General features: G+C 37.3%; 1 protein-coding gene and 1 pseudogene across 8 annotated transcripts; both read right to left on the bottom strand.

The window, feature by feature from the left end:
- Positions 1-11,102: 11,102 nt before the first annotated feature.
- Positions 11,103-92,641, bottom strand: ZNF638 (zinc finger protein 638). Of its 7 annotated transcripts, none has more exons than XM_082852019.1 (28): positions 92,570-92,641; positions 79,970-81,482; positions 75,273-75,334; positions 69,147-69,185; positions 68,111-68,403; positions 66,703-66,977; positions 65,179-65,325; positions 64,137-64,259; positions 48,286-48,344; positions 48,015-48,067; positions 39,999-40,049; positions 38,049-38,120; positions 37,168-37,254; positions 36,823-36,891; positions 36,373-36,413; positions 34,504-34,635; positions 32,482-32,610; positions 30,521-30,562; positions 29,882-30,016; positions 28,622-28,747; positions 26,349-26,386; positions 20,613-21,837; positions 19,956-20,021; positions 17,138-18,092; positions 16,220-16,324; positions 13,767-13,865; positions 12,907-13,025; positions 11,103-11,404 (listed from the first exon to the last, which is right to left on the bottom strand). In XM_082852019.1, the coding sequence occupies exons 2-28, from the start codon at positions 81,278-81,280 to the stop codon at positions 11,339-11,341; spliced, it is 5,919 nt and encodes a 1,972-aa protein (XP_082708145.1). In that variant the 5' UTR covers positions 81,281-81,482; positions 92,570-92,641; the 3' UTR covers positions 11,103-11,338. The 7 variants fall into 7 exon arrangements, with proteins under 7 accessions (XP_082708145.1, XP_082708146.1, XP_082708149.1 ...); XM_082852020.1 differs by having other exon boundaries at positions 36,373-36,410; XM_082852023.1 differs by lacking the exon at positions 16,220-16,324.
- Positions 92,642-108,005: 15,364 nt separating this feature from the next.
- On the bottom strand, positions 108,006-118,736 carry LOC309969625 (ATP synthase F(0) complex subunit C3, mitochondrial-like; annotated as a pseudogene). Its single transcript has 2 exons — positions 118,614-118,736; positions 108,006-108,414 (listed from the first exon to the last, which is right to left on the bottom strand). The product of its transcript is annotated as an ATP synthase F(0) complex subunit C3, mitochondrial-like (transcript).
- Between the last annotated feature and the right edge of the window lie 5,112 nt (positions 118,737-123,848).

Genomic DNA, 123,848 nt, shown 5'->3' with positions numbered 1-123,848 from the left:
TTTTTCTATGCTCCTTTAGGTGTAAGGTTAGGTTGTTTATTTGAGATTTTTTCTTATTTCCTGAGGTATGCTTGTATCACTATAAACTTCCTTCTTACAACTGCTTTTGCTGCATCCTATAGATTTTGGATCGTTATGTTTTTATTTGTCTTCAGGTATTTTTTAATTTCCTCTTTGATTTCTTCAGTGAGCCATTGGTTGTTTAGTAGCATATTGTTTAGCCTCCATGTGTTTGTGTTTTTTGGCAGTTTTTTTCTTGTAGTTGATTTCTAGTCTCACAGCATTGTGGTCAGAAAAGATGCTTGATATGCTTTCAATTTTCTTAAAAATTACCAAGAATGTGATGTGAGCTATCCTGGAGAATGTTCCATGTGCATTTGAAAAGAATGTGTATTCTGCTGCTTTTGGATGAAATGTCCTACATACAGCTATTAAGTCCATCTGACCTACTGTGTCATTTAAGGCCTGTGTTTCCTTATTGATTTTCTGTCTGGGTGATCTGTCCATTGATGTAAGTGGGGTGTTAAAGTCCCCTACTACTATTTTTACTGTTGTTTTTTCCCTTTGTGTCTGTTAGTATTTGCTTTGTGTTAATATGTTGGGTGCATATATATTTACAATTGTTATACTTTCTTCTTGGATTGATCCATTGATCATTATGCAATGCCCTTCTTTGTCTCTTGTAACAGTCTTTATTTAAAAGTCTATTTTGTCTGATATAACTATTGCTACCCAGGCCTTCTTTTGATTTCCATTTGCATTGAATACCCTTTTCCATCCCCTCACTTTTAGTCTGTGTGTGTCTTTAGATCTGAACTGAGTCTCTTGCATGCAGCATATATACATGCACTTGATGTTGTCCCAGAGGTCTCTTAAAACTGTCCTCATTTCTTTTCATTCTTTTTTCTGTTCAGCGGCAGTGATTTCCACTACTCTGTCTTCCACTCACTGATCCATTCCTCTGTATCATTTAGTCTACTGTTGATTCCTTCTAATATATTTTTCATTTATGATTGTATTCTTCATTTCTGTTTGGTTGTTCTTTATATTTTCAAACTCTGTTAAAAAATTCTAACATCTCACTCTGTGCATCCACTCTTCTCCTGAGTTCTTTGATCATCTTTATGATCACCACCCTAAACTCTTTCTTGGGTAGATTGCTTATCTCCACTTAGTCCTTCTTTGGGTTTTATCTTGTTTCTTCCTTTGGAACATGTTCCTGTTGCCTCGTTTTGCCTAAGTTGCTGTTTTTATTTTTACGTATGTGGTAGATTGGTTACAGTTCCTAACCTTGGAGAAGGGGCCTTTTGTAGGAGATGTCCTCTGCTTCCCAGCAGCACACTCCCCTCTTGTCACCAGAGCTATATGCTCTAGGGGTTCCCCGTATGAGGGCCATGTGGGCCTTTCTGGTGTCTGCCCCCAGTTGGCAGAGTTGGGACCTGGGATCTCTGGTTAGAGGGCCCAGGGGGTCCCAAGTCTAGTGCCTGCACAGTGGTGTGTGGGGTGGTGTCCTGGGCCCTCTGGTGGGCAGTGCCATGTCCAGGGACAGCTGTGGGTTCAGGGGGTGGTGAGGCAGCCTGTCTGCTAGAGGATGAAGCTATGTCCATACACAGTTGCTTGGCCTGAGACATCCCTACACTGGTGCCTACAGGCTGTTGGATCAGGGTGGGGCTTGGTCCCGGGGCTAAAAAGCTAGAGGGAGGATTCCAAAATGGCACATGCCAGCACTAGTGTCCATGTGGTAGAATGAGCTCCCCAAAATGGCTGCCACCAGTGCCTATGTCCCCACTGTGAGCTGCAGTTGCCTCCTGTCTCTCTGGGAGACTGTCCAAGATCAGCAGGTAGGTCTGACCTAGGCTCCTATCAAATTACTCCTTCTGCCCGGGGTCATGGAGCATGTGAGATTTTGTGTGCACCCTTTAAGGGTGAAGTCTCTATTTCTCCCAGCCCCCTGGAACACCCTAAAGTAAGTCCCACTGGCCTGCAAAGCCAAATGCTCTGGGGGCTTGTTTTCCCAGTGCAGGACCCCCAGGATGGGGAGCCTATTGTGGGGCTTCAACCTCTCACTCCCTTGGAAGAACCTCTGCCATTGTAGTTATTCTCCCCTTTGTAGCTTGCCCAACTAGGGTTACAGGGCTTGACTACATCACATCTCTGCCCCTCCTACCCATCTTGTGGTTACTTCTTTATATCTTTAGTTGTAGATTTTTTCGGGTAGGTTCTGGTCTTTTTCACCAATGGTTGTTCTGCAAATATTTGTGATTTTGGTGTGCCCAAGAGAGGTGAACTCAGGGTGTTTCTACTCCAGCACCTTGGCCAATTCCCCTCCACTGTTTCAGCTTTATGTGTCCCATATATACCTTAGAATAAGCTTGTATATGTCTACAAAAGTAAACAACTTGCTGGGATTTTGACAGGAATTGCATTAACCTATAGAACAATTTTGGGGAAAATTAACATCTTAACTGTGTTGAACTTTTCAATCCATGAACATAATCATCTATTTATTTAGGTCTCCCTTAATTTCTTTCACCAGCATTTTATAATTTTCATAATATAGATCCTGTACATGTTTTGGTACATTTACACCTAAGTAATTTTCTTTGGAGCAATTGTAAATGGTATTGAATTTGAAAAAAAAATTTTTGGTTTCTACTTATTTATTGTCAGTATATAGAAAATACAATTCATTTTTGTATTGCTCTTATATCTTACTGAACTCATATAAGAGTTCTAGAAGTTTTGTTGTAGATTCCGTGGAGTTTTCTATGTAGACAATCATATCATCTGCAGATAGCAAGTTTTATTTCTTCTTTCTGATTTTTCTTTCTTGCAGTGGCTACAATTTATAATACTATGTTGAATAACAGAAGTGAGAGTGGACATCCTTTCATTGCTTGGGATCTGAGAGGGAGAGCATTGTCTTTCAATGTTAAGTGTGATGCTAGCTGTAGATTTTGGGGGGTAGAGCCTCTTTATGAGATTGAGGAAGTTCCCATCTATTTTTAGTGTACTGAGAGGTTTTTTTGTTTGTCTATTTAACCATGAATGGTTGTTGAATTTTGTCAAATGTCTTTTCTGAATCAAAAGTTATCATATGGCTTTTTCCTTCCTTAGCCAGTTGATATGGTGGATTACATTGATGAGTTTCCAATATTGAACCAGCCTTGCATATCTAGAATAAAACCCTTAAACGATGGGCAGGAAGTATTCCTTCTTCTACTTTCTGGAAGAAATTGTATAAAGTAATTCTTTGAATGTTTCAAAGAATTCTTCAGTGAAACCATCTGGGCCTGGTGTTACCTTTTTTGAGAGTGTTTTGATTATAAATTCAATTTTAGGATTATTCAGGTTCCCTACTTCATCTTGGCTTAGTTTTGGCAACTTGTGATTTTCAAGGGACTTGTCCATTTCTTCCAAGTTGTCGAATTTGAGCAGAGATTATTCATAGTATTCCTTTATTCTTCTAATAGCTGCAGTGTCTGTTGTGCTATTTCCTTTTTCATTCCCAATATTAGTATCCATGTCTTCTTTTTGTGAATCTTGCTGAGGTTCATCAATTTTATTGATGTTTTTGAGGGACTAGCTTTGTTTCATTAATTTTTCCCTCTCATTTTCCTCTTTTCAATTTTATTAATTTCTGCTTTATCATTTCCTTCTGATTACACTGGGTCTCACTTGCTCCTTTTTCTAGCTTCTTGAGCTATGAACTTATTTCTTCTACAAAGCAAGCACTTAAATATTCCTCAGTACTTCACTAGCTGTAGCCCACAAATTTTGATGTCTTCATCTTCATTCCTGTTTTTTCCCTTTGAAACGTCATCTTTGACCCATGGATTATTTATAAGTGTGCTGTTTAATTTCCAAGTGTTTTGTGATTTTCCTATTGTCATTGTGTTGTTGATTTGTTTGATTCCATTATGGTCAAAGTACATATTCTGTATTATTCTAATTGTTTTAAATATGTCAAGGTTTGTTTTATGGTCCAGATTATGGTCTGTAATGCACATTCTATACTTGCTTGAAAACAATGTGTATTCTGCTGTTGCTGGGTGTTCTAGAAATGCCAATTAGATCCTGTTGATTTGACGATTTTCTCTCTAGCAATTCTATCAATTGGTGAGAGGTACTGAAGTCCCCAAGTATAACTGATTTTTCTATTTCTCCTTTTAGCTCTATCAGTTTTTCCTTCATGTATTTTGAAGCTTTGTTGCTTGGTGTTTAAACATTTAGGATTGTTACATCTTCTTGGTGGACTGATCTTTTTATTGTCATGTAATGTTTCTCATTGTCTCTAGTAATACACTTTGAAGTATAATTTATCTGACATTAATATAACCAGTTAAAAAATTAATGTTAGCCCAGTTTTGAAGGACAGTTTCCTAGAGCCACTTGTGGTACCAATTATTCTATCAATCTAGGTCTCATTAAGAAATAGCACACTGATATTAGGATAACTTGAGGAAGGTTTAATAAAGAGACTATTGACAAAGTGTGGAGGCTATAGGGTAGTTCAACACCCTAGGATGAGTAACAGTAGTTACTAGTTACTGGAACCTAAAAGGAGAGAATCCTATAAAGAATGCAGCCTTGATTAAAATGTTGATTCCTAGTTGAAGAACAAAGCCAGACTGAGGTAATCCTGCAGAGAGAAAGCCAGGAGAAATACTCTGACCTCACTTACTCTGTTCGATCTCCTGCCCTGGCTCCTCATTCAAAACCACACAGAAGTGGACAGGCAATGGATGCTGTCTACATAGGTTAGCCTCCTGGGGCAGAAAGCAGGGTGGGAAAGGGTAGGGAGTGGATCTGGTAGGACAAACAGAAAATATCTAACAGTTCCTTACCTGAAGGACCCTGAAATTTTCTCTTGGATTTACCTCTAGGTTTTTAAGACTCAAATTCTAAAGAGAGGATAATAATAACTAGAACTATCTAAAAATGGAAGTGGCCACAGTGGGAGCACCCAGGCCCTAGAAGTACTCCTTGAATGGACAGCCATTCCATTGTGGGAATGCCATGGAGAATTTTGAGCATCTGAAGACTGGCCTTGGTGACCTATGATGTCCCCCCAGCACTGAGATTTTGCTGCCAAGACGGCTGCAACAAAACAGCCTAAAAAGTATGGAAAGTAGTCAGTGTGGAAGGCCTAACCACTGGCATTAGGAATCAGGTTGGAGTACAGAGGAAGTAGACTGGGGTTGTCCATGGGACGTGACAGAGGAAGCACTGTGTGTTTGGATGTTTCAAGCAAGGCTGGGGAGATGAAAGGGACAGGAGCCTAGTGGAATCAGCCACAAATCAACAAGGAAATCAGCAGTATCACATTAGACAAAAGATGGAAATTAAACTGTTGCCTTACATCAGCACCAGAGTAGATGGCATGTAAAGGTCAGTGTGTAAATGTGATTTTCCTAAATATGGGATTTCATCTCAAAAGTGTGCATATTTTCCTTTGACAATGGGATAAAGTTCAAATTCCGAACCTCAACATCTAAAGCTATGAGTTTGAGAGAAAGTTGATAAAACATAAGAAAACGGATTAGCTCTCAGAACTGAAAATCCAGAAGTAGGGTGGCTTCCATGTTGGTTCCCAATGGCAGGACTACTTAGAAGGGAGAAATGAGTGCTTCACAAGCAAGCAACAGCAATCATATGTACAAGCCCTCCTAAGTACCTTTCATTCCCACCTCTAAACCTCACTTCCCCACAACAGCAACTCCTCCCCACAACAGCAACTCCTCTCTCTCAGGTCTTGGAGCTACACGATATGTCCATTTAATTGACATGCTGGACAGAAGAGATTGGAATTTTCAAATACTTAGGTGCCAAGCTATTCTACTCAAGGAGAAAGGCCCCAGGTGAACATGAGGCAGGCATGATTTCTGCCTTCCTTCAAGCTGTTGGTCACAGGTGCCCCTTTTGGCATGCACAGCCCTCCCTGCTAAGTGTTAATTCAGAGTTTAATGACACAGTGTATTTCTTAAGTAAAAAAGGCCTGAAATACAAGCAAATTACTTAATCAAGGGCTTAAAGAAGGAAAAGAATAGGGAGATTCAATAGTGTTCTCTGTTTAATTCAGTTTTCTTATGTTTAAGTGTTCCTCAGCTTTCTAACTAATACAGCTTCGAATGTTGCATTAGAAAAACCTGGCTGGGTCACACTTACCAAGAGCCAGCAGCTCACAGCAAAGTATGGGGCCACTTCTATAACTGCAGAGTGATTATACCTCGGTGCCAAAGTTCGAACTTCACCTTTGCAACATTCCTCAGGTATCTTCACCCCTTCCTTCCCTGGCTGGGGCAGCTTACCACAAGGGGTTTTCCTCGGGAAGGTGGTGGCAACAGGTCTGTTGGAGTTGGAGGACTGAAAAAAAAAGTTCCAGACTACAGGGCCGTCACAGGGTAGATAACACCTGAGTGCAGCTCCCAGTCAGTCCCTGCAGTGGCTGTTATAAGCTAGGCCTCTCTTCTCTGGTCCTTAATACACGACTAGGATCAACTCGGGGGCCTACACACACCTGGAGTCAAGAGGTTGTCACTGCAACCAAGGCTGGTGAGAGGTGGTGCATTAATTACACTTCCACCCAAGCCTCTGGCTAGTCTTTTCAAAAAGGCACCAGCATACTCCAGGTGCCCCTCCTGGCCACTCAGAAGCCTTTCTCGGTAAGTCAGGAGAGACTCAGAAGGCTCCAGCTGTTCTACAGGGCTGAGTCACCCCAGATACAGCAGGGCTGCCTCCTCTAGTACACCCCTGCCAGTGGGGAATGCAGCCCCACTGGCAGGGGTGTACTAAAGGCAGGGCAATGGGTATAGTCTATTCCATGAAGGCCAAATTGTGTGTGTGTGGGGGGTGTCTGTAAAGTACTTAAAAATAATAAAAACTGAGTAAAACTGCTTTTTATCATCATCATTTACTATAGGCAACTCTATACAATATTAGTGATAAAATACCCCACCCCACCAAAGTCTAGAGACCACTCCTACCAGTGGTCTGGAAAAAAATCAAAAATGAAATTAAACGAACCTCAATGTTAATCTAGATGGCAGCATAACTGTTAAAGAACTATTCCAAGTGACTTGAAAGCCCTATAATTTGAACGTATATCCTTACTAGGATATACCCTAAAGGCAAAACAAAAGCAAAGGTGGAAAAAAAGTTTAATGTTTATTGGAGTATAGTTGATTCACAATGTTGTGTTAGATTCAGGTGTACAGCAAAGTGAATCAGCTATATATGTACACATATCCACCCTTTTTTGTGTGTGTGTGGTACGCGGGCCACTCACTGTTGTGGCCTCTCCCGTTGCGGAGCACAGGCTCCAGATGCACAGGCCCAGCGGCCATGGCTCACAGGCCCAGCCACTCTGCAGCATGTGGGATCCTCCCGGACCGGGGCACAAACCCACGTCCCCTGCATCGGCAGGTGGACTCTCAACCACTGTGCCACCAGGGAAGCCCCATATCATGTCTTTTTTACATAAACCATACCCACCGAGTAACCAAACAGCAGATGAGGGGAAATTCTCTTTTCAGACAAGTATCCTAGTTTATACAAGAAGAAATATAGAATTATAGTATCAGTGTTTCACAATCCCTAATGACCAAGTGCATCAAAACTCTAAGCATTAACTGCTACCAAAATCCCGAAGAAAACAGGTATTTTGTGCCTCCTGATCAGGAAGACCACAACACGGTCTGAAGCAGTCTTGCCAAAAAGAAAGAAAATTCTGATCAACGTTCTGTATTCAACTATCAATTTATAAGAGGAATGTTAGAATTCCACTGTACAGTTGCAATCAACAAAATCCAGGCTGTGTGAAACCCTTCAGCAGTGCTTCTCAAACTATGTGATGGATCAGTTTATTTTTCACCCCCTAATTTCCAATCTATCACAGACTAATACTTGTAAATATATTTAAAAAAACAAAAAATGCAAAAACATGCAAGCCCAATTTTTAAAATTATTAGATTCAACAAACAGACAAAGTCTCTGTCAAACGGCGATAATGTTTCTAAACACCTTCAACTTCTGTACTAGTACCAGACAGTTCGTGGACTGGCACTAGATCCAAAGACCTCATTTTGAGTAGCATGGCTTTGCAGAACTGAATATCTCATTTCTTCATTAAATAAATTACCAGAAGAGAGCCTATATATTAAAAATAATTTAAAAGACCTACCAAGCCAGCAACAATGTATGGATCTTATTTTGATCTTGATGCAAACATAGTAAAAGAAAACAAAAATCATTTATGAGAGAGTAGAAAATCTGAACTGGATTTTTATTTTTTATTTATTTATTTTGGCTGCACTGGGTCTTCGTTGCTGGGTGCGGGCTTTCTCTAGTTGTGGCGTGACGAGCAGGGGCTACTCTTCGTTGCGGTGCACAGGCTTCTCATTTGTTGTGGCTTCTCTTGCTGCAGAGCATGGGCTCTAGGCGCATGGGCATCAGTAGTTGTGGCACACGGGCTCAGTAGTTGTAGCGCAAGGGCTTAGTTGCTCCGCAGCATGTGGGATCTTCCCAAACCACTGGTTGAACCCGTGTACCCTGCATTGGCAGGCAGATTTTAACAACTGCACCACCAGGAAAGTCCCTGGATTTTTATCTAAATAAGGAATATTTTTTAATGATATTACTGGTTATTTTAAGAAGAATCCTTATCTTTTAGAAATACATAATGAAACATTTATGGGTAAAATGACATGCTGAGATTTACTTTAAAATAATATGAGAAGTGACGGGGCTTCCCTGGTGGTGCAGTGGTTGAGAGTCCGCCTGACGATGCAGGGGACACAGGTTCGTGCCCAGTCCGGGAAGATCCCACATGCCGTGGAGCGGCTAGGCCCGTGAGCCATGGCCGCTGAGCCTGTGCATCCGGAGCCTGTGCTCCGCAACGGTAGAGGTCACAACAGTGAGGGGCCCGTGTACCGCAAAAAACAAAAAAGAACAAACAAAATGAGAAGTGAAAAAAGTAAATATATAAATTGATAACTGCACTGATAATTACTCAAACTAGATAATTAGTATATATAAATTACCCTATTCTTTTTCAAATGCTTGATACTTTCTACAATCAAACAATAAAATATTAAAATAAAAATTTAACGTTTTAAAACCTGACTCTCAACACATTTATTTTCTTTTTAAAGAATTCAGAAGGAGCAGTTTTGGAGAGGCAAACTTCCACAGCATTCTATGCCAGAAAGGGTAAAAGAATCTAAATACCTTTATGGAGGTGTAGAACACAAACTTTTCTTGCTTTGGTGTCTAGATAATGACAGAAACTATGCTGAAATGATAAAAGCTGCAATCCAATTATATACCTTAACCAACTAATAAGCAGAAACTGCTATGTAAATGACATTCCATATGTGTAGTGTGAATAAAGGGAGGTAGGTATTTCAAGGTTTTCTGGAAGAGTCTAGAACACTTCTAAGATTATATGCAAAAAAGGTATGTTTATTTAAAAAAATGAAACAAAACAAAACAAACCTAAAAATCTTTTGTATTTGGAGTCCTAATTCCCAGTCTTAAGTGCAAGCAGCAGCAGAGAGCAACATTATTTACTACATACAGTGAACCATCAACATCTGTCACTAGGGTAAAACACACAAATCACCTCTACTATACTTTTATGCTTTAGCAGTTCCTTTTATTTTAATTTAGAATCCCAATGTCCAGATAACTAATTTGAAGGAAGTAAGAGTTTCACATTTAAATTCTTGAGATTAGGGAGTTCCCAGGTGGTCTAGTGGTTAGGACTCGGTGCTTTCACTGCCGTGGTTTGGGTTCAATCCCTGGCTGGGGAACTGAGATCCCACAAGCCACGTGGTGTGGCCAAAAATAAAAAAATAAATAAAAATAGATTCTTAAGATTAAACACCAAGGTTGATCCAGGCAAGATTAAAGAAGTTCCTAACTTCTCTGGTTTAAAAGCTTCAGAAGCAGCCCCAGGAAAAGATTCTTTAAGAGTCTTATTTACTCTACTGGTGTTTTTTTTTTTTGGGGGGGGGGGCGGGCTGCACTGCACAGCTTGTGGGATCTCAGTTCCCAGATAAGGGATTGAATCCGGGCCTTGGCAGTGAAAGTGCCAAATCCTAACCACCAGACCATCACGGAACTTCCCTACTCTGCCACCTTAACTTGCCAGCTCCTTATACTCCAACCTTTTAATAGCTCTTCTCCCTCTTAGTACCTCATTCACCTATATGGTTTTAATTACAACAGACTCTTGGCATTCACAAGCCATCCCTCTCCCCACCCCATTCCTTACTCTGTGGCGTGTAGTATTTTATCATTTTGCTCAGGCTGTGGCTAAGTGCGAACTGAGTGTGCAGTGAGTTTGGTGAGCAACAACAAAAAGATGTTGTGTTCTTCACTCCACTCTTGCTGACTGTGAGCTAACTCTTGTGCTGTGATGGGAGTAAGAGATCTAAAAAAGTAGTTGTTTTTTGCTTCCCTCCATTCACCCTCTATTGTTAATTGGTGCATTCTAATCTAAAGAGATAAAGAATCAGATACTAAAAATTCTCAGTCAGTAGGCTTATGTCTGAAGCATGGCCTCATCTAAAACTTTACAGTACAGGGCTGTGTCCAGCACCTAACAATCCAGTGAATTATTTTTTTGTACCTTTACAACTCCCCACAAACATATTAAATAATAATTCAAGTGGTTTAAAAAGCAATTCTTGTGGTCTACAGAAAGTAAAGGCTACTTTGTCTTTGTAGTTTCAAGTTAATATTAAATGACTTGCTAGGAGCTACCTTAAATGGGTCCTGGCAAAAATAGCAGATGTTACCAGACGCAGAAAAAATGTCTTTCTAAGCCATTAAAAAAGTCAAGCAAGGTTTTACTCAAACCTACCTGAGCCAAACATGCTGTAATTGAATTTTACCCAGAAAAATTGAGAGTTTTAAGAAATCTTTGACCTGTACCAGTTGAAGCAAAGTCAAACACTGTCACGCCTATGATTTCCAGTAACACAAGAAGAATCACCAAACATCCCAAGTCTCAGTGGTTGTAGAGAAGCCTGTCTGCAGAGGCCAGCAAGTCTTTAATAAATCAGCCACAAACACAACATGGTATTTTAAATATACAGTAGGAACATTTATTTTAACACTTCTAAAAGATATTTCTCCATGCCTGATGATTTGATATAAAAATCAAACCCATCATACTTTCCCCTTCAGTCTCTCTACATCAAGGGCAATCAAAATTTGTACAACATGAATATTTGCTTCTGAAACAAAAATTACAAATTAAGTGATAACAAAAATACACAAATCAACTGGACCCTAAACGAATTTCTAGTGAATTTTTTCCCCTTTCCCCCAATCACCTAGAGCTTCTTTCTTCAGCCTCATTCTGCTCCTTTTCCTTTCTTTGCTTGGCCATGAACTTCTGTTAAAAGCAATTCATAATATAAAATATGTATTAGATGTTGCTTTGCTGTGTTACAAATGTATCTAATATATTTCACTGTATTTATAATTTAAAGAGCTTGATCCTACAGAATAAAGATTAGAAACACAGTGCCTTACATTAACATTCCTTCCTTCCATTTGTGAATCATCTGATATTTATGATATACTTATGCATTATCTTGATGCTTGGGGACTCAGTGGTCAAGAAGATAGATAAGGCCCCTTACCTCATGGAGCTGACATTCTAGTAGGGGAAGAGAAACAATAAAAGAATAAACAAGATAATTTAGGGGGTGGTGGTAAGTATTATAAAGGAAAGAAAGACTGTAAAGCAAATGAGATTGACTGCTTTTTGGGTTGGGAGAAGTGTTCTACTTTAGCTAGGTCTTTCTTTGTCAAAGGCCTTTCAGGGAAGCTGTTACTTGAGTTGAGACCTAAAAGATGAGGAAGAACCAGCTATACAAGGGGGGCTGGGAGAGGGCAAAGGAACAGCAATATAAAGGTGCAAAGGCAGCAAAGGGGCCTTTCATGTACGAACAACAAGAGAGCCAAAAAAGCTGAAAGACAGTGAGCAATAACAGCGAGGTCAGAGAAGTAGGAAAACAATCAGATCATGTAGGGCCTTACAGACCCACAATAAGAAGTTTGCATATTATTCCAAGTGTAATATGAAGCCAGTGGAAGATTTCAAGTGGAAAAGTGACATGTTAAGAGCATAGGTAGCACAGCACAATGTTTAAGGGCATAAGCTTAGAATAAAACAAAGGTAGGTTCAAATCCTAAATCTGCCACTAACTAGCTATGTGATCTTGGGGATTAGGTACTCTTTAATCCTGTTTCCTCATCTTCAAAATTGGAACTGATAGCATCTACCTCATAAAATTGATTGGGGGACTGAATAAGCTTCCAGCAAATAACAGCTCAATGAATGTTAGATGAGTGTCTGTGCCACAAATTCAATACAGAGGATATATAAAGCAACTCTCAAACATTCAGGAGGAATCAGAACCACTGTTTCAATTATGGCTAATGATGATTCTCTAGAGTTCTAATCTAAATGTGTCCCAAAGCCATGTACAACTAAAAACAGGGGTGGTAGTAGTGAGGAAATGGATTAAATAAAGTTAAGTGGATTCTTTGGCTAGACAAGTCTGAAACTTTAACATGTTATGTGTCCATGACTCTGCAAGAGGGCATCAGAATATACAGTTTCCCACACTTTAATGGAGTGTCACATGGGACTAGTGATATACAAAATCTACTCTGGCAAACGCTGCCAGAGGAAAAGGAATAAAAACTAGGAGTTACTGGCAAGATACAGTGAAGGACATAAATAGTACTTTGAACTTAAGAGGAATAAACAAACCTTAAAAAGTTCTTCCAAAAGGAAAGAATGTACATTTTGTGTGGACACTTCAGTAGTTTCACTATAATACCACCACCTGAAGATTTGATGAGTTAAAAATAAGAAATATCTACCTCTGTATTTTGCTTATGACGTGTACTCCTGCAGTGATTTGTCATTGCTTTTTCACCTGAGTAGAAGAGGGAACAAATTGGACAGAAGAATCCAGCCTTCGGTACAAGAAAGTCTAAATCTAGAGGACAGGAAGAGAGAGGGGGAAGAGGAAGGAAAAAAATTAACGATAATTTATCTAGAGCTGTGTTAATTTATCTGAACATGATAAACATACTAAGCACAGTATACATTTATGTACAAACATAATACACACTGTTATATATCTAGGGATCAAGAGCAATTAAGTCTCTAATCACAAAACAGAAGTCTTTATTTTTAAACAAATTCTGTAATATTCCAGAGCCTCCAGGAATGGCAGGGAATTCCTTCAGAATAGCAGTTCACTGGAAAAGAATCTGGTAGTCTTTGAAATAAACCTCTTAGGAATCCACTGTTAAAATAAAACAGGGAGAAGAGGCAAAATGATAGTCAACTGTCTGCTTGAGGAATACAATGGGTAAACAAATAAGGTGCCCCTTAGCTCATCTGAGCTGGCCATGAACAAAGTTTGCTAGCTAAGCTTTTCCATCATGTCCTACTCAACTGGAATTTCTGCCTGGGCAAGTATAACTCAATTCTTACCAGAGCAACAAAGAGAGTACATATCCCAGACTTCACGAGTGCAATAAAAATATCTTTGTCAGGTAAAAACACAGCTTAATAAACTGTTCTCAGAAATGCCAGTGTGCAAAGCTTGCTAATTTCCACTCTAATCATCTAAGCAAGGTCATTGCATTACTCATCTAAACAACAGAACACTTATTACGGTTCTGAATTTTTATTTCACATGGATAAGGAAAAAATGTCATTTTTACTTTACCTTCAGGGACATCAGGTGCCACTGATTTCCCCAAAGAGTCCTCAATCTTCTGGCGTTTTCTTTCTGGTTCTGAATCCATTAATCCAGATTCTTCATCGACTAAAGTCATTAAATTTTTCAAGGAAAAAAAAAGTTATTCAAAATAGATTTATAGATTTTATACTAAGTGATGTTATCTGAAGCTGACATCAGATAATCTCTGCCTTCAAAGATTCATCTATGAAAAAAAAGATTAATTTATGGATCATCTCTCTAAGTAAACCTTTCTTGGTTAATCCCACCTGACTATTCTTCCAAGAGTCTTTATATAAGGAATAAATGGGTAAATCTGTTCAACCTTATTAAATAGATTCAAGGATATGGGACTAAAGCTTAGCAGCATATTTTATTTACACATTGTTCAGGAAAAATTTTAAAGGTAATGGAAGAACTTCAAGTTCTATATTACTGGCAAGAGTTAACGTGTGTACGAAAAAGTGCTGGGGTGGGAGAAGAGTGTGGATCGAGGAGAAAAGGACACGAGCAGAGAATAATTCTGCGGTCCTGTATTGAAACCCTTCCAACCAAGAAAAACAAAGCCTAAACTGATGGACTAAGACCCTTGTTAGACTGAATCACAAGTGAAACTACAAACATTCAAACTCAGCAAAGTGAATTAACATGTAAGAAGCACTCAATGTTATCAGCAAAATGCCTAACAGGATCTCGGGGGAAGACAAAAACAAAAACTGGTTCCAAGCAATTCTGGTTACCCTCAGCAGTTGAAATACCTAACTGTTGTAAAGCACTGGACAAATCTCTCTCACATACATATCATTCATTTAGCTTTTATCTCGTGTGAGACAGGCAGGTCAAATCATTATTATCCTATTTCTTCACAGATGGAGAAAAAAAAACCCAAAAGAGGTAAGAAACTGATTATGTCCAAGGATGCATAGCCAGTAAGTGACAGAGACTTGTGACTTCAAGTTCAGTGCTCTCCCCATGTAACTGGGCTACTCTTTCCCTAATCTGAGGGGATGGTTAGAAACTATGAAATCGTTATTTACTGTTCTCTTACTCCTTGCATTCTACCAGTCATCAAGTCCCAAAGAGTCGATTAAAAAGGCTGTCTCGCTTTTCTTGACTTGATGCTTAAAACAGCCTCCAGTGTCTTGCTACAACCCTCAACAGAGTAATACTTTCTCAAACACATTTGCTGCTACCACGCCAAAGGCACCTTTATCTAATAATAACAACAACAATAATACATATTATATATAATTACATAATTAAGAGATTAAAACAAATATTTTAAGTTTAAAATTATTTAAAAAATGACTTTTTCTTAAGCTAGGTTCTTTCATCAAATATATTGTCTATTAATGAAAATAAATGGTTACAAAAGCAGTGAAGAAATGATTCTTTTTCTGTTCTTCTGTTGAGATGAGGCAGTTCTAAGCAAGCTGGTAGCTGAAGTTGCCCTATCACAACAGAAATCCTGAGGGGGGAAAGCCCTCATGAAATTATGCTAGAAGCATTTGTCAGTTAGTAAAACCATTGACTATGGCTTGGTATCAAGGAGAGGTTAATGGAGAACAATAAACAGAGGAGGAGTACCCACTTAGCCAAGGGAGAGAGCATCAAGAAAGAGTACATAATCAACAGTAACAAATGATGCAGAGAAGTCAAATAAGACTAAATTAAGAAGAAAAAAACTTAACCCAGTATGACAACAAGCAGAAGGGTTTTAGGTTTTTATTACACCTGGTTAGGAAATGGGAAAGGAAGGAGGCCTAAATAAACTGTGGAGCAGCACTGAGGACCCAGCTGAGAGCTAGGTCAATGAGATTCCACTGAATCACAGGTGGTAGTTTTTCCTTAGAGAACATAGGATACAAAAGCAGGAGGGCAATGAGGGTGCTGTTTTCAAGGAGAATGGTACTAGGGATTTAGGATTTTGCTATGAATATATGGACACAATGACAAATACTTGTTAAGTAACTGCAGTATTCTAGACACTGTTCCCTATTTCTTTCAACATAAACTGTATTAATGTTATTAAGACATCTTATTTAATTCATGGCTGCCTGCTTGGCAGCATCCACAAAGCAAGGGACCTGGTACACAAATTAAAGCTAGTTAATAAATAATTTTTACTTGATGCTGCAACATGGTCAGAATAACCTTTCACAGATCATTTCCACGAAAATTTGTCACATTCTATTATAATAGGATCACATATTATTCTCTATTATCCCATTCCATTATGTTCCATTATCTCTATAATTGCAAAGATAAAAATCTTTATCCAGATCTAATCATTAATGGGCTGCCTTCCCTCACTCCCTCAACTCCCATCCCTGCTCTGTTGACTCTTTTCCTACTTTTCTTCTTAGACAGTAGATCTTTGGAACTTTAACCACCTCCTCATATTGTGTTACTCTCCCCCACTTCTATCGATCCTGCTTTACCTTCACTAATTTGGAAGGCCTCTTCATCTTTTGCTGGTTCTGCCGTAACAGCTTTTTCTGATGGTGGCGTTTTCCCAATTCTAACTCTCTTGGCTGGCACTTTAGCTTTAAAGAGAAAGTCTAATTTATTGCTACAGTAACAGTGTTTAAATTGCTTTTAACTCTGAATAACAACTTTAACACCTTTTTTGCAAATAAGATAGATATTACTCAAATTTGGGAAGGAAAGCTATTTCTAATATAAAATAGAAGAATTCTGTTTTTAAAAATTCAGCACTAGTCTAAGCATTCTCCTTTTATTTTCCCACTTATCCTGATCAAAACTCCACCTTCCCACCTGCTTTTCTCAAGGAGCCTACACACATTCTTCTACTTTGTTCAAGACTGTGGGACCTTGCTAGTATTTTTTATTCTTAGTTTGGTTAAATCTTTCAAGATTTTTGTATTTGAAATTATTTTGATCTCCCTAAAGTACTGAAAGTGAGCTGACCTATTATTCTATACCATCAAAATATTACTTAAAAGTGAAATGGTACCTTCACAAATTTTCCCAAATCCTAAGTCTAAGCAAAAACTAGGAGGCAGGCTGGTATAAACAGCCTTCTACTTATCAAAAGCTGTATTTTCTCAAAAATACAAACATATCATTTTCATTCCAATTCTAATCTGGGTATTTTAGTTTGCTTTCTGGCTTTGTTATCTTTTCTTGAGATACAGTAACTTGGGGTAGGGTCTGAACTAAGAGAAATTTGTGAAACTTGAACATATTTCTTTGGAAAGTATCACTTGGCCATAACTATCTGTTGGCTTCTTATGTCAATACACAGTGAAATTATTGGTAATGCTGTAACATATATTTAAAAAATTTTTTAATGTAGTCCCCTCATAAAACAAAAGCTACCACTTCTGAATATCTACCTGCTAAGTGTCTTTCAATCATGGTTTTCAGATCTTCTTCCATAACATTCTCATTTACTGGACCCACTTGGGACAAAGCTTCAAGTTTTGTCTTCTTTGTGTCCATAGCTCTCTTTTTTCTATCCCCTCTTTTATCGGTGGGATGGTCATGTTTGCTTTGTGTTAATTCAACTTTTAAATCATTGTCTCCATCTTCCTCCTCTCCAACTTCATCAACAGTAACAAAATTAAGCTCTTCTTTAAGGTTGTTAAAATCTGCCAGAGAGTCTTCATCCTCTTCAGTTACTTCATCTAATGTCACTAAATGCAGATCACTGCTGTCATCCTGTATTTCATCTACAGTAACTAAAGCAGAAGGGTCTTCAGGCATATGAGAAGAAATGAACCCAATGGAATCCCTTCCAGTATTTTCCTCATCTCCTTTAGTATTTAAAGCAGCAAAACTTATGTCTGCTGACTCATTTAAAGGTAGCTCTTCCACTTCTCCTATTTCATCCACAGTTACCAAGCGTTCCTGTTTGAGAAGATCTTGTTCTTCAGCCACTGACAGTACAGTAACATCTTTAGGTTCACTGTGGGAAATGCAATCATCTTGATCAATTAACTCATCTAATGTAAGAAGTGAATTTGAATTTTTTACCATTTCTTCCATATTTATTTCTTCTTCATCAATTACTTCATCCACAGTGACTAGAGCTTGTGCTATATGTGCAGCTGCATCTTCTTCTTCCCCAATCTCATCCAATGTTACAAAAGATAATTCTCCCTCAACAACACGAGAAGCAGAGACTTTCCCCTTCTTCTTCTTCAAGTTAAGTTCAGAGGAAGGGGTATTTTTGAGAGCTTCTTTCCTTTTTCCCTTCAGTGGATTCTGCTTGGCTTGAAAAGGATTCACTTCTTCTATAACTTCATCCACAGTAACAAATTCATCCAAATTAAATGGAAATAAGGGTTCCTGTTGGAAAGGTAAAAAAACTCACAGAATTGTGAACAACTACTGATAACTGGCTAGATTCCATACAGTCTCAATAAATGTGCATGACATATCTATCATTTGTGAGAATTTCAGTATAGAGATGTTTCCAAAAGCTGAAATTAGTTATTTTTCAAAGCCCCACAAACAAATCCAAAGAGTGAACAATGCCAAAGGTAAAATCCTAACAATATCAATCTAATTCCACCTTTACTTAATTTCAGTAAGATTACAATTATTTCCTAAATGATGTGCGGATTGGAAATATGATGTACAAAAATACTACATTAAGAGCATTTATCAAACAATTAATATAATATAAAGAATTTACTATTCCATACGTTAAATGATATCTAGCAAGTGTTTTGGAGACTTCATGGACTACTAAAAGCACCTCAAATGCAACTAGAAAGTTAATAGCTAACTAGATTGTTCCATCAATCAATTTATATACATATTTTAAGATGTGTAATACTAAGATACAGGCACATTTTGCTTTATTGCACTTTGCTTTATTGTACTTTGCAGATACTACTTTTTACAAATTGAAGATTTGTGGAAACCCTGTGATAAGTCTAATGGCGCCATTTTTCCAACAGCACTTGCTAACTTCATGTCTCTGTGTCACATTTCAGTAATTCTCACAATATGCAAACTTCTTCATTATTATTATATTTGTTATGGTGATCTCTGGTCAGTGACCTTTGATGTTACTACTGCAAAAAGATTATGATTCACTGAAGACTCAGAAGATGGTTAGCATTTTTTAGCAATAAGGTACTTAATTAAGGTATGCACATTTTTTTAAAGACACAATGCTACTGTACACTTAATAGAGTACAGTATAGTATAAACATAACTTTTACATGTACTGGGAAACCAAAAAATATGTGTGACTCACTTTTATTGAGATATTTACTTTACTATTCTGGTCTGGAACAGAACTTGTAGTATCTCTGAGGTATGCCTATGTAAGATTTATATTTTGAGAAAGTTATATGGAAAATTTATTACTAAGACTTAATGACAAATATGACTGCACTTGAAAAAAAAATAGTATCTGTAATTTGAAAAATGGTGCCAATTACTAAAGAAAATAAATTCCTGGCAGGCCGCCTACACATTTAGTACACTATCAATGGTCAATTACTAGTAAATATAATAATGGCATTACAATACATACCCAGTAAATTTAGGGCAGGAGGGGGAATCTGTAAGCAACTGTACTATCAATTTATTAAGCCATGGAAGAACCATAATCCTTACTTCTGCTTCTTAAACTACTAACATTTCTCCTTGCCTTAATAAAACAGACCCAAATTTATGCCCTACCAGGGGAAAAAAGTAAAATAACTGAAAAAATATTCTATGAATAACAGAAATCTAAAATACCAAACAGCCAAATATACTGTAACATGTTTATTTGGCAGCAGAAGTCAGTACCAAGAAAGTAAATCTTAAAGCCCATCTAGTTAGGATAAATTGAGCCATACCAAAAGGATAACAAAATGGAGAGGACTCAAGTCAAATGTCAACCTCCTTTACATAGATGATTTTATTCTGTGTTACAACCCATTCCTACTGATGTGAGACTGGACGTGTCTTCCTACTCTAATCCCCTTTCCATCCCTGTGTAACTTTTTGCCCCACACCAAGAACAAACTATTTAGCCTAGCTCAAGGTCAGAAAACGAACTGGTGGTGGGGTCAAAAATATACTATCTCATTCCTGTCCCTTGCTCTATATCAAACTAATTATTACAGGAGAGACACAAGTTACAAGGTGGACGAACTCTTTTATGGAATGATAGAATAGATGGGTTTGTGTTAGTAGATTGTTTCTTACCTCTTTGGGTTTGGAACTTCTACCAGTGGTGCTTTTAGAAGTCTTAGTGTTTTGCCCAGTCAAAGTCTGAAATATTAAATAAGAAATACAGAAAAACAATTTACAACTAGGTTATTAATGTTCTTTAAAACACAAAAAGAATTCAAACAGCAAATACTACCCAAACACATTCAATTATACAAATATTTAACAGGTATACCAAGCTAAGTCAACAATCATTTAACAGTATAGGCATCATCTCCGTAAGCTGTAGTTAAATTCAGTTTTACTGTCTAAGTTGGGCCATCAGTAAGCTGATAAAGGGAGCTTCAATTTAAAAGAGAAAACTGTTTCCCACTTCAGGAGCAGAGTGCTAAATCACCTCAGGAGATTCAATGCAGAATTTTTTTTTTTTTTTTAAATACAAAGTTTTATTTCTGACCACACTTTATCCAAATAATGCTTTCACACCTGTTAATAAATTATAGACTTGAGCTTATTATTCTAAGTGTCTACTGGCTTAAATCAATGGAGTCATTTAAGAAAGGGAAAAGGGAGCTTGGGGGCAAAGGGAGTGAGGAGATGAAAGCATAAAACAAGATTACATCTCCTACTCCTTAGCTACAACAGAGATAATCACTTCATAGATTCTCTGAACATTCTTCCTACCCTCCTCACCTTATTGTTGCTGTCATCCCGTTTCATGGCAGAAGGTTTAGCCTCTGTTTCCTGAGACTGTTTCGTAATATCCCTGTAATCCAGTTTAGAATCTTTGCCTTGCAGGGCTGAGATCCTTCCACTGCCTCCTCTGGTGACACTGCTCTGAGTGGGTTTCAATTTACTGCTGTTTTCAGCCAAGCCTGATCTGGCACTTGTAGGTTTAAGGAGACCCAATTCCTTGGCTGAAAGTTTCTTTTCAGCATTTATTTGATCTCTGAGTACAGATTTTAGAAAACTTTTCTGGTTTTCAGATTTTGAAGCTGTAGCTTTTGCCTTTAGAGAAGAGACCATACCAGCCTTGATGCTTGATTTACTGCTAGATGCATTTGATGCAGGCAGCATACTAATTTTACTAGTTTCATCAGACTTACTGGCCTGAACCACTCCTTTATTTGGGCATGCCTTGGTCACTGAGTTTTCTGCAGGCTTTTCTTTCATTGCAGCCACAATCTTTTCCAACTTCTCTGCAACCATCTTATCATCATTCTTTTCAGCCTTCTCCATTCGTATTTGCAGATCCATTCTGGTTTCCTTGGTATTTAATTCATTCTCCTCCTTTTCATCCATATTACTTTTTGCAGAAATTCCCTTTGTGCTCACTGCCTGCTCATCCCCAGTGGAAATTCCAGGTACTAAGGCCACAACACAAGTAGATGGTACTATTTCTGAAACAGTTTCATGTTTGTCTACTTCAGCTACAGCTTCTATCATAGACTGTGTAATCTTAGAAAAGAAATCTTCTGCTTCAGATGGAGAGTCTTCTAGAATTCCTTTGATGTTCCTTTCTTCTATAAATGCAGTATCAGATGATGATAATTCTGTTTCAGGGTTAATAATTTCTGCCTCTTCCTTCTCAAAGTCACTGGCATACACCTGCTGATTTAAAACAGACTGCTCTCCATTTTCAGTGAATAAGTCAATACTGGCTGGAGTGGATGCTACAAGAGGAATTTCCACTTTGACCTCCTCTCCCTGAGTTTCAACTTCAAATGTTTCAATAGCAAAGTCAGAGACACATAGTGCTTTTTCTGGTTCTTCCTCACAAGGTTCTTCCTGTTGTATAAAAGTTTCTATTTGAATGCTGGGAATAGATTCTTCTTCAACTTCACTAGGTTTAACAGAGGGACTATCAGCTGCTCTTTGCACCTCACTTTCATCAACTGGACGGTTTTTCAAGTCAGGGCTAAAAGCATTTAAAAACAAAAAGAACAAACAAAAACACAAACAAAAATCAAACTATGATGAGAATTCAACCATCATAAATAGTCCTGTCGATGCTAATTGTTAAGACTTCCTGATACAAGAGCAATAAGTATTGGGAAATCCAGTCAATCAGCATTATAATGGTTAAGAAGTTTTGATGTAAATATACAAATAACATAAAATTTTAAAAAGATCCTCCATTGCACTAAAGATTTCTTTTTAGTTCAAAGGAAATTATGGCAATATTATGACCACTGATACAATCATTTTACTCATATAAGCTATAATCATTTTTTTTTCCTTCTGTGTCAAGTTGCCCCTGAGACCAGAAGGCTGAATGTGAATTTGAGACATCTCAAATTATTATTAGGTCCTATCTCCCCAACAGTGGTAACTGAAATAATAAAATATGTTTATGGTTCGTGAAACTAATGATCCATGCATTAAAATTTACAATTTTATAAGTGAGCCTTACCTAAAAGGAACAGAAACTGATAGGCCACAGTTATCTTAACCACGTCACCTCTTTCTTTTGGATGTGAAACAGATTTGTTTTCAATTTCCCAAGAACTGTATTTATTACTAATACTTAAAAGAAAACTTTCTTTGGAAATGTCTTTTAAATACTCTGTTGGAGATTTAAAGTTAGAGGCAAAGCTGATACAATCACCTTAACATAAACATGTATTCTTATTATAAAGTATGTGCCTTTGGCTATATCACAAGAAGAAATTTGTTAAAAGAAATCCTTCCAGTTACAGAGACTAATTTAAGATTCTAATATATAGCTTAAAATTTTAAGTAAAATTATTTAGAAGAAATGGAGGAAATACATGGCAAATACATGCAACTGATCTAATTCATCAAGGTCCTCCCAAATCCAACATAAAAATAAAAGTGTGCGATACAACTATTTTCACTGAGACAGAGACAGAATAAACTGTTTTTATATTAATGCTCCATAGATAAGAGATTATCCTGAATAGTAATAAGGAAAATCTTAGCTTCTGAAGACACATCCAGCACGCTGTCAACACAATAATGTTTAACAAATACATCTGCTTAATTACATTAGAAGGTACAGCTTGGAAAAAGACTCCAGAAAGTGATCCTGCCATATCAATATCTCAGTGTTGACTTTTTCCTCCTACTCTTCAAGGAAGGAGGGGATGAGACATCCCTTTTGATATGCTTCTCAAAGGGTGGCTATATACTCTTTAGTTACTGCAAGATGGTGTCCGTGTCCTGAGACATTAATAATATTTCAGAAGTTTGGAAAAAGTGCTACCACATCAGGGTCTAATCATATGAGCCAATAAACTATTCCTCCCTCCTCCAATGATGGTAAGTTTAAACTTCCAGAGGAGAAAACTTTTCCAGGAGATCAGAGAAACACCTCTTAAAGAAAAGCCATTAAGGCAAAGAGTTTGAGGAATTTATTTAAGTTAAAAAGTCAGTAACCATAGACCTTTATCAAATAATATTCTAGTCAACTGTATAAGCTATCCTTTGTATGCTGAAAGGGTTTAAAGGTTTGTATTTGAAATGATTCACATCCCTTATATTAAAAAATACCAATGGGGGCTTCCCTGGTGGTACAGTGGTTGAGGGTCCGCCTGCCGATGCAGGGGACACGGGTTCGTGCCCCGGTCCAGGAAGATCCCACATGCCGCGGAGCGGCTGGGCCCGTGAGCCATGGCCGCTGGGCCTGCGCGTCTGGAGCCTGTGCTCCACAACGGGAGAGGCCACAACAGTGAGAGGCCCGCGTACCGCAAACAAACAAACAAACAAACAAAAAAAACCAATGGCTGATTTTTGGTGTTCCAAATTCTTAGGAAAAGTAAAAAAAAAAACTTGCAGCCAAGCACAAGTATGACAAAGAAAAAGTTGTGATATTCAGTTAAAGCAGTTATGTAAATATTATTTCTCAAGAAATAAGCTTTCATTTTTAAGTTACAAGACTCATTTCCAATAATGAACATTAAATTCAAACTCCTGCCTCAGTACAGAACTGCATATTAACCCTAAAGGCTTTACAAACTAGAGCTATACAAAAACACCAATTTACTGGGCTTTAGAAGGAGAACAATGGAGATTTTGATTCCTGGCTCTAGGATATAGCAAGTCCTCCCCCTTTAACACATTTAAAGTTTGTCAGTAAATTTAAAAAGCTGTTATCTTTTATATAAAATGAATCACTATGCAGTTTCACACTTGAAACAGACAGCATGAACCTACTTAGGAAAATGGCTTAATTCCATATTTGTTCTTGTGTGCCAGTCTTTTAAAATTATAGTGCTTTCTTCATAGGATTTATTTTCCAAAACTTAGTACCTAGTTTTCTGGCTGATATGGTAAAAACCTTCAGTGTTCATCAAGTTAGCTTGGAAAGTCAGTTTGAGATGTCAAATAAATGAAATTATTAACACCAGAATATAAAAAACAGTCTTTTAGAAGAACAAAGAAAACAAAATCATATTCTGGAAACTGGACCGAAAAAGGATTCCAGGAAGGCTGGGTTCAGGATAGGGGTATCTAATTTCCCACTCCCCTGTCCTACCCCACCCCTCCATAAAACCAGGGTTTCAAAATCTTCAGAGAAGGTATATAGTAAAAGCTGGCCATGAGAACAAAGGTTAACACCATACCATACACTTTCTGAGAAACTTTAGACTGAGACATAACACTGAAGATCAGTATTTATTTCAGAGGGCCACTGAGTACTGCCCAACATTATTAATGAACTGGTGAACATTTCCTCTTGCACCCTTATTTGGAGCCTTAATCATATGATAAATAAATAATGTTCACATGGGGTTGGTTAAAACAGGGAAAATGTAGAATTTTATTAAATTATTAATATATCCATGTGAGATTTCTTTTAAAAAGGAAACAAATACTCTACATTAACTATAAGCAAGAGGATCATGTTAACGAATTAGTATCCACAAGTGCTTAAAAAAAAAAAAACAAGGGCCAGTATTTTCTCAGGATCAGCTTACTCCAATAAAGAAATGTGACGTATTCAGCCACATCCCATGTCTTTTTTCTCTAATGTCATACAAGTCAGAAAAAAACTGCAAAGTGGGAATTAAGAAATTATTAGTGCTAGAACTTTAAAAATTAATAAGATTAGACAACTACTTGTAAATTCATTAAGACATATCTGATTTTAAAAGATAAGTGAAAACAATGAAAGAGAAAATGACCAAACGCACACAATAACTATTCTTTTGGCCGTGAAAGAAACTGTCAAATGAAACATATAAAATGGATTTTTGGAAGAGCCTGCTTAATTACCAGTCAGAGTTACTACAGCCAAACTGCAGGTCTATCTATACTACTGCATGCAGCATTGTTACTTATTCAGCCCTTTGCGGGCTTTTGTAGCAAACACTGCTTGCTGTTGGTTATTACTTCTTAGGCATGTAAATATAATTGGTATGCTGATGTGCAACTTAAAAAAGTCTGTGTGGATACATATAGCCAACCTATTGCTTAAAGTTACCGATATATTTTAATGTACTCATAATCATCTTTATCATTTAAAAGTCTCATTTTATAAAAATTAATTACTGAGAAGAAAAATCTATAAGACATCCTGTTTTTCAGGCATCTTATAATTAGGCAGTGTATCAAATAAAATAAACTTTCCATATTTAAACACTCAAACTCCTCTTTCAAACTGATAAGCTCTTACTCCACTGACTAAGAAATAAGGGTAAACCACTTAGTATGAAAGAGAGAAAGAATTCTCTATCAGTGATTCCCAATGAAGAACAGTAAAAGGGAGGTTATTCATTGGTGGGACAAGGGTGGTGATAAGTGTGGTATTCATCAGGATGAGGAAGTCACTACGAACAGGATATACTATATGTGGTCAAAAAAAGTTGTGAGTTACCAGTTTGTATAGACTCTGAAGAACAAGCTTTCAACCTCTGAAAATATAAAGCAGTGTACATATTATTTTGTTTTATACCAAAATACACACTAAATATTATCTTTCTGGTTTTAAAAACTCAATGAAAATTTGAAAGGATTATACAAACTTAAAATTTACACTGTGCCTATTTTGGAATAGAAAAATCTAACAAGAATATAATACTGATAACAGAGTTGAGCTGTTCAAGAGTCTTAGCAAAACATTTCATAAAGAAGGCAAATTTATATATTTAATTCAAACTGTGTGTACATTGAATTAAATGTACACATTTAATTCAAACTGTGTGTACACATACACATATCTTACATTCACTTCTCCTAAAAAAAAAAAAATCAGTACATATCTGAAAGAGACCAAAAATAATAACAAAAAAAGCCCCTAGGTCAAACAGAGCCCTCCAAAAACCCCAAAACAAAAAACACCCTCATAACACTCATAAAAGATACAAACTTTTTGTTACTAGTGAACAACTACCATAAAATACAGAATTAATATTCAGTAATTAACTACGTACTATAAAAACTGTTAGCAAACTTAAAGCAACATACCTTTTTTTCCCTAGTTCTGGGTCTTTCTCAGCTTCAGCCTGTAATATAATTTCACATTTTATTAGAGGTTATTCTACTGGATTTAAAATATTTAACTCATCAATGCAGTGTTTTCAGTTCTTAAAATCTAAGCTAAAAAAAACCCCATACCTTAAAAATATATCAAAACAGATAGTTTTCAGTGTCCACATAACCATCAGCTTCTAGAATTTTTTTCCCATTTTTAGATAAAGATCTCTAAATAAGATTATACAGAATAAATGACACACAGAAAACAACTCCTTAACTGTACAGGAAAGCCATAACCCAAATACTGAACAAAAACACAGCATCATTTTGAGAAAAGACTGCGAGTATAGGAGAGTCACTTCCAAGTGTGCAAATTACACGTATTTCTTTCTTTATAGAACCACTCTCATTACTAAATTCTGCAGTAAATATCTTCATAATCAAGATATCAAAAATGCAGGTACTGGGTTTCAGTACTTAGAATTATGCCTTCATACTCTGTATGCAAGGTAACTATAGTTATAGAATTAAAGGTTGTAACGTATTACATGTGGAAGTAACATTACAGGTAACAAATATGGGGGGAGGATATTGAACAGAGGGTAACATAGGATACTAATTAACTCATTATAAACATGGTAAATTAAAAATTGTTATTAAAAAAATCTGGGGGCAGGATTTATTTCCACCTCATAGTCTAGCTTAGGCTTTCATTACCTCTCATATAGACTATTACAACACCTTGAAATTAGTCCACGTGCCTCTACTATCCAATTTATGATTTGTTAAATGGATATAATGGACATTATGTGACATGCTCAAGATTACAAGGCTAGCTTATCAGTGGTTGAGCTAATAAGTCTTTTACAATAAGTTAAATGTGCTCTTCAAGAATGAGGTTGAGTTAGGATGTGGGAAATAAAGCATTAATTTAGGCAGAAGTTTCATATAATTTCCACTTGTTTCATTTTCTTTAAGTCTAAGAATTTGGGACCACAATTCTGGAAGAAAAATTTCTGTGTAGTCTGTGTTTACTGTAATTCTGAACATAGTTGAAAGTAATAACTTGAAACATACCACAACACAAAGTTTTAAAAACACAATATTCTGTTAAGAAAAAAAAAAAGTTAAAAACTTCAAAAAATTTTCTTCTGAAATCAGGTTAAACAAGGCACACAAATTTGTGCTTAAGGACTTCCCTGGTGGCCCAGTGGTTAAGAATCCGCCTGCCAATGCAGGGGACACGGGTTCGAGCCCTGGTCTGGGAAGATCCCACATGCCACAGAGCAACTAAGCCTGTGCGCCACAACTACTGAGCCTGCGCTCTACAGCCTGCGAGCCACAACTACGGAGCCCGTGTGCCACAACTACTGAAGCCTGTGTGCCTAGAGCCTGTGCTCTGCAACAAGAGAAGCCACCACAATAAGAAGCCCGCATACCATAACGAAGAGTAGCCCCCGCTCGCTGCAACTAGAGAAAGCCTGCACACAGCAACGAAGACCCAATGTAGCCAAAAACAAATAAATAAATTTATTTTAAAAAATAAATTTGTGCTTAAATCAGTATCATGATGCATTCATTTACTTATAGGTGATCTATTTAATTTGGATTTAGATGGTGGAATTTTCTCTTTCTTGAGCTAGCACAAGAGTTTGGCAGATTAACAAAAACCTGCAGACACCAAATATAAGGCCCTATTTACCTCTTGCTATTGAGATACAATGAAACTATTAGAAAGAGAAAACATCTGAGTTTCAATTTAATTCTTTCAAAGGTAAACTATTCATAGTTTTCAAAGATTATTACTGTGCAAGCCAAGAACCTGTAAAATCTTTTTTCTTATAAAAGAAGAGAGTATAATAATTTAAACAAGTAAAAGAAAAAAACCAAACTTTTAACAGGAGGAAGTCAAAATGAACTCAATCTAGAGCTGCATTCTGGAGATAACCATGCTATGTATATGGCATCACTCTGCACATATGTCCATAGCAAGCATCAGAATGAATATGCTACATTTTCTAAAATTACCTCAATTTATTCTCATTTATACAAATTTATACTGTTCCATAAACCATGAAAATTGGAATAATGATTGCGAAATAAATTTTTAAAAGAAACAGTATCTAAACTCAGAATGAGTTTGACTACTGTCCAAGAATAATTCTCGAAATCAGCTTCAGAGTGTATCTTCTAGCTTTGGGAGAATGATCTTTATGCTTTCCTCATATTCTAAAAGCACAGAAGTTGATACAAAATAATCTTACCTCTGATGAGTCTAGCTTTGGAGATAATGTGCAGATCAATACATGGTTACCTATGTTCTGTGGATTTTGCTTCAGAAAGCTGTACATTGACTGAGCAGATTCAGGACTATCTAACTGAAGAATTGCCTTTGGAAAAGACAGAAAAGTATTAATTACTAGTTCCTAAAAGAATTAAAAGTAGAATTACCATAAGATCCAGCAATTTCATTTTTTAGTATATACTAAAAGAATTGAAAGCCAGAACTGGAACAAGTATTTGTATACCCATATTCATACCAGTACTATTCACAGTCAAAAGATAGAAGCAACCCAAGTGTCGATCAACAGACGAGTAGATAAACACATGTGGTACATGCATACAATGGAATATTATTCAGCCTCAAGAAGGAAAATTCTGACATATGCTACAACACATGCTGGAAAACATGCTAAGTGAAATAAGCCAGACACAAAAGGACAAAAATTGTATGATTCCACTTATATGAGGTATCTAAAGTAGTTAAATACAGAGACAGAAATTTAAGTTGTAGAATGGTGGTTGCCAGGGGCTAGGAAAAGGGGGGATGGAGAGCTGTTGTTTAATGGACAGGGAGTTTTAGTTTGTGAAAATGAAAAAGTTCTGGAGATGGATAGTGGTGATGGCTGCACAACAACATGAATATATTTAAATGCCACTGAACTGACACTTAAACATAGTTAAAGAAATTTCTTAAACATGTCAAAGAAATTAGTATCTACTACTTGGTCAATTAGGTATTTTTTATGAAGCAAATACTGTCAACTTTGCTATAAAACCCTTTCTACCTTTCTAGGTAATACATGGTTGACCAAAATCTAATTTTCATGGACACGACTGAATTAAATAGAGAAGATAGAGGGCACAGAAAACGTAAAGGGACTTTAGAAATACCTGGCTGACATCCTTTCATTTTATAAATAAACCAACTTAGCTAAGGTCACAAAGGTAGTTAAGGCTAGATGAACAAAAGTCTGCACTTCCCCAAAAGATAATGCTCTTTGCACGTATTACCCTTCTCCCTTGTGCAAGTTTTTATTTCCCCTTCAAAGTAAGAGTTCTTCTTCCTGCCAAAGCCCAGGAGAAAATATGATGGTATATCATAAATTCTGCTAAGAGGCTGAATAATGTTTATAGGTGCTTCAGTTCAGAAGCTGAATTAAAAGTTACAGACCATAAGAATATAGGGTTCAATTATATATTCTTTACAGAACATACAGCGAAAATAGAAGGGACCTTGTTACCTTGTTTTTATTACTCATGTATACGTGGTGATCCACTTTTCCAAACTGAAGTCCAACACAAAGTACACACTGAAGTCCATCTTCTGGTAAGTTATCAAGATGTACAAATCGATCGTAAATTTTATCTACATTTGCCTGTAGTTTTTGTTTTTGTTTTTTTTAAAGAGACAGCACAGAAAAAGAGAAAAACAGCTAAAGTATCAAAGTGTAAAACACAGATTAACAATTTATTTTTCAGAGGTCAGGTAATGTCCTCTCCCAAGAGTAAGAAAATGACCATATAGGTAAAGATAGTGAGGTCTTAGTACTAGATGTGAATAATCAGTGAAACAATATACTAAAAAAGGAAGTATAATCTTTCTTCTATCAACATAATATGTACCCAAAACACTTAATATACCGAATATTTACCCAAGTCAGTTAATATGGCTCCAGAATCTAAAATATATTGCACATTAGGACTCCTTTACCCTCTATTTCTTATTTTTACCAAGAGAAGACTCATCTGACATCTCCATCACCTCAATATTTTAAAACTAGTGCTAAGATTTTCTTCAATTCCTGACAGGTGAACAATAAAACAACCAATGTTTCTATCAGTTAAACAAGTGTACAAAAGCATTTAAATGCAAAACTCACCTCTGGGTCATTTTCTCTAATCAAGGTTGTAAATATAGCTTCCTAGAAAGGCAAACAGAGGAAGATTGAAGGTGTAAGCTATTTCTTATTTGTATATTTAATTCGTCAAGATTTACTGATATAATAATCTATATGAATAAGCATTAAGAACTATTTCATAAAATGAGAAGTAAGCAAAATTTCTGTTCCTTCCAACAATCTTTCCCTCTTCCTAAAACAAGCTATCTAAGTCCCACCCTACCCACAGACTTTAATTCTTCCTAATCCCCTAAGTACATTAAAGACTAATAAGGTGGTACCATTTAGGGGAAGACACTCAAATTCATATACAAGGAATAATGAGATTTAATTTAGCAGACAGTAAGAGAATTCAAATTACACAACAAAAAGTCAGCTAAGCATAATAGGGGATGAGCAAGAACAGAGGTGTAGGCTAGTAAAAAAAACATCACAGGGTATTAAGTGTATAGTGATTTGGTGCTGCTGAATTATATAAAGAGGCCAAGACTGGCACAACACAGGGATGTCAAAGCTGGGAGAAGCTAGCTGATAAAAGGCTTAAATGTTTGGAAAAGGAACTTTATCTTATGAGACTATGGTTCTTAAATTTTTTTTTCTCTTCGACACTACTGTATATAAGACCACCCCAGCAATTACATCACATTAGAATGATTCTCAGTGGAAGGCTTTTTCAAAATACATGCATTTTCAATGTTCATTACAGCACTATTTGCAATAGCCAGGACATGGAAGCAACCTAAATTGTCCATCGACAGAGGAATGGATAAAGAAGGTGTGGTACATGTATAAAATGAAATATTACATGTATAAAATGAAATATCAGCCATAAAAAGGAACGAAATAGTGACATTTGCAGAGATGAGGATGACCTAGAGATTGTTATACAGAGTGAAGTAAGTCAAAAAGAGAAAAACAAATATCGTATAATATCACTTATATGTGGAATCTAGAAAAATTGTACAGATGAACTTACTTGCAAAGCAGAAACAGAGTCACAGATGTAGAGAACAAACATAGTTACCAAGCAGAGGTGGTGGGGTGGGACGAACTGGGAGACTGGGATTGACATATATACACTACTATGTATAAAACAGATAACTAATGAGAACCTACTGTATATCACAGTGAACTCTACTCAATGCTTTGTGGTGACCTAAGTGGGAAGGAAATCTAAAAAAGAGTGGATATATGTATATGTATAACTAATTCACTTTGCAGTACAGCAGAAACTAACACAATATTGTTAAACAACTATACTCCAATAAGTATTAATTTAAAAAAATACATGCATTTCCACCTTCCTCTAGAGATTCTAGCATCTCTGTTTCATGCCTCTTAGCAGTAAATGTTTGTAGGCCACACAGAAACAATGAAGGGTTTCTAAATCAGTTTAATTTGAAGAGGTTTGAATTGTATGCCAGTCTCATGACTTTGGGAAAAAGGTTTTGAGGGAGATAAAACTGAAGGTAGAGGATATAAAGAATAACTATTTTAGCCGGCATTTTAAAGAGGTGAGGCAATGGTGAATGGGATGAAGAGGGAACAAATTCCAGAAATATTCAGGAGTTAAAACAGACCAGACCTAGTGACCAGCTGGTTATGAGAAATGAGAGGAAAAAATTATAAAGGTAACCTCTGGAATTCCAGTTTGGATGACAGATAATGGCAGTGAGATAAGAATAGGGTTCTTTACAGACTACCGTTTTCAACTTTTTTTTTCCATTCCAACATACATGAGGGATTGGATTCCCTCAATATGGAGGTAACTCTCAAACAATGAGATGGGCAACTATGGAGAAATATAGGAAGATGCTTTCTCAGTGTTTGAGAGAAAATATGTGACCCAAAGAAGAAAACTAGAAAACATAATGGACTATAATAAATCTGTTTTAAAAATTTAATAATATTCTAGTGAATAAGATGGTAAGTCCATTATTTACCTCGTCTTTTAAATTCATGTTGTCAGGAGCCATACTTATTGAGAGTTGATTCCCATCCAGTGATATTGGGAAGCAGGTATAAAATTTTACCATAGAATCTGCAGATTTTCTGTTTATTTCTATAAATGCCTTTTAAAATACAAATTATAAGAATGAAAAAATAAATCTTAAGTTACTTTTTCTTAAAAAAATTTAATACTTAAAGAGTCAAATGAATTGAATAACTTAGTAAATGTTTTTAAGATAAAAAAAGCATTCCTTAGAACATTACGACCATAACCAAGAAATAATGAATGACTGAACTCATAAGGCAATACTAAAGAGAAATAAGAAGGGACATTGTAGTAAATGACACTAGGGAAATTTTATTTATCTTATTCATCACTATACCCTTTGTACCTAGAGCAGTATCTAGCATGTAGCAAACATTTAATGAACATTTACTGAGTAAATAAATTTAATGATTGACAAAATATGAGAAATATGAGGAATGAAAGAATCAAAGAAACATGTAATGGTTACCAAGTTATTTTTTATTTTGTTGTTTTCATAAGTGTCAAATTGTAACTCCATACGTTTTGGTTTTAATTTTCATACCTGGGTAAGTAAAGAGATTGAACATTCTTCCATATGTCTGATAGTTAATGAGGTGGAAATAGTCCATATTTTTATTTATAGTTGTAATTTTTAAAAATAAATTCTCTTTATGTCATTTGCCAATTTATTTATTAAACTTTTAATATTTTATAGCATGTTTATATGAACCATGTTTCTCATTTTACATAAATATTTTAAATTTTTAATTTCCATTTTGCTTTATGTTAATTTTAGTTTCACAAATGTTTAAAATGTTTATATGACTGAATCTGATATTTTTCCATATAACATCTAGAAAAATATTAAATCTCCAAATAATTAAATTAAATCTCCAAATAATTCTACTCAACTCTAATCAAAACTGGGCACAAATAATCTAGATTTTCTGTATTTGGACTCTATATTTATCTACATACACATCCACTTTGGTATATGATGCAAAGTATGAATTTGAATTATTCACTCCCAGGTTCCCACAATTTCCCCCTATTTTAATGTATCATCACATAAAATTCTTACATTAAAAAATGTATTCTTATTCTTGTCCATCTCTAAACATTACAAATAATGTGCTTTTTAGAAAACAGCTTTATTGAAATACAGTTTACATATCATAAAATTCACCTGTTTAAGTGTACAATTTAATGGGTTTTAATACATTTATAGAGTTGTGCAACCATTCAAATAATCTACTTTTAACATAAGGTAAAACTGCATATGACTACTTACACTTACTCTCCCCTCCTACTTTGTTTTCTTAAGCACACTTGCTTGACTCTCAAAAATCTCTAGTGATCATTAACTCCACTCCTTCCTATAGTAAGAACACTACTCCCCACCACTCTAACGGTGTTGTTTCCATTATTTAAACTTCCCTGAAATTCACCTCCTATAAAATACCTTCCAAAAGTTGTTCATTATTAACAATATTTTGTTTTGTTTTTAAATTACAAAAGCAATATATACTCATTATAGAAAACTGAAGACATACAGATAAATCTAGGTCGTTCTAAATACTGATGACTTCACTAGTCTGAGTCTGAAAATGGTTATTTCCCATTTGAGTATAACGGGTAAAAAAAACAAACAGAAATATTAGTAAAGAGTGCTCAACAAAATTTTATAAGTTGTTTAAAAAACTTTGTATTAACATATTACAGACGTAAAGTATTTTCTGTTAAACTAAACGTTTGAGCAAAACTTCAATGGGGAAATCCATCCTTCCCAAAGTAAAACTACATCTGATTAGAATAATGTATTTTTAAAATAAAGGATTATCTGTGTTTTATATTTTAAAAATGCCTTAACTTGAGACAGCTTATTCTGAGGTGCTGCTCAAACCCTTTCGTCCTAGTTTTGTGAAGTTAATGTTTTTCAAAATGTGCTTGCGGACAACATGAATTCACAACTATTTTCAACTCTTACCTTTTTATGAGATGATAAAATCAAAATATCCTTTAAACCACCAAATGGTTTTACTAGGTTGTAAACTTCTTCAATAGAATATCCTTTATTAGGCAAATCAGAAATAAGTACCACACACATTTCTTCTGTTTCCTTCAAAACCAATTTAAGAATTGACATTAAAACTTAACTGCTGTTATATTTACTTAAATTTACACTGCAGATCATATGTTATGTTAGTATTTAAATTATATTTAATACTAAATCTGATTAATTCAGAAGGCTGGTCTAAACCACAAATTAAAAACAAAACAAAATGCACTTTTCCACTCTTCAAGTACACAGAATAATTCAGTCATACCATCTGTCATCTAGTCAAGGTCTTCAGTTCTCTTCTGCAACCACTGCTTAAAAATAAATTTAAAAACACAGGTTTGCCTGTCTCTGACTACAGCTCCTTCCTTTCATGTACTGTTGCCATTCCGGTGCCTTGTGATGCTAAGATCCCCATGCTCCAAATTGGTCCATATTCTTTTATCTTACTGAGTAAAATAATCCCTTGTTGGCAATATAAAAAAGCTTACCTAGTCTCTTAGGATCCTTACCCCATAACCCAATCCCCACTACAAAGTAAATACTTTCATTTCTGCCTTCTCTTTTCTCAGATCTATTTTATTCTTCAAGATCACTCTCATAAATGCCAACTTTTCCTTTAGTGGATGTTGGCGAAATCCCCAAAGGCATAAATGTGGCAACTTGCGACTTTTCTTTTGGTGGGGGAAGGTGGGAAATTATAATTTTCATAAGCTAGTTGAGAATGATTTTTAACTAGCAAGTAAATTGTGTTCAAAAATGATTCCTGGGCTTCACTGGTGGCACAATGGTTAAGAATCCGCCTGCCAATGCAGGGTACACGGGTTTGAGCCCTGGTCCAGGAAGATCCCACGTGCCGCAGAGCAACTAAGCCCGTGTGCCACAACTACTAAGCCTGTGCGCCACAACTACTAAGGTTGTGTGCCACAACTACTGAAGCCTGTGTGCCTAGAGCCCGTAGCTCTGCAACAAGAGAAGCCACCGCAATGAGAAGCCTGTGCATTGCGACAAAGAGTAGCCCCCGCTCGCCACAGCTAGAGAAAGCCCGCGTGCAACAACGAAGACCCAACGTAGCCAAAAATAAAATAATAAATAAGATGAATAAGTTTATATATGTATAAAAAAAAGATTCTTTCTAAAGTGCAGTAAGTAAATCTAAGATACTCTACTGGTGTTTTACAATATTCTTCTTAAAACAAAACAGTAAGTTAACACATACTACTTACTTAGTTACTACTTGAAGAATGGAGCAACCAGTCTAAAATAAACTTACCCTGAGCACCTGAAGGATCTCAAGATCTTAACCAGTAAAGTCTAAATTAATGAAATCTTAATATATTCATAATAACAGATATAAGCACATGAAAACAATAAAGCGAACTTTATGCCCTTCAAATAGAACTGCAAACTCCACTTGCTCCTCTAAAAACACAAAAAATAAATGGTATTCTAAATACTAACATATCTCCAATCCGCTTCTAAGGAAAAAGAAATTTCACAAAATTCCATTGGTTCTAATTTGACAACCTGTTATCTATTCAAAAACCCAACTGGCCTAACATTTTCTTCTCAGTGAAAAGTAATCCTCAATAACATGTACATTTATTGATAATCTGCACCTAAATTTTTGTAACTCAAGATTTTTTTTAACTCAAACTATATTTTAGAAGTCTCCAATGACCAGGATTTTTCACCATACCAAATCTGTGTATTTTTTACCTACGTTTATAGTAAGAAAAATACATAGTGTCAAAATTTCTTAAGCTTTATAAAAATAAGTAAAATATAAAAGCTGACCTTGTTAACTGGTTCATTTTCTGTGGCCTCCAAAGCAGCTTCTTAAGATACAAAATAAAATAAGAATTCATGCAGATATACTTTATTTATCAAGATCCCACTTTATTCCACAATGGATTAAATAGTAGCTACATGAAAATGTATACAGTGGGCAAAAGACTAGAGAATTTAAGTAGGATATAGCTACATAAGTAACACTGGCTTTTCAATAATACATTCAGCTTTATTCTTTCTGAGAGCAAAATTTCAGACTAATCAAGAGACAAGGTGAAGATGTGAATCATAATACTCCTAATTTCACTTAGGTATGACTCTGGTATTGAAATATATATGTGTATATATATATATACACACACACATATATATATATATGACACAAAATTATTTTTCTAAAATTTAATTTTCTATCTTTAAACATAAAAGAACAAAATAAAATTTCTATTAACCTACCTGAAATAGTTTCTTTAGCACCATTTTCAGTGGCTTTGACTTCCACACTCGTCTTTATTTCAGAGTTTTCTGCATGAAATAGTCTGCTTTAATAGTCTAGAAAAATACACTAATATAATTAAACTAATGAATCTAAAGAGGAACTTAAGCTAGTTTATTTTGTTACTTCAAGTCTCCTTAGGCTGACCTGATTTAAGACAAAGCTAATACAAGTTTTCCTTTGAAACACCAAATAATCCTTTTGAAGATTTTTAAGCAAAAAATTTTATTTCAAAATATACCTAGAGTGTATACCAATAGGATTTAATGAAAAGAAAGCACTGCATGACAGCATTTCAGGCTTACCTGGTACAATCACAGGTTTATTGGCGTCTTTGTATTTGACAATTCCAGCCTTTTTGACTTCTAGAGACTTCTTTCCACTAGATTTTGCTTTTAAAAGTAGAGTTGAACCATTATTCTAAGAGTCTATTCAGTCATTTAGCATGTTTCATACTAATATATTAGTAAATAAGTAGTTCAACTTCATTATAAAAGCAGCTCTTTTCCACATATTTATTGCCATTTATTTTCAGTATCTGTTTACCAATAAGATTAAAAGCAAATTTAAACTGAGATACAACTTTTGTTGAGGGCTATTAATGATTCACAAATTATGAAATCCTCATGTGGCAAAAGTACACCATAATCACATACATAAAAATCATTATTTTATAACTTCCACAAAGATTCTTTAAAATTACATTAGTCAATTGGAAAAATATATTAATAAACGGATCATGTTATTTTCAACATGTTACAATTTAGTGTTCCATTTCTTTATGGAGGATACATCCTTGTAACATGGAAAGAAAATCTTTAAAGTAACAAGTATCAGAGGAATTTTACAAGCTGGGGAAGGTAATATGAAGTGACAGCTCTAAAAAAATCAGTAAAAATGATTAAATGGGGGGAAAGTGGCAGAGCAACCTATGATTATATGGCTGTCAGAAATGTTTCCTAAACAAAAATGTAACCGCAATGGCAGATACTGTCAAAGACCAAAGCATCAAAAAACACAAGTCATATGTGTGTCAGGTTCTAAATATCAAAGAATTATTTACTAAACTTTTCAAGATGTTATTACATACTACAAATTAAAACTTGCTTTTGATATCATATTTATTACATTCTTTAACGCAGAATTAAGAATAAACTTAATATAACCTCTTTTCCAACAGTCTTACCTGTTTTGATTGAAGCTTTATTACCTTTAGCAGCTACTGTTACCACAGATTTTACAGAACCCGCTGATTTCCCTAAATCACAAAAGCTTAGTCAAAACTGATTTATTTAACTAGTATCAACAATTCCCAAAGAACCTCACAAAGAATATAAGAGCAACAAACTATATTTTATTCAAAACAAAATGCTATCATCTTTAGGGACACAGGTCATTTGCTGAATTAGAAATGATAATTTCTTTAGGAAGAAAAATATCATTGAAATAAGAATTCACCTCCCCTTTGGGGTGCTTAAAAACAGCGTTCAGGCAAGTTACACAGATCTCTAAATGTGTGTATCAACTTAGTAATTAGAAGCAAAATTACTAACCTCAAGGATATAAACACAATCCCATGATGCCTTTAATGGCTCCAAAAGCAGTTATATTGAGGACCTCCCAGCTCATGCTTCCTTGGCTCCCAGTTGATTAAAAAGCACTTAAGAATACCTACATCATTGTCAGGCCACATAAAGACTATTTTGACTCATTCCTAATGGGCCCTATCTGAACAGGATTATTTAAACTGTCTGAGCCTTCTTTCTACATATGTATATTACTGTTGCTTATATTCCAAAATGATGCTGTTTATAAAGACTGTGATCATCTAAGTGTCACTAAAAAGATTACCAGAGTCAAAAACCTCTGCATTCAGAGAGCAACAGGAGGTTTAGCTCTGAAAATTAGGATGCCCAATGAGCAAGGTAGTATAAGGAAAAAGCCCAGGATCACAAGTCAGTGAATTCAAGTTGAATTCCAAGTCAAGGTGTGAAGGCTGGGGGAATTTACTGATTTCTGTGCACGTTTCCCCATTTATAAACCAGGGTGGTAACTGCCTTAACTACCTAACAGGACCTTCTGTGAGAATATGACCATGCTTTTGAAGTTATTAAACAAAAAGAATTACCGACATCTGCTAAATTTAATCAGAATAGTTTACAAATCCACACTTTATATCCAAAGACAGACCTTAATTACTGCTCATAAAGAGAAAAACCAATCTTTATAGATTGTCACTCAACCAGTCATTTCTTAGTAATTCCCAAGTTTTGTCACACTGCAGTAACCTTAGCCCCATGAGCTCTTAAGGTGTTTCTTTCACTATCCTGTGTTACTACCACAAGTCGATTCACTTTACTACTTCTAGTTGGGTACCAGAACTTAAGGAAAAAATATCTAGAATTAATTTCCAACACTCAAGGGGGAAGCTACTGGTTTTAGCACCCACTCCCCCAGATTTCCACCAATGACTCCTATAAACTTACTATTAAAGTAATATCAAACTGTTTGCTAACTAAGTGCATCTTCAAAACATGTTTTCTAGCCACACCTGACTCCCTCAGATTACTGCTTCTAAGAAACTACTATATGATAATTATGGATCTGCCACCAACAGTGGTTCAAGACCGCCTCCTTTCCTTCCTACCATTATAAAGACAATGTAATACATTGATCTCTATCCTCTTAAAAAGATGACTCTGAATTAACCGGCATTTCGCAGAAATGGGAGGAAAAACAGAAATGGGGATAATGCTAGAGGAAGGAGAAAAAAATTAATAATTACTTTAAAATCCACTATAGCCCATAAAAATGCAAAGAGAACATAATTTGCTGTAAGTTTGTTTATAAAAGAAAGTAAACAGAGAAGACCTCAATAAAAGAGAAAGACGGAAATATCGCCAATATTCATCATGAGAAACAGTTTGCCAGTTAAATTATTTTATTTTGATAATCACTGCAAGGAAAGAGCATTATCTACTAAACTTGCTTTCTCAAAACTTCTAGATGACTATAAATTTCACAGATTGGTATATACTCAGCACACACTGTGTCACATGAGATCCAAAACTACTGATAAAGACTGCTTAAATAATTTAAAGTTAACATGTTTAGGATCCTAATATAGAAAACATACCTGAAGATTTATTTACTTTGGCTGCAGATGTCTTGGTTTGTCCAGGTTTGGCTAAAATAACAAGAAAAATATATCAGTATCACATTACAAAAAACATCACTTAGATTTAGGAAAGAGCTAACTTAGCATAATTTTGGTAAAAACACTGCAAGAAACATCCTTACACTCATCTTTGTATGCCCATGGAACTATAACTATAGGCAAATTCTTAGCCATGGACTTGCTGAGACAAAGGGATAGATTTAAATTTTAACAAACATGAAACTGTCCTCCAGAAAGGTTGTACCAATTAATATTCATCAATAGTATACAAGAGTGGGGCTTCCCATTTCCACACAAACACAGTATGTAAAAGAAGTTATTAATCACTCCAATCTGAGCTAGAAACTAGTATGATTTAATCTTTGTTTCTTAAATTTTAAGTAAAGCTGTGTCAATTTTCATATGTGTAAATTTATCTCTATTTCTTTGTGATCTGTCTATTCTTAATATCTGCCAATTTATCTTTTGGGTTTTGAGGATTTTCTTATTAGAGTTCTTTATACATTAAAATTAATTTGTATCATATAGGTAACAACCTTTTAAAAAGTTATGAGAAATACTTATACAAAAATATTTTCGTGTAATCAATGTCTTCCTGATAGGGGAGGACTTTCTCATTCTGAAATTAAAAACAAACCAAAAAACCCTCCACATTTTCTTTCAATACTTTTAACTACTGTCTATGTATCATGTTAAATCTCTGATCCAGCTGTAATTTATTTGTTTATTTATTTGGCTGCGCTGGGTCTTCGTTGCTGTGCGCAGGCTTTCTCTAGTCGTGGCGAGCGGGGGCTGCTCTTCGTTGAGGTGCGTAGGCTTCTCATTACGGTGGCTTCTCTTGTTGCGGAGCACAGGCTCTAAGCGTGTGGGCTTCAGTAGTTGTGGCATGCGGGCTGCAGAGCGCAGGCTCAGCAGTTGTGGCGCACGGGCTTAGTTGCTCCACTGCAATGTGGGATCTTCCCGGAGCAGGGCTCGAACTCGTGTCCCCTGCAGTGGCAGGCAGATTCTTAACCACCGCGCCACCAGGGAAGTCCCTTGTAATTTATTTTGATACTATAAACTATATACTTTACAAAGAGGCTAGTCAATTTAATGAATAATTAATCTTTTCCCTGCTAATCTGAAATATTACCATAATGATTTACTGATATTCCATATGCTTGGGGGAGTATTCATGGAATCTATTCTGTCCTACTGATCTTTTGTCTATTTATGCAATTATATGAAACTATATGAATCTTTTAACTTTGTAATATATTTTAATATCTGTTAGTGCTGTTCTGTCCTAATTACTCTTCCTTTGCAGAATTTTCTTGTCTATTCTATGTATAAACTTTATTATCAGCTTATATAAATTCAAAAAATCTTTACTGGTATTAGGTTCCTAATATTTATCTTTTAATATAAGAAAAAAAGGCATATTATAATGGTGAAAGGCTTTCTATCTAAAAATGAGCTGTTTTCTCATTTAAGTCTTATTTTATGCCTCTTAGTATTTAAAAGTTTTCATAGCTTCTACTTTTTATTATAAATGGAATATTTTATTAGTATATTAATATTTTATTAGTATATTAGTATGAATGGTTCTTTTTTATGTAATAAAGCAATTAAAACTTTATAGTAATTTAGAGAATTAAGATGGCTAATTATTTAATAGCATTTCAATAGATTCTATTGGGTTTTCCATCATACGTATATATTTGCAAACAATAATGTTTTATCATACGTTCCAATTTTTATGCCTCTTGACTTGTAGTGCACCAGCTAATGGCTATTAGTTTTAGAACAATATTTATTTTAACTCATAGAAGTGATGTTGAGTATCCCTTGTTTTGGTCCCAACTTTAATGGGAATGCTTCTACTGTTTAACTCTTAAGCATATGCTGGCTTTTGACTTGATATATGCGTATTTGTTATGCATATAAATAAATAAAGTATGTATACACAAACACACTATCATATTAAGGAAGTAGTCACCTACTTTAAGAGTTTCTCAGCATTTATCTCCCTCTATTTAATATAGTAAATGGAATTGACAGATTTCCTAATTTTGAACCATCTTTATACTTCTGACATGACCCTCGTCCCCCTCTTGGGCATACTATGTTATTCATTTAATATACTTCCAGACACTAAAATTTTACTTAAAAACTTTACATCAAATATTCAGAAGTGAAACTGTTCTATAATTCCAATTTAGTATGATAGCTTTATCAGCATTTTAAAACATTTCTCTAACTTTTAATTTTGAGATTACTGTATATTCACATGGAGTTGTAAGAAATAATAGGGAGAGATCCCATATACCCTTCACGGACTTTCCTCTAATGGTAATATTTTGCATAACTAAGTATTATATCATAAACAGGAAACTGACATTGATGTAATTTACAAACATTCCAATTTCCCCAGATTGCATGCGCGTAACGTATATTTAGTTCTATGAAATTCTATCATATATGTGTAGATTATGGTGATCATCAGTCAAAACAAAGGAGTTCCACCACAAGTATCTTTCCTACTACCCATTATAGAAAGAGCCATCTCCTCCCTCCCCTAGAATCCCTGACAACCACTAATCTGTTCTCTATCTCTTTAATTTTATCATTTCAGGAATGTTATGTAAATAGAAGCTTACAATACATAATTTTTTTAGATTGAGTTTTAAAAATCAGCACAATTGCTCTGTAATCCATCCAAGTTGTTGCATGTATCAATAATTCATTCCTTTTAATTGCTAAGTGGTAGGTATTCCATGCTACAGACATAACACGGTTTATTTAGTCAGCCATTCACCTACTGAAGGACATTAGGGTTGCTCCCTGCTTTTGGCTATTAATAGAGGCTATAAATATTTGTGTACTGGTTTTGTGTGAACAGGTTTTGTGTGAAATGTAATTCACTTGCCTGAAATAAATGCCCAAGAGTGTAACTGCTGGGTCTTATGGTGAGCACATGTTTAGTTTTGCTAAAAAACTACAATACTTTTTTCGAGAATGGCCATACTATTTTACATTCCCACCAGCAATGTTCAAGTTTCTCCACATCTTCAATAGCATTTGGTATTACTATTTTCTTATTTTAGCCATTGTGCTAAGTGTGCAGTGTCTTTGTCAGCATTCGATGTTGGTATTAGCCTGTTTTTCCCTTCCTGTTTCCCCTCCCCCTCCATACTCCCTTTTAAAGAATGTTTTCCTTTCCTCTGCATGCTATGGAATAGTTGAAATCAGAACTAGAGTTATTACTTCCTTTAAGGTTTGCTGGAACTCACATGTGGGAACTATTTGGGCAGAGTGCTTTTACTGGGGAAATAACTGACTTAAACAAAAAAAGTCATTTTCATCTGGGAATTGAAAAGATAAAGAGACATGCACTTAAAAAAAAAAAAAGAGTCCGCCTGCCGATGCAGGGGACACGGGTTCGTGTCCCGGTCCGGGAAGATTCCACATGCCACGGAGCGGCTGGGCCTGTGAGCCATGGCCGCTGAGCCTGCGCGTCCAGAGCCTGTGCTCTGCAACGGGAAAGGCCACAACAGTGAGAGGCCCACGTATCGCAAAAAAGAAAAAGGAAACCAATAAAATCTTAGAGAAGAAAAAAATCATTAATTCAAGAATGACGAATCAGAAAATTTTGGTTCACTATGTGTTTTTCCAAGGGTTCAGTTATTTTTTTTTATTGAAGTATAGCTGATTTACAATGTTGTGTTAATTACCGCTATATAGCAAAGTGACTCAGTTATACAAATATATATTCTTTTTCATATTCTTTTCCATTATAGTTTATCACAGGATACTGAATACAGTTTCCTGTGCCATACAGTAGGACCTTGTTGTTTATCCATTCTATGTATACCAGTTTGCATCTGCTAATCCCAAACTCCCAATCCATCCCTCTCCTGCCCCCCTCCCCCTTGGCAACCACATATTCTCTATGTTGTGATTCTGTTTAATAAATAGGTTCATTTGTGTCATATTTTTGACTCCACATAAATGATATCATATGGTATTTATTTTTCTCTTTCTGACTTACTTCACTTAGTATGATAATCTCTAGTTGCCTTCCATGGGTTCAGTTATGACACTAATACAAATGTGATTTGAGTATCCCTATACTCTTCCTCCAGCAAATATTTATTCATTAACCCTTACACCACATTAGATATTAGGGTACAGAAAAATAAAACTACAAATATTCCCTTACCCAGCCAAGTGAAAGAGACAGACTTATTAACAACCTATTAATACCAAGTAATTTAACGTACACAATACAGTATTTCTAGGAGGGAGTTGGGAGCATTTAACTGCCTAGGAGTCAGGGAAGGTATCACAAAGAAACTTCATCTGAGATGGGCCTTGAAAGATAAATTAGAATTTGCCCCACCTCGACCCTCCAAAAGGAGTCTTAATTGACTTTGTATTTTCAATACCCTGCACGAGGCCTGGCACCTACTAAATAGCTACTTCATAAGCGCTTACTAAGTGAAGTTAACTGGAATTTAGACAATGATTCCACACAAATGGATAGCATAAAGACCCGAGAAATGAAATAGCACAGCTGGAAAATAAACCATTCTGAGTAGCTTAAACATAATATACAGTTGCGTGACAAGAGATTGAAAAAGTCATCTGGGCCAAAGGGGAAGGGGTCGTTATGAAGAATTTGGGTTTTCCCCTGTGGGTCACTAGGAGTGGAATGATCAGATCTGCTTTAAAGTGACCTCAGGGCAAGAGTGTTAATACCGGAGCAGAGTAGAATAAAAATCGCCAGTCGGGAGGCTATCTTCAAAAATTCAAATGTGAGTCTAAACTAAAACATTTACAGCTGTGATGGAGTAAAGGTGAGATAATTCGAGGTATATTCAAGAGAGAACTAATTTGAATCAGCCACCTATTGGATGAGAAGAGGAAGGATCTTATTTAAGTTTGAACTGGATGGGACAAAAAAGAAGACAAGACAGGGTAAAGGATTACTAATAGATTCCTACACTGGATAACTAGTGGTGTTGTTAGATAATATAAGAAAATGAGGCATAAACTTGAGGGGGCAGAAGAGGTTTATGTATGTATGGGAGATGTCACTGGTCCTTAAAGATATGGAAAGGAAAGAAATCAACCAGCAAGAAAAGTAGGACATGAGAAGAGGAACAGACATTTAGGGAAACAATGAAGGTAAGATAAAAGAAGAGCAATCAAAGGAGATATAGAACAAGTTTTCATTCTCAGAGAGGTACTTTAGTATAGGTGAAAAGCCTGGGAAGCATACAGTTTTGGGTTTGAATACTAACTCTTCCATGTGACCTTGAGTAAGTCATTTAACCTCTCTGAATCTGTTTCCTCATCTATCAAAGGAGAACAGTATGAACTATACTCATACGGTGGTCTGAAATATTAAGTGAAATAACAAATTGCCTACTATAAATAGTGTAACCATGGCAAGTTTCTTTCCCTTGTTTTCTGTCTTCTGGCACAAGTTAAACTATAAACTACTTAGAAATAACTCTCTGATGTATCCTAACCACTTTATAAAACGCATCTAATTATGGGCATATAGCCGAGTGCTAAGTAAGTAATTAACACTGGGTAAAAGTTCTAAAGTTTCCCTTTCTGATAAAATTAGGCTTTTGCTCCCTCCCTGTACTTTCCTACATCCTTTTAGATTTGTGCTTATAACCAAAGTTCTCTTTGTTTTTTAAAAGTAAATTTATTTATTTATTCATTTATTTAATTTTTGGCTGCATTGGGTCTTCGCTGGTGCACGCGGGCCCTCTCTAGTTGCAATGAGCGGGGGCCACTCCCCGCTGCGGGGCACAGGCCCCTTACCGCGGTGGCCTCTCCCGCTGCAGAGCACAGGCTCCAGGCACACGGGCCTCAGCTGCCACGGCACACGGGCTTCAGCAGCTGTGGCTCGCGGGCCCCAGAGTGCAGGCTCAGCAGCCGTGGCGCACGGGCCTAGCTGCTCCGTGGCATGTGGGATCCTCCTGCACCAGGGCTCGAACCCGTGTCCCCCGCACTGGCAAGCAGATCCCCAGCCACTGCGCCACCAGGGAAGCCCCCAGGGAAGCCCCCAAAGTTCTCCTTAAAACTACCCTGATTTCCTATCCCTCTTCAATCTGACATTGCTGATCTCAAAAAGCTATCTTATCTTTCTCACCTGACACTTTCTCAGCCTTGGGCTCCTCTCTTTCTTTCTACATTTATATTAGAAGGGAGGAAGTACTTAACTTGAAGCACTTCTCCCCCTACGCATTACTTTTATTATGTTAGGGCCATTCCCAAAATTCAAACCTTAAACTTAACAAAAAATTTTCCTAAGTATCCCACTTTCAATGCCATGTGATTGACTAAATGATATCTCCCATAGATATTCCTTGATACCTGATATTTAGCAATGTTCTCCCCCAGTTCAAAGAAATCACCATAGCTAAATTTTATTATAATCAACATTACCACATTCGTTTAGAAAACTCCATCCGGCCTGAAACATTGAAATTTTTAAATTATTTTTTTAATTTTTATATATTATCCACTAAAAAATTCTGTATAATAAAAATTCAGATTTTAGCATCCCAGATCATTTTAATTAAACTTTTAATATCAGGTCCTAATTACCTGAAAGTGAATCCCAAATGTTTTCTCAATAGGATTTTTCAATCACTCCATGTATCCAATCTACATGAGAATCCTAAACAACTAGTGGTTCTTTATTCTCTAAGGAAATTTCCCAGAGTTTGTACCAATTATTACTAGGTCTTACACAGAAAAAATGGGGTGCACTTATCCAAGCTTTGGAAACAGTGGGTTAAACAAAGTTAAATAGGTTTCTTTCCTGCAGGATTTCATAAAGTGAATGGGTTTGTGGATTATTTTTTAAAGGAAAAAAAAAGGTATAATACATATCCTAACCTTCACCTGATCCAAAACATGTTCTATGAATAAGGCTTTCACGCAACACATTTTGAGAAATGCTGTTAATGGGGTCAAATTAAAAAACACCCCAGCACTAATCTTCAAGGCCTTTCTGTTACCTTTTTTATGTCATCTGCCTAACTGAAGTAATCTTCTGCCTCTAAATATTATCCGTTTACACGTTCACATTTAAAACTTTAGTAAAAATTTATTGCCTTCCAGAAGCCACTCATAGTCACCTCCACTAACTTCCAATAACTTCAGGACACTATCCAACTAAACATTATGGAAAATTGAGATATTCTACACAATCCAATTTTCCAGTCACTTGAATATTAGTTCTAATACCAAAAACTCTTTTATCTATTCTGAATATAAATCCATAAACTACCTACCTTTCAAAAAGATAACATACAAAACACAATTTAAGTTTCCTAATATATTGTTTATGTCTTGTCCTTCACTATCACACTGTTTACTAGATTCAAGAGTGTATGTTTTGGCAATAACTTTTTTCTCTCGACATTTCCAATCCTAAATGGACTGAGAAAAAAATAAATAAACTGGGTTTAAAATTGTATGCAAAATTCATTTAGCTAGATTCATAATAAAGACCTGAAGTATTTGCCTGTCTGTAAAGAAATAACACATGAGTGTAATATCATCTATTTCTGTTTAGTCTTTTTTGTTTACTTTTTGGTTCTTAGCAGACTTTCAAAATCAAAGGGGACCACACAAGCAATCTTAACATACCTTTATGTTTTGTCTTACCAGTTTACTGGGAGGGAATGGAGACAGACACTGCAAAATTAACCTAAATAGCTATTAACTATGGAACTATGATAGGTACTTTGCATACATTATCTCATTGAGTCCTTATATTTATTCCACAAGAGATTTCATAATTAAACACTTAACATTAACCATTAGCTTAATACAGGAGCCAGTGTGGTTCCCCCTTCTCCTAAAGCACAATGAATAATGTTTTCCTAGCATCATCTTACAAGAAGTTTCTAGTCATCTGACAAAACATACTCATTTGGAGGAGTACTGAAAGTAACAACTTACTAGCAGAAGCTGAAGTCACAGTTTCAACAGCCTTGGAAGCATCTGTATCTTTTCTATTAAAAGGAGAAAAAAATTTAGCAAAGAATAAAATTCTAACTTCTAAAGGTGCAAAGCTTAAATCTAAAAAAGTTTAAAATAATTCAGTTTGAATGATGCCCCATTTAAACTGGAGTCAGGATGATAAAATACATTAAAAATGTCATTGTAAAATTTAAAAATTTTAATTCATATGCATAGTCATTCTCACATAGGAGATGATGGAATTACTTACTTTAAAGTAGATGCAGATGTTTTCTTTGAATCTGATATCTTTTTCTTCACCTCTTTGTTCTATGAAAGAAAAATATTTTGAAAAATTTAGTTTCTTCCCCAATTATAAAAAATCATTTAGAAAATACACAAAAGCATAAGAAACACACACGTACATAAATCTAAAATATTCCTACCCTAAAGTATAAATGTTAATCACCGTTTTCTATTTATAGATAGAAATTCTTCAATTTGTGATCATACAGTGTAATTTTACATCCTGCCTTTTATCACTTATCTACATTTTCTTATCACTACCTTTCAAAAACATTATTTCAAATAGTGCTATACAGGGAGATCAGCTCGGAGCTTTGTGACCGCCTGGAGGGGTGGGATAGGGAGGGTGGGAGATGCAAGAGGGAAGAGATATGGGGACATATGTATATGTATAACTGATTCACTTTGTTATAAAGCAGAAACTAACACACCGTTGTAAAGCAATTATACTCCAATAAAGATGTAAAAAAAAAAAAAAAAATGGCAGGGCCATGAGGGCAGGGCATTTCCTTTTTTGCCAGTACTGAGCGTCCGCGGTCTGGTGCCTAGCATAGGCTAAATACACGGCATTTTTGTGAACAGAAGCCGGGATTCTGGCTGTCATATTTAATGAGGAATTATAGTCTTATTATTGGGGGGGAGGGGGTGTAAAAAAAACACAAAAAACGAACAGTGCTATAATATTTCTGATGTCTAACTGCTATCACTCTGGTCCAATCTTTTCCTTTAATTACCGTAAGAGACTCATAATGGTCTCTGCTTCTGTCTTTGCCTTTTCACCCACCCTCACTCCATTTTAAACATAGAACCAGATTGATCTTGCCATTCCTAAACTCAAAACCTTTCATCACACTCAGAGAAAAAGCTAATACTTAAGCGTTTACACCACACATTCCATGCACTCTCTACCCCCAAACTACCACATACTTCTCCCCATCCTCTACTTCCAATCCTAAAGCATCCTTTATACTTCTCAAACAAAACAAACTACATAGGCATGGACCTGAGAAGCCTTTTGCAGTTGCTGTTCCTTCTCTCCGGAATGCCCTCAATCCAAGGAACAGTTTGCTCCTTCACCTCCTTTAGGTGTCTGTTCAAATATCACCTATTCAATGAGAGCTTCTATAACTACCTTATGGAAAGTTGCACGGCTCCTCATTCCCCAAAAAGAGCACTTCTATTTCCCTTTTCTGTTACTTTTCTCCACAGCACTTGCTGTTAATAGACATAGTATATATATATATATATATATATATATATATATGTTTAATTTCCTTGTGGTTTTTCTCCTCTTCACTATCACTGGTGCCTAAAATCATGCTTGGCAATTAGTGAACATTCAATAAATGTGTTAAACTGATCTGAACTTAACAAAAATTGTTGTCATGTTATTTTATGTTTTCTGTTCTTTTGGGGCAACCTTGCCATTTCCTTTTGTTCTATATGGGATTTTATCCCAAACATCTTCCTCACCCCAATGGTTTAGAAGATAATCATCCTCCTACTTTTATTCTACTAATGGGTATCTTCAGTGTTAAAAGAAATGTGAATCCCCTGATTTCTTCTGTATAAATTTAAAAGCCCTTACACCTTGGCTTACATGCCACTTAAAAAAAAATTTATTTATTTATTTTAGGCTGCGTGGGGTCTTTGTTGCTGCGCGTGGGCCTTCTCTAGTTGTGGCGAGCAGGGGCTACACTTTGTTGCGGTGTGCAGGTGTGACTTCTTTTGTTGTGAAGCACAGGCTCCAGGCGCACAGGCTTCAGTAGCTGTGGCTTGCGGGCTCTAGAGCGCAGGCTCAGTAGTTGTGGCACGTGGGCTTAGTTGCTCCATGGCATGTGGGATCTTCCTGGACCAGGGCTTGAACACGTGTCCCCTGCATTGGCAGGAGGATTCTTAACCAATGCACCACCAGGGAAGTCCCCATGCCAATTTCTGATGACATATTTTAGACCAAAATTATTATTGTTTTTAATTTTAAGTAATTTTTTTTTTTACAATTTATGTTATTTTATAAAGATACGAACGACTATTTGGATCTTACTCTACACTTAAATGGTTTCATTACTCATCACCAATCATTTTATATCATAACTTCTCCATTTCTTAAGTTGTTCATTTTGATAGCAATATTCTCGGAAAGATAGACTGATGAAACGTTCTTCGAGCCCATACATGTCTGAGAATACGGTCCTAACATACAACTTGGGATGTGACTTGAAATGCATGTACTGCATTACAATCAATCTTTTTTTCCACTCAACCTTGAGAATGTGTTGCTTGGCTATCTAAGGCTAGTCTACTTTTTACGTTTATACTGTTTCTGCCTGGATCACTATAGCTTGCACCTTTATAACTATGAAAATTAACATCTTTACCAGTTTTTAAGTGATGTTCTCTTTCTGAAATTCCAGTTATATGCAGATTGGGTCTCCTAGACGTATCCACCATGCCTTTCCTCTTAATCATTTTAGACTTTTTAACCTTCCTTAATAGACAATAAGTTCTAAGAAGAATGGAAGCACATCTGCCTCGTTCATCACTGCATCTTCTGCATGTACCATAATGCCGGACACATAACAGATGTTCAAGAAATAGTTTCTGAATTAAAGTAAAACTAAACTCTCTTCTGAATTGCTTGTATCTCTGCAGTTTTATCTCTGTTATTCATTAGATTTTCCATAACACTCAAACCACTGTTCACTGCTTCCCAGCACTGCTTTTGTTTCCATTCAGTCTTCTTAAATCTAAGCTGGCTGCTTGCTCTAGGTTTTAGATGTAATGTCCCCGTGAATCTTGCTGAAAACAGTAAATTAAAAATTTTAAAGTCTTGTTTGTTTTGTTTTTGCAAAGGGTTGACCTGCAGCACTATTTTACAATTACAAGGGTACTGTTTGTTGGAAAATCTGATTCTACTTTTTTATCAAGGGCTCCTGCTCCTTTAAGGAAAATTTTCAGTATCAACTTGTGTCCATTTCTCTGGAAAAGAAGAATGCTTGCTTTCAGGAGATTGGTTAAGAATCATTATTAAGGATTGAGGTCTATGCTGGCTTATGATTAAAAACAAGGTTACTGAGTTTGGCAGAGTTGTGCAGACCCATATTTTAATCTTTCAGGCTTAAATACAGGGATGTAGAAAATTTTAACCTTTTCTCTAACATTTCATTATTGACTCCAAGAAGTAGCAAAATGAAGAGAATGTTCTATGAATCACAGCAAGAGTCCAAGGCTATCCTAACATGAAATATCAAACGTGGGCAGAAAAGTTTCATCATAGTTTTGACTGTTCATGCCAAAATTAAGATGTGGATCAAGAAAACTTTAGGGCTGCCCTTTCTTTTCTAGTTTGAGTTTCAAGCCTATTTTGGGCTTGCTCTATTAGGAAAACTTAATGTCTTCCCCTGTGATAACAGGCCAGGAAGATTGTCCCATATACTTCTAATCTGAAGAAGCCATAACCAGAGTTCTGTTGGGGATCCCCTCTGGTCAGTCACAACACAGAAGTCAGGAGTTAGCATTCTAAGGCTTCAGTTCAGCACCATCCAAACCATATTTAATTGAAGAACATCAACGTTTTTGACAGGTAGATGGCATGTTTTCTAGTTTCTAGCGCTGATACTTAGCCCATTCATTACCATGAAAATCAAAACAGTAAAATATGGGGACTTCCCTGATAGCGCAGTGGTTAAGAATCCGCCCACAGGGGACACCGGTTTGAGCCCTGTTCGGGGAAGATCCCACATGCCGCAGAGCAAGTAAGCCTGTGCACCGCAACTACCGAGCCTGTGCTCTACAGCCCGCGAGCCACAACTACTGAAGCCTGCATGCCTAGAGCCCGTACTCTGCAACAAAGAGAAGCCACCACAATGAGATATCCACGCACTGCGACTAAGAGTAGCCCCTGCTCTCCACAACTAGAGAAAGCACGTGCACAACAACAGACCCAAAGCAGCCAAAAATAAATCAATATGATTGGGCTATCTGACTTGCACTGCTGCCTTACCAAACTTATCAATAAGTCACTCTAATACCCTAAATGTATCCTTAGTCACCCATTTTCCCAGATTAAACGTTTTAGAATTAAAGAAGACTATCTCCCCAGTTCTCCAAATTTAATGATCAGCCAGTCTTTCTTGAGAGTCACTGGTATAAGCTACTTCTCCTTTCTATTCTCAAGGTTACTATCTACCCCAAACCGTTACTATTATTAGTAACAGTCTGGCTGGCTAGATGAGCACTCTAACTGGATCAGTGATCTTTTCTCTTCTTTCCTTTAATCAATTTGCTAAGCTTTCTTTGCCTTCAGAGTCATTTGCCCAACTAATTCATTCTGCAGATCACTTCCTGATGAACCTTTCTAATCCATCCATTTCATTATGTCATAGCACTGCTGAAAACCTTGAGTAACATTTAACTGTCTACAGGATAAAGTTTAAATTTTTAAATTATGCATTCAATTCTTGATTCCCCTTATTATCCTCTGCAACTAGACATGGCCACGTGTCACAGTTCTGGTAAATCAAATGTAGGTTAAAGTTGCTGGGGAACTTGCTCTTCCTGGAGGGGTTGGCGGGGGGATAAAAATCCATTCTGCTCTTGATTTTTATTCCTTTCTTTCTGGTTGGAAGACAGAAACAATACCAGAAGGTACAGCAACCATCTTACAAACAAGAATGAAAGGTACACGCTAACGATAGTGGAGGAGAAAACCAAAAAGGCTGGGTTCCTGAAGATAGTATGGAGCTGCTGCACCAGCCATGGACCGCCTGCCTGCAGATTTCCTGTTATGAGATAAATAAACCTCGGATTTGTTTAATAAAACAATGGTGAAGTTTTCTGTTAATTGAAAATGAAAGAAATTCTAAATTGGTAATAACTAGGGTCACCACGTAATTCATTATTCAAATCAGGACAATGGGACAATGGAATGGGCATGTATGTAGCGGGTGTTAGTAAACTAGGACGATGCGTTACTCTGGTAGTAACTAACCAGAAAACATAAGAGAAAAAAATAAATAAAAACTCTTTTATCTAATAGCAATTGAAATAATATTTATGATGTATATAAATAAATATAAATAAAAGTTAAATTTAACACTTCCTCCAAAATGTACATTATGGAAACACTACAAAAGAATGTCATGGAAAACAATGTGGGACTTCCCTTGTGGTGCAGTGGTTAAGAACCCACCTGCCAATGCAGGGGACACAGGTTCGATCCAGGAAGATCCCACATGCCGTGGAGCAACTAAGCCTGTGCACCACAACTACCGAGCCTGCCCTCTAGAACCCACGAGCCACAACTACTGAGCCCTCGTGCCACAGCTACTGAAGACCACACACATAGAGCCCATGCTCTGCAACAAGAGAAGCCACTGCAAGGAGAAGCCCGTGCACCACAACGAAGAGTAGCCACTGCTCACCACAACTAGAGAAAGCCCACGCACAGCGATGAAGACCCAATGCAGCCAAATATAAATAAATTTATTTAAAAAACATGTAAAACTTGCTGAGGGACACTAGATGAAACCTAAATAAATGGAGAGATAAACCACGTTTCTGACAGAAAGATTTAGTATTGTAAAGACATCAATACAAATTCAATATAGTATCATTTAAACTCTCAATAAGATTGTTCAGAGAACTTAAACTGATTCTGAAACAAATACTGAGGAGTAAATGTTTAAGATTAACCAAAATAAATTTAAATAAAGAACAAAGAAAAAGGATTCTATTAGAAAACTAAGCAAATATTATAAAGTTACAGTTGTTACAATAATTGAAACCATACAGTATTTGTAAAAAATAAACAGACTGAAACAGATCTGTGTGTATAGGATAATTTATACACATAAAGACAGCTTTCCAAATCAATGAGGAAAGACAAATCAGGCATAAATGGTGTTCAGTTAATTGGTTACCCATTTTGGAAACAATATTGATACTATTCACACATTATACCACAAATCACGGATTTAAAACATAATGGAAGCATATCTTTTTGGCACTGGTACAAAGGTCTTCTAAAACAAGATAAAAGAAAGAAAGCAAAAGCCATTAAGAGGAAAAAAGGTAATAAACTTTAGTACACTGAAATTACTTAAAACTTTATATATGTATACATACAAGCAATAGTCTAAAAGAAAATACTTCTCATTTATAACACAAAGTTAGTGTCTAGCATAATGAACATCTTCAGATGAAATTTTTTTAAAAGACAAATAACCTAAAAACAAAACAAAACAAAAAAGACAACCTAACAGAACAATATGAGAAGATATATACAACAAGTAATAGAGATAGCTAGTAATTATATTAAAAGATGTTGAAGTTCAATAACAATCAGGAAAATGCAACTTAAAACTAGATACCAGATGGGATCAAATGGTGGAGGAGTTAAGACGTGGAATTCCCACAGGTACATCAAAAATACATCTACTATAGGGCTTCCCTGGTGGCGCAGTGGTTGAGAGTCCGCCTGCCGATACAAGGGACACGGGTTTGTGCCCCGGTCCGGGAGGATCCCGCATGCCGCGGAGCGGCTGGGCCCGTGAGCCATGGCCGCTGGGCCTGTGTGTCCGGAGCCTGTGCTCTGCAGTGGGGGAGGCCATAGCAGTGAGAGGCCCGCGTACCGCAAAAAAACCCCAAAAACCAAAAACCAAAAAACATCTACATGTGGATTCTCTCACAGAATATCTACTGAACACTGACAGAAGACCTCTGACTTCCAAAAGGGCAAGAAAATCTCCAGGTAACTGGGTAGGGCAAACGAAAATAGAAAAGAAAGAAAGGAAGAATCTGCCTGCCAATGCAGGGGACAAGGGTTCAAGCCCTGGTCTGGGAAGATCCCACATGCTGCGGAGCAACTAAGCCCGTGTGCCACAACTACTGAAGCCTGCGCACCTAGAGCCCATGCTCTGCAACAAGAGAAGCCACCGCAATGAGAAGCCCGTGTACTACAACGAAGAGTAGCCCCCGCTCGCTGCTACTAGAGAAAGCCCGCATGCAGCAACAGAGACCCAATGCAGCCATAAATAAATAAACAAACAAACAAATAAATAAAAATTTTAAAAAAAGGAAAGAAAGAAAGAAAGGAAATCGGGACAGGACCTGTGCCTCTGGGAGGGAGCTGTGAAAGAAAAGGTTTCCACACACTGTGAAGTCCCCTCGCTGGCAAGTACATCTTTCAGATGGGTAGGCTTCAGAGGAAAGCACAGCAACAGGTGTGTGGAGTGCAAAGTGCGGAGAGACCTGCACAGAGGCTCATACCGACTGGCACTCCCCAGCCCGAGACGCTTGTCTGCTCGCTCACCTGCTGGGATGGGTGGGGGCTAGGTACTGAGGCTTGGGCTTCAGAGGTCAGACTCTGGGGAGACTACTGGGGTTAGCTGAGTGAAGACAGCCCTGAGGGGGCTACGGTGTAATGCACCACAACTGAGGAAGTCCAGGAAGAAAGCTGGGCGCACCAGAGAGGCAAGGCACCACTGTTGTTGGGGGGTACGCAAGGAGGAGGCTGGCCCACCATAGGAGCTTCTTTGTGCACTCGCAGGCGGCAGGACACTGCCTACACAAGCTCCAGGGTCGGGTGTGCAAGCCACTGCTGATGCCAAGGGCCCTGTGAGTGGGTGCAGGTCACTGCCCCCACCTTCCCAAGAGCAGGCACAGCCCACCACTGCTGAGGGTCCCATGATCGGGGCCAACTGCCCTGGGAGCGTGCATGGCCCGCCATTGCTGCTGAGGGTCTCACGACCCAGTGCCAACCACTGCCCCCACCTCCCCGGGGGTGTGAAAACCACCACTACCACTGTGGAGTGACCCACAACTGGGAGCCAACCACTGTCCCTGCCTTCCTGGGAGCTTGCAGGAGCTGTGCACCTGTGCAACCCCTATCAAGGGGATAACAGCCAGCACATGCTAAGGAAAGAGACAGCAAGCATCCAAACCAAAAACAGCCCTCATGCCAAAAAAATATTAAACCCACACCAGCTACACAGGGACACTCCCACTTATAAATAGCTCCCCAAGACTACAGTAGATAATTGTTTCCCCTACACTCACAAACTAAGAGATACATAAACAAAATGAAGAAGCAGAGGAAACACTCTCAGTTAAAAGACCAAGAAAATTCCCCTGAAGGAACCAACAACGAAACAGACCACTTCAGTCTAATAGATACTAAGTTCAAAAAGGAGGTAATGAAAACACTGAAAGAGTTAAGAAAGGCTATTGACAGAAATGCATATTACTGTGAAAACGAATGAAACTATACGGAGGAGCCAAGAAAAATGAGAAACTTCATTTGCTAAGACAAAAGCTGAGCTCAAGGCAATGAATAGCAGAATGAATAATGCAGAAGAAAGAATAAGTGACCTGGAAAAAAGACTAACAGAAATTACACAACCAAAACAGCAGACAGAAAGCCAAATGAAAGAGAATGAAAGCAATATACGAGACCTAAGGGATAACATAAAGCGGGTCAATCTACACACAATAGGGATTCCAGAAGGAGAAGAAAGAGAAAGGGAATTGCAAATGTATTTGAAGAAATTATGGCTGAAAATTTCCCAAACTTAAAGGAGGAAACACAGATACAGGAAACACAGAGGGTCCCAAACAATATGAACCCACAGAGACCTACTCCAAGACATAATAAAAGTGGCAAAAGTTAAAGAGAGGATTCTAAAGGCAGCAAGACAAAAACAAAGAGTTCATTACAAGGGAACCCCCATAAGGCCATGAGCTGATTTCTCTCAGAAACACTGCAGGCCAGAAGGGAGTGGCAAAATACATTCGAGATCTTGAAAGAGAAAAATCTGCAACCTAAAATACTCTACCCAGCAAGACTATCATTTAGAATAGGAGGAGAAATAAAGAATTTCTCAGACAAGCAAAAACTAAAAGAATACAGCAATACTAAACCTATGCTAAAAGAATATTGAAAGGTCATCTCTAAATGGAAAAGAGGCAAGAAGAAATAGGAGGGAGAAAATCACAATTGGAAGGTAAATCACTTAAATTAGCCAGTATACAGATCAAAAAGAAAAAAACAAAACAAAACAAAACACCCCATTTGTGAAAGCAATGATAAACACAAGGAACAGCAAAAGGATAAACATGAAGATATAAAAAGGGACATAACATCATAAAATGTGGGGAAGGAGAGTAAGAAAATGCAGATTTCTTTTTTTTTTACAATGTGTTTGAGCCTATCTGACTATCAGTCTAAAGCAAGCAGACATAGGAGGGGGTTAACATACTTGAAAAACAGGGCAACCACAAATTAAAAACATACAATAGATTCACAAAAACCTAAAAGAAGAGAACACAAGCATAAAATAAAAGGAAATCATCAAACCACAAAAAGAAAAAGAAAGGAACAGAGTAGAAACAAAGAATCAACTGAAAAACACCATTTGTAATGGCAATAAATACATATGTATCAATAATTACCTTAAATGTCAGTGGACTGAATGCTCTGATCAAAAGACATAGAGTGGCAGACTGGATAAAAACACAAGAGCCTACAATATGCTGCCTTCGAGAGACCCACCTTAGGGCAAAAGACACACATAGATTGAAGGTGAGGGGATGAAAAAAGATATTTCATGCAAACGGAAATGACAAGAAAGCGGGAGTTGTGATACTCATATCAGACAAAATAGACTTTAAAGCAAAGGCTAGAAATAAAGATAAAGGACACTTATATAATGATAAAAGGATCAATACAGGAAGAGGATTTTACACTTATCAACATATATGGACCTAATATAGAAGTATCCAAATACATAAAACAAATACTAACAGACATAAAGGGAGAAACCAACAGGAATACAATAATACTAGGAGATTTTAACACCCACTTGCATCAATGGACAGATCTTCAAGACAGGATCAATAAGGCAACAAAGGCACTAAATGATACAACAGAACAGTTAGACTTAATTGATATTTTCAGGACACTACATCCAAAAAAACCAGAATATATATTCCTTTCAAGTACACACGGAACATTCTCTAGGATTGACCACATCCTAGGTCACAAAACTAACCTCAACGAATTTAAGAGTATGGAAATTATTTTGAGAATCTTCTCTGACCACAGTGGCATGAAACTAGAAATCAACCACAGGAAAAGAAACGAGAAAAAAACTATTACGTGGAGACTAAATAACATGCTAGTAAAAAACCAATCAGTCAACAAGGAAATCAAAATGGAAATTAAAAAATGCCATGAGACAAACAACAATGGACAGAAAACACAACCATACAAAATCTATGGGACACAGCAAAAGCAGTTTCTTAGAGGGAAGTTCATAGCGATACAGGCCTTCATCAAAAACAAGAAAAATCTGAAGTAAACAACCTAACCTACCACCTGACAGCATTAGAAAAAGAACAAGAAACAAAACCTAAAGTCAACCGAAGGAAGGAAATAAAGATCAGGGAGTAAATAAATAAAATAGAGATTAAAAAAAAAATCAACAAAAACAAGAGCTGGTTCTCTGAAAGGGTAAACAAAATTGACAAACCTCTGGCCAGGCTCACCAAAAAGAAAAGAGCAAGAACCCAAATAAACAAAAAAAGAAATGAAAAAGGAGAAATCTCAACTGATACCGCATAAATACAAAAAACCATAAGAGAATACTATGAACAACTATATGCCAACACATCTGACAACCTAAGAAGAAATGGACAACTTTCTAGAAACATACAGCCCACCAAAACTGAATCAAGAAGATAGATAATTTGAACAGACCGATCACTATAACTGAAATAGAATCTGTAACAAAAAAACTGCCTACAAACAAAAGTCCAGGACGAGATGGCTTCACAGGTGAATTCTACCAAACATGTAAGGAACTTATACCAATTCTTCTCAAACTCTTCCAAAAGACTGAAGAGGAGGGAACACTCCCAAAGACATTCTAAGAAGCCACCATCACCCTGATACCAAAACCAGACAGACACCACCAAAAAAGAAAATTACAGGCCAATATCTTTGATGAATGTAGATGTAAAAATTCTCAACAAAATATCAGGAAACCAAATTCAACAACACATAAAAAAGATCATACACAACAACCAAGTGGGATTCATCCCAGGTTCATAAGGATGGTTCAACATATGCAAATCAATCAATGTAATACACCACATTAACAAAAGACAAGTCAGAAACCACATGATCATCTCAATAGACGCAGAAAAAGCATCTGACAAAATTCAACATCCATTCATGATAAAAACTCTTACCGAAGTGGGAATAGAGGGAACATATCTCAATATAATAAAAGCCATTTATGACAAACCCAGAGCCAATATAATGCTCAGCAGTGAAAAGCTGAAAGCCTTCCTGCTAAATCTGGAACAAGACAAGGATGCCCACTCTCACTCTCTCTTCAACATCATATTGGAAGTCCTAGACACAGCAATTGGACTAGAAAAAGAAATAAAACATATCTGAATTGGAAGGGAAGAGGTAAAATTGTCACTACATGCAGATGACATGATACTATATATAGAAAACCCTAAGGACTCTACACAAAAACTACTAGATCTAATAAGTGAATTCAGCAAATTAGCAAGATACAAGATTAACATTCAGAAATCGGTTGCATTCCTTTACACTAACAATGAAATATCAGAAAAGGAATGTAAAAAAAAATAGCTTTTAAAAATTGCACACAAAAAATAAAATACCTAGGAATAAACCTGACCAAGGTGAAACACTTGTATGCTGAGAACCATAAAACATTAATAAAGGAAATAAAAGAGGATTCAAAGAAATGGAAAGCTATACCATGCTCTTGGAATGGAAGAATTAATACTGTTAAAATGGCAATACTACCCAAAGCAATCTACAGATTTAATGCAATCCCTATCAAACTACCCATAACATTTTTCACAGAACTAGAACAAATAATCCAAAAATTTATATGGAACCATAAAAGAGCCAGAATTGCCAGAGCAATCCTGAGGGAAAAAAAGAAAGCAGGAGGCATAACTCTCCCAGACTCAGACAATACTACAAAGCTACAGTAATCAAAACAGTGTGGTACTGGTACAAAAACAGGCATATAGATCAATGGAACAGAATAGAGAGCCCAGAAATAAACCCACACACATACAGTCAATTAATCTTCAACAAAGGAGGCAAGAATATACAATGGGAAAAAGACAGTCTCTTCAGCAAGTAGTGTTGGGAAGTTGGACAGCTGCATGTAAATCAATGAAGTTAGAATACACCCTCACACCGCGGACAAAAATAAACTCAAATGGCTTAAAGACTTAAACATAAGACGTGACACCATAAAACTCCTAGAAGAGAGCACAAGCAAAACATTCTCTGACATAAGTCATACCAATGTTTTCTTAGGTCAGTCTCCAAAGGCAACAGAATAAAAACAAAAATAAACAAATGGGACCTAATCAAACTTACAAGCTTTTCCACAGCAAAGGAAACCACAAACAAAATGAAAAGACAACCTACAGAATAGGAGAAAATATTTGCAAATGATTCGACCGACAAGGGCTTCATTTGCAAAATATACAAACAGGTCATACATCTCAACAACAAAAAAACTAACTGAAAAATGGGCAGAAAACCTAAATAGACATTTCTCCAAAGATGACATACAAATGGCCAACAGGCACATGAAAAGATACTCAACACTGTTAATTATTAGAGAAATGCAAATCAGAACTACAATGAGGTACCACCTCACACCGGTCAGAATGGCCATCATTAAAAAGTCTACAAATAATAAATGCTGGAGAGGGTGTGGAGAAAAGGGAACCTTCCTATACTGTTGGTGGGAATGTAATTTGGTGCAGCCACTGTGGAAAACAGTATGGAGATTCCTCAGAAAACTAAAAATAGAATTACCATATGATCCAGCAATCCCACTCCTGGGCATATATCCAGATAAAACTGTAATTCAAAAAGATACATGCACCACTTTGTTCATAGCTAACTGCTGGACAACGATCATCAAAAAAATGTTGGAAGCTACCAAAAAAGATACCCAACATCCAGAGACTGAGAAGAAGCCACAACGAGGGGGCAGGATGGGTGCAATCGCGATAAAATCAAATCCCATACCCACTGGGTGGGAGATCCACAAACTGGAACCTGAGCCCCATGTCAGGCTTCCCAGCCTGGGGGTCCAGCAACAGGAGGAGGAGTCCCCAGAGAAACTGGCTTTGAAGGCCAGCAGGGTTTGATCACAGGAATTCCACAGGGCTGGGGGAAGCAGAAACTCCACTCTTGGAGGGTGCACACAAAGTCATGTGTACACCAGGACCCAGGGGATAAAAGCAGTGACTCTATAAAAGACTGGGTCAGACCTACCTGCCTAGTATTATAGGATCTCCTGCGGAGGCAGGGGGCAGCTGTGGCTCATTGCGGGAACAAAGACTCTGGCAGCAGCAATTCTGGGAAGTACACACTGGCATGAACCCTCCCAGAGGCCGCCATTAGCTCCACCAAACATCCTGTAGGCTCCAGTGCTGGGTCGCCTCAGGCCAAACAACCAACAGTGCGAGAACACAGCCCCACCCATCAGCAGACAAGTCTCCCTGAACACGGCCCTGCCCAACAGAGAGACAAGACCCAGCTCTACCCACCACTAAGCAGGAACCAGCCCCTCCCATCAGAAAGCCTGCACAAACCTCTTAGATAGCCTCATCCACCAGAGGAGAGCAGAAGCAAGAACTACAATCCTGCAGCCTGCAGAACGGAAACCGCAATCACAGAAAGTTAGAAAAAATGAGACGGAAGAGGAATACGTCCCAGATGAAGGAACAAGATGAAACCCCAGAAGAACAACTAGGTGAAGTGGAGATAGCCAACCTACTAGAAAAAGAATTCAGAATAATGATAGTGAAGATGATCCAAGATCTCGGAAAAAGAATGGAGGCAAGGATCAAGAAGATGCAAGAAATGTTTAACAAAGACCTAGAAGAACTAAGGAACAAACAAACAGAGATAAACAACACAATAACTGAAATTAAAAATACACTAGAAGGAATCAGTGGCAGAAGAAATCATAAATGACCTGAAAGAAAGAATGGTGGAAATCGCTGCCACAGAACAGAATAAAGAATAAAAAGAAATGAAGACAGTCTAAGAGACCTCTGGGACAACATTAAATGCACCAACATTCACATTATAGGGGTCCCAGTAGGAGGAGAGAGACAGAAAGGACCTGAGAAAATGTTTGAAGAGATAATAGCTGAAAAATTCCCTAACGTGGGAAAGGAAACAGTCACCCAAGTCCAGGAAGCGCAGATAGTCCCAGGCAGGATAAACCCAAGGAGGAAAGCTGAGACAAATAGTAATCAAATGGACAAAAATTAAAGACAAAGAAAAAATATTAAAACAAGGGAACACCCATAAGATTATCAGATGATTTCTCTGCAGAAAGTCTGCAGGCCAGAAGGGAGTGGCATGATATATTTAAAGTGATGAAAGGGAAGAACCTATAACCAAGAACACTCTACCCAGCAAGGCTCTCATTCAGATTTGATGGAGAAATCAAAAGCTTAACAGACAAACAAAAGCTAAGAGAATTCGGCACCACCAGACCAGCTTTGCAACAAATGCTAAAGGAACTTCTCAAGCGGGAAAGAGACCAGCAACTTAAAACAACCTTGTACATATATAGACTGCTATATCAAAACCTCATGGGAACAGCAAACCCAAACACTACCACAGATACACACACACAAAAGAAAAAACAACCCAAATCAAAACTAAAGATGATCATCAAAACTAGATACCATTTTTTACATACTGGATTTTAAAACTGCAAATATTAAGATGTCACTGATAATAGAGAAACACCAGTACTCACATAAATTATTAGACTATAAATTATTAGTCATTTAACAGGCAATCTAATATTATTTCTGTATACCCTATAACCCAGCAATTCCACTGTAGATATCACCTTAAAAAACACTATCATAAATGCATTAAGAAAGGCCTGTGAAAGCCATATACAAGGAAGTTAACTTAAGTCCTATTTATAGCAATTTATAGTAAACTAGAAATAACCTAAATAGCAATCCATAAGGAACTGGTGAAATAACTGTGGTATATTCATAGGAAGTAACACCACATATAACCTTAAAAGAATAAGGAAAATCTATAACGTACTAACATGGTTTGATCTCCAAATCAAATTAGTAATTGAAAAATGTGTGCTCCAACGCAGGTATTCTTCAGTAAATAAGAAAATAAAATAAAAAGAACACATATACACAAAGCAAAACTTATTGGATATTTTAAAGTACTTCTATAGACATTATCTATGGATATATAAACTAAAGCAAAGAAAATGATCTACAAAGACTAAACTCCTCAACGTTGATACTTCTAAGGAAGCAAAAGGCCCGGAAGAATATATACACTATGGTTCTGTTTATAGAAACTTCAAAACAGGCAAAACTCAAGTACGGTATTAGAAACCAAGGTGGGGTTACACACTCCCTTCTGCCCCGGAGTAAGTATTCAAAAGAAGTATGCAAGGGGCTTCCAGGGTGTTGTTAGTGTTGTAGTTTGTGACTTAGGTAGAGGTTTCACAGACTTTTGCTAATTCTGTTAAGTATTTTCCCCTAGTCTATTGCTTATCATTCAATACTGTTTACAGTGTGATATATATATGTATGCATAAAGATGTTGCTAAGTTCAATGTATTTGAATTTATACCTAATCTGTGGAGTGAACATTTTTGTTTTATGTCTTTTTCTGTATGTGCCATACTTAAACAAAAAATTAATCAACAATGAATCACATAAGAACTTAATTCAGTTTACCTGTGACTTTTTCTTTCCTGGAACACATACTTTCACACTTTTCCCATTTATCAGAAGTGGTGTTGTTTCAATGTACTTCATGACTGCAGTAATTGCCTCTTTAAATTCCATTTCCAAGTAAGCCTAAAATGAAATGTATTCCACTTTTAGTCAAAAAAATCTACCTTAAATTTCTCTGTATGACCTAATATAATACTTCTTTGTGGAATATAAAACTGAAATTACCTCAAGTCCTGGTTGCTTTCACCTCTTTTTGTTTTGCTGAAGTGTAATGTGATGTTTAGGATGTTTTCACACATGAAATGGACACTTAACCTTATAGAATTTCTGTACCATTACCAAGGTAAGAAGGAAGCATGGGTCCATGGCAGGATCATGGAACAATAAGAAATGGGAAGGAGGGCTCACTGAACAATCGAAGAGAAGGCAGGATCTGGTCTAGCTGCTGTAAGTCTGACCTTTTTAAGGGTTCTTGCAACAAAGAAAATAATACCAACTATGTTCCTTTGTCTTACCTCACAATTTTTTACGTTCTGCTTAACCTAGGGTTTGTAGTTCTGGTGAACTCTACTATGTGAGTTATAGGAATACAACTCATATGTAAAAAAATACTGTACAGATAAAATCATTTTTTTAATATGACCTTACTGGTGTACTAAAGCAATGAATGGCAAACTATGGCCTGCCACCTGTTTTTGTAAATAGTTTTTTTGAACACAGCCATGCTCATTCATTTATATATTATCTAAGACTGTGTTTGTACAACAGAGTTGTATAGCAGAGTTGAATAGCTGAAATCCTATAACATGCAACGCCTAAAATATTATCTGGCCCTTCACGGAAAAAGTGTGCTCTTCTAAGAAAACAGTGTGCTGTTTGAAACGATATAAAGCAGTATTTAGGGACACTGTTCATTCAAATCCGAACATTTACATAATTCAATTAACAATTGTGTATGCAGGAAAAGCAGCTAAAAGATCCAACAACAGTCTTTATAAAATAATGACTTTGTATGAATTTTAGAACACACTAAATAACTCACTTCCTTTCTATATGGAACAATCAGGACATCATTAACTTTTCCAAATGGCTGAAATATTTTTCTAATATCTTCTTCAGTACAGCCATCCTCTGGTAATTCAGATATAAGAAGAACGGGACCATAATGTGAAGACTGATCTTTCCGAAGCTTTTTTTGGGATGAAAGAAAATTAAACCAAATTAAGTGACAAAGTACAGTAATAATAATTCCCAATATAATTTCTTCTACCATTAATCTTAGTCCTTTAAGCAGTCTTTTCAACATATTTTAGCATATTTAAAAAAATTTTAAAGGCCAAAGAAAAGTAGTAAGAAATATGTTTTACATTTTACCACTCAAACCCAACAGTGGTCAGTTTATGGGTAACCAATCACAGATGCTCTTTTCTGTTAAGAAGCATTTTGTAACAAACAAGACCTATGAAATGAAATGGTCCAAAACTACTAAACAGTATTTTTCTATATGAATCTGCATGGCACATCACTAGTGAAGCTGAAATTATAGCTTTATTTACTCTGTGTTCTAATAATTAAAAATGTTATCTAGATAGGCATAATATTTTTAAAGATTTATACTACATACAATTTGAATATTATTTTATCAAATTTGCCACCTATGTTAAAAATTGACTCAAAAAAAAAAAAACTTTTTAAAAGTTCCACTGCCACCATCTAGAAGTCTAGAAACAAAATGAAAGAACGTTACAGAATAATTAAGCCTCTTTGAGATTAATTCCCTGTACTCAACATTTCTTCCTAATTAATGCTCTTCAAAATCCTGTAATTGCAGGTTGATTATTTTAAGTTTATCCTTCTAAATATAAGCTCTCTGGGGCAGGGAACTGTAGTTGTTGAAAGTTAAGACAATGTTAAGAGAAATGTATACCTAAATACTTGAAGACTTGTTATTATTACAATATAATAAACATTTGAAAATCTGGCCTATCAGGAGTTACTCTGACAGTCTCTTTATATATTATCTGCTATAATAGTAATTTCATTAACATATACAATAAAGCAATACCATCAAAATACACCAATAAGTTAGTACCCAGAAAAGAGACTAGTATTCTACACTGGATAATGATTTAACTTATGAACTGTACTGCAAAAAGTATAAAACAGATTAAAAATGACCAATTCTCAGCAGAGACTCACTAATAACTTACTAACAAAGATTATAAAACCTCATTAATGCTGCTGATTACATCCATTTCCCCAATAAGGGAGCAAAACTTATCACAAGGATCTGTTTGTATGGTTAGCCAAAAACACCAAACTGTCAAAATGTTCTCACTTTTGATATATCAAATGCCAAACCTCTAGGATTTGTAATCTACAGGACTTTAATTATTGGACTTTTATTATATTCAGAAGAGAAACCAATGAATATTCCATATCAACATAACAAGTCACGATTTCAAACTTTTGGAAATATGAAAATTAAAAATTCTGAAAACTTTGTTTTCTCTTTGTCATATTAACAAATGTATGCACACACTTCCAGTAACAAAGAACTACTGACCTTACGTTGTAGAGAAACAGCTTTATCAGACACCTGTTTACTTTCTGGTGAGGTGTCATCTTCAAGATTCTTTGATTTGTAACGAGTACAATGTCCTATATTTGAATCACTCTTTGTAGAGCTCGTAGATTTAACTGATGGCCTTGCTCCACTGACAGTTTTAAGTTTTTGTGCTGGTGAGTGTCCTTTATCAACTGCTTCAAGATGTTTCTGTTTACTGAATTCTGATCCATGCCCAGACCGTTGTACTACATCTTCTAATGCTTTTTTTCTGTCTAGTAAAAAGGACATAAATACTACTTCAACTGAAAAGAACTTAAGGTAGGAAACATCTCATCACATTATAAAAAAAAAAAAGAATCATCTCTCAACTGTCCAAATATTTACCACATTGAGCTACTGTTAGGCCAAACAGGTGGCAAACACACACACACAAAATTATTATTCTTTAATTCTTCACTCAAAAGTGAAGATGTAAAAACATGAAGATCCCTTATTCAGTGAGCTTCTCTTATACCAGTGGTACTCAAACTTTAGTTTCAGTATCCCTTTACACTATTAAAAATTGAGGACTCCAAAGAGCTTTTGTTCAATTTATCAATGTTTACCATATAAGAAACTAAAATAGAATTTTTAAAATATTAATTCATTTAATAATAAACTCCTATGTTAATATAAATAATATATTTTTATAAAAAACTTTAATTTCAAAACAAAAATTAGATGAGTAGCACCACTGTATATTTTCCAAACGCTTTAATGTTGGGCTTAAAAAAAGTCTGAATTCTCGTATCTGCTTCTGCATCCAATCTGCTGGATACATTATTTCAGCTGAAACATTTAAAGAAAAATCCAGCTTCACAAAGACATGTAGTTGGAAAAGGAAAGACCTCACAGACCTCTGCAAAGATCTCAGAAAAGAATTACATAAGAGCTATTTCCAGAAAGGTCACTAAACCAATACAAAGACACAGGTTGAAAATATGAATAATTTTTTAATGTTTTAAATTAATTCACCGAAGAGAAGTCTATAATCAATTACTAAAGCAAACTAAGATGTTTGTATATCCTTGGTTTTTAAGTTTGATGTTGGGTGGATAGATACAGTCTCCCACACTTCTTCTGATACATAATAAAGGGAAGAAGAATGAAATAGGTTGGGATGTGGGTTGGATTTCATATAGAAATTCTAAAATTTAATAAAGTAGAACATTCCATTTCTTAAAAACCTTGAAAGTTTTAAAAACAGCTGAGCCAAATACCTCAAAATGTCAACATTTAAAAATATCTTGACAGTAGTATGTAAGTCACCATTTCAAGCTTAATAGAAATAAAAAATTCAAACAAACAAAAAAGCTAAAAAAATTTAGTCAAAATAAGTACTTATTATTCACAACCGTAAGTGTACCTGATGATCTCACTGATCTCCTTGATGTCCTTTCGGGGCTAACTGATCGATAGCATTTTGGACTAGCTCTAAATGGATTTCTCATTCGATACGGTGAACGGGATCTGGATCTGTATCTAGGAACGAAACGATGGCAAATTCTTGGACTTCGACTTCTTGGTCTGTACATATAACGTATTGGGCTTCGGGATCGACGGAATCTATGACTTGAGCTTGATCTCCTAGAATGTCTAGGACTGGGAGAATGAGATCGTCTTCTTGGAGTTTCGTTTTCTTTTCTATTGCCTTCATTTCTACAAAGTGCAGGAAAAAACCACAAGATTCATCAATTTAACAAAAATTTAAATCTATACTAAATGACAGATTTATCGTCTTAAAAACAGACTATTAACAATGCCAAATTCTGATACCACGTATTTACATAAAGCAAAAACCTGTTTGACATGATGCAATTCAGCCTTGTAGATGAGTAAGAAACAATCAGAGCAGATGATCACCTCTCTCATTGCTTAGATTCCTCTGTTTTGTTAATTTACAAAAGAATATTATCATCCATTTCTTGCATTTTTCCTATACCACTATTATATCCAATTATGTTTTGAAAGTATTATATGACATGAAGAATTTAGGAAATGACTTACATAAACAAATGTTTTTCAACAATTTTTCCTGAAACATTATGCCATCCACAAATATTTCTTTGACTGTTGTACTTGTGTACCTACACATTGAACCGGGAACCCCATTCCCAGCCTTCAAATCTAAGATCCCACAAGCATAAAATAATAATAAAAGTACAAAGTATTTTCAGAACAGACTTAAAAAAAAAAAAAAGTTCACAGATGGGAGCTATCACACTTAAACTGGGGTAACTAAAGAAAGATTCATTGAGCTGGTTCCATTTGCCTATTGTTTAAAAGTAAAAATGGTCAAAACAGGACTCTATTCAAAACAGTACCTTTAAAAAAAAAAAGTACTTGTTTACTTTTAAAAGAAAATCAAATTTCAATAATACCACTATTAAAAAAATAACTACCTTCTTGATGGGAGGATCTCAGGATTCCAATCGGGATACCTATTTTGAGAATAAACAATATTAATGAACAGTTAAAATAAGATTATAAGGCTCAATCTTTCCCTGCAATATATCAAGAGGACTGTTCAAAACCAAAGTTAAGGGAATTCCCTGATGGACCAGTGGTTAGGACTCCGTGCTTCACTGCTAAGGGCACGGGTTCAGTCCCTCACTGGGGAACTAAGATCCCACAAGCCATGTGGCGCAACAAATAAATAAAAATTTTAAAAATTTAAAAAACAAAAAAATTTTAAAAAATTTTTAAAAATTTAAAAAGTATTTTTAAAAAGATTAAAAAAGGATAAAAAACAAAGTTAACACAGTGATTTATTAGTATATTAAAATATGAATATTTTCTTCAAAGTAAAATATTTTGAGTGTCTAATTCAATAAATAAGGTATTAGGCAATTCAGGGAAAAGAAACACATTCCCTATACTTCAAAGGCCTCGACGTTTATTTAGGTAAAACAAGCAGTACATATAGAAGTGTTGAGATGTATAGAAGAGGTATAAAACACAAGCTTAGGTTGGGGTTAAAGACAGTTCTCCCACTTTGCAGAACTCCAGGGGACACCACTCTACAGAATAAGACATGAATAGTGCCCCTTACACTGTACCAAGTGCTCCTCAAGAGAGGATCTAGTGGGAGGATTCAGGGGAGAATTCAAAGAAAAAGGTTGCTTTTCAGGGGAACTAAGATCCCACAAGCCGTGTGGCAAAAGGTCTGTTAATAGGCATGGATCAGGTTAGGTTTCATACAGTGGTGATACATAAAAGAAGCACTGGAGGCAAAACATGTGTTCTATTCCAGGAACCGGTATGGCTGCAGCATGGAAGTGATGAAAAGCAATTATGAGGGGGAAAACCTGGAAAGGCAGCTCAGAGACAAACTATGAACGTCCTTGAAATCAGGTTAAGGAGGCTGCACATAATTAAAAGGCAACAGGGAACAATAAACATTTCTGAAATGAAGGGAACATAGTAATGTTTTCAGAACAACTGGAAATAAATATCTGGATTAGAGAAAAAGATGAGGGCTGGGATATTTAGAAATCAGGCATCAGCTATACTACTAAGAATGAGTGAGATAAACAGAGAATAGAGTTTGTGGGGAAAAAAGAGGGCTGAGGACAGAATCTTATGCACACTAACACTTAAGAGTAAAGCAGACAAAGATACACCAATGAAAGAGATTAAGGGTTAATTACAGAAAGAAAAAGTAGGAGGAACAGTAACATCATAGAAGCCTAAAAAAAAGACATCTTTATCCTCATCTTTTCTAGATTTTCTGGACTCTTAAAAGTTAACTGGAAATGGTGATTAAATTAAATTATTTAATCACTGATGTTCAAAAATACAATTTCAGTAACCAAGAGGAGAGCCAGGTAAGGAAATGAAGGCAGCAGACTCAACAAGTCACCTGGCAGGAAAATAAAGTGAGGTCAAAACCTTACTAAAAGTAAAGTGGTTTTTATTTGTTGATATTTATCTCAGCCATCGTTAGCAGGTTAACTCAAAAGCAATTCTCAACTCTCTTTTCCCATGCCTGCCTCCACAACAAAGGCTTAAAAAAGCTAAATATTTGCTTTCTCAGCCTCCTTAGAAGATAGCCAGTGATAGGTTCAAACCAATGAGACAGACACAGGTACAAAACCACTGGCAGACTTCTGAGAAAGCTTCTGCCCACTTCTTCCTGCTTTAAGAGCAGACAATGATGCATCTTATAACTACAGTGTGACAAACTATGAAGGCAAAAAAACTTAACTTTCAATCCAATGTATCTATCACCCAGCATCAACAATTGTTAAAACATGAACAATTTTGTTTCATCTACTACTACATTTTTTAAAACTTTTGTTACTCTGTACCATGTAAGAAGATACATTTCCGGTCTTAACGTTACTGTGTTTAAAAGCAAGACCTTTGAGAGTTCCCTGGTGGTCTCCTGGTTAAGATTTGGCACTTTCACTGCTGGGGCCTGGGTTCAATCCCTGGTCGGGGAACTGAGATACTACAAGCCATGTGGTGCGGCCAAAAGAAAAAAAAAAAAAAACAACTAAAGCAAGACCTTTGGAATCAAACACAGCTGGGTGTATAAGTGTAGGTACTGCCACTTAATGACCATGTATCTGAAAGCCAGTTACTTACTATGAGTAAGGCTTAGCTTTCTCTTATGTACAATGCTGGAAATACAGCTGGTTGTTGACACACAGAAGTTATTAAATTTCCAGATCTTTCCAGTTCAAGAGTGGGTAACAATGTTTCAGATGTGAAATGATGTTTCAGATCTAGGTTAACTGCTAGAATACATATTCTTGTCTCTGCTGCCCAGAGCAGAAAGATAAAGCATACATACTATTCTGCAAATAGAGTTTGGACTGCCCGTATACTGCCTAACTAGTTTTTGTGGGTTTTTTAAACATCTTTATTGGAGTGTAATTGCTTTACAACAGTGTGTTAGTTTCTGCTTTATAACTAAGTCCATCAGTTATATATATACATATATCCTCATATCTCTTCCCTCCTGCGTCTCCCTCCCTCCCACCCTCCCTATCCCACCCCTCTAGGTGGTCACAAAGCACCGAGCTGATCTCCCTGTGCTATGCGGCTGCTTCCCACTAGCTATCTATTTTATGTTTGGTACTAACGAGTTTTTTTAAATGTGTTTCAGAAGCATGATACATAAGCAATTTAAACATAATGGCTAAGAACAAGGACCTAAGTAAACGACATTATCTGTATCCCAATGTGATGCAGTAAGTATACACATCACCTATAAAGTTTTTGTGACAAAAATGTTCAACCTGAATTTAATGAAGAGGAAAAAAACTAGAAAGGTGCAGAATGTGGAATATTCTACAAGACAACTTTTGTGGACATTTCAGAAGTCAACCATTGTGAAAATATCCTCCTCAAAAGGATATTGGGATTGACATACATACACTATTGATACAATGTATAAAACAGATAACTAGTGAGAACCTACTGTATAGCACAGGGAACTCTACTCAATGCTCTGTGGTCACCTAAATGAGAAGGAAATCCAAAAAAGAGGGTATATGTGTATACATACAGCTGATTCACTTTGCTGTACAGTAGAAACTAACACAATATTGTAAAGCAACTATACTCCAATAAAAAAAATTAATGCTAAAAAAAAAAGTGTAGGGGCGGGGTAGGCAAAGATAGTTATAAAGGCATTTTGGAAACAAATGGGAAAATTTGAACTTGGCCTATGTATTGGAAGGCATTATGAAATCATTGTTAATCACTGTGTTATACTGTGGTTATAACAGACAACCACTGTAGAAAAATGTCCTTATTCTTAAGAGACAGATGTTGAATTAAGGAGTAAAGTGTCATAATGTCTAATTTATTTTCAAGTAGTTTTCAAAAACTATAATATTAAAAATGTGCATATAAAGATATAATAGATATGTCAAATGTTAATAATTGGTTAATAAAGACAAAGACTCTATGAATGTTTATTATCCCTTCAACTTTTTTGCGGCTTAGAAACTTTTCAAAATAAATGCTGAGAGAAAAAAAAGAGCAAAGATCCATTAGTTAGATTAGTTGTGCCAATTATTGGCTGTGTTATAGTAGGGAAGTTGCCTCTCAGTTTCCCCACTGGTAAAATCACAAATAATCATTATACATATATCTCATAGGGTTGCTTTGAAGATTAAAGACACTGTGTAAAGCACTTAGAAGAATGCCCAGCACACAATAAGCATACAGCTCTTATTATTTATTATTTTTAATACTAAAACTTTAATGCACTGTATCTTTTCTCAAGTTAACCAACTACTCTTATGTCATAATCCAGAAAGATCCAAGACAAAGAGAGAGAAGAGATAATCAGCCTTAAGAAAAGGAATAAGAACCTAAATATACACCAGCAGAGGAATGACTAAACAGATTAAGGTTTAGAAACACAACGCAGCTTAAAAAAAAAAAAAATGAAGTAGCATATATTTTGCCATGGAAAGATCCAAAGCACCTAATCAAATCTAACATATTTGTTAAATTTTTTTTTGCAATAGAGAGAAAGCCATAAAGAAACTATTCAAGAGCATATAACCTGAAAAAGATAAAAATGTAAAACAAGCAATGAAGTAGCAGGCATGGAAAGCACATGCTTTAAAATCAGCGTCCTGGAGACTTCCCTGGCAGTGGTTAAGAATCCGCCTGCTAATGCAGGAGACACGGGTTTGAGTCATGGTCCAGGAAGATCCCACATGCCGCAGAGCAACTAAGCTCGTGTGCCACAACTACTGAGCCTGTGCTCTAGAGCCTATGGGCCACAACTACTGAGCCTGCGCTCTAGAGCCCATGAGCCACAACTACTGAAGCCCACATGCATAGACCCCGTGCTCCGCAGCAAAAGAAGCCAGCACAATGAGAAGCCCACGCACCGCCACGAAGAGCAGCCCCTGCTCGCCACAACTAGAGAAAGCCCACATGAAACAAAGACCCAACGCAGCCAAAAATAAAAATAAATATATGTATATTAAAAAATCAGGGTCCTGTGTGCATTAAAAAAAAGGCTTATCTACACAAAAGTCTTTAAATAGGCATAAATGCCATGTGATGTAGTAAATTAATGGCAGTGCATGTAGCTAGAATCCTCTTACTAGCATTAATGCCTACCTACAGCAACTAACTAACTCCCACCTAAATCCCTTACCTTCATAAAAATGAGACATCCCACTGGGTATCTGTGGGAAAATTTGTGGCTTAGGAGAGATTTTCCACTTACAGTGGCAGTAAGGCCTATCCAATTCAAGTAACAAATTATCTCCGCACGATAACCAATGTTTGTGTGCACACATCTATACAGGTAAGCAACTCTATTATTAGTCTATACAATTAAGGTAGGACTTATATCACACTCAACACATGACACCAACCGAGGTACAGTACCCTATTCCTGCAACCATTATAACTGGTTTAGAGATGGACAACTAACCCACAGTGAACCAAAAGAGTCAAACCAAGGACTTCTGCAGAATTTATGAGGAAAGAAGTGTTTTTATTTATTTTTTAACTCCTGGAATTGCTAGCTATACATATCACTTAACTCTGGAACTAAGGGGGTCGCTGCTTTGTGGAGAAAGGTGTGCCTTTCTCATGAGGCTAAAGCAGAAGAGAACAGCCAAGAAATGAAAATATTTCTGACACTCTGATTTTTGTTTGAGCATCTAATTCAGCTGTTCACACTCCTTAAGCTTCCCAGTTAAATGAGCTAATAAATTTCCTTACTTTAAAAAATTGGTCTGAGTTAGGTTTATCACGTATGACTAGAAGAGTCCTGAATATTCTCAAAAAAATTTTGTTGGTATTTTCATAAAGAACAATAAGAAAAAACCAAAACAGCTGCCACAAATCCATTTGCTCAAGAACATGTTATTATCATCAGTATAGTGACCGGGAATTTGACACACAACTATATCAGCATATTTAATGATGTTAAAAGGAACACAATTTAATTTTATGTAACTCCAGGTGATATTAGAGAATACTGTTAATATCACACTTTTCACCTTCATAGGTGCCCTGTCTTAAAGAAGGAAAAGGTCAGAGAATTGAAGAACCAATGTTGAGGAAGCACCATATCTAGCTTGTTCATCTCCCACTTAAGGTTTTTTCTGAATATAGGTTCTAAACCTGGAGAGGTTTAGACCTGAAATTAAAGACTAGTGTTTGGTTTGGGTGGTTTTTAGTTTTTTATCCTTTGGGAAAGGGGTGGGGACGAGGGGGAAGAAGTATAGGAGAAGGGTAGACTATGTGCTCTGAAAAAGATAAACCATCCCAAGGGAAGGTTAAGCCAGCAGGAATGAACCAATGATACTAAAGTTACCTACTGGGATTAAATTAGGAAGGAGTCAGAAGAAAGGATCATATTTAATTCTCTCCTTTGGGAAAAAGATTAAATATATTTGTATATAAATATTTCAAATAGACAATAGCTTTCTAAAAAAATATTTTTCTCCAAAGTACCACACTAAAGGTATTAAGCAGTCATACCTGAAACATTATTTTGTAAATTTGCTACTTATAAAAAAGGAAAAAATTGTTCTTACTGTTGACGTAACTGTCGGCAGCTCTCAATATGAGTAGATGTATTTTGATGCTGAATCCAATCCTATTGTAAAAGGAGAAAAGTGCACAAATTAGAACATTCCTTATTTGACTAATGAAATTAGGCTTTTTAACATGACACAGCATTCTTTGTTTTATCAAAAATTAACCAAATCTAGTTATAAATACCATTTGGCCACAACAAAATTTTCACAAACAAAAATAAAAGCCCTCCAAATAAAAGCACTTAATACCAACTCACTGATACCATTTTAAAACATTTTAGTATAGAAAACATTTTAAAAATCATACCCATGGATACTCGTTTTGAAGTCAAATATACATGTAAACTTGGAGAAAATAAAAGCATGGATCAGAAATAACTCATCTCAAATATAAAACACTACTACAGAGAACACCAAAAACTCTATAAATAGAATGGTATCATTCTATAAAATATAGTCTAAAATACAGTCTCTAAACTACAGTCTCAATGCCTTACAACTCTAAAATTCAAGCTAACAACATTAACAACAAAAAATCCTACCTCTTAGGCCAATACTATTCCAAACAAGGTACTCACTATGTATTGGCAAAGGATAAGATTAGTAAAAATAAGAAAAAATGCTGCTGATCAAATCTAATTTATTTTCAGGATATAATGGAAAGTAACATCATTTCAAAAACATAATATCCCTTACATATAGAGCTTTACAATGAACAAAATGCTTTCTTATACATAACTTCATGTGTCACAAAGCTGCCCTAAAATTACATTCCGTATCCATAAAAAGCTCCTGGAAGATACATCTGATTTTTTTTTTTAAAGGCAATACAGTTTTCAAAGATACAGTCCCCCAAATGAAACAGTTAGTTAAAAGCAATGTGCATATTACTCAATGTTTTATTGTTTCTCCAACATTTGGAAAGGCAGAAAACTTACTGAACAGTTCCATATTTTAACGCTTTCCTTGAGGAAAATGTTATTCATTTCCATTTCAAAAACATTTTAGTTTGTCATTGCCAAAGACGAACTAGAAATATCCAGAGTTAAAAACAACAGTTGACACTAATTTTGGAATCTGCCTTGTCGAGAACTATTTGAAAATAAGTGCATGCTATTTGCAATGCTCAGCAGCAGGTTATGACAAACCCTAAATTATTTCATTAAGCCATGAAACTCATTGTGGATTGCAAAAAAGAAATGTCTGTATATCCTGCTCAGTGAAACAAATATTTAGAAAGCTAGAAGAGATTGGCAGTTAAGAGTCTTTAGTACTGTTAAACCCATGTCTTTGACATTAACTGGATATTGTTTACATCAGACACACTGGCAGGTATCAAGTTGGGCATGATTTATTTGGACCATAAAGTGTTTTATTTGAATAAGTTGCCGATATTTAAAAATCCAGAGATTTCCAGCTTTTCTTGAAAAAATATGAAGATGTAATTAATACTAGACATGTATTTGATATAGCAACCATCAGGTGATGCTGACAGCTAACTTACTTAAGGTATACTCTCTCCAGTTCTACACACACACACACACACACACACACACACACACACACACACCCTTTTAACAGGCCCGCTTTACTCACTGACATCACTCGCTTTTAAGCTCAGTAAATATATGTACACCACCCCAATTTCTAGACTCTCCAGTAAGACAAGGGTCCAAGAGCAGTACTCCTCTCCAGAGAAAAAGTGATAATTATCTATCTACTAAGCAGGAGATGCTACAAGGACTGTAGACTTGAGTGGGCCCAGAATCAAACTGTGAAAATACCTACCCCTATCAGAGCTCACTATCCACCAACTATTCCAAAAATCTTTTGTCAGTATTTTCTCAAACTGAATTATTTCAGTCAAAAAGACATGGTTGGGGCTTCCCTGGTGGCACAGCAGTTGAGAGTCCGCCTGCCAATGCAGGGGACACGGGTTCGTGCCCCGGTCCAGGAAGATCCCACATGCTGCAGAGCGGCTGAGCCCGTGAGCCATGGCCGCTGAGCCTGCGCGTCCGGAGCCCGTGCTCCGCAACGGGAGAAGCCACATCAGTGAGAGGCCCGCGTACCACAAAAAAACAAAACAAAACAAAAAGACATGGTTTCTAAACCCACTGTGACAGTCAAAAAGACGTAACTTCTAAACTAAGGTCGGCTCCTCCTCTGTCTGAAACCCAATTTAGAAAAAACATAATTTCACATTTTCTTGTGGTCTTTTTCAGGCTATAGTTTTAAAGACTCAGAGGTGGGGAACATACTGTCAGATATTACTTAGCAAGAAAAAATTTGCAGTTGGTAATTTATATTTATTGGTTACATATTTATAATGTCAAATACATGCACACTTACAAGGCAGCAAGATACATCACAGAAACAAGAGAGGTAGTTTGTACTACCTAAGTCCATGTTCACAAATCCCTATGATTTGTCATCCAGTAGTAAAGAATTCATTAGTTAGGTCCATTGTGTTGTTCTGACTATTAAAAGGTATCTGTTCATTTAAAATGGCAATCAATCTCTGTGAATTCTAATAATCATTAAATGATTTTTCCTCTCTAACTTTTACTTTTATCATAGTAATCCATACTTTCACCAACTTATACTTGAATAACTAGGGAACCTCGAATTAGGTGCCCTACCCTATCTCTTCTCATTTCTATTCATCTTGTACACGTCAGTCAGATTTATCTCCCTGAAATACATTTTTAATGTGTTACTTCACATATCAAGAACCTTAATTAGCTTCCTAATGCCTCTCAACCTCAAGTCTAAACTCCTTAGGCTAGCTTTTCAAGGCCCCTCAAACTTACTGTTGTTGCTCCTATCTGAAATGTCACCCCTCCTCCCCTGGGTATATCTAAGCCTACTCATCATTCAAGACCCATCTTCAACCTACTCCATGAAGTTTTCCCTCCCAGACCACTCTAATCCAGACAGACTTAGCGCAGTAGTCACTCAATTAGTCTTCTTTAACTAGAATACAGAAGTCTTCTGATGTCAGAAAGTATATTATACTTTCTAATTACATACTGCTAAATACACAAGTGTCAGTAAATTGATAATGCTAGCCTGAACTGATATAAGTCTGCAATCAAGATAGAAATATTAAACATCGCTCCCCCTACAGCATATCTAAACAAGTTAATTATGAACCATTTGTTACCCTCCAATTTTTAAAAATTCTTTAGGTGTATAATTTTTCTCCTCAGTGAGACTGTAAAAACTGCTTAGGAACAACATGTAAACTTTATAGTTCTTTATTTCCATCCCAGCACCTAATATAGCCATGTACAAAACCAGTAATCAGTAAATAGTTACTGAATAAATGTATACCTTTTCTATTCACCAGATAAAAAATTAAAACATTTAAGATATTTTTCTTGGGTTTATCATGACTAACTGAAAGTTCAAAATAAATGGAATACAGGGGACCTAACACTCAATTCAGTACTTAGCCCAGGACTACTTACAGATTTTAACTAAGTGCTATGAATTATGCTGAGATTTTTCAAGACTTTGCTATTGCTATCCCCTGTGATAGGGCAAGGCAATTATTATTTTATCAGAACTCAGCAAATATGGCTAAAATGAGGTAGAATGCTGATTTTGTTTGCTGGCATTAACCTTTATGACAAAAGCATCAGTTTTAGGTATCAGATTCTTGTTGGCTGAAACCTGGTGAGTGGGTAATAGAAAGACAATAAAAGGGCAGCACTGGAAGGAGAAAAAACAAGAGAATTAACACCAAAAGACTTTTAGGCCTATTCAAAGTATACAACCAATGCTATGGCCTTGAATCAAAGGCCAATCATGGGCCTTTTTCCCATGGGAAGTACATTCCTTCCTGACCACTTGTATTGAATAACATACATCTTCAAATCACATTAGTAAATAGAAGAAACAGTGGTTTCCAAACATATGTAAGTAAATAAAACATACTTGGAAATTTCTACTCAAATCCACCAATGATTACTATCAAACAGTATAGTCTACATTCCTCTTCGGCACCTCTGTAAAACACTTCATTCTAACTATACTAACCATGAAGACACCTAAGGCTTCTTTGTTTTTTAAAGACTCTTCTCTCTAAAGTTCTATCATTCTATAATCTATGCTCTGAGCCCACAGCTGGTCCGAATAATTCATCCTGACTGAACTTTGCTATGGATTAAGTTATTTTAGGAAGCTCCTTCTCATGAAATGCTAAAAATCCTATTTCAGACAGAATCAGAAAATATTTAAATCAACATTAATTGTCTTTAGCTCAAGACCGATAGATACATCCAAGGCTACAATAGACTGTCTCTTAAAAGTGTGCAGTACAAATGTTTTATTCCAAGTTTTTATTTTTATACTAACAGATTCTCTTATTTAGATAAAGGTAACTCATGTGACATTGTCTTCTAAGTACGGTTCACGTCATATCAATTTTATGTTGCATTTTCTGGGATAACTTCTCAGAAGCTCAAAATAAATGGACAGACCCATGTGGTGTGCCCAGTCACAGGAATACAGAAAGCCTAACACCCAATTCAGTACTTAGGCCAGGCTACTTAAGATTACAACTAAGTGTTGATGTTGCAATCAAAATTTCTGCCTTTTCCTTAATGACTAGTTAACACCAGCATACATGAGAATTTAGAGGAAACTTGGGCGCTGAGTATCATGATACAGTGATCTTTAAAAACACTCACCTTCAAATGACTACATTCTACGTTACACAGAGAACACAAATGTGGAAATATTCTTGGAGACGCTGCATAATAATCATTCATCATAGAAGGAGTTGGAAGTCTCTTCATCTTCTGGGCATCAGCATGTGAAAACTTTGGTAGCCATGATGCTTTCACAATCCCAAAGGGAGACTGAATGGGGATGTCCGGCTCTGACTGGTAATTCTTTTTACTTCCTCCCGATCCATGTACATTAGATGAATTAATGACAGGTTCACGCGGGATCCGATCTTGTTGGCTTACAGCTGAAATTAATTCCGATGAAAACGGTTGCTGGTTCATAGGAGGAATCAGAGACTGACTCATTGTCTGGTTAACTGGCTGGCTAATGGATTGGCTGACAGATTTTACAGGTTCAAGGACTGACTGTCCTCCTGAAATGTGTAAGCCTGACATCTTGCTTCCACTCTCAACTGGGAAAAAGGACTGATTATTGGAGGACTCACTGGGGAAGTCCATCTGTCGAAACACATCTTCAACAGGAAACATAGAATTACATATCACATTTGGAGCGGGAACAGATGCAGAAATGCTTGGCTGTGACCGAAATTCGTTCTTGACCTCATCAGTTGGAATTTCAGGATCGTAAATACGTACTTCAAGTGGATCTTCTGTGTAGCCATATTTGCTTGCATGCCCATAATCAATCACATTACTCGAAACTGCCTCACTACCAAGTGTTTCTTTATTTCTGCTCTGAGAAGGTAAATTAGGTAATCGGCGCCCCATTTTTCGCATTCTTATATCCCTCAAAATTAATGGCATATTTTCAGGAGTTAGTTGTTCATCAGGATAGCGACTGAGCTCTTCTAAGTCTTCATTAGATAATCCAAAACTTGCTAAGATACTTGAGGCACTCTCTTTCGTATAGCGGCTCTGTACTTTAGGACTCGGCTCTGTAACCTGCGTTACAGAACTCTGTTTCACTCCCACTGATGCAGACATATGAGGCTCATCATCCCACCGGCTACCATGAGGCTTCCCCTTCTTTTGTTGTGCTTCATGAAAATCCAATTTTTCTTTGGTCAATCTTGGATCAGTTCGGTGCTGAGTTACCTGAACATTCATTCTCTGTGGTCCCATGTTCTGGTAAGATTCATGGCCAGCAAATCTGTGTGGTATCCCACGGGCTCTCCCTGCTGGGTAAAATCTTGGAAGACCCATAGATCCAGGCCTCATAAATGGTCCTGGAGGCCTCATCCCAGAAGGGTTAGGTGCTCGTGGCCTCTGAAGTGGAAAGTTTCCTCGAGGATTAAACCTGGGTCTCGACATGGCTATTTTCAAGAAAGCCTGATTTAATAAAGTATAAGGTGGTGTTGAACTATGTGAGGCAACGGCATTCAGCTGCTGAAGCGCCAACTGAGTCTTAATCTGAGCAAAGTGCAAAGGAGATGGGCCCAACAGAAGTGGGTTTGCAATGCCCAGGTTCAAGGAATTCACAAGTGGTGCGAAATTTTCCAAGAATAACACAAAGCTGAAAGTTAAAACACAAATATTAGATCATTTTAACTCAAACTACTTCATGAAGTGGGTTCTACAGCCAGTGTAAAACATTTTGAAACAAAGCCATGAAACCATTCTGCATTTCATACACTTTTAGGGTGTTTACGAGGATATTAAACTTTCCCCAAAACTTTCTCTTCTTTTCTTTCCCGAATCCAGAACACAAACCCCAAACCTCAAGCCAGAGTTCATGTACACTGTGTTGCACTGGGTGCTGTCCTAGGTGCTGAGCGGTAATTACAACTCCTTTTAAAACTTCTTAGAAGTGTCCAAATCCTGCATGCCATTGGGGGATGGGGTGAGAATATACATTCAGTTGCTGTGGTAAGTTCTCAGAAGTTGTTTCTTTATCATCATAGATCTTTTTCCCCCTTCTTTTTGATTTTAGTGGAAAGGAATGAGTACAGAATCATTCAATTTATTAAACATTTTTTGTCTAATGTGACAGTCATTATGGAGTTTTCAAGCCAAATAAAACATGATTCCTGCCAAAGTGCAAGCAATCTAACAAGAAAAACAAAATAGAGTTTTTCATTATTACAACAATGCTAAAAAGCATCATAAAAGGATTTATTTCTGGAAGAGGTCATGAATGCTTGAGTTGAGTTTTATGAGTGTCTTCTAGAGTTTTGAGGGAACTGGGATAAGAAAGATTTCAGGTAACAAGGTCTTACTAAACATGTGTTTATCAAATTTTTTAAAATGTAGAATAGCCTAGGTTAAAGCTTCTGAACAAAACACTGTAATAAGATGAAACAGCTTGCTGGGATGATTTAAAATTTTTAAACTAATTAAACTTATTAACTGCGTGTTTCTGACAAAGCTATAAAATTCTAGACCAAGACAAAATATAGTTTCAGTTAAGACACGTGATTCTTCATTAACCCCAGGACTATTTAATAAAATTATCTATGAAGACAGAAAAAATAAAAATTGCCAAGAACCTCTCTCCCTTATGCCAACTTTTAGCTGCTGTTTTTACTAACTTTGGAACTTTCTCCCAAAACTATCCATTTTCAACCCTCTGTTCTCTACACCAATTCCTTTAGTCAATGAGGCTCAAAAACATTTTATTCTCCATTTCTAACTAAACATAAAATTCTACGTATTCCTGTCAATGTCTCTAACATATACTTTCCTTTTTCCTTTCACCACCACCATCACCCTACTGCAAGCTCTCATCACTCTATACCACAGCTGGCCTCCACCCCAATTCATTCTGTCGTTACTGATTAATATCCCTAAAACACTTTTTATTATCACTCCTCTACATAAAAATCTTCACCACTTTACTGCTTCTCGTAAGATAGTGTCCAAACTTGTCAACCTGGCATTTAGTATATAACCTAATCCCAATCTACCTTTCACACTTTCCTAGCCTATACTTAATGAAAAATTTTTGCTACAGCCAAATTGGTCTATTTGCAATCTCCTGACCACTTTCAACACATTCCATACTTTATTCATACCTCACTACCTAGAATACTCCTAGGTCTCTGAATCAAACTCAATCTTCAAGATTGTTTCCAAGTCCCACCCCACAAGAATCTCTTTGATCATCTCCTGTGGCACACATTAAGCTGTTAATCTAATAAATGCAGTAATACATGCCATGTTCAAATTCATTTCTAAGCTAGTAATGTATCTCTATATGTCAGATGAGAAGGGTTTGAATTCTACCAGATTCACCATTTACTATTAAGATTTTGGGCAAGCTACTTAATCTCCAGAGCATCAGTTTCCTCATCTGTAAAAAAGGAAAGTATCTTCCTCTACAGATTATTGTTAAGGACTAAGATGAAATACAAATATGTACAGTGTCTAACAAATGAGCTGCCCACTAAATGTCAGTTTCACTCTCCCTCCCCTCATTCCACTGAGCAGGGGTCTTTCAGGCAGACAAATCTCACTCCTAAGCATCAATATCTTTTAATCTCTGCCTCTGCAAAGCAGAGGGTAGCTAAATTTAGGGGGGCAAAAAGGGTAAGAGATGAGTAAAAGCAGAAATCATAAAAATAATTTCTATCTCTATTCACATACAACCTCTTTCTATCTTAACAGATTCAGAAGAATTAGAGTTAAATCTCTTGAACACAAAACCTATCCTGGATACAATATAATAGATGCTCTGTAAGCCCAAAAGTAAAAGCAATCCAAAAAGTCAGCTGTGCTTTATAAAAGTATTTTGAAGCAATTAATTCCTGCTAATGTCAATGTCTTAAAAAAAAAAAACAACAACTCAAAATGCAAAAAGATCAGAAAAAGGCAAGCTTCCCAGCTACACAATAGTATGCTCCAGTCTAAAGTTAACACTTTTTCCTTGGCTGTTATAAACTGAAAATCTACAGTTATCCACATAGATTTGTTGATGCACTGGCATTTAAAGAATCAAATGTTGACTCAAGTATCTAGCAAGTGAAATGATGAATTTGGGATTTTCATTAAAATAATCTAGGAAACAAAGGGTGCATGTCGGCGGGAGTGAGGGGTGGGGTTTGGTGAGTGAGAAGTTAGATGAAGCACAACTGGCAAAAATATCTGTTGTGGAAGCTGAGTGACGGGTCCAAAACGATTTATCACCTTTCCTCTCTACTTTTTTACATGTTTGAACATTACCAAAATAAAAAATTAAAGTGCTAAATATTAAGTATGACATTTTTAACAAAACAAAAAAGGAGGGTGGGAGAGTATAAAACCAACGTAATTTCATACTTCTCAATCTAATCTAATATTATCACACCAAAGTCTAACAAAAGCCAAAATCAGCTGATTTGCTATGATTAACAGGCAATGTATAAATAACATGCAGATTTAAGTCTAAAATCTCATTTTAGTTCATTCTCTCCTACATCATTCCTTCCCACCTGACTCAACTGACTTATTAGTTATTAAACAGTTTCATATTTCACTCTTTCTCTGTGTGGAAAAAAAACTATTTGTGAGATGAAAAAAGTAAAATTAAGCAAAACAAGCAAAGGACTCTTGATATGAAACCCCTGATTAAGAATTAGGTTATGCCACACCAAAGAAAATAAACCCTCAGTCTTTTGAGAATGAAACTGATATAACCTAAAAACAATGTGATAAGAAACAAGAACCAGGAAGACAAGGGTAAATTTGGCATTAACACCTGGAAAACAACTGAACATATAAAGACAACAATTATAAAGCCTTCTTCACTTAACTCTAGGAGTTCTGGCCATAAAGAGGTTCATTCACCTAATGGAATTTACAGAGAGCCAACACATCAAATCATAAAACTAACTTGGAAAAATCTGAGTTGAGATCTGAGTTCTTAATTATTAACTCCACTGAACACAACTGCAATTAAATAATACTTACCCTTTAAAATAAATTTTTATTCCTGATGATATAACAGATGTTTGTTAAACAATGAAAAGTAGTAAATGAAATGCTTACCAGTAAAACCATTACCAACACTGAACTAATATTCTGATGTAATTTCTTCTAGTTTTGTGTATGTGCATACATACATGGATGGGAAGGGGAAGAGGGTACACCAAACTTTATCGTATGAACTACACTATTGGCTATTTTCAATCAACATTTTATTTTCCTAAATTTAATGGTTTTCAAAACAGGATATTTAATAGTCACAAAACATTCTCAACTCCTGAAGGATTATTATTTTTTGATAAGTAGCAGTTAAAAACTCTTTTCTATGTCCTATCAAGAACTAAAATATGCCACTCTGAAAAGAAATGAAATATTCAACAAAATGTCAACCATACAAATTCTTTTAGAAGCATCTAGTAGAAACTGAGTTCTTGAGGCAGACATGAAGAAATGGCTTAACAGATTTTTTAAAAATCGCCATGATATCCCATGAGATATTTCTGTGATGTCCACTACCTATTTTGATACAGTCTTTCAGATGGAAGGGAATCCTTAATTTTCTTTACAGATATTCATAAAGAAATCTGAAATCTAAAAATATAAAAGCATCATCGAAAATTAGTCAGCCAGATCATAATGGCTCCATTAGATTCATAATGAAAAGACTTATCAAACGCCATACTTGAACTTTATAGCACTTCACTGTTTAAAAAGCAATTTGATATCCGTTATCTCATCTGAGCCTTACAACAACCCAGTGAGCAAGTGAATCCAAGTTTACAGGTTAAGTAAAGCCTTAGAACTAAGTGGCAAGGTCACAAACAGAACCTGTGACTCCTCTCGGTGTTCTTTCCATGCTGTATTCTAAATATATAAAATTTAAATTTTATAGCTTTGTTTTTTCTAATTATTAAAAAAGGCAATACATGTTCATTAACACCCTCCCCCAAAAGAAAGATCATCCCCTTGACAAGCAGAAAAGAATTAAAAGTCTTCTATAATCTTACCATGAAGGGAAAACTACAATTAACATTATTTTCTAGGTATATACCCACATACTTCATTTGATACCCGGTGTTAGAGCAACTGTTTGTCTCAAAATATATAAAATTTACTTTCACACCTAAGAATGCAAGTATTACCCTGGCCAGTTAATACAAGAGTACATGCCATTCCGTGCTTTTCTCAGTTTGACTGGTACTCAATCTTCTAATCTCCTCTAGTATATAGGTAGATCCACTCAGCCAACTCTTTTCTACCTTTAGTTTTGTCCCCTCATGTCTCACAAAAGGTACACAAGTCATAATTCTGAAGGTGCCACGAGTACCATGCTGGATGTTAAAAATGCCAAAACGTGGTACACCTCAATGAAATCATCAAAGAAACAGAAAGAAAAAAATAAGCAGAAAACTAGCAACATTGTTTTTATCATGAAGGGCATCATCAAACTTCACTGCTACCTGGAAGGATTGGTAACCATCATGATTTCAGATCTGAAAGAAAACGGAAGATCAACTTGCTAATAATGCACAATACCAGGAACAGATCACCATTAACAACCTTATACAGCAATGATTTAATAGTTATTATTTCCATGAAGACAACTTTTTTGATAAACAGGATATGTGAGTATAATCAGATGCTTTTTTCTTTTTCAGGAATATGTATACTGCATACATAAATGGGTCTCTACAGACAACACTGTATTCCCACAGTACATGATGCCCCCCTGAGATGTTCACTGGTGGTCCTGCTTATTACTTTGCCACCCTCAACAAACAGAACACATTAGTCCAAGAGAAACCACTAGATCCAACTTGGAATAAAGAAATCTTTTCTGAGATTTTTTTTTAAACTAGAAATGAGAAAAATGGTGAATACTGATAAAACTCTGTTGTCAAAATGCTGTTGACGGCATACTCACTGGCTTAGTGAGAAAGCACGAAAACTGAAAAAAGGAAAGCCAGTAAAATAGGTAAGCAGGACCAAGAGGTAAATATAGTACTGAAGACTACCAGTTCCAACTGTTCTTGAAGTCAGACTGCATTCCTACCCTTCCTGCCATTTGGTTGTTCACTTCTTTCATGAAGTGCATGAGCCAGAAAATGTTCCCATCTGCCTAAAATGGGTTTCCAAAATCTTCAATTAAGTGTACCAAAATTATCTGGCCAAATGACTTAAAATGCCAAATGCCTTAAAGTCTTTACAAAGTACAAAAGAGCATATATAATGTTACTTTATATAAAAAATGGAAATGAGAAAACACATGTATCTGCTTATGGTTACAAAAAGAAATATAGGTAGGATAACACAGAAAACAGGACTGAAAAGAAATAAATGGGAACCATATTTCATGGAGTATGTCTTACTATATAATTTTGACTTTCAGAAGCATGTCAACAAACTAAAGTTTTAAAAAAATTAAATCAAGGATGGGAAGAAGGAAAAAAGCTAAAACTGAAAGCAAACTAATTCATTTTCAAATGAATACCATAACTCACTGAAGGGGAAAAAGAAAACTAAACTAAACTGAAAACAAGTAATTTATGAACCCACTATTTGATTTATATGCTCTCAGTTTTGGTGGAGCTAGGAGAAAACTGAGACCTACAAACAAATTCTTACTCTTTTTACTAGTTTGTTTTGTCTTTTGCTTTTTTTTTTTGCAGTGGTATGGATGAAACAATTCTTAAATTACTTTAGCTGTATCATGGGACTGAGCATATAAGTAAATGTTTTGATAGTGCTGGGGACCAGGGTTCTCACTGTGGAAAACAAGATATATACATGGAATAAGATAAAGCAAGAAAGGACTGGGCAGTAACCACTGAGTAAGCCAGGAGTCCGTAACACCATACCAATCAATCACTGTAAATGTGGAGAAAATGCTAAGTTGGAAAATCATTTTATAACCATCACAGTAATGTAAAGATTGGTTCAGGCAAGAATCATCCGTGCATGTTAAATCCTGAGTGAAATTCTGATGAGGAACAGGACATTTCCATGGTCTTAAAATATCTCTCCACAGATCAATTAGTTCAAGGAAGAAAAAACCTCAAACATTTTGACCAAACATGTGATCAAACATCATATTATCCATGAGGGGCAGATGGACTTCCTGCACCTCCAGATCTGATACCATGGGGGAACAAAGCAATTTGATTTTTCTCTCCAGGGATGCATAATCTGAATCTATTCAAGAGGAAACATCAAAAAAATCCAAAATGAAAAATGTTCTATTAAAAAAAAAAAAGAAAGCAAATAGTATTCTTCGAAAATGGCAATTTCACAAAAAGATTAAAAGACTATAGAAATATTCCAAAGCAAGGAAGACTAAAGAAACACAACTAAATGCAATTACCTAATCCTAGACTGACCCTGTACTGGAGGGGAGAAAAAACTGCTATAAGAAACATTATTGGGCCAACAGACAAAATCAGAATATGGTAAAAAATATTATCAATATTAAATTTACTGAGATTGATAACGGCACTATGACTACAAAAGAAAACATCCTATTCTTAGGAAATAAACTATTATGCTAATTAATAAACTAATAAAGGGTAAAGGAACACAATACATGAAACTTACTCTCAAGGTAGTTCAGGAAAAAAATAAGGGTGCATGCAAGCACGCAAAACGATAGATAAAGGGAAGGGAAATACGGAATTCCCCTGTAAGCCAGCAGTTTAATTCATTCAAATAGTAAATGACCCAATACCAGGCTATCTAACACCTTAGTACTAGTTCAAAAAGGGACTATAAGCAAGTATGGCAACAGGCAGAAAGCTGGCAATGATAAAGAGCATCAGTCCTAAGCACATTTTTGGATTTGGCTATTCTTCTGCAACAGGTTCACTCCCTAACTATTGACTGTTAGCCCATTATGCAATCCATAATTATCTCATTTTTGGGGAAATTTCCACTTATCTGAAGATATCCACCCTGCTACAAGGAGTGCCAGCAAGTGACTTCATGCAAAATTGGGTAACTCCCATAAGTAAAATTTAACACTAACATAGCATAGCGTTTTTTAAGAACTTAGACCCTGGACTCAGTGCTTTAATTCTGATCCTGTTGCTTGCTAAAAATGTGAGCCTCAGCAAGCTGATTAACCCAAGACTCTATAACAGCACAGAATGTTGATGTGAAGAATGATTAAAATTATACCCCGTGACATGCAACAGATGCTCAAAAAATGTTAAGACAGTAAACAAAATGCTTTACCTAAGAAGCAGGTAGTTGTTTGTTCCTTTTATTAAGACATGGGTAATTTCTGAAAATTTCAACATGGTAGTAGAAATAGAAATTAAATTAATACATGTATACACAGACACGTGTGTGGTGTATAAGAAACAATTAGGGAGATGTGAATACTGACTGAATCTCTGATGTTAAGGAACTATTATTACTTTAGGTGTGATATGCATGTTTTTTCTTAAATATTTTGGAGAAAAATTCTGAACTATAAATTGATGAATGATATGTTATGGGATTTGCTTAAAAATAACAGGATGGAGGGTAGAGACAAGACTGACCATTAGCTTATAATTGTTGAAGCTGGGTGATAGGTGAATCATTATAAAATACTCTCTGCTTTTGCGTATCTTTAAAATTTTCCCTAATAAAAAAAAATTTTTTTGAAAGAAGTGAAGAAATTCAAAAGAATAGAAAGTTGGCAACATTCACTCATTAGCAAGAACAACAGGGAAATCAGTTGCAAGATTAATAAAATGAAGACTGTGGAAGTAAGGCAAGAAAAAAGTATGAAAACTTAAGAATGACTCTAACAATAAATATACTTTGTTATTTAAGGGGCTCAAAAGAGTAGAAAAATAATCCAAAATGTACGTACCCCAGGGTAAGCACTAAGAAAACATCTTAATATATGCACCTTAAAACCCCTTCTCCTATACTCCCTGAACATTTCTCTTTTCAATACAAAGCCCGTTACTCTTGATCCTCACTGATCATAAGAGCTGTGTTTTATTTCTGTACCTCACCTTTTCCCTACCATTATTTCTTCCTTTCCATTATTCTCTTATTTTCCATATACCTATCTTCCTTCCATTTTCATTTCAATCACAAATTTCAGACTACAGTAAATAAAGTTGAAGCAATGAAAGAGTAAGTAAAGTTGGATACAAAGAAGGCTTATTGGCTTTAGCCACAAGTATAATTACTTTCAGTTTGGAGGATCTCTAAAACCACATTTCAACATTCAGTAGCTTGTTTCCTTGCACAACAGCCCAAAATATATTACTGGGTACCCATACTGGAAGCACTGTTTCTCAGTATATAAAGCATTTTATTAATTATTTGGACAGATATTTTCCAAACCTTGACCAGTATACATTAAGTCACAGTAGAAAGAGCACGATTTGCACTCCCAAGGGCCTGTGTTCTTATCCAGACTCTGGCAACCACCACCTGAGTTCATTCACTCAACGTAGGAGCATCTAATACATACCAGGCACTGGGACAGATACAAAGATGAACATAATAATCATATAAATAAATGGATACAATATTATTTTGATAAGTTTATATCAATAGATGAACAAAATATTTTAATGAAAGATTATATGATCTTTCAGCTCCAAAATTCTATCAATTTAACCTAAATTCCTTTAAGCCTCTTCTTTTTAATTAAGAGGTAGTATCCACAGGTTGCAATTTTCTATTAAAAGATGCTGCCTAAGCACTGAAAAATTTGCAACAATAGTAACAGCTAACATTTATTAAGTACCTACTATGTGCCAAAGGATAGGGGCTTTTTATACCTTTTCTAACTTAATCCTCACAATAATCCCAAGCAGGAAGTAGTGGTATCACCATTTTACAGATACGGAAACAAAAGTTCAGAAAGACTAAAATAACTTACCCCAAATCTCACTCATACAGTTAAGAGGAAAACAGGGATTCGAAGCCAGATCTTCTGATTCCAAAGCCTATATTCTCTTTCCACTAAACTATTTGTCTCTCATTTTCTTTCACTACATAAAAAAAATTTCCAGAGATCACCTTCCTAAGAGCACCCAAGAGAAAAATTTTAAGACAGCCATGAAGTACAAAGTGATCACTGATTGTAAGAAGTATTTTTTTAAACCTGAGTATATGCTGTATACGCCCTCCATAACAAAATACAAGAGATTACAAAACTAAAATACAACCACTACTCAAGGTAATAAATATGTGTGACATGAAAACTAGTTAATAAAAACGAACGAGATTCTGTGGTTTCTTCCAACTGTTTTATCTTTACCCTCACTTGGTTCCAACACAATCAAGAAGGCCCAGCATTATTTCTGTGTATTAACATGTTAATTTCACATGATTATTTAAGTGTATATTACCGAGTATGAGAATATAGTGTATATGAAATGCTGTCAAATGGAAAAAGAATGCAACATAAGCCCACTAAGTCTAGAATACCTAATCATCAACAATATTTAAAGCTATGTTGAAATAATGTAAATTATGTGTTCATTATTCTGTATAAACTTCATTAAACTCACTTTTTTTGTAAATTGTTTTTCAGTACCAATTTTAATTGCAAATCTGAGCCAGCAAACATCCTTGAAAAATGAGTTAACCCTTTATAACAAATAAAGAAAAAAAAAATTTTGTGCACAATTCCAAAGCTGGTTAGAAAAAGAATCTGAATCAACAGAAGTCGCCGGATCCTGCTAACAAATTTTTCTTCAGAACTCCTCCAGATTAAAATATTACTTTCCCCCCAAATTTTGCCTCAGAGCAAATTTTAAAATTAAGAGAAAATAGCTTGAGGAAGCCTTCGTTGTCTACCACAACTACAGATCTTGTAATAATATGTCTCCCTTATTCACAGTTATCCCAAACAACAAAAGATCTGTTTCAGATGTCCTCCAGGATTCTTGTGTGTGGTACACATTCTCCCCCCACCTTGAACAGAACGGGGCCCAAGCTAGGAATCCCGCAAACCTAAATCACTAACGATCCGCATTCTGGATTCCTCTGAGTAATTTGGAATTAAGTATCAGAGCAGTTCACGAGCCCTCGGTATCCCGCACAGAGGTGACACTCTCTTTGCTTTCAGGCCCGCACAAGGCAGGGAGAGAAAACCTCGACCAGCAAAAGCCGCTGGATCGTAGGTTCCCTCTTCACCCCAACTCCCCCTTCCCCAGCCCCAAACACAAACACGCTCTTCTCTCCACGCTTCTTGCACAATACTGCTCGCCGAAGGGCTCAGCTCGAGCTCCACCGCCTCTGTTCCAGGCCCGACGGGAATGGTTACTCCCTCCGCGACGCTCCCTCACCACCGCTTCCTCCGGCTGTCAGGCCTGGTGCGCTCTCGGCAGGCCCTCCGCGGATGGGGAAGGGGCCGCCACGGCCTTGCCAAAAGGCTGTTTTCGTTCCTCCGCCCAGTGCAAACGGCGTCAGGCGGCTCTTCCTGAAGTAGGGTCCTAGCACGGGCCCCGACCCGGCCCTCCGGGGGCAGTGCGGTGAAACGACGCGGTGGAGAGGCAGCCGAGCTCCCTTCCCATCCCGGGGGTCCCCCAACCTCCTCCCGCCCCCGCCGTCAGCCCGCCGCCATTTTGTGCGCAGCCGCTGCGACACAGATACAATAGTCGGCCCGGATTGCAAAGGAAAGGCTCAGGACCCCCACGCTACGGACTCCCGCCTTCCAGCCCCCTGCTCCCCACAAGGCAGCCGTCCTACCTATGCCTACCCGACTAACAGCCGGATCCCATTTGCGCCCCACACAGTTTAGACTCAGCCTCCAGTCTCGACACCGAAGAAGCTACCGCCTCCAAAGAGCCGCACGCATGCGCGCCGGTCGGGCCTTTGCGAGCCCTCAGCTGCTCGCGGCGCCTGCGTACCGCCGGCACCGCGCTCGCCCGGAGGCACGAGAAAGGGGCAGGAGGAACTCGGTTCCGGAAGGGGGCGCTCTCTCGTGTGGCGTTCCAGGCCTCCCCGGCAAAACTCGGGCACCGGTATCGGTGCCTCTGCCTGTTATGTGCTTGTCCTCTATTGTCCTGTTCAAATCATGAGCATATGTGAGACCTGCTTTGTCTCACCTCCATGAAGTCTTCCCTGATCATTTTTGCCTTCAATAATACATTAAAATACATGGTATTCATCTGGCATTGGATACCGTAATGCTTTGTATGATTAAGATTTCACCTGCCTTTATCCTTTAAACATAGATATAGAAATACTTAATATTTCAATATCAAATCAATAGATATAAATTTACAATGATGCGAGGTATATCATAGCCACTGAAAACGTCAAGAAATTTGAATTCAATTAAAGCTAATTGAGCTAAAAGCTTAACACCTGGAAAATCCTTTGAGTCGTTTCATAATAAAAATACCTAATGTGGTAGATATTTTTTACCTTTATTTTACCGATTAAAAACCTTGAGTTAAGAGACTTTGAGTAACTTCTCAAAGTACCTCTACTACACCAACAAAAAAATTCAATCATTGGGCAAAATCTGGTAGAATTCACAAGTCCTGCCCCTTGGATACCATGCAATTCACATCACCTGCGAGCAACTGCTAGTTGTGATGCAACACAAGTAGATGCATTTCTTTTATTCACATTAAGCATAGAAAAGGCTGAAAGAAAAGTCTTTTATAAAATAATCTTACCGGATTTTCTTTTCAAACTTAAAGTCCTGATAGAGGCAACAAGCCAAAAACAACAAAGAAAAAGCCAAGAAGCTCTCCCCAAACTCCAAATAACCAATGTTAAAGTGTGATTATTTCCTTCCATATATTTCTTTATATTCATACAAACATACCCAAACATGTTAATTGCCTGTAATGGGAAATGTTCTTCATTCTTTTTTTCCCAAAGATTTACACATTGGCCTGCTATTTACTTTCCTGATTACTGACATTTCTCCAAGTAAATCATATAAATCCTCTTTTTTTAATAGTTGCATAAGACTCACAGTATGACTCTATCATCAATTATTCAACCTGCTGAACACTAAAGTTGTTTTCAGTCTTTTTGATACTTACAAACATTGTTTTATACAAACAGCCTTACCAACTAATATTTTTATTTCCAAAGGCAAGTGAGACAGCTAGATTAAAGGACATGGATAGATAGATATTTAATTTTACTAGATAGTGACAGAATACTTTCCAAAAAGCTTATACAAATTCCCACTGTCACTAAATATGTAAAAGAATGACCATTTCTCCACAACCTTACTTCTTTTTCTAAACTGACGTAGTTTAAAAAATCAATGGACCTGTCTGCTTTCTAAGTTTGGTAGAATTCATCTTTGAAATATCTCTTCTGGTGCTTTCTCTAGGGGCTGTTCTTGAACAACTTTCTCTAGATTTTTTTTTTTTTTTTTTTTTTTGCGGTACGTGGGCCTCTCACTGTTGTGGCCTCTCCCGTTGTGGAGCACAGGCTCCGGACGCGCAGGCTCAGCGGCCATGGCTCACGGGCCCAGCCGCTCTGCAGCATGTTGGATCTTCCCGGACCAGGGCACGAACCCGTGTCCCCTGCATCAGCAGGAGGACTCTCAACCACTGCGCCACCAGGGAAGCCCTCTCTAGATATTTTATGATATATAATTTGATTACAATTTTTCTCTCTCCTCCACAATCATTCCTATAATTTACATTCTCCCAGAAAAACATCCATTTTACCTAGGTTTTCTAATTCATTTCCCTAGAGTTGGGCAAACTAATTCATTTCCTTTATGCTTCCCCCTTACATGGCTTTATTTCTATAGCACATATCACCTTCTAACATACCATATAGTTTATCTCTTATTATTTCTTATCTAGCTCCCTCCACTAGAACATGAGCTCTATGTTAGGGATATTTGTCTGTTTTCTTCACTGCTTTATCTCTAATACCTAGAACGATACCTGGCACACAGTAGAAAATCAGTGTATATTTGATGAAAGGGTGAATGACCCTGATGGGTAAAAAAAAAAACCTTTAATATTCTTTGCTGGTATTTCTAATGAGCTGATTGTCTCTTTTTTAATCAGGAGATGGTGCTTGTATATAAGGAATATAACCCTTTGTAAAATATGTTGCAATTGGTTTCTCCACATTGATATTTTATTTCTGAGTGTCTTTTGCCATTATAAAATTTAAATGCAATCAAACTTGTCATCTATTCCTTTATGACTTCTAAATGGTGTGGGTTTTTGTTTTGTTTGTTTCTGGTCTAAGAAGGCTCATCTCACCCCCTCCAGAAGCATATACACCCGGAAATTATACAAAAATTCTTCTAAAATTTCTATATTTTTGCTTACAATTTTATAACTTTATTTTTTACAGTTAGATATTCAATTAATTTAAGATGTATTCTTTTTGTGACATGAAGTAGCAACCTAACTTTGTTTTCTTCCAAATGTATGAGATCCATCATGAAGCTTCCAGATATTAAATAAACAAACCACCATTTTCCCCCTTCACTGAAATGCTCCTTCCCCTTAAAAAACAACCACAAATTATTAAATTCCTGTATATAAAAATGGATTAAAAAAATGGATTTATGGACTCTCTAGTCTATCCTACCAATATATTTGTCTACCTATGGGCCAGTACCATTTGTTCATTCATTAACTGATCCAACAAATATTACTCGAGGGCCTACTCTATGCCAGAAACCCTTCTGGGTACCAAAAGGTCAGTGGCAAACCAGACAGCAACGCTAACTCCTGCCCTCATGACACCTACAGCCTTGATTGGGGTGACAGACAATAAACAAGTAAGTATGTAGTATGTCAGATGGTGTTAAGTGCTATGGATAAAAAAAAGCATAGGGATCAGGACATAGGGAACCAGGAGGTGACAGAAGCTATAATTTAAATAGGATGTTCAAGGAGGACTTCCGGGAAGATGGCAGAAGAGTAAGACGCGGAGATCACCTTCCTCCCCACAGGTACACCAAAAATACACCTACACGTGGAACAACTCCTACAGAACACCTACTGAACGCTGGCAGAAGACCTCAGACCTCCCAAAAGGCAAGAAACCCCCCATGTACCTGGGTAGGGGAAAAGAAAAAAGAATTAACAGAGACAAAAGGATAGGGACAGGACCTGCACCAGTGCGAAGGAGCTGTGAAGAAGGAAAGGTTTCCACACACTAGGAAGCCCCTTCGTGGGCGGAGACTGCGGGTGGCGGAGGGGGAAAGCTTCGGCACCGCAGAGGAGAGCACAGCAACAGGGGTGCAGCGGACAAAGCAGGGAGATTCCCGCACAGAGGATCGCTGCCAACCGGCACTCACCAGCCCGAGAGGCTTGTCTGCTCCCCCACCGGTGCGGGCGGGGCTGGGAGCGGAGGCTGGGGCTGGGAGTGGAGGCCTGGGCTTCGGTCGGAGCGCAGGGAGAGGGCTGCGGTTGGCGGCGTGAACACAGCCTGCAGTGGGTTAGTGCGCCACGGCTGGCCAGGAGGGAGTCCGGGGAACAGTCTGGACCTGCCAAAGAGGCAAGAGACTTCTTCTTCCCTCTTTGTTTCCTGGTGCGCGAGGAGAGGGGATTAAGAGCGCTGCTTAAAGGAGCTCCAGAGAAGGGCGTGAGCCGCGGCTAACATGGCGGCATGAGACGCTAAGGCTGCTGCTGCCGCCACCAAGAAGCCTGTGTGCGAGCACAGGTCACTATCCACACCCCCCTTCCGGGGAGCCTGTGCAGCCCGCCACTGCCAGGGTCCCGGGATCCAGGGACAACTCTCCCTAGAGAACGCATGGGGCGCCTCAGGCTGGTGCAACGTCACGGCGGCCGCTGCCGCTGTAGGCCCGCCCCGCACTCCGTGCCCCTCCCTCCCCCGGCCTGAGTGAGCCAGAGCCCCCGAATCAGCGGCTCCTTTAACCCCGTCCTGTCTGAGCGAAGAACAGACGCCCTCTTGCGACCTACACGCAGAGGCGGGGCCAAATCCAAAGCTGAGCCCCCGGGAGCTGTGAGAACAAAGAAGAGAAAGGGAAATCTCTCCCAGCAGCCTCAGAAGCAGTGGATTAAAGCTCCACAATCAACTTGATATACCCTGCATCTGTGGACTACATGAATAGACAACCAATCATCCCAAATTAAAGAGGTGGACTTTGAGAGCAAGATTTATGATTTTTTCCCCTTTTCCTCTTTTTGTGTGTATGTGTGTGCTTCTGTGTGAGATTTTGTCTGTATAGCTTTGCTTCCACCATTTGTCCGAGGGTTCTATCCGTCCGTTTTTTTTTCTCTTAATAATTATTTTTTTATTTTAATAACTTTATTATATTTTATCTTACTTTATTTTACTTTACAACCTAACCTTGCACCTAAAGCAATTAGAGAAAGAAGAACAAAAAACCCCCAAAGTTAGCAGAAGGAAAGAAATCATAAAATCAGATCAGAAATAAATGAAAAAGAAATGAAGGAAACGATAGCAAAGATCAATAAAACTAAACGCAGGTTCTTTGAGAAGATAAACAAAATTGATAAACCATTAGCCAGATGCATCAAGAAAAAAAGGGAGAAGACTCAAATCAATAGAATTAGAAATGAAAAAGGAGAAGTAACAATTAACACTGCAGAAATACAAAAGATCATGAGAGATTACTATAAGCAACTTTATGCCAATAAAGTTGTCCAATAAATGGACAACCTGGAAGAAATGGACAAATTCTTAGAAAGGCACAACCTGCCAAGACTGAATCAGGAAGAAATAGAAAATATGAACAGGGCTTCCCTGGTGGCGCAGTGGTTGAGAGTCCGCCTGCCGATGCAGGGGACATGGGTTCGTGCCCCAGTCCGGCAAGATCCCACATGCTGCAGAGCGGCTGGGCCCGTGAGCCATGGCCGCTGAGCCTGTGCATCCGGAGCCTGTGCTCCACAACGGGAGAGCACAACAGTGAGAGGCCCGCGTACTGCAAAAATAAAAAAAAGAAAATATGAACACACCAATCACAAGCACTGAAATTAAAACTGTGATTAAAAATCTTCCGACAAACAAAAGCCCAGGACCAGATGGCTTCACAGGCGAATTCTATCAAACATTTAGAGAAGAGCTAACACCTATCCTTCTCAAACTCTTCCAAAATATAGCAGAGGGAGGAACACTCCCAAACTCATTCTACGAGGCCACCAGTACCCTGATACCAAAACCAGACAAGGATGTCACAAAGAAAGAAAACTACAGGCCAATATCACTGATGAACATAGATGCAAAAATCCTCAACAAAATACTAGCAAACAGAATCCAATGGCACATTAAACGGATCATACACCATGATCAAGTAGGGTTTATTCCAAGAATGCAAGGATTCTTCAATATATGCAAATCAATCAACATGATACACCATATAAACAAATTGAAGGAGAAAAACCATATGATCATCTCAATAGATGCAGAGAAAGCTTTTGACAAATTTCAACACCCATTTATGATAAAAACCCTGTAGAAAGTAGGCATAGAGGGAACTTTCCTCAACATAATAAAGGCCATATATGACAAACCCACAGCCAACATCGTCCTCAATGGTGAAAAACTGAAAGCATTTCCACTAAGATCAGGAACAAGACAAGGTTGCCCACTCTCACCACTCTTATTCAACATAGTTTTGGAAGTTTTAGCCACAGCAATCAGAGAAGAAAAGGAAATAAAAGGAATCCAAATCGGAAAAGAAGAAGTAAAGCTGTCACTGTTTGCAGATGACATGATACTATACATAGAGAATACTAAAGATGCTACCAGAAAACTACTAGAGCTAATCAATGAATTTGGTAAAGTAGCAGGATACAAAATTAATGCACAGAAATCTCTGGCATTCCTATACACTAATGATGAAAAATCTGAAAGTGAAATCAAGAAAACACTCCCATTTACCACTGCAACAAAAAGAATAAAATATCTAGGAATAAACCTACCTAAGGAGACAAAAGACCTGTATGCAGAAAATTATAAGACACTGATGAAAGAAATTAAAGATGATACAAATAGATGGAGAGATATACCATGTTCTTGGATTGGAAGAATCAACATTGTGAAAATGACTCTATTACCCAAAGCAATCTACAGATTCAATGCAATCCCTATCAAACTACCACTGGCAGTTTTCACAGAACTAGAACAAAAAATTTCACCATTTGTATGGAAACACAAAAGACCCCGAATAGCCAAAGCAATCTTGAGAACGAAAAATGGAGCCGGAGGAATCAGGCTCCCTGACTTCAGACTATACTACAAAGCTACAGTAATCAAGACAGTATGGTACTGGCACAAAAACAGAAAGATAGATCAATGGAACAGGATAGAAAGCCCAGAGATAAACCCACGCACATATGGTCACCTTATCTTTGATAAAGGAGGCAGGAATGTACAGTGGAGAAAGGACAGTCTCTTCAATAAGTGGTGCTGGGCAAACTGGACAGGTACACATAAAAGTATGAGATTAGATCACTCCCTAACACCATACACAAAAATAAGCTCAAAATGGATTAAAGACCTAAATGTAAGGCCAGAAACTATCAAACTCTTAGAGGAAAACATAGGCAGGACACTCTATGACATAAATCACAGCAAGATCCTTTTTGACCCACCTCCTAGAGAAATGGAAATAAAAACATAAATAAACAAATGGGACCTAATGAAACTTCAAAGCTTTTGCACAGCAAAGGAAACCATAAACAAGACCAAAAGACAACCCTCAGAATGGGAGAAAATATTTGCAAATGAAGCAACTGACAAAGGATTAATCTCCAAAATTTATAAGCAGCTCATGCATCTTAATAACAAAAACACAAACAAACCAATCCAAAAATGGGCAGAAGACCTAAATAGACATTTCTCCAAAGAAGATATACAGACTGCCAACAAACACATGAAAGAATGCTCAACATCACTAATCATTAGAGAAATGCAAATCAAAACTGCAATGAGATATCATCTCACACCAGTCAGAATGGCCATCATCAAAAAATTCAGAAACAATAAATGCTGGAGAGGGTGTGGAGAAAAGGGAACACTCTTGCACTGTTGGTGGGAATGTAAATTGATACAGCCACTGTGGAGAACAGTATGGAGGTTCCCTAAAAAACTACAAATAGAACTACCATATAACCCAGCAATCCCACTACTGGGCGTATACCCTGAGAAAACCATAATTCAAAAAGAGTCACGTACCAAAATTTTCATTGCAGCTCTATTTACAATAGCCCGGAGATGGAAACAACCTAAGTGTCCATCATTGGATGAATGGATAAAGAAGGTGTGGCACATATATACAATGGAATATTACTCAGCCATAAAAAGAAACGAAACTGAGCTATTTGTAATGAGGTGGATAGACCTAGAGTCTGTCAGAGTGAAGTAAGTCAGAAAGAGAGAGACAAATACTGTATGCTAACACATATATACGGAATTTAAGGAAAAAAATGTCATGAAGAACCTAGGGGTAAAACAGGAGTAAAGACACAGACCTACTAGAGAATGGACTTGAGGATATGGGGAGGGGGAAGGGTAAGCTGTGACAAAGCGCGAGAGAGGAATGGACATATATACTCTACCAAACGTAAGGTAGATAGCTAGTGGGAAGCAGCTGCATAGAACAGGGAGATCAGCTCGGTGCTTTGTGACCGCCTGGAGGGGTGGGATAGGGAGGGTGGGAGGGAGGGAGACGCAAGAGGGAAGAGATATGGGAACATATGTATATATATAACTGATTCATTTTGTTGTAAAGCAGAAACTAACACACCATTGTAAAGCAATTATACTCCAATAAAGATGTTAAAAAAATAAATAAAAATAAAAACCAATAAATAAATAAATAGGATGGTCAAGAAAGGCATCACTAAGAAGGCAGCATGTGAGCAGAAATCTGATGAAGTGTGGGAATAAGCAGTAGAGATATCCAGGAGGAAGGGTATTACAGGCAGAGTAAATGTAAAACACAAAAGCACTGAGGTGAACGCCAGCTTGGCATATTTGAGAAACAGCAAGAAAGCCAATAAGGCTGCAACAGCATGAGTAAGAGGAGACAGAGGAGGTAAGTGGAAGGGAACAGGGAATACTTACAGCTTGTATTAGTCAGCTTGAGCTGCCATAACAAAATACCACTGGCTGGGTGGCTTAAACCACAGGAACTTATTTTCTTACAGTTTTGGGGGCTGAAAGTCCAAATCAAGGTGTGGACAGGTTTGGTTTCTCCTCAGCCTTCTCTCCTTGGCAGCTGGCCACCTTCTTGCCACGACCTCACGTGGGCTTTTCTGTATGCCTACACATCCCAGGTGTCTCTCCCTCTTCTTATAAGGACACCAGTCATATTGCATTAGGGCCCACCCATATGATCTCATTTAACTGTAATCACTTCTTTAAAGGAAAATAAAGGAAGTAAGGGAAAATGATGAAGCAGGGGCTGGGTAATGCTTTCAATAAGGTAATCAGAGAAGTCCTCCCTGGTGAGGTGACAGCTAAGCAGAGATATAAAGGAAGGGAGGAGGAAAGTCGCACAGAGATCTGGAAGAAGAGCTTTCCAATAGAGGACACATCAAGTGCAAAGCCCTGGGACCAGAGCATGTTGGGTGTGTTTGAGGAATAACATGAATGCCAGCTCAGCTGAGGTGAAGTGGTGTAAAGAAAGGACAAGTTGAGGTAGCAAGGAACCCGATAATGCAAAGGCTTATAAACCCCTTACGGCAATATAGAACACTGAATAAAACCCTAGATTAGGAATCAAAAGAGTTACCTTTCTAGTCCCTGCTCTGATACTAATCTCACTGGATTTCAACTTCTTATAAGGGAGGGGACTAGATTAGCTTGCCTATAAGATGTGAGCCTGGAAATCTGTAAACTGAAAGATGCTCACCAATATTCATGGCATTCCAAAGCAAAATATATTTTTCCCTTAGAGTCTACTGTATTCATGCTTTTATGCCAAGCTTTTATGTCATCTAGTCTCTTTGGACCACTTACAGAATTTCTCATTCCCATCTAAAAATGTCAATTTTCTTAACAGAAAAAAATGTATCCTACTCCACATCTTCTCACCATTACTCTATTTTACAATTCCCCATCCTCTACTTTTACCCACTCTGTTTTCTGATTGGCCAGACAAGTCCTGAGCAGCTCTATCCAAAGCTCAGCTTCTGCCTGTTCAGCATAGCCACAGCTCAATGCCTGAACGTATTAGAAAAAGAATAGTCATCACAAACTGTTTCCTGTGATTTGTTAACATAAACGGGGCTTTGTTTCAATGACATAAAGAATCTCATCACCATTTCATCTCAATTGCAACTGTCCTAATAAACAGGATTTGGGGGCAACCATTGCCTTCCTTCTGTCTTTAGAATCCAAATCTAATGACTGGATAGACACAGGGCCATGATGAAAGTTTGAGAAATCCCACAACATTTCATGTCCTGCAATAGAACATAAACATCGAGAATACTTAGTTCTGATACTTGAATTTTGCAGCATTCATGCCAGACTATAAGGTGTGTACCCAGGTGTAACATATGTAGAATTTTAGAAACTAACTCAAGAAAACAAGCAGTTGAGACTTCCCTGATGGCACATTGGATAAGACTCCGTGCTCCCAATGCAGGGGGCCTGGGTTCAAATCCCTGGTCAGGGAACTAGATCCCACATGCATGCTGCAACAAAGGAGCTGGCGAGCCGCAACTAAGGAGCCCTCCTGCCACAACTAAGACCTGGTGCAACCAAATAAATAAATATTAAAAAAAAAACAAGCAGTTATTTTTCTGAGTTTTTGTCAAAGCTAGTGCAATGGTGACCAGAAATCTGTTTGCCTCTTCTTGTTAAGGTGGTTTCTAAACCTGTCCACAAATTCTTTGATACATTTCACTTCACAAGGTGGAGCCTAATTCCACTTCCTCTGAATGTAGGTCAGACTTACCAGATTGTTTCTAATGAATACAATGTGGTGCAAGTGATACTATGTGACTTCCAAGGCTAGGTCATGAAAAGGGTAGCGTCTGACTGACCCTCCCTTCTCTCCCTTGGATTACTCACACCAGGGAACGCCAGCTGCTATGTCATGAGGACATCCAAACAGCCTTCGAGAAGCCCATAAGGAGAGAAATTAAAGTCTCCACGCAACAACTACCACGAAATTGGCAGCCATTTCATTGAGCCACTTGGGAGACAGAACCTCCAGCCTCAGTGAAGCATAAATGACTGCAGCTTAAATCAACATCCTGAAAGCAATCTCATGACGGACTCTAAGGAGGAACTACCCAGTTATGAATTCCTTATCCATGGAAATGGTAAGGATAAAAAAGTATAGTTTGGGGACTTCCCTGACGGTCCAGCAGGTAAGACTAAAAGCTCCCTATGCAGGGATCCCCGGGTTGATCCCTGGTCAGAGAACTAGATCCCATATGTATGCCGCAACTAAGAAGTCCACATGTCGCAACACATGCCACAACTAAGAAGCCTGCATGCTGCAACTAAGATCCTGCGTGCTGCAACGAAGACCCAGGCAGCCAAAAATAAATAAATAAATAAATAAATAAATAAAATAGTTTTTAAAAAGTATATTTTTGTTTTGCGCCATTAGGTTTTAGGGTAATTTTTTATGTAGCTGTACATAACTAATGCATTTGTTATCTGAAGATTAGGGTCTCAATTCATTAAAAATACAAATCAAAAGCATGATATATCAATCAGTGAACAAAGACCTGGGATTTAGAAACAATAGAATTTTGACTTGAACTCTAATTTAAGTGATAATAATGGTTTCCACAAGCGTAAAATGAGAATAATCCTTTCCCTTCAGGATTTTCATCCTATGAATTCCTTACCCCTATACATTCTGTGTAGAGTCTACATACCAGCTACAAAAGCAATTCCAGAAAAAGATCCACTTCAAGAGTGGAAGCATGAAGAGTTCTATAGACATACTCCCCAGTGAACCAAACATACTGGTGAAAATTATTTTTAAAAAACAATCATTTAAAGTGTCTGTAAATTGTCCTAAGTTTAGACGCCAAATGAAGAAATATTTATTGAAGAAAATCTACTAAATTTTTTTTGGGGGGGTTGTTTTTTTTTGGGGGGGGGTACGTGGGCCTCTCACTGTTGTGGCCTCTCCCATTGCGGAGCACAGGCTCCGGACGCACAGGCTCAGTGGCCATGGCTCATGGGCCTAGCAACTCCATGGCTTGTGGGATCTTCCCAGACTGGTAAGAGGATAGGGCTCCCTCTTCCCCTAACTCCCAAGGGATATGGCATCCCCCCCATCAAGAAGGAAGGGCCACCAACATTTCTGTTCCTTCCCAGCTCTGTGTTATAGAGGCTAAATTTCAGGCAAGTGCAGCACAGAGGTTTAGGGTTCCCTTCTTAAGCCCAGAACACACTCATAAATTGGAGGCCCAATCCCAGATGAAGCAGGCCAAAAATACTGTGGCCCTAATTGCCCTTGTCCCAGTCTGTTGGTAGGACAGAGATTTTACTCCAGGAGAGGCAAGCCAAGAAGACCAGAGGCTACTGTCCCCACCCAAAGTCCTGTTCATAAGCAGAGTTGTCATTCCAAAAGAAGTGGGCCACTGTCCCCAACACCTGCTCTGGAGCAGTGGCTCAGAGATTTTGCCTAGGGAGGAAGGCAGTCATAACAACAGAGAGCTCTTAAGCTCTCCTCAGAGGAAATGACTTTATTTAATACAGTGTAGGGAACTTCAAACCTACACTGGCAATCTCAGAAATAATGGAGAAATTGGGTAAGAAATTAGGAGGAAGGCTGATAGCTTCATAATATCAGCAAACTAAACTGGCAGATCAGCAAGTTTAACAGAGAGAACCAGGGAAAGAAAAAGTTAAAATAGCCTCCTGGGGACAGAAGACATGTCAGAGACTAGTCTCAAAAAGTACACCAGCCAAGGAGCCCAAATTGAATTGGACCAGATTATAAAGAAATTTATGTCTGAAACAATACAGAAATCAGCCTAAAAGCTGGATGTGACACCAACAGAGGCAGACTGCTTAACAGAGAGATCAGGGAAAGAGACAGTCAAAGAGAGCACTGCTAAAACACTGTCATCCCAGAGCAACTTGTGCACATTGAAGGCTGTAATCTCTAAGGAGCAAGTACCGAGTCTGTACACTGCAGGGGCAACAGACTTCACTAAAATAGTTAAGTCACTAAACAAATAAATAAAGAACAACAAACAAGTCCCAGGGGAGAGGGATAATCAGTATCAGATTTGCTACAATATATTACCTTAAGTGTCCAGTTTTCAACAACAAAAAATTACAAGACATACAAAGAAACAGGATGTGTGACTGACTCATACATAGGAAAATAGATAGGCAACAGAAACTGGCTGTGAGAGGGTCCAGATATTGGATTTAACAGACAAAGATTTCATAATAACCATTATAAACATATTGAAAGAGCTAAAGAAAACCATGCTAGAAGAAGTAGACAAAGGTATGACAACATTGCAACAAATAGAGAATGTCAATAAAGAGAGAGAAGTAATTTTTAAAAAGAACTATGTGAACATTGTGGAGGTAAAAAAGTACAATAACTAAAATGACAAGTTCACTAGAGGGGCTTAACAATAGGTTTGAACCAACAAAAGAAAGAATCAGCTCTCTTGGAGATAGACCAATGGTAATTATGCAACCCAAAGAACAGAGGGAAAAAAAGAATGAAGAAAAGTTAACAGAGCTTCAGAGAAATGCTGGATACCAGTAAGTGCACCAACATATGCATAATGTAAGTACCAGAAGAAGAGGAAAGATGAGACAGAGAAAAGAGCAGAAAAAAAAAAAATTGAAGACATAATGTCCAAGTGCTTTCCAAATTGGATGAAAAACATTATTCTACACGTACATGAAGCTCGACCAAGTCATGTAAACACAAATATATCCACACACAAACATATCATAGTAAAAATGTTGAAAGACAAAGACAAAAAGAATTTTGAAAGCAGCAGTACAAAAACAATTCATCGCATACTGATTTCTCATCAGAAACAATGGGGGCCAAAAGGCACTGGAATGACATATTCAAAGTATTGAAGGAAAAAAAATGTCAACCAAGAATCTTCTATCCAGCAAATCTTTCAAAAATGAAAGTGAAATAAAGACATTCCAAACAAACAAAAACTGAGAATTTGTTGCAAGAAGACCTATCTTACAAGAAATGCGAAATGAAGTTATTAAGGTGGAAAACAAGAGACTGCAGACAGTAATTCAAATCCTTATGAAAAAGCAAAGATACCAGTAAAGGTAATTATGAAAGACAATATAAATGCCTATTTATTCTTCTTTCTTCTCTTAAGTGGTTTAAAAATCAACTTTTAAAACAACGGGTATATAATTGTTTTGTTGGCCTACAACACATAGAAATGTAATCTATTTGACAATAATAGAAGGAAGTGAATGGAAGCAAATTTGTATTTCAGTAAGGTAATGACACCAGGTGGTAACTTGAAAACACAGGAACAAATGAGGAGAACCAAAAATGGTAAATAAGAAGATTACTATAACAAACTCTATAAATATACACTTGCTGTCCTTTCTTCTCTCAGCTTCCCTAAAAGACATAAAATTATATAAAATAATACTTATAACAATATATTTTGGGGTTTGTAACATATATAAAGTAATGTTATTTTAAAAGCACCAAAAAGGGGAAGAGGCACTAGAGCTACACAAGAGTAATGCTTTTAAATAACACTACAAATAAGTCAGTATAAATCTGAATGGATTCTGAAAAGTTAAAATGTACATGGTAAACCCTAGAGCAACAACTAAGAAAATAATTCAAAAATATCTATATAATGAAAAAATTATTAAAAGAATTAAGATATTACAGTAGGAAAACATTCACATAATACAAAAGAAAGCAATAAAGGAGGGAAATAGTTATGAGACTAACAGAAAATTAAAAGTAAAACAGCAGACATAAATCCAATCACATAAATAATAACATTGTATGTGAATGGATTAAAGAATCCAATCAAAAGGCAGAGATCATCAAAATAGATAAAAATATATCTCCAAATATATTTTGTCTATGGGACACACACTTTAGACTCAAAGATACAAATAGGTTGAAAGTAAAACAATGGAAAAACATATATCAAGCAAATAACAATAATAAAAAGCTGAAGTGGCTATATATATATATATATTTGTGTGTGTGTGTGTGTGTGTGTGTGTGTGTTTGTGTGTGTGTGGTACGTGGGCCTCTCACTGTTGTGGCCTCTCCCGTTGTGGAGCACAGGCTCTGGACGCGCAGGCTCAGCAACCATGGCTCACGGGCCCAGCCGCTCCGCGGCATGTGGGATCTTCCCGGACCGGGGCACGAACCCGTGTCCCCTGCATCAGTAGGCGGACTCTCAACCACTGCGCCACCAGGGAAGCCCATGAGGTGGCTATATTAATATTAGATAAAATAGACTTTCTACCAATTCAGTGTTGATTATATTAAAAAACTCTGCTTGTTTACAGCTCCACCCTCCTTATGTTGCTGCTGTCACCAACTATATACAATGTGTGCCCATTAATACAGATTTATTGTTATTGCTTTACACCATATATTTGATTTTTAAATTATATAGGAAGAAAGGTTACAAACCAAACTTGCAATAATGTTGACTTTTACATTCACCTATGTAGGTACTTCTACTATTTTTCTTTATTTCTTCATATAGCGTTAAGTTACTGTCTAGTGCTCTCTCATTTCACCCTGAAGGACTTCCATTAGTATTTCTTATGGGGCAGGTCTACTAATAACTAATTCCCTCGGTTTTTGTTTATCTGGGAATATCTTCATTTCTCCTTCATTTGTTTTTTTTTTTAACCTTCAATAAAATAACTTTGGAAATAACATACATTTCCATGACACCAACACTATAGTTCTCAGAGTCACAGTAAGATACACAGAATTCCATCTGTAATTAATACAAATGACAACATTTTTTTTTTTTTTTTTTTTTTTTTTTGCGGTACGCAGGCCTCTCACTGTTGTGGCCTCTCCTGTTGTGGAGCACAGGCTCCGGACGCGCAGGCTCAGCGGCCATGGCTCACGGGCCTAGATGCTCCGCAGCATGTGGGATGTTCCCCGACCGGGGCACGAACCTGTGTCCCCTGCATTGGCAGGCGGACTCTCAACCACTGCACCACCAGGGAAGCCCACAAATGACAACATTTTAAGCAGTAGTTTTTGTTACAAGGCAAACAAAATCAAGAAAGCAACCGCCAAACAAAAGAGAACCAATGCTTCAGAGAAGGCATATCCAAGAATAGCATATGAGAACAGTTATTGTTTCATGAAGGGTTTCCGACATAACCAATGATAAGGTCACCAAGGACTGTTCCAATACCAGCACCAGACCAGTATTCCTACTGTTGCAGCACCTGCATCGATAAATTTGGCTGCAGTATCAATGTCTCTGCTGATTGCACCGGTCGGAAACTCCCACTGGATTAGTTGAGACACCATTCTGGGCCCCATTAAATACTGTAGAGCTCTCTCCAGTCAAAGAGAATATCGATGATGCAGAAATTCCTCTGGATGCAATCCTGGATCCAGCTTGGATCAGAGTTGGGGTGCAGACAAGCTTTGCATAGGTGAACTATATCTTTGGGGTGACATAGTTGGAGGACTTGGGTGACAGGTGACATGGGCTCCTCTCCCACTTTCCCTCTTCCTGGGGGTGGCAGCAGTGGCAGTTGAAGGAGTGAGGCTCTCTTTCATTTTTCAAGGATAGTTTTACCAGATATAGAATTCTTAGTTGAGAATTTTTTCTTTTAGCAGTTTAAGTCATCCCATTGCCTGCTAGCCAACATGGTTTCTGAAGAGAAACTGGTTGCCAGTGTTGCCGAGGCTTCCCTGTACAAGATAGGTCCCTTCTCTCGTTCTGCTTTCAAGATTCTCCCTTTGTCTTTTCTAACAATTTGGCTATATTGTGTCTTCATGTGTATCTCTTTGAATTTATCCTGTTTGGAGGTCATTAAACTTTTTGGATATGTAATTTCATGTCTTTCACCAGATCTGGGAAGTCTTTGTATATTATTTCTTCAAAACGTCTTTCTGCCCTATTTTCTCTCTCCTCTCTGTCTAGGAATCCTATAATACATTGGTACATGTGATGATGTCCCACACACTTCTTAGGCTTTGTTCTTTTTTAAAATTTTTATTTTTTCTTTCCTGCCCCTCAGACTGGAAAATCTCAATTAACTATTTTAAAGTGTGTTGATCAAATTAGCTATTGGGCACTTTGTTTTAATTTCCTCCTTAATCACCCATTAGTGAGGGTGGGACACCCATTCTAGGATTAAGGGCATGCCTGAACACATGACAACCAAAACAGGACAAATGAGATTGAGAGCAGTTTGTTACACATATACTTACAGCCTGGGGGAGAAGGACATCACACACCACACAGGACCCCATGGGAGTTGTACTCAAGAACTCCCATGTGGGAGGTAGGCTTTGCAATTTCAAGAAGGTGGGTTGATACCTGGTTCCTGCAGTAAGTTGTGATTGTCTTGTTTGAATACTTTCACAGACTTGCAATAAAAGGAAATCTATTACTCAGGGATAAGCAGGAACTGTGCCTGGTCCCTATAATAAGAAAGGTTGTTTGGCTATGGGTATGGAGTTTCTTTTTGGAGTGATGAAAATGTTTCTAATATTGATTGTGGTTATGGCTGTATAGCTCTATGAATATACTGAAAAACAATGAATACTTTCAATGGATGAATTTTATGGTATATTAATTATACCTCAATAAAGCTTTTATATTAAAGGTTCCTTTCATAACTAATGAGAGTTTATCTTAAGGCTACACAGAAAAGAAAAAAAAGTATAAGTTTTCAGCTCAGCTACTGGAAGGCCAGTTTTCAAGGAACAATGGGCTATGAGCTTTTCATCATTCATGATCCGACAGCAGCTCTGCTGACTTCTCTTTTCATTCCCTCTGAAACAGGCAGTTGTTGTCCCCTACTTTAATAAGTCTACCACACAGGTGACTCAGTATTTCTAGATTTCTCCTTCACTTCTAATCTTGGCTTTTGCCTCTCTTCTTCTTCTTTTTTTTTTTTTTTTTTCGGTACGCAGGCCTCACTGTTGTGGCCTCTCCCGTTGCGGAGCACAGGCTTCGGACGCGCAGGCTCAGCGGCCATGGCTCACGGGCCCAGCCGCTCCGCGGCATGTGGGATCTTCCCGGACCGGGGCACGAACCCGTGTCCCCTGCATCGGTAGGCGGACTCTCAACCACTGTGCCACCAGGGAAGCCTGCCTCTCTTCTTTTTGAGAGTCTCAGATTCAATTTTTTTGGATATTCTTGTCCCCTTTTCTGCAGAGTTCTCATGCTAGTCCACTCATAAGTCACTGGTCTGGCTAATGTAATATACCTTTTAGCTAAGGCAATTACCCCTGATTTAATTAGCTGTGGCAAGGGCAGTAGGTAATATGATACATTGCTGGTGGGAATGCAAAATGATACAGCCACTCTAGGAAATGGTTTACTCCTTTCTTGTAATGCTAAATGCATTTACTCTATAACCCAGTAATCCCACTCCTGAGTATCTACCCTAGAGAAATAAAATCTTATGTTCACACAAAAACTGTACACAAATGTCCATAGCAGACTTATTTATAATGGTCCCAAACTGCAAACAACCCAAATGTCCTTCAAAGGGTGAATGGATAAAGAAATAGTGGTACATCTATACAGTTAACACTACTCAGCAATAAAAAGGAACAAATTACTGATACATGCAACAACTTGAAAGAATCTCAAAACATTATGCTGGGTGAAAGAATTCAGCCTTAAGAGGTTACACACTATACAATTTCATTTATTTGACAACCTCAAAATTACAAAACTATAGTTATGGAGAGTAGATCAGTAGTTGTCAGAAGTTATGGGTCGAGGGAAAGTATGACTACAAAGGGTTAGCACAAGGGAGATTTTTGGAATGATGAAACCGTTCTTTATTCTGATTATGGTGGTAGTTACATAAATCTACACGTGTTAAAATGCAAAAAAAAAAAAAAAACAAAAAGAGTACACCAAAAGAAAAAAATCAATTTTTCTATATAGTAAATAAAAAAACCTAAAAACTAATGGGCTTAGAATATTGTTATGGACTGAATGTTTATGCCTTCCTCCCACCAAAATTTCATAAATTTAAATCCTAATCCCAAATGTGATGGTATCAGGAGGTGGGGCTTTTGAGAGGTAATTAGGTCATGAGCGTGGAGCCCTCATGAATGGGATTAGTGCCCGTAGAAAAGAGACCCCAGAGAGCTCTATAGCTCTTTTTCTGCCATGTGAAGATACAACAAGAAGATACAACCTAGAAGATGGTTCTCACTAGACCCGACTATGCTGGCACCCTGATCTTGGACTTCCAGACTCCAGAACTGTGAGAAATAAATTTTTGTTGTTTATAAGCCACTCATTCTATGATATTCTGCCAAAGCCCAAACTAAGACAGGTATTAACAAGCAAGATATAGAAGAAATGCAAATAGCCAACAAAGAAAAGATGTTCAGGTGTATTAAAAGTCAAAGGAATGCAAATTAAAACAGCAACAAGGTATTGTACATTTTTCAGACTGGCAAAAATGAGAAAGATTGATAGTGTCTATAGTGGGGATGAGCATGTGGGGAACTAAGCAGCCTCACATGCTGGTGAATATGTGAACTGGTAGAGCCGTTTTTAGAGGGCATTCTGATGGCATCTTTAAAAATATGCGGGCTTCCCTGGTGGCGCAGTGGTTGAGAATCTGCCTGCCAATGCAGGGACACAGGTTCGAGCCCTGGTCTGGGAAGATCCCACATGCCACGGAGCAACTGGGCCCGTGAGCCACAACTACTGAGCCTGCGCGTCTGGAGCCTGTGCTCTGCAACAAGAGAGGCCGCGACAGTGAGAGGCCCGCGCACCGCGACGAAGAGTGGCCCCCGCTCGCTGCAAGTAGAGAAAGCCCTCGCATAGAAACGAAGACCTACACAGCCAAAAATAAATTAATAAATAAATGAATTTTTAAAAATATGCATACAGCCTTTAAACCAGGGAGTATAATTCATTTAAGCAATTCCAGTACTTACCATGGTACTTACCTGGTATATAAGGAAACTATTCTTTATTCTGATTATGGTGGTAGTTACATAAATCTACATGTGTTAAAATGCAAAAAAAAAAAAAAAAAAAAAAAGAGTACACCTTATATACCAGTACCTGGTATATAAGGAAACATTAAGCATGTGAAAATAGAGATTATCAGGTAAGATTTCCTGGAAAAGATGAAAGTTTGAGCTGAACCTTCAATGATGGCTAGGGTTTGAATCAGTGAAGAGAAAAAGAAGGATATTCTAGGAGAAAGAAAAGATGAGTCACAGTGGCTCAAAGAGGCAGGATAAATATGGTAAATTGGCATCAGCCAGGCTTCAGTGAAAAAGAAAAGTAGGAAGTTAGAGAGTACGAAATGGAAATTTCCTCACACGTGAGGTCCACCTCCTACTTTAGGACCCAAATAGATTCCACCTCCCCTAAGAAATCCCCCCATACCCAGAATTAATTGCTAGCTCCATTGCACTTCCATAAGCCCCTGAGGAAAACCTCTTTATCACTGGATCTCAAACTTTATCCTGTATCAGAATCACCTGGTGTGTTTATTAAACACAGATTGCTGAGTTTCTGATTCAGTAGGTCTGGGGACCACAATTTGAGAGCCAATGCTCTAGCCAAATTGACCTCCTTCGAATTGCTAAAATACCATTATAGTGAGCAGCTGTTATTTTTGCCTTCCCAGCATTCATCCTGCCTTCTTCCAGTAACCAAACCTTTTTCCAGAAGGGAACCACTTCTAAATAGTTTAGGTGTGGCTGATCTGCCTCCCCTGACCATAGTAGACACGTGACCAGTCAGAATATTCCATTCCCATGGTCACAGTAGTTGATTCAGGAATGAGGACATAGCCAATCAGAACCTTCTCTGGGATTTTTCTGCCAGGCTTATCAGAGAAGATGCTCTCTTTCTGCCAAGGTTGCTAAGCTGATAACATGTGAGTCTTGAGCTTCTGATGGCTCTCATGACTACCAAATGGAGAAAACCTATTAGAGAGAAAAGGAGGACGTAGATGACATCACTTGAGCCTTTATATCCAGGCATGCCCAAATCCAGTCTATTCCACAGCCCTGTCAGTTCCATGTGTAAATAAATTCCCATTTTCTTTAAGCCAGTTTGAGTTGGGTATTTGTCACTTGCAAACCAGAGTCCTAACTAATATATAAATTGATATGGAAAAGGGGAGGGGTGGCAATGATAGGCCTTACAGTATGGAATGCCATGAAGATTCTTCTATTCCTGGCTGGGAAGTAACAAGTCTTATTCTGTGGTTACAAAGGAGCTCGTTAAAACTGCTGTAACTTGGAACACTGACTTTGTGCCTATCACACCTAAAGCTTTAGAGGATTTTTGAAAATTTTAGATGTGAACACGTGACTTAGGTTGTTCCAATCAGACTAAGGGAAAAGATTTCTTTCATTTTAGTTGAAAGACCCTCCCTGCCTCTATTCCAAGAAATCACCAAGGAAGTCTCTGGTGCTCCCCACAGTTACTGGCAGCTTCCCTGCCACCACAAGAAGCCAGTCTTAGGATGAAGCCTCTACTGTAGGATGAAGCCTCTACTGATAATAGCAGATGAAGAGAGGAATAAACCTGGGTCTATAATGACATAAATGAGCCATTGCTGATGTTTAGCAGTTTGAAGCCCACCCTACTGCTGAGAACTTTCGGTTACATAAGACAATAAATTTGTTTGAATTGTTTTTTTCTGTATCTCAAAGTCAAAAACTATTCTAAGTCATATAATTGGCAACTTCTAGCATATAATTCTTGCAGGAAAGAACAAGCTTCAGTCAAACTGGTCCATCTGAAAGAAAATAGGAAATACGATAGATAGCCCTGCAAAGAGGTACCTTAATTGCCTAGACAGAAATCCCAAAATGGTGTGAGTCAGATATAATAACCTTACTAGGGTGCAAAAGCCAAAACTTCTACTGCATGCTAAAGTAAAGAAGGAGACAAAATGGGAGATCTGACCAGGTTCCAGGAAGAGCCAAAGAACCAGGACAGCTGAAGGGCCAAGGTCCTTCCTGCCTCCTCCAGCCCACCCCAAAGGGCTCTAGGTGGGACGAAGGTAAATACCACATAGGTGAGCCAGTCTCTGGGATGCAGACTGGGGACAAGTGGAAGATAAGCTGTGCCTCCCCACCTCAAAGCTGCCTGAAGACAGAGGCCAAGACCGAAACAGTCAAATTGATTGAAGGAACTTAACGGAGAAAGTGGCCTATTCCTAAGGAACAGAAATGAGCTTTCCCATTCAGTATCGATGGGGATGCAGTCTTTTTAGAAGGCCATTTAGCTTAACAAAAACCTTTTTAAAAAAAATATTGTGGGGCTTCCCTGGTGGCACAGTGTTTGAGAGCCCGCCTGCCGATGCAGGGGACACGGGTTCGTGCCCCAGTCCGGGAAGATCCCACATGCCGCGGAGTGGTTGGGCCCGTGAGCCATGGCCGCTGAGCCTGCGCATTCGGAGCCTGTGCTCCGCAACGGGAGAGGCCACAAGAGTGAGAGGCCCGCGTAACGCAAATAAATAAATAAATAAATAAATAAATAAATAAATAAATAAATAAATATTGTGGCCACGCCTCGTGTCTTGAGGGATTTTAGTTCCCCAACCAGGAATGGAACCCGGGCCCCCAAAGTAAAAGCACTGAGTTCTAACCACTGGACCACCAGGGAATTTCCAAAAAAAAAACCTTTTTAAAAACTGTATCCACCCCTTGGACCTAGAGTCTATCATACAGAGTGAAGTAAGTCAGAAAGAGAAAAACAAATACCATATGCTAACACATATATATGGAATCTAAAAAAAAAAAAAAAGGTTCTGAAGAACCTAGGGGCAGGACAGGAATAAAGACGCAGACGTAGAGAATGGACTTGAGGACACGGGGAGGGGGAAGGGTAGGCTGGGACGAAGTGAGAGAGTAGCATGGACATATATACACTACCAAATGTAAAACAGATAGCTAGTGGGAAGCAGCCGCATAGCACAGGGAGATCAGCTCGGTGCTTTGTGACCACCTAGAGGGGTGGGATAGGGAGGGTGGGAGGGAGACGCAAGAGAGAGGAGATATGGGGATATATGTATATGTATATGTATATATGTATGTATGTATAACTGATTCGCTTTGTTATAAAGCAGAAACTAACACACCATTGCAAAGCAATTATACCCCAATAAAAATTTTTTTAAAATGTATCCACCCTGGATACAGCAATTTTATATATAGGAATTGATCCTAAAGAAATGAAGACTTATAAATAACAAATGCTGGAGAGGGTGTGGAGAAAAGGGAACCCTCCTACCCTGTTGGTGGGAATGTACATTGGTGTAGCCACTATGGAGAACAGTATGGAGGTTCCTTAAAAAACTGAAAATAGGGGATTTCCTGGTGGTGCAGTGGTTGGGAGTCCACCTGCCGATGCAGAGGACACGGGTTCGTGCCCCGGTCCGGGAGGATCCCACATGCCGCGGAGCGGCTGGGCTCGTGAGCCATGGCCGCTGAGCCTGCGCGTCCGGAGCCTGTGCTCCGCAACGGGAGAGGCCACAACAGTGAGAGGCCCGTGTACTGCAAAAAAAAAAAAAAAAAAAAAAAAACCCTGAAAATAGAGCTGCCATATGATCCAGCAATTCTAATCCTGTGCATATATCCAGAGAAAACCATAATTCGAAAAGATACATGCGCCCCAATATTCATTGCAGCACTATTTACAATAGCCAAGACATGGAAGCAACCTAAGTGTCCATCGACAGATGAATGGATAAAAAAGATGTCGTACATATGTACAATGCAATATGACTCAGTCATAAAAGAGAGTGAAATAATGCCATTTGCAGCAACATGGATGGACCTACAGATTGTCATACTGAGTGAAGTAAGTCAGACACAGAAAGACAAATATATGATATCGCTTATGTGTGGAATCTAAAATATGGTACAAATGAACTTATTTACAAAACAGAAATAGTCACAGATGGAGAAAACAAACTTATGGTTGCCAGGGTTATTATTATTTTCTTTTTAGTTTATTTATTTATTTATTTATTTATTTTGGCTGTGCCGTGTGGTCTGAGGGATCTTAATTCCCCACCAGGGATTGAACCCAGGCCCCCTGCAGTGGAAGCATAGAGTCCTAACCACTGGACAGCCAGGGAACACCCATATTTTTTATTTTATTTTTATTGGAGTATATTTGATTTACAATGTTGTGTTAGTTTCAGGGGTACAGCAAAGTGGATCAATTATACATATACATATATCCACTCTTTTTTAGATTCTTTTTCCATATAGGTCATTACAGAGAATTGAGTAGAGTTCCCTATGCTCTACAGTAGGTCCTTATAAGTTACCTATTTTATATACAGTAGTGTGTACAATATATGTCAATCCCAAGCTCCCAATTTACCAAGTAAGTCAGAAAGAGAAAGACAAATACCATATGATATCACTTATATGTGGAATCTAAAATATGACACAAATGAACTTATCTACGAAACAGAAACAGATTCACAGACATAGAACAGACCTGTGGTTGCCAAGGGGGAAGGGAGTCGGGGGAGGGTTGGATTGGGAGTTTGGGACTAGCAGATGCAAACTACTATATATAGAATGGGAAATACATTCAGTATCCTGTAATAAACCATAATGGAAAAGAATATGAAAAAGAATATATATATGTATATATATATATAACAGAATCACTTTGCTGTACACCAGAAACTAACACAACATTGTAAATCAACTATACGTCAATTAAAAAGAAATGAAGACTTAACTATACTATGAGAACATTCTCATAGTATTCAAAATGGCCAATCACTGGAAACAACTTAAATGTCCCCAAATTGCCGAAGTTATATCTTTAGTTTCACAAATACTTATTAATTTATTTATTCTATATGTCTTCTATATGCCAGGCATTGTGCTACGCACTGGGGATGCAACACATCAAGTTACGTGCAAACATCAGGAGTGTTCAGAAACTTTTATACCAATTTGACAGAGCAGTTTTATGTCTGTTAAATCTAATAAAATGTGAGGCTTGTACTTTGTATATCTTTGTTAATTATTTCATTTTTTCCAGTAACTTATTTTTATTGTATCTTACAAAAAATACCTGATTGGGTCCAGGAAACCAGCTGGTCTGGCCAAAGATCATAGCAGAGACTAAGACGCTGGCATTGAAAACAGTAAGACAAGAAAGACTTGAGATATTTAAGAGGAAAAATTGGTATGGTTTGGTAATACAGTAGATAGAGGGGAGAGGTGAAATATGCAGCAATGGTGATTCCTAAGTTTATGGTTTATTCAGTGGGACAGATGATCTTGCTATTCACTTAGACAGGGAACACTGGAAGACTGCCAGGTTTGGGGGAGAGGGGATTCATTAGTTCTGTCTAGCTTGGATACGCAGAGTTTGAGGTGTCTTTGACACAATTAGAAGTGCTAAATAGGCAGTTAGATATCTAGGCTGGGGCTCAGAAGAGGCTTAGGAGATGTAAATTTGGAAGTCACTGGCATGTATCTAATAATTGAAGCTGAAAACCATGGATGAGATTACCTGGGGAGATAATATTGAGTGAGAAGAGCAGATGGCCAAGGCCAAGGATTGAGAATAGGCAATAATGAATAACTATGAAGAAAAGGATGAGCATGCAGCAATAATTGAGGACAGACCGCATAACTGTTTTATATTCATATAATAGAATATTATTAACCTATTACATTTTTTAGATTTGTACGATTAGCTGAAAGAGTTTAAAGTATCTATAGTATGTTCCCATTTTTAAACAACAAAATATATATGCAATTATATATCCAAAAGTATATGTCATAAAAAGCCTGGTGTTAACAGTGGAAGAGATTGAGAGAGTTTTTTTCCTGCTTATTTTTATTTCTACTTTTTTTTTTAACAATGACAACAGTTTTTCCCTCGTGCCAAAGCAAACACTGCAAAACTTATGTGTCCATCAAGATACAGTTCTCAGATTTAAAATTTTACCTGAAACACAGAATAAGAGCCCTCAAGTTTTAACTAAAGATTGCCGAAGTCACACTTTGAAAATACAATCTCTCAGGCAGGCTAAATTTCTATTTTTTTCTGGCTTGACACCTATCACAACTACATACTAGCACCAAGGGAAAAAAAACAATTTACAAAAAAATTCACAAAATCAGAAAGTGTGGAAAACGTTATTAAAGAGTAAATTATCAAGGAAAATATTTGTAAAGCATATTTCGAACAAAGGACTAGTTTCCCAACACAGCACCTATAAATCAAAAAGGAAAAAATAACTCATTGCTATTGTTATCAGATTAGCATAGATCAAAAAGGATGACTTACGTTGGTTAGAGTGTGGGTGATCAGCACCCCCATATATATATATTTTTTCTTCAGCTAAGATAGCAAGAGAGAGAATTTATTGTACACATGTTACATTCAGTCACAACTGAGAACAGAACTAGTCCAGAATGTCCCGGGCCCAGGGCAGAGGACCAAAAGAGGCTGTTTTGATAACAGCAAGGTGGGACTCTCAAAGGTGGTCAAGGCCATCAGAATGGCCATAGATGTCTCAGATCCATTGAGACAAGTTCTAGACAGTAGGCATGCAGTCCAACAATTTGTACCAGCGTCCCTGGCCTCTGGCTTCCCTTGTTTCTGCTCCTGTGGCTTCCATGGGTGTAAGAGTTTACTCTGACATCCGCTTCATCTTTCTTTTGCGCTTCGGCATGCGCATTCGCATCTTCCTCCACTCCGGTCCTATGGTGCGGAGGTTTATCAGAAGATGGCGCTGAGGCCGAGAGCAGCACCCCCATATATTTCTATTTGGAGTGTAAACTGTTGTGATCTCTATGGAGGACAATTTGGCGATATCTATCAAAATTACAAAAGCACATGCTCTTTGAAACAACAATTCCTAGGAATTCTACTACTAGGAATTTATCCTGGAGATGTACTCATCATTGTACAAACATATAAGATTATTCACTGAGCAATAGTTGTAACTGCAAAAAAACTGAGAACATCCTAAATATCCACCAGTAAGGAATTAGTTTAAAAACTACGGTACATTCAACAAATAAAAATACTGTGAAATTGTAGAAATGACCAAGGAATCTGTAGAATAATCACTGAGCTATATTTAGTGACAAGCAAAAAATAAGAGGCAGAACAGTGTGTGCAGTGGGTGGCTGGAGTATAGCCTTTTATACCTTTTAAATTTGAACCATTTAAATACATTGCCTATTCAAAATAATTTTTTAAAAGAATGTAATTTTTAAAAGTTCTCTCAGATTTAAAGCTAACACACACACACGCGCGCGCGCACACACACACACACACACACACACACAGAAATTAAATAAATAAATACAGTAGTAATGCCAGAAAAAAGATAAAGATGCCCATTGCACTAGTTTCCTGGGCTGTAAGAATAAATCACAAAATGGGTGGCTTAAAACACAGAAATGTATTCTCACACTTCAGGAGACCAGAAATAGAAAAGCAAGGTATTGGCAGGGTTGGTTACTCCTGAAAGCTCTGAGGGAGAAACAGGGACATGACCCTCTTCCCTAACTTCCTGTGGTCGCTGACAATCCTTGACCTGTAAATACATCACTACCTCTGTCTTCATCTTCACATCAACTTCTTTTCTTTGTGGCTGTGTGTGTCCTTTCTGCCCTTATCAGAATGCTTTCATTGGAATTTGGGTCCACTCTAATCCCAGTTATCTCATCTGGATCCTTGGTTACAGCCTCAAAGACTCAATCTCCAAATGAATTCACATTCTAAGCTTCCAGGCAGACATGAATTTTGAGGAATGCCATTCAATCACTATACCCATTTTCCCTGCTTTTTTTTAGCATTACATTGCAGGTCCTAGCTAATGAGGTAAGACAAGAAAAAAAAAAAAAACAGTATAAATCGTAGCAATTTTTTTTTTTTTTGGATCTCTCTCCTGAGGCAAAGAAAACAAAAACAAAAATAAACAAATGGGACCTATTTAAACTTAAAAGCTTTTGCACAGCAAAAGAACCACTGACAAAATGAAAAGACAACTTATTGAATGGGAGAAGATATTTGCAAATGATATGACTGATAAAGGGCTAATATCCAAAATATATAAGCAGCTCATACAACTCAATATTAAAAAAAACCCAAAACAACCAAACAACTTGATTTAAAAATGGGCAGAAGAGGGCTTCCCTGGTGGCGCAGTGGTTGGGAGTCCACCTGCCGATGCAGGGGACGTGGGTTCATGCCCCGGTCCGGGAAGATCCCACATGCCGCGGAGCGGCTGGGCCCTTGAGCCATGGCCGCTGAGCCTGCGCGTCCGGAGCCTGTGCTCCGCAACGGGAGAGGCCACAACAGTGACAGGCCCGCGTACCGCAAAAAAAAAAAAAAAAAAAAAAAAGGGCAGAAGAACTGAATAGACATTTTTCCAAAGAACACAAACAGACGACCAACACGTGCATGAAAAGATGCTCAACATCACTAATCATCAGAAAACGCAAATCCACAATGAGATAGCACCTCATACCTGTCAGAAAGGCTATCATCAAAAAGACCACAATAACAAACGTTAGTGAGGATTTGGAGAAAAGGGAACCACTGTATACTGTTGGTGGGAATGTAAATTGGTGCAGCAACTGTGGGAAACAGTATGGAGGTTCTTCAAAAAACTAAAAATAGAACTACCATATGATCCAACAATTCCACTCCAGGGTATGTATCTGAAGAAAACAAAGACATTAATTTGAAAAGATACATGTACCCCAATGTTCACAGCAGCATTATTTTTTTTAACATCTTTATTGGAGTATAACTGCTTTAAAATGGTGTGTTAGTATAACAAAGTGACTCAGCTATACATATACATATATCCCCATATCTCCTCCCTCTTGTGTCTTCCTCCCACCCTCCCTATCCCACTCCTCTAGGTGGTCACAAAGCACCGAGCTGATCTCCCTGTGCTATGCGACTGCTTCTCACTAGCTATCTATTTTACATTTGGTAGTGTATATATGTCCACGCCACTCTCTCACTTCATCCCAGCTTACACTTCTCCCTCCCTGTGTCCTCAAGTCCATTCTCTACATCTGCGTCTTTATTCCTGTCCCACAGCGCATTATTAGCAATAGCCAAGACAAGGAAGCAACCTAAGTGTCCATCCATAGATGAATGGATAAAGAAGATATATATGTACACAATGGTATGCTACACAGCCATAAAAAAGAATGAAATTTTGCCATTTGCAACAACATGGATGGACCTGGAAGGTATGTTTAGTAAAATGAGTCAGAGAAAGACAAATACTGGATGTTTTCACTTATATGTGGAATCTAAAGAAGAAAACAAATGAATTTAACAAAAAAGAAACAGATTCACAGATATAGAAAACAAACTAGTGGTTACCAGAGGGGAGAGGGAAGGGGAAGAAGCAAGATAGGGGTATGGGATTAAGAGGTACAAACTACTCTGTATAAAATAAGGGGACTTCCCTGGTGGCACAGTGGTTAAGAATCTAGGTTTGAGCCCTGCTCCGGGAAGATCCCACATAACGCGGAGCAACTAAGCCCGTGTGCCACAACTACTGAGCCTGCGCTCTAGAGCCCGTGAGCCACAACTAGTGAGCCCGCGTGCCACAACTACTGAAGCCCGCGCGCCTAGAGCCCGTGCTCTGCAACAAGAGAAGCCACCGCGATGAGAAGCCTGCTTACTGCAACGAAGAGTAGCCTCCGCTCACTGCAACCAGAGAAAGCCCGCACACAGTAACAAAGACCCAACGCAGCCAAAAATAAGTTTAAAAAAAAGTAAAATAAAATAAATAAGCTACAAGGATATATTGTACAGCATAGGGAATATAGCCAATATTTTATAACAACTATAAGTGGAGTATAATCTATAAAAATTTTAAATCACTATGTATTTCAATTTTTAAAAACCCTAAAAAAATATTATCCTGAAATGGTTAAATAAGTAAGCATAGTATCCTTTAAAAAAAAAAAACCTTCTGGATTATTGAAAATGTCTTTCCTCTATACAGATAGCAAATATCTATAAAATAAAAATCTATTCTGCTTTAATCTGTCTTTTTATTTTCTTGTTTCACTTTCTGGAATATAACAACCCTAAACCCTTTAATAAAAGCCTTCCATATAAATGAACAAAATTCATGCCATCGTCTCTTCAGTGACTTATCTAAGGGTGGAAAATAGGAAAACATGACTGACAGAAAAAAAAAAAAAGCTATTAAATGCCACCTACACCAAAAGCAACTATTTGATTTAAAAGTTTGGTTTTTGGTGTGTTTTTGTTTTTGCTGCACCACGTGGCTTGCAGGATCTTAGTTCCCCGATCAGGGATCCAACCGATGCCTCCTGAAGTGGAAGTGTAGAGTGCTAACCACTGGACCACCAGGGAATTCCCTAAAAGTTTTTTTGTTTTTTGTTTTTAATGAGAAAATCCTCAAACAGTTAACTCCTCTGCTTAATAAATTAAAACAATGTAACTTTGTAAATGAGTAGAAAAATTTGAAACCTTAATTCCATAAAGATTTAACATTTTTCTATGCCAGGCATTGTTTTAAGTGCTTTTACACATATCAATTCATTTAATCCTGAGACTAAGCCAATGAAGTGGGCACTATTATTATCCCTATTTTACAGACAAAGGAACCAAGGCACAGAGTTAAGCAATTTGCTGAATGTCACACAGTTAATAACTGGTGGTCTCTAATTGAACTCAAGCAGTAGGGCTCCATAACCCATGCCCTTCACCACTTTGTTATATTGTTTTCCTCTGGTAACGTCTTGGTGGAAGCAGAGAAAGGGTCAGAGGTCAGAAAAGAGAGAAAAAGAGGGCAGAAAGCTAAGGAGGCAATACTGACACCTGTTAAAGTCTGAGAAACAAATCTCTAACTCATTTAACAATATTGCTTTTTTTTTTCTCAGCTTTGTTGAGGTAACTTGACAAATAAAATTGTGTAAGACTTTTAAAGTGTACATCATGATGATTTGACATAGATATAATTGTGAGGCTTCCTCCCACCTAGTTAATTAACAGCGTTCATCACCATATAACATCCATCATCATATATGTGTGTGTATATATACATATATATTGATATATTTAAATTAACACAACAAAGTTTATTTTTTGCTTGTGCTACCTGTCCAATGCAGTTTGGTAGAGGGTTCTGTTCCAAGTAGTCACACAGTGTCCATGTCCATGGAACCAAGAAATGGCTCCATCTTCCTGTGACACTGCCATCTCAACATGTGGCTTTACATATATATTTTTTACTAAGATCCTTATGTATATATATTTTTATATATATTATATATTATACTCTATATACTGATGGATATATTAATTAACTCTATATATTGTATATATCTATATAAATGATATATATACTAGAGTCACACACATATATATTATGAGAATATTTGTTTCACTCTTGGTAAATTTCAATTATACAATACAGTGTTATCAACTATAGTTACGTTTTATATTAGATCCTTAGAACTTATTCCTCTTATAGCTAAAAGTTTGTACCCTTTTACCAGCCTCTCCCTATTTCCCTCACCCCCCAGTCCCTGGAAACTACTTTTCTACTCTCTGTTTCTATGAGTTTGAGGTGTTTTTTTAGATTCATATATAAGTGATACCACAATATTGTTCTTTAACATGTATGAAATCCTTCGCCTAAACAATAAGCAAGCATTGCAAAAATTTACCACAGCAAGTATTTTGATCATTTCATAAGTTTTAAAATACAGACATTCTTTTTTTAAAATTTAATTTTATTTAGTTTTTTATACAGCAGGTTCTTATTCGTCATCAGTTTTATACACATCAGTGTATACATGTCAATCCCAATCGCCCAATTCATCACACCACCTAAAATATAGACATTCTTAAAC

Source organism: Leucopleurus acutus (assembly GCF_964270905.1).
Source record: "Leucopleurus acutus genome assembly, chromosome: 12".
Lineage (NCBI taxonomy): Eukaryota > Metazoa > Chordata > Mammalia > Artiodactyla > Delphinidae > Leucopleurus > Leucopleurus acutus.
This window is presented reverse-complemented; position numbering and strand designations above follow the sequence as displayed.

Excerpts from the sequence above, each read along its gene's own strand:
- ZNF638 (XM_082852019.1), bottom strand. The coding sequence starts at position 81,280 with ATGTCGAGACCCAGGTTTAATCCTCGAGGAAACTTTCCACTTCAGAGG. Across the intron at positions 66,978-68,110 it reads GAGATCAGTGAGATCATCAG|ACAGAAAAAAAGCATTAGAA; the intron begins GTACACTTACGG and ends CCTTTTTACTAG. Across the intron at positions 36,414-36,822 it reads TGCTAAAGAAACTATTTCAG|AAGCTGCTTTGGAGGCCACA; the intron begins GTAGGTTAATAG and ends TTGTATCTTAAG.